This window comes from Melopsittacus undulatus, chromosome 4 (assembly GCF_012275295.1).
Source record: "Melopsittacus undulatus isolate bMelUnd1 chromosome 4, bMelUnd1.mat.Z, whole genome shotgun sequence".
NCBI lineage: Eukaryota > Metazoa > Chordata > Aves > Psittaciformes > Psittaculidae > Melopsittacus > Melopsittacus undulatus.
In genome coordinates this window covers 89,178,091-89,291,019 of record NC_047530.1, presented here as the reverse complement: position 1 = coordinate 89,291,019, position 112,929 = coordinate 89,178,091, and the positions used below count along the sequence as shown (strand labels likewise).

Sequence of the window (112,929 nt, the reverse complement as noted above, 5' to 3'; positions counted from 1 at the left end):
CTGCATGGCTTACAGTCTGCAGGGAAGGCATGCAAACCAGTCTGAAGGAGGAGGAAGAGGAAGGAGAAGTTCTCTGTGAGCCCATGCAGCCAGCCGCGCACCCAGCCTTCGCCATCCTGCAGCGGAGCTCTCTCAGCTCCCCTGCCCGGCAGCACCCACGGGACCGGAGCTACGGCTGCATGAGTCAAGGCTGGGCGTGGGGTCGGGGCGACCCTGCCTTTGCGGCAGCGTTAGTCACCGTGCGGAGCTGCCCCAGCCCGGCAGCACCGGAGCCCCCAGCATCGCTGCCCTCACGCCCCGCGACCTGCCCGAGTCTGCTCGCCGTGACTCAGGACCCAACCGCACGGCCACCGGGCCGGCCTGGCCAGTCCTCCTGGCTTCCCCGGGGCTGGGGCGCTGGCAGGGCCCGGGGCGGAGGGTACACGCCATCCTCAACGCCATCGCTCGGCCACGCTACCCCTCGCGTCAGGATCCGTCTGCTTCCAGCCTTCCCCGGGAGCATCCTATTTGAGGCAGATCTCCGTTCCTCATCCTCCTGCCAGCACCTGGCAGTGGGTGCCACAGTGGCAGCAGGGTGCAGGGAAGGGGTTGAAGCCCTGCTATAGGTACCATCCCAAGGGAGCCTCCAGTGCCGAGGCTGGGCAGCCCCCACTGATGCTGCCTCCCTCACACCACAGGGACTGGCCATGTGCGGGGACACCCTGTGGCAGACCAGCGTCCGAGTTGTTCGGGATGCTGATATGAAGGGGAAGGGGGATCCCAGCCTAGCACTGCTTCTGGCAAGGAGAGCTCTTTCCCAAAGGTCCAAGCTGCCGGCTGGGGCGGTGGGAAAGTGGCTGCATGATGGGATTGCCCAAGCACATCTGTGCGGCGCTGCCCCAGGTTTCTATACGCTGCAGGGACGGATGCATGGCCCCAGGGATGGGTGGAGGGTACTGATCCCTGTGTGGGGTGAATAGGACATGGAGCAACCTCAGCAGCTACTTCTCCCACACCTCTGCCTTCCAGGGGTATGCATAGTCAGAGACTTCTTCACAGAGATGGAGGATGGCTGCTGCCTTCATTATAAGGTAAGTAATGAGGCTGCAGGAGTGGAAGCGATTTGAATAAGGTGAGATGCTGGCAGTCAGAAATAAGACCTAGGGGTGGGGGGGTCTCTGCCCTGCCCTTCTGCTGGGGGGTGCTGAGGGGTGCCCTGAGCAGGGAGCAGCTCCCTGCCAGCTTCCAGAGCCCACTGCACTCACAGACACTGCTTAGTGTGCATCACACCAGCACAGCTTGCCCCAGGATGCTGGGGTTTCACAGACAGAGCAGGGGCCGGACACCAGTGCCAGAGAATGTCTAGGAAAAGGGAGGACACAAGACCCCTCATATTCACAGGCAGTACCCCCAAGCAGCATATCTGTGATCCTTGAGCACCCCATCTGCCGACCCTTGGGGACTCATTCCTCTGTCTGCTCCCTGATTTGTGTGGCCTGGACACAGAGTATCCCTTACCTGGACGTTTGGGAATGCTGCAGCAGGGCTGGCCCAGACACCTCCCCTCAGCACCCATCTCACCCCTGCCAAAGCCAGCCACTGTGCATCCCAGAGAGTCCCAGGAACAGAGCAGAGCTGGGAGCAGCAGGGCTGCAGTGGGTCAGCAGAGCCCCCACAGAGGGCAGGGATGAGCTGGACCCTCCTGGGCAGGTCAGGGTGGATGTGACCCCATGGCTGCATGGGTGATATCTGTCACTGGGAGCTGGAGAGGGAAAGGCAGGGGGACAGTTGCAGGTGGCTCCCTGGAGGGAGCAACAGAGCCTGGAAGAGTGTCAGAGGCTCCCTGGGAGAGCAGGGCCAGGCAGGCAGGACCCCTTGCCAGGACCCAGCTCCGGTGGCTGGGCAACCCTCACCTCTATACCTAGCAATGAGCAGGGAGAGGACCTGTGAGCATAAGAAATGGGTTTGTTGGGAGTTTCGGATGCTGTTGTCCAAGTATTCCCTCAGCTGAGCTGGTATCTGGGTCTCTCAGCCTCCCCCTCATAGGCCTATCTGTGTTATTGCAAACTTTTCTAAAAAGCTGCTTTTTTTGGCTGAAACAATTCTATTTTTGGTCTCTATCCAGAAACTGGGTTTTTTCCAAGTTTGATTGAATTAATGTGTCCAGCTGTTTTCAACTTGGGCAATTGAAGGGGAAAATGGTGCTTTTCCCATTTGAAAAAAAAAAAATGAAAAGAATGAAGCCATTAATGTTACAGAGGGTTAGGATTCATCTTTTTTTTTAACCCAAATATTATAAACTTCTTATTTTTCCCTTGGGAAGATCCTGAAAGTTTTGCAATGTAAACTGCCCAGCACAGGGACGTAGGCTATACACACACACGTATAGCTGTACCCTCTGGACTCCACACCACCCAGACAGTCACCCCTGTGCACCCTTAGCTCACACCAGCCCTCTCAGAGTTGAGTCTTGCCTGAGCATTGCCCCCAAAAGCATTGAATTGAAGGGAATCAGGGTGCTCATACATACTCACATGCACACTCCCATGTACCACCCCACGCACACCCATATACATACACCCCCATGTGCACAGTCCCCATGTATAACTCTCCGTGAACCCCCGTGCACGCCCATATTCATGCACATTCTCCCTATACACCACCCACTCCTGCCCTCCTACCCTGCCCTCCCCCATACAAACTCCCCGGAACAGCCACCCATGCACTCCTTCCTGCCCCCCGTACACCCATCCCAGATCCCCCAAGCCCACCCCATACATTCCCCATGTTCCCCACCGACCCCTTCGCCCCCCATACTCTCCATTGCTCCCCATACTCCCCCTGTTCACCCCGTACCGTGCCGCAGCTCCGCCTGGCGGCCGCCCGGGACAACGCCGACTGCCCCGCCCGCATCCCGGGTTGCCACGGAAACGGTGAGGATGCTGTGACACACCCCCCCCTCCGGGTTGAGAGCTGCGGGCTCTTGAGGGCGTTCAGGGGGCTGCTACGGGTGTGAAGTGCTGTGGGATTTGTAGGAACCTAGGGAGCTCTCGGGCACTTCTGGGGAGTTACTAGGGGCCCCTAGGGAATACTGGCGTGCTTGCAGGAATCCTGGACGGGTTCCTAGGAGATGGGGAGCTCCTGGAGAGCACCTGGAGGTCTAGGGAGCTAGGGGCATTGCTGGGAGTCTGGGGAGCTGCGAGATTGCTGGGGACTTTGCTGGCTGTTCAGCCCTCTCCAGACCACTGGGCCAGATCCAGCCCCTGCTTGGCTGCTGCTTTCACCTGCCTATGCCAAGGCCACTCCTGGCTACCACAGGAATGGATTTGGCTCTGCAAGTTCAGGGACAGCAGGGAGTAGTGGAGGGGAGTTAGCAGCCCCCCAGCAAACCCTCTTCCCCAGCTGGGCAGGGCACAAGACACACCTGCCAACTTGTTTGCACAACCACAAGCATCTCACAAGCACGGTGATGAGATACCTGGAGATGCAGAGCAGTCACCCCATGATCAGTGGCCATGTGCCTCTCTCCAAGTGAGAACTCCTTGCCTTCACACTAACTCCGTTGTCCACCTTCTTCCCCTACATATTTTTAGCTTTTGTGATATCCAGCCTTCAGGATCTGTGGTCTGGGGCAATGGCAGAGAGGATACAGGTCGGACCCCTTACTCAAGAGAGCTATCTGTCTTTCCTAAGGTTTACCCATGATTCAGACTTCCAGAGCTATGTCCATGCATCTAGGAGTGAGAAAGCAGCCCATTGTGGGGAAACTGAAGCAGACTCCCAAGAAGGAGCTTGCTGAAGGTCAGAGCTAGGACTCTGACATCTCACAGATTCAGAATCCCCCAGCATAACTGGCCTCAGCTTGGGATGGCCAGGGGGAGAGCAGGGGTGACCCAAAGTTTCACAGGACCTGCCCAAACTGAGCTCCCCTGATGGGCAACCCAGGGCTTGAGGAGTGCTCTGGTGTTTCTAGTTCATATGGACCTGGTCCCCACGTCTCCCAGTGCACAGACCCTGCATCTCCTCAGCTCTCTTTCCACAGGGCCCTGCTGCACCCACACATCCTCCCTGTCCCAGACACACCTGCAGAAAGTGAGACACGTGCAAACAAACATGCTGCACGCAGGGATGGTGTCGCTGGCAAACACACTGACAATTTGCTGTATATTCATAGACATGCATGAAGGCACATGGGACAACTTGTTTGCACACCCAGGAGTGTGATGGGTGTGCACACAAGCTCACACACACACATACAGTCGTGAACACGTGTAGATGTGTTCACCTGTGCACACACACACACACTGAGCTGCTTGCACGCATGGCTGCCTTCACCCATGCCCATCCAGCCCTGCTCACACACCTCCATGTGTTCCCATGGGCGAGTGCATGGCTGGGAGTTCCCGGGAGCCCCTTGTGCCTCCCCTCTCCCAGTCAAACCAGGAGGGAATTTCCAGCTCTGAAGCTGCAGATGACGGATTTAGAGGCTCCCGCCCAGCCAAGTTAATGGTTAATGGCATCCTGCTTCTCCTGCCTTTCACTGCCGGCTGCCTGGGCTGGGTGAGGAGGGCCCTGCTGGTGGGCATCACCAGCAGCAGCTCACTGCAGCTCCACTGGCCTTGCAGTGTGCCCAGCACTGCAACCTCCACTCCTGACCTGCCTGACACTGTCTAGTGTGGGACATTGCCCTTTTGCAGAGCAGTGGACAGCCAAAGCCCCCATGGCCAGTTTTGCTGCAGTGTGGAGGGCAGGCACAGGAGCATGAACCTCTCTGCCCAGGCTCTGGTTCTGCAGACATACCTTGGGGGCTCCTCTACCCATTGCCAGCCAAGTGGGTGCTGCACACACGCATTCCCCTCTGCAGCTACCTAACCCCCACTCTGGGCAAGGCTGGAGAAACCAGTTCTGGTGGGCTTCTGGCAGCATGGGAGGAACCCCCCTGGAGATTCCTGGAGCCTCTGGAGCTCATGGATGGCAGCCTGCCCTGCTGGGCAGCCAGGCTGGGTGGTCCTCACCCCCTGTTTGCACATGAGGGGCACAGACTGATCAGGTTACCAGGACATGCTTGGCACTGTGCCGGCAAGGTGAGGCTGCACGTGGCATACGGCATGCCAAGCAAATGCCTTGCATGCCACCAAACCAACAGCGTAAGCACCACGAAGGGCTCCTCCATATCAGGCTCTGTGGCAGGAATTGCACCGATGGTGGCTGAAGACAGTGAGAAGTATAGAGGATACCTTCAGGAAACTCATAGCCCACCACCATGGCATCAGGGCTGCTAGCCATATCTCCTGCATGAGGAGTGAACGGAGGGGCCTTGAGCAAACATCACAAACATCCCAGATTGGCTGGTGGCTTGACACAGAGTGGCATCCCCAAGAGATGGTGGCCATGAATGATGGGAGGAGAGCACCCACCAGCCTGGGGGCTGCAGAGCAGGGCAGAAGAGCGCTCACCCTCATCCACACTCATGTCTTGGCTCTGCAACCATGGAGAAAAGCAGGAAGTGGATACAAAATGATCTGGGCTCTGCCACAGGTCCCAGCATGGCCAGTATGAACAGGAGACTGGAGGCAGTCTCGCTGACCTGCACTCACAGCCAGAGCAGGACAGCTCTCCGCCTGTCCCATCCTGTTTCAGGGGTCAGCGCTTCCCAGCCCTCCCCAGGAAGCGCCCTGCCACAGTGGCTTTAAATAGCTTTATTAGTGGAAGCTCTGTGCCTGCAGCCCCCATCACGGGGGCTTTGGGGGTGCCAGGCAGCTTCACACTGTCCCCCAGAGAAGCCGGTATTCCCCAGGGCGCAGAGCTGGGCTCATCCCCATTGTCCCTGCCACCAGCACAGCCTGTCTCTGTCCAAGGGGGACTGCAATGTGAGCCTGGAGGTGGCCCCCCAGATTGTCCTTGCCTGACCTCAGGCCATCAGACACAGAGGCTGAGCTCCTGACGGACGGAGCACTTGCGGCACTGCACCACGCAGCACCAGTGGAAGCGGCAAAGGCAGTTCTCCTCCAGCACGACGGTCTCATCCCGGTGCCCTCTCCCGCAGCACAGTAGATCGCACCCACTGGTGTCCATGGCTGTGCTGTTGCAGATGCGGCCCCGGGTGCCCAGCGAGCCCGTCTTACGGTTAGCAGAGCAGAAATCTGGCGAGTCAGCCGAGTAAATGAGGTCCTGTTTGTCAGGAGGCTTGATGTTGTCACCCACAGGGATGAGGGTTTTCCCGTCGTTGCCTCCCATCACTTTGAAAGCCCCATTGAAGCGCTCAAGCAGGCGGTCCCCCACCTCACGGAAATGGGGCATCTTCCGCCAGCAGGTCCGCAGGGTGCAGGAGCCTGACAGCCCGTGGCATTTGCACTCTGTCCTCATGTAGCTCCGCACCGCCTGGGGAAGAGACAGTGATGCTCAGCCCTCGGTCCCCCAACCTCCCTGCCCAGTACCACCAGCCAAAACCCTGCCTCTTGGTGCTGCCCTAGCCCAGGGGAGGGTCTGGGGAGGCACAAGACATTTCCAAAGCACCTGAAAAAGGCTTCTGAAAGGTATTTGGTCCATATTTCACCTAAAGTTGGTGCAGGTATGTGGCTTGGGGAAGATAAAGGTGGAAGGTTGAGCTGGGTAGGGGCACAGGAGGTGATGCTTGTGAAGAGGCAGGGAGTGAGGGGACCTTACCAAGCGTCCGGCTTCATTGTTGTGCAGGTCAATAAGAGCCCGGATGTCATTTTTGCCCTTCTTGCTCTTGGCATCCATGAACTGCTGGGATTTCTCATAGCCGAACTGCACATCATCCCCGCAGCCCCCCCACTCCCAGGCTGTGCCCTCGATGCCCGGACCTGCCGTGGGTGAGGGGGGAGCCCGGCTCCGCGTCAGCTCGCAGCCGCACTGCAGCAATTCGCCCATGCTGCAGGCCTGTGTGATGGCATGGCTCACCCCTGCTGCCGTGATGGCATACACAAAGGCTGTCTCACGGATATCTGCAGGAGAACAGACAGGGCTGGGATGTGGGGTCAGCTCTGGCAAAGACTCTGCAAACAAAGCATCCCCCCAGCAACATCCTGTGGGGGCTCAGACCTCCCCTTTTCCCCCTTGGTCTGTGTCCTTTGCTGCTCCTGGATGATGTACCCATCCTGGAGTGGGCTACCTGGTGCTGTCTCCTGTAAGCAGATATGCAGAATTTGGGCCATGGCCAGGCCCTGCCAGTGTACCTCCCCCCAGCTGCCAGGCCTTAGGGCAACAAATTTCCTGCCTCCCCTTGAAAGGAGGGGTGATGCTCCATAGGAAAGAAGGAATCTGGGAGAGCAAGAGGGATCTTGAGTGACTAGGTGGTCTCCACAACTTCCTAATGCTGCCCTGCAATGGTTCTCCAAGCACTAAAAATCCCATCCCCAGGTGCAAGCTGGCACCTGGAGAGAAGTACTGTGAGGGACACTGCAGGTGCCGTTCACCCCTCTGTAAGATGACAGCAATAAAGCTGTGCTGCCCACTCTCCCTCCATACCCGCTTTGCCATGGGGCGCTGCCTGCCCCCCTTCCCTGCACCGGCACAGCCTCCACCCTGCAGGATTATTTATTATTAGTATTTGCTCCTGTCTCTCTCTGCTCCGGGACACGAATTCCAAGCATCCTTCCCCTGCCCGGACCTGCCGCTCACAGCCGCAGCCAGCGGGGGATTCTGGCAGCAGGGGTGCGGCGCCCTGCTCTGGGGGCTACCCTGCTCCCCCCGCCCCGTGCCAGGCAAACCCCTGCCCACCCGAATGCCAGGGCAGGGCTGGCCCGGGGGTGGGGTGACACGCAGGGGTTGCTTGGAGAATGGAGCAGCGGGGAAGGTGAGGTTTTAGGGGTGCCCCATCCCTACATGTCCAGAACTCTGTCTTTGGAGGGTCTGTGGGAAAAGGAGCTCTGTGAGTAGCTCCTCGACAAGCTGATTCCCACTGGTGTTGGTAGGACCTGGGCACACCGGTACCTTTCCAGCAGTGTCACCCTGGTGACAGCCCTGGCCCTCCTGCCCCCCCCAAGCCACACGACCACCCGCCTGCTGCCGCCTGGGGCTGGCAGAGGCTTGGCAGGCAGCCCAGGGCTGGCAGAGGTCCCCGTGCCACCCTGCCAGCCGCGGCCCGGGGGGATGCCGCTCCTCTGACAGCTCCTCCAGACACGTGGCTGCCCCCACGCCGGCCTGCCCTGGCATGCTGTGCCTGGCACTGGCCGCAGGGAGGGAAGGCAGATGGCTGTGACTGCATCAGGGAGGCCATGGCAGGGAACCGGGGCTCACTGCAGCATCCTTGGAAAGAAGAGGCTGTTGAATGAGAGATGGGAACACCAAAAGGGCTGGGATACAGTCCCTGCAGGATTACAAAGAGGCTGGTGCTTGCTGGCACCTTTCAGTGCAGGGCAAGCTCTCTGCTCCTGGCACTCACAATGCCCTCTGAGGACCTCCATGACCCTAACTGGGTTGTCCCTTGTCCCCAGAGTGCTAGGGGCTCCCAAACTTGCCTCTGTTGCCAGGACATTACCCATTTCCACCACTGCAGCAGCAAGGCTGGACTAAGCAGACCATGGTGGCTCCTTCAGCATCCCCTGGCTCTGGGTACCCAATGGCTCATCAACAGTATGGTCTGGCTCTGGCAGCCTGGCACAACCCCACTTCCAGCCTGGTGCCCTGCCTGGCAGAGGTCTTGCTTGTCTCACTGCCAGGTTGGTGTGAAAATAAGTGACTCCAGAGGCTGTGTGGTCCCCATATGCCCTGGCTCTGTGCCCCTCAACTGAACGCACCTCCCTACATTGGGGGGAACCCACACATGCACATCAGCTTTTTAAATGAGCCTGGGTCGGTGTCTCCCTTGGGGGCCCAGCTCTGCCCCTCACTGGTATTCTCAACCAGGGTGTTCTGCCCTTGCCAAACCCCCAGGGAGGCCACCCTGTCCCCCTGCAAGGCTCAGGAGCACACCCAAGATGCACCAGCAGATGTGGTGACCAAGGACATTGGGGCTTGCCCCAGCATCATCATCTATCCCAGCACAGGGACCAAGATGGGAACAGAGGCAGTACTCAGCTCACCACCTGCTAAGTGGCCCTACCAACCCAAGCTGCTTCAAGTTCACACCCCACTTACCTATCCACCTCCCAGCCTCTGTTCCTAGGGAGCCTGGCAGTGCTTTCCCATCCCTTACAAACTCACAGATACCCCTTTGCTTTGCCCCTGCTCTGGCCTTGATGCAGCTGGGCTGGGCTTGGACCACTGTATCAGCCTGGCTGGGATTTGCTCATCCCTCCTTACCACCCTATCCCTCAGGGTGACACCAGGGTGCCTACCCAGGGACACAGAAACAGGGGCAAGCACTCCTCTGCACCCTCCCAGGCCAGGAGGAGTGATGTGCAGGGCACCCATGGGGCAAGGAGCAGCTCCCTGCTACTGTGCACTGCCTCCTACTTGGGCCCCTTCCCCCAGTACATCCCGGGGTCCCAGGGGGAGCAGTAAATCACTGCCAGACGAGGGTGCATTCTTGGGCTTTGTGAAGCCCCGCACTGTCTGGGAGCATCGGTAATTGCTTCATTACAACACGGGGAGACATGTCCCGGCAGTAAAACCTCAGCGTGACTACACCGGGGAGCACTGAGCAACCCCCTGCACACACACACACACACACACAGAGCACACACACTCACAGGCCTGCATGCCCAGACTCTGCTCCAGGAGTCCCAGGGAGGCACGCGACCGGGTAGCTGGAGGCTTTTTTGGAGATGGGAGGCAGAGGAAGCGCTTGCCTTACCCTGCTGCAGGATCTTGCCGAAGTACTTGCTGTGGCTGGTGCAGTTCCAGCGGCGGAAGCGGAATTGGTATTGGCACTCCCGGACGCCCAGCTTGGTGCCCTTGGCCACCTCCTGCACTATCTCTGGCTCCAGCTGGCACAGCTCCGCCTGCTTCCCCGCCAGCCGCTTCGTCTTGCGGCAGATGCTGTTGGGGTCCATGACCAGGGGGCTCCCCACTGCCCTGCAGGAGGGGACAGCGAGCAGAACAAAACCAGCACCGAAGCCTGGAGAGACCAGGGTGGGGTTGGGGCATGGCCAGACCTGTTCCCAGGGATGGAGCAGGGCCGTCGGGCAGAGCTGGCTCAGTGCTGAGCCTGGGTGACAAGGGAACAAGGAGAGGTATGCAGGGAGGGCAGGACAAAAGGTAAGAGTGGCACCTGTGTGCCAGCACCCAGGGGACTCCTTGCCTTGCCCAGTCAGCCTGGGAATGGGGGAGATCCCCAACTCTGGCACTGCCTGGAGGAGGATGCTGCACATGCCACTCCAAATCCCAAAGCCCTTGGGGACATCTCTGAGGTGATGTGATGGTGTCCACAGTGGGGAATGACAGACATGTTGTGCTGCTCAGCACCTGCTCTTTGAGTCTGGATCTGACCTGGCACAGCCCCAGCATCGCGATGTGACCAGTGTGTGGTGCAGCTGCAGCTCTCAGTCTGCCTCCCCCTCTCCAGAAGTGCTTGCTGCTTTACCCGGTGGGAGAAGAGCTGAGTGACCTTGCTGGTGATAAAGCCCCTTGGCTGCTGGCCAGGCTCCCATGCTCCTGCTACCCAGGCACTGGCCCCAGGAGAAGGGAGCAGTGGGCAGGCACGCAAGGGAGGGATGCAGGTGGCATCACCAGCCCTGCCAACGCCAGCGCAGGAGGGCAGCTCTCCACTGGGCCTATGTCAGAGGCAGCTCTTTCTCCCCAGCACAGCTGGAGAAAGACGCCTGGCTCTTGGGGCTGGGAGGCAAAGCCTGAGCACAATGCCAGGCTTGCCAGCATGCCCCTGGCTGCAGAAACTCCTGCTCTTTCCCCACACATTTTGCCTGGAGTGCCCTCCACAGCACGACTTGTGCAGCTGTGCATCCCACCGGCACCATGCCCCATACTGGAGTGGGCAATGCTCCAGCTCCGCCATGGGCAATGACAGAGCCGCAGTGGGAAAAGGGCAGGCACACCCTGCTAGCAGCCTCCTGCCCACACTGCCTGTCCTGTGGCATGGAGATTGCATGGCCATAGGCTGCCAGAATTTAGCACACCCCAAACACCACCCCACTCAGCTCCCACTTGCCTGCAGCACTGCTCCTGTGGGCTCAGAGCTTGTCGTGCTCTATAACAAAATTTTCCTGTCTGTGGATGCCCACAGCATCCACTTAGCATCTCTTGTGCTTTGGGGTGCCCAAGGACTACAAAGCTACATTCCCTTGGATCCCCTGGGGAGCAGCGCCCTTGCAGCCTGTGCTGCTGGCTGCCTCACTCACTTGGGAGCACCAGCTGTGGCTGCAGCTTCCAAACCCAGACCTTTATAGTCTGGCCAAGCCCCAGGGGCTCGAAAATCACAAGCTGAATCTCAGTGTTTAACTGTGTTCTGGGTTTCCTTTTTGCTCTCCACAGCTGCAGGGCTGCAGGACTTCACTTGCCACTTTGCCCCCAGTGCAAACCCTTTCTGAGCCCCTTGTTTGAAGCTCAAGGTCTTGCCAGGGCCCCCCCTGCACCACATCAGGCTCCCATGCTGCCTGCGTCTCCTGCCCATCAAACTGCAGCTGGGTTTGGGAAGGATGTGCCCTCTCACACAGCCTGGAAAAGGAGTCTTTATACTTTGTCTGGAGGTTTAAAGCGTTAAACAGCTCAACCTAGAGGCAGAGGCTGGAAAGGTGACCTCCAGCAGGGAAACTGAGGCAAGCCCACGCTGCTGCTGAGGAGAATGCATCTCCCTTTGCTTCCCACAGTTCAGTTTCCCTTTGTTGCATGACGCACGGGAACCTCAGCAAAGGGCTGGGGCAGTGTCATGAGTCTGTGATGGAATGGCACAGGCTCCCCATTGCTGGGGAAACTGAGGCCCACGTGGGAAAGCCACCAACAAGCCTGCCCAGTCCTGTCACAAGATGACCACATGGGGATGGATTCAAGGCTCAAGGCTGCGCTTTAAGCTCTCCCTCCTTGGGAACCATGGGCTCCCGACATCCCCAGTGAGATGGCAGAGGTTTGTCCTCCTGCTTCGGTGTGGTGGGGAGAAAAGGCAGCCTGGATGGGACTTTCATTAAGAGACTCCTCTTTGTACTCGTATAAAACGATGCGCCAGCCCCCGGGGCCATCAGATCAAATGCTGAACTGCGGCTCACCCCGGCCCGCCGCATCAGGCCGGGAAGAAGAGCTCAGCCCCGCGGGGCTGGGGGGCGGAGGGGGGTCTGCACCCGTGTCCCGTCGGCAGGGAGGCCAGCGGGAGCTCCCGGCCGTGCTGACGAGGCGTGGGGTGGGCTGCCTAAGTCCGGAGCGATGTTAATTTCCGCTGGGCTCTGCGTTCTGGCACGGGGAGGCTGCCAGGAGCCCAAAAGCTGTTTTGCTTTGGAGGGGATGGGGGAGAGATGGGGGGAGACAAGGGCAAGAAAAATGCTGCCAAACTGCTACCGCTTTGGCAAGGGCTCCAGCACAGGGCCCAGATCTGCCTGAGCTTGTCCTGCTCCAAGGCCTCCCGCATCTACAATTAAGGTGCCCCACCTCTGCCGCCGGGCACTCCTCCCCCTGCCCTGGTGAGGGAACCGGGTCGCCAGCCCTGCTCCCCCCAGCCTGCCCAGGGCACCCTGGTACCCGATGCCTCCCACCTGGCACCCCCTGTCAGGAGTCTGTGCCTCGGCAGCATCCCTCCTGCTGCCCCTGGCACCCCTCTCCTGATGCCCCAGGCAGTTGCCACCTTGCCCCAAAAAGACCCAGGATAATGAGCCCCACTTTCTGACTTTCTGATTCACAGCACCCCTGTGTAAGGGAAACAACCCCCATTGCTGAAAGGGGAAACTGAGAGCAGCACAGAAGAGGTGATACAACCTGCACCCAACCTGCTACTGTCATCCCTTCGGCTGCCACAGATGCAGCCTGGGACCAGTCCAGGTGACGCACGGAAAATAGAGTCACTGTTGTTTCTGATGCAACACGTGTTGTGGATGCTGTCATCAGTGCAACAGAGCCAGGGGCTCCCAGTTGTTGTCATCACCAGCTTTTCCAGCTCACCTCACTGTTATGGAGCCTCAGTGTGTCCCAGTGTGGTTCCCAGCCAAAATTATAGGCCAAGGAACCTGTCACAAGTTCCCATCTCCCCTTTGGACATGGGGCTGGTGTGAAGCAGGGCTTCTCCTGGCCCGTGCCAACAGAATGTGATCAAGGAGAGCCAGTGGGGTCCTGGTTTGCAGAAAGCTGGTGGAAAGGGGCTGGCAGAGCCATGTGACGAGGAAGAGGATGACCAGACTTCATGAACAGCACCCACATCTTGGGTGGAAAAATGTCTCCTATGGTCCTGATGGCCCTGAAACCCTGAGGAAGAGTGACAGTTGTGCCATGCCAGCTCCATGAGGCACCCATTGCTAACTGCTGCCTGGCTATTTCTGTGTGGCAAGGGGATCCTGCTGTGGGGTAGCAAGGGTCCCCTTGGTTGGCTTGCCTTGCATCCCGGTTTTCATCCCAGCCCCTGAATGCTTTCAGGAAGGGGATGCAGGACGCCAGCATACCCATCTCACTGCCCAGAGCCCATAGGCACTTCTCCACCTGCTTTGGAGAAGCAAGAGCCATGGGATGCCAACCCTGGAGAGCTGAGCTCTATCCCTGAGGTGACAGGTCACCCCACATCCCACTCAGTGGTGTGTCACTCAGTGACAGCCCTGCAAGGAAATCAGACCTGGCAGGAGCTGGTCCCTTTCCAAGCTGTGCAAACAGGGTGAGGGGACACACACATGGATTTCACCCATCCAGCTTTCCCTTCATCCTGCACAGGCGCACGACAGGTACCCAGCCCCTCACCCAGGGCGATGTGTGGGTGCTGCCACTAACCCAGGCAGGCGGATGTGGAAAGAGGAGCAGGAGGCACACGGGGGGAGCTGGGGTGTGAGTAAACAGCAAGTCACTGCGCTGGGGGGCATGGCCAGGGCTGAGCTGCTGAGCAGTACTGGGGACACCAAGGAAAGGGGAATGCCATGGGACAGGGAGAGCAGGGGGACCCTCTTCCCTGCCCTCCTCCTCACACTTCCTTGGTAAAGATAGCATGCAAACAGCTGGGAAGCTGCCCAAAGGAAAGAAACTTTAGCGTGGCACGGCATCAATCCATGGACCTGCCTGCTGCAAGGTCACGCCAAGGCCAGGTGCCCGCAGGCAGGAACTGCCCAAGCTTGTGCTGTGGGTACCAGGGGGATGGAGGAAGCACACATCCACAGAGATGGCAGTCCCAAAGCCATGTCTAAGCCCTGGAGGTCCAAGAAAGGGGTCCACCCACCCGAGGTCACTGCATCTTGCCCCTGGGAGCTAACAAAGGCAAAAAGGCTGGGCTAACATGCCCAAATGTGGGTACCACACATGGTGGCAGGATCCTGCAAATCCTGAGCCAATATTGGGGTGTTCCCAGTGCTTCCCAGCACACTACTGCATGATGGGGATTTTAAGGGGATCAAGCCTCTGACACAAAGCTCAGACACAAAGCTCTGGGCACATGCAAGACGGGGCTGGGTACCATGGATGTCACAGTGGAGAGCTGAGGTTGCCAGGAGCAGGAACAAGGGATGGCACAGGGGAAAGCTCAGCTGTCTTTGGCAGAGACACAGATAGCCCAATTCCAGGGCCAGTGCCACCTCAAAGAGTGCAAGGAAATGTTTTTCCTTTGAAGAACCCAGTCAGTCAGCAGCTGCCCTAGAAGGAGCACAGGGAGATGGTGCCAGGCAGGGGTTCCCATGCTGGGAGGTGCTTTGCTGCCTGCAAGGCACTGCTCCAGGGGTGAGGGTATGCCCGGGATGACTGGGAAGACCAGTCTGCTGGGCACCATGGGGGACCGTGGGCTGTGGGTTGTTGGGTGTTGGTCAGCAAGCCCAGGGGGTGAATCATGATCCTCACCCCAAGGCCCTACAACTCTGCACAGTGTGAATGCTGCTTGGGGTAGCAGAGGGGAAGGGGAGGTCACCCACATGAAACCCTCTTGTAGGTATGTGGCTTTTGGGGGGTGCAGGGCTGGGACCTCCTTGAGCAAGGATGCAGCCATGAGTGCTGATGCATGAGTCCTCCCTGAGCTCTTCTGATGGAGCCCCGTGGAAACCTGCAGATGCACTGCACTTGTGCATGCAAGAGAAGAGGATGCAGGGCAGGGGTCTATCTCTCATACCCACAGGTGAAGTGGAGCACATCTCACCTGGGATGACCTTCCCCTTCACTCTCTCTTCCACCTCCCAGATTCTCGTGGTCGTGCCCACAAAGAGCTGATGGCCAATGCAGCATTGGGAAGGCTCAGATTTGCCTGTTCCATCCCCACAGTCCCTCCCTGTGAGCACAGCCCAACCACAAACTGTCTCACATGAAATCCTGCCCTCAACCTGCCTGGGGCTCCTGAGACACCAGGTTTGCCTGTCCCATATCCCTGCCCCAGGCAGTCTCTGCCTGTCCTGCTCTGGGGGGAACCACTCTTGCACAAGGAGCCAGGTGAGAACTATGAAAAGATGAGGGTAGGAGGAAGAAAGGTTTTGCAGGGCTGGTGGGAGCAAGGCAAGCCCATACCCTGCAGCCTGGCACTAACCAAGGGACCGGCAGCACTTGAATGACAGTGACCACAGCTTGCTCCCCTCTGCCATGGAAAGATCCATGTGTCTGCCCATCCTGCTGTCCCTCTGCTGCTTCTTAGGCACAGGGGTATAGGACAAGGATGATTGTATCTTCAGTGAGTCCTTTGGAGGCATCCTACCACAGTGAGGATGCTTCTTCTCTGGCTACAATGTACCAGCATGTCACTGCTCATACATCACACCCAAACCTTCCTCTGTACATTCAACCATCTGCCAGGATCCCAACAGGCGCAGTTACCAACCAAGGGTGGCCAAGCCAGACTGTGTGCCTGGGCTGGGGACCATGCCCTCTGGGACCCAGCCACTCCATGCCACTCTCACAGATGAGTTTGTCAACAGCATGGGGAAGAAATGCCTCAGACAGCCCCTGCATTCCCCCTTACTGCACAAACAACGCAGCTTGGGGTGGGATGGGGGGAGGTAAAGACCTTCCTTTCCTGCCCAGGGGAACGTGCTCCTTGGCTAAGCACCCATGAGTGTCTAGATATGCACACGTGAAGGAATGCCACTGAAGTCCCTGAGTCGGTGACAGGGAGAGCAAGGAACAGCTTTACCAATGCCACCAAGCCTGTGGCTTCCAGGAATCATGGCACAACACAGAGCAGTACCCCTGAACCCCTCCTCACCAGAAGCAGATACTACAGATATCAGTTCTACCCAGACCTGGAAGAGGGGATGGGTACCGGGAGCAGGCGTGTGGGAAGATGCGTGTCTGGAGCTGGCGCAAAGGGCCAGGCAGCACCAGGACCTCTCTCCCCCGCATGGGAAGAGCTCCCTGGAAATGTGGGATGATCTCAGCCGGGGGCCAGAGAACCCAGTCTCTGGGGGAAGCAGCTCGTGAATCAGCCACTGCTCCAGTCCCCTGTCCGCGCCTGTTTGGTGGTGCTGGTGGCCTCATCCGCACAACACCTCCTCCTGGCACGCTGGCTCCGGGCTCCAGAGTGAAGCAGAGTGCGTGCTGGTGCTGCCCCTGCGGCTGCTCTGCCGCACGGTGCTGCTGGGTTAGGGTGCTTCAATTAAAGGCTCCTTTGCTTCTTTTTGTTTTGTTTTGCTTTGTTTTGTTTTGGTTTGTTTTTTTTAAGAAGAAAAAATCCCCTTTGACCCCTTGCCCTCCTCTGCCAAATCCTGCTGATCTCCCCAAGCCGGCGCTGCCAGCTCATGCACGGCATGGTCACAGCACCAGCAGCACCCAGGCTCGGCAGCAAAATACTGCTCTAAGCAGCTGGGGCACAGGGCAGAGGAACACCAGCAGTCTGCCCTTCCTGGTGCCATCTGCCTGCCCTCTAAACTGAAGGGAAAGTGAGTTCCTGCTTCACCCCTGCCCATTCCAGCCATGGGCAAGATAGCACCTATGTCCCTGGAGCTGGACTGTGGGGCATGAGCTTAGGGGTGAGAGCTCACTGGCTGGGTATTGGTGGGGATGGGACAGAGAAAGCAGGGAGACTTGAAGGGACAGTATGTCAGTATTTCTGCCGTGTGTGCAGAGCAGCAGTCCAAAAGCTAGACAAGGAAAAGCAGCTGTTCTTGGGCAGCAGGAGGAACTGTGTCAATGCATGGCACAGGTGGGGAGCAGGGAGTACCCCACAGGCACCCTGTGCCTGCCAGGGCTTAATATACCTGGCTCTCTCCTCCTCTAGTGAAAAAAAAAAGGTAAACCCCCCTTAGACCCACGTTAACACCTTCCCTGGCAATAAACACAGCACTTGGGCTCCATTACCAAGCTCACCTGGTGTGCATCTGACTGTAACAGCACAGTTTATACGCACTGAGTCCTCCCCCTTCTCTCTGCGCTCCTGGAGCCAGGGCTAGTGAAGGGGATGGAGCTGTGGAATAAATCACTTGCGGGCAGGCAGGGGACCGGGAGGGGAAAAGCTTATGGAGAGCTTTATTTTAGGGGTCAAAAGAGTGTGACAATGTGGAGACGAATAGCCTCAGATAATGAATGATAGCCCGGACGGCACGCCGGGGAGCTGGAATCTAAGCACTTAAAACCGGATAAAGACAGGCTGGGTGAAATTCTTAATAGATTTAAATAGTTCATGTTTCGACAGATACCTGTGCTTTCCAAGGCTGGGTCCCAGCTCTGTGCTTGTAATGAATCCCCCACCCCCTCCGGTATCCTGCAAGGCACCGTCTGCCTTTGATGAAGGCACCATTATAAACATGGGTTTTGTCCCCACCGTGTCCAGGCCACCACTCAGGAGGTGACACCGTAGGGACCCTCGGGCTTTTAATTAAAGTTGACTTATTGGAGGGGTCTGGAGGCCCCTATCCCCACTTCCCCACCCCTCAGGCATACAACCCTCCGAGGCTGCTGGCTTGGGGTGCGGGGAGGCAGCTCTCTCCACATGTCCTGGGTATCCCGTACCCCTAGGGGTTCCCCCGGCCTGCTGTCCATGACACACTCGTGTGTCCAAACCCCGACAGCATGGGGGTCCCCCCGATCTGGATCCTCCTGGCCAGAGAGCATCAGTCCCCACTAGAGGGGTGCCCTGGGTGTAGGGCACTCTGTTGTCCCCAAGCTGGGGCGAGGGTATCACCCCTAGAGACAGAGGGACCCTCTTGCACCCACCAAACGATGTCCTACTCACCACCAGAGTCCGATGATGTTGGCGGGGCAGAGAAGGATGAAGAAGAGCCCCAGCTGGGTCCGGGAGGAAGGCAGCATCCTGCCAGGGCTGAGGAGAGCACCGAGCCCCCTCCGCGCCCCCCGCGGGGAGCCGGGCAGCCGGGCTCGCCGCCGCCCCGAGGGTCCGGCTGGGGCCCCGGCAGGTGGGTGCCCGCTGCCTCCCTCTGCCGGGCCGGCCGGCCGGGCGGGCACCGCGGCCGGCGGGGCTGGGCTGGGCTTGGCTGGGCTGGGCAGGCACCTCCGGGCTGCTGGAGTGCGGCGCGGAGGCTGCTCCGGCGAAGGAGGAGGAGGGACGGGGCTGCGAAAGCATCTGCCTCCGACAGGGAAACCGGAGCCCGGGGGGACGGACAGGGCGGGCCGGGCGGGGGGACTCCTGGGTGCCAAGCTCAGCTCCCGGCGCGCAGCCACGACCGTGGCGTGGGCACGGCAGCGGCCACGGGCACCCTCCGGCACTGGGACGGTGGTCGCAGCCTGTCCGGCCCCGCTTCCAGCCACGGTGCTTGCACGTGCACCCCTTTTAGCAGTGTCTGTTCAGCATAGACCTATCCCCGGCAGCCCCGAGGACCTGCCACCGACCTGCCTGGCACAGCCCCGCCTGGCACAGCCCGGCTCAGTCCTGCAGCCTGTGCAGGACCCTGCCTGGCACAGCCCTGACTGGCTCCACTCTGGGTCCTGGTGAGACACTGCTAAATCCAACCCGGCCTCGAAGTGCCACCTGGCACCTGCCCATTGCTCTCCTGCATGACCCTTACAACATTGTTATGGACTTGCCAAAACCTGGCATCCCTGCCTTCCCTCCCAGCACATCCCTGATCCTGTATTGGGTCTGCCTGGCAGAAGCCTGGCTCCACAGTTCTGCCTGCCCTCGAACCAGTCTGTCCTGCCTGGGGACGGTAAAGGAGTGACTCCCACCTCCAAGCAGCTCCCAGAACTTGGCTACAGCTCCTCTGGGGAAACATCCCTGGAGCAGCAGGACATGAAGATGAACAGTGGGAAAATACCCCAGGAGCAAAGAGACCTAGAGGAGAGCGCAGTGAGGGCCTGCTTGTTTATGGTGATCTCATCTCAGGTGGAGCAGGGACCCAGGAGGGGGACAGCCCCCAGCACCAGACCACAGCAGGCAGCAGGAGCTGCCTGGGAGGTAGCAGCGGGTCACACCAGGCCTGGGAGCCTGGGGACAGGAGGAGACAGTGCCCATAGGCTGTCACCCCAATTTTCTCTCCCTCCCAGGCAGCCTCAGGAATGGTTTCTCAGGACTCACCCCAGGGCCCTGGGTCTTTGCTTCCTCTTGCACCATCTGTGACTCACAGCAGAGCTTGGAGATGCAGCTCCCAGCCTTGCAGCATCCAGGCCACAGATCACCCTGGAGGGTCCTGAACCACCTCTGCACCCAGATCTGCTGAGCATCCAGTCAGCCCACTAGTTTACCCCAAGAGAAATGGGGTATCTGCCACCAGCAATGGGCAAAACATAGCACCCTCACAGCTGCTGAGCTCACCCCTCTCTCCAGCAGTGATTTGGACTCTGCCTCCCTTTCTGGGAGGGTACCACCCCCCATCTCCAGCCCCTGGCTTGCCCTTCACTGATCCCCTTGCCCCATAACCAGTGGCTTTTCCCCTTCTCCCAGGCACATTCACTCCTCACCAGCAGTATTCAGTGGTGAATGACTCAGGTTGTATCTGCGGCTTGGCACGATCCTCCTCTCCCTCCTGGGCACAGGAGGTAAGACACTCAGACCACCTTTGGAGATTTCCCACCTGCTCCGTCCGTGCCCTCCCACACAGGGACTGGGCTCCCAGTCTGCACCCTTGGCATGGGTGAGACTGGATAGAGATAGACTGCAGGACAGGATTGAGCTGTCCTGGCTGCAGCACAGGGACACAGGTACCTTCCGTGACCTGCACACTGAATCTGTGCTGCTGCCTTGTGTCTTTTTCTTTCACACACCAGCCTCCATTCTACCTGCACTACAGGAACCCCATCACCTCGGGTCAAGGGGGGAAGTCAGCAACAGGCAGCTCTTGGGGATGGACATCCCTGCCAAGGCTGGGGACAGGCTGACACCGTGCCCAGCACCCTGTGAGCAGAGCTCCACAACAGCTCTCTGCAATACAGTTCATCTGCCGGCGTGTTGAATGTGCCTGTTGTCCCCCCGCCCTGCGCACCCGGCCCCCTCGCAAAGGCAGCGCAGGGCAGGTGAGAAGCCTTTATCTGATTTCCTAAGGGCAGAAAAATCCCTTTGATTTTGCCCTGAAGAGGGGAGCGGGAGGAGGGGGAGCCCCGTCCCGGCGAGCAGGTGCGGCTGGCGCACAGCGACTCGCCTTATCATGTCCCAGCTCTGGGCTAGGCAGGCAGGGGCCGGGGGGTGTGATGCTCACAGCACCTATATGGGAACTGGCCTTGTGGTGAAACCCACTGTGAGGGGCTGGTGGGAAAGGATGGAGAAAGCCAGGGTCCTTACTTTGTGCCTGTACCAGGGTCTGAGGCCCAGGGGAGTGCCCAGGATTTGTCCCTGCCTCCCAGATTTATCCCAGTTTCATAAAAATCCCTCCTTAGCAAGGAAAATAAGGCACAGAGAGGCTGAGACCTTCTTCAGCAGCCAGGGGAGTGATTGCCTGAAGCCCCAGCCCCAGGAGTTTGCTCACACAAACCCCCCTTTCTGCAACAAAACCCAAAGGGCCATATCCTTCAGGGGACAAGGCCACAGTGGTGACAATGAGTGAGGACTATGGGTGACGGGATGCCACCACCACCCTGAAGCAGCCTTCTCCACCACAGCTGGTCCTTTGTCTCTGCCTTCCCTTGCCTCTTGCAGCTCAACACACCCCCCCCGGCTTTTGTGTTATTACAAATTATAAAACAATTTTTTCCTGCCTTCCCGCATTCTTCTGCCTCCTGCAAGAATTTTAATGTATTTATTTTTGCTATCAGGGGAAAGCACTGTGTTCCTCGGCCACCCCCGGGCAGCCCCGGCCCTGCTTGGCCACTGATGGAAATTAATGATGAGGGATGCAGAGGGAAGCAGGCACCCCTCCACCCCTGCAGCAGAGAGAAGGGGGGACCCTGTCCCCCCAAGCCAGCCACAGTTTCCCCAGAGAGGGTCCGTGTGTGGAGGATGGAGAGCTGGACTGCAGACGGGAAGGTTGATAGGGCAGTGGGGGCTTGTCGCCAAGAGGTGCTGCTGGTTATGGGCTGGGAAGGGAATGGCAGTTGGGCTGCTGGGGAGGGCTGAAGGGTGCTTTTGGGTCCAGCTGCAGGGTGCTGTGGAGGGGAATCGTGTCCCAAAGTAGCAGCAGCACTTTGGGATTCCCCCGGGGAAGAGAAGATTCTCCCAGACACCCAGACCCATGTGACAGCATCTCCAGTGGTGCCCATCCTGCTCCTGGGACACAGCACCCCTTGACTGCCCCATCCTGCTCAGGAACACAGCCACCTCTACCCCTAAGCTGGTGCCCCTGTGCTGCACTGAGCTCCGGCTGTCACTCCTCACTGCATGGCCCCAAGAGCAGGGATGGTGGTGCCTCAATCCTTCAGCCCCCCTGCCCCAGAACCACAAGGTTGGGGGGCTCTGGCCGCTGGGAGGGAACAGATGGGGGGAGGAAGGAACGGACCTTTCCCGCTGAGGGGAAAACGCTGCGATTTCCAACCCAAACACCCCGGCACTCAGCAGCCGCATACTTTCCCAGCGTCCCTCCCCTCCTTTATTCCCGAGGACATTGGCGATCAAACCCAGGTTGGCCTCATCTCCTGCTCCTGCAGTGAGGTCATCGAGCTGTGTTTGTGACATCCCGGCGTCTCCATGGCAGTGCGCTGTGATGTCATAAGCCTGGGGTTGCGACCTCACGGCAGGAGGAGAATGATCTTATTAAAACAACACGATCCCCATCCGCGGCCGCTCGCAGCCAGGGGACTCCGGTGCAGGACAATGGCCAGTGGAGTGGCTGGGGGCAGCTGTGGGGACAGAGCCCTCCCTGGTCATGTCACTGCTGAGAACTCATGGTGACACAGAGCATGATCCAGTGCGCAGAGCAGAGGGCAGCCCCTGGGGCCGAGCTCCTTGACTGATGCAAACACGTAAGCCCGGTGGTGCTGGGGTGACAGTGAATCTGAAAACAGCCACACTGAGGCTCACTCTCTGGGGGTCCCCCAGACTTGTCTGCAGTGCTGCCCACCTCCAGGGCCGAGCGTCTGGGGCCTTATCGGGGCACAGAGCCCTTTCATGTCGGGCCGGAGGGCGGTGAGCAGAGCTGATGAGGACCTGTCCCCAGATCAGAGCCGCCCGGCGCTGACAGCGACCGCGGGGCCTGTTCTTAAATTAGACATGTCCCCCGCCTCCTCCCAGCCAGCACTCCCAGCCCCTGCCCCATGGCTGGACACAGCCCAGGGCATCCCTGCCCAAGGTGCTCTGCATGGTCCCCCCCCACACACATGTACCTGTAACTCCAAGGAAGGCTGTTTGCTGGCTGGGCATCACTTGAGCACCAGCAGGCAGATGATGGATGGATGGATGGACAGATGAAGGAAGGACAGACAGATGCGTGGGTGATTAGCTGGATGGACAGGCAGATAGTTGTGAGGATGGGTGGGAAGAGTGATGCAGGTGCTTGTCGATGGATGGATGGGTGAGTGCATAGGCAGCTCAGTAGATGGATGGCGAGATGGCTGTGAGATAGAAAGCTGCATGCAAGTGTGGATGGATGGATGGATAGATGGATGGATGGATGGATGGCCCTAGCACTCCTTAGTGAGCCTCTGTGGCCCTGGACATTGTTACTCTTTCCCAGCAGCCTCAGCAGAAGAAGACACAGCTCTGTCCTGGGAGAGAAGGGAACATCTGAGTCCCAAGGGGAAAAAAATTGCCTTTCTCGCTGCACAACAACTTGAGGGCCTGACCTTGTGCTGCTGCAGCAGTGCACCCTTGCTGCTAGCACAGAATATTCTCTATAGTGCCCAGAGAGGAAACTGAGGCCGGGAGGACCAGTTTGCAGTGTGAAACTGAAACCACCCTCTCCAGGCAGACATGGTGCTGTGGCCAGTCCTGCTCCCCCCACTGCCCTCACGCCCATCTGTCCAGCCACAGGCAGGACACACATTGCCTGTGCTGGGAGTGATGCCGCTGGGAGGGGGTGTCCTTGGGCCCCTGCAGGCCATAAACATGATGTCATGTGGCAGCGTACACAGCCCGCTCTGTGCGCGGGTCCCCACATGGGCTTCACAAGTCCTGCGTGGGAGGCATCGACTGTGGCCCACAGCCAAGGGAACTGGAGTCGGGAGATAAAATCAGGTTTGGCTTGGGCTGCAGCAAACAGCCCTTTGCAGGAGGAGTAAGGGACAGGGAGAGCAACTGGATGGGAGACACCTCCCCATCGTTGCATGGTTGGCAGGGAGCAGAGGTGATGGGGTATGCCCCAGCAAAGCTCAGCACTGGTTTCTTTGGTCCCAGGTCGGGTCCCATCGTGCCTACTTGACTTAGAATAACTCTGTAGGCACTTGAAGTCACTAATCAGCCAGGACCACTTGAAAGCAGCCTGGGGCTGCAGCCTGGGGCTGCCTCCCGTCTCCTGTGATAACAGGCCGCCAGCCCAGGGCTCACTCCACATCCCACTCCCACGTCCTCAGGGAAAGGTCCTGGCCTGCCTGGATCCCACGGGGCACACAGCAGGGGGAGCCCAGAGCAGAGCTTGCTGCTGGGTGATGAGCCCCACGTGGGGGACACACACACTACCATAGTTGATTTACCTCTCATTTCAACAGCTTTGTGCTGTCCCCAGGGTCCTGGCTAGATCTAAGGGGTCAGAGAAAGGGAAACAAGGAGATGGGAACCTTTGAGAGAGGGACAAGAGGGTCTCACTTGAACCCTCTATGCAGGACAAGAGCAGCTGTCTCCAGGTCTGGGATCTGTCCCCATCCTGCTGGATCTCCCCATGTTCGCCCTGTGCTGCCCCACTGGCCCCAGCATAGCTCATGACTCAAGCAGTGACAGTGTAGTGACACACAGCTGGCGTGACAGGCCATCTCCAGTTAAATGCTATTTACAGTCCCTGGGACCCCGGGCTCAGCCTTCTCACAGCCTGGGCTTTCCTGGGGGTGAGTCAGGGGATGCCCTCCCATGGGACACCCCGCTTCTTCTCCCACTGTGGGAGAGCAAATGGGGGTTAGTGCATCCAGCCCTGGGAAAAGTTTCTAGCTCCTGAGTGACACAGCACAAGTCACATAAAGAAGCCATCAGTCTGTCCCGGCAGCCAAGACCCTCCATGAGCAGTGCATGGTGGATGGGTTGAAGGGTAGTGCAGCGAGGGGGTCTCACGGTGCCTGTCTCTGCTCCCACAGGTCTCACCAGTGAGGTGAGATTAGACCTGCTGGTGCCACTGGGGGATGAGTGGAGTGGCAGCATCCCTGGGGCAGAGGGACACACAGGATGGGACCTGCTACCCCCAGCCCCGGTCCCCGTGATAAACGCAGCATTTGCTCTCCTGCCTCTGCCCCATTCGTCACAAGGTGGGACCGTGGCTGGCCGAGCACTGCGGGACTCCCCGGGAGCTGGAGCTGCCCCAGCTCCCCGCGGCATCCTCCGCCTGCGGATGTGTCACGGCCCGGCCGCTTCCCCTCGGAAGTCCCCTCCGGGCGGCTCTGGGGCTAGGGGTGACTCACCCGACCCCCCCTCCTCGGCCTCCTCCCCAGCCCTGGCAGCCGATCCCTGCGGAGCCCCGGCTGCCGCCCGCGGTCCGAGGGCGGGGAGCACAGCCTAGCGGCGGCAGCTGGAACGAAGCGGGCTGTGGATGACACGCACCCCAACCCCCACCGGCTGGCTGCGGGGACAGCGACAACCGGCACCGGGAGCCGCCGCGCTCCCACCAGCGCTGCGGTGGTGATGACTCTGCCCTTCCACGGGACAAAGTGCGAGGTCCTGCGCTCATAGAAGCAACCACAGTACCAGTACCCGCTGGGAGAGGGACGGATGGTGGATGGGTGGATGGATGGATGGGTGAATGGATGGAGGGATGGATGGATGGGTGGATGGATGGATGGATGGGTGGAGAGCAGCCCTGTGAAGAAGGACTTAGGGATAGTAGTGGTTGAAAATTAGTACATGAGGTGGCAGCATGCCTTGCAGCCTAGAAAGCTGATCGCATCTGGGACTGCAAAACAAGAAGCATGACCAGCATATTAAGGGAAACAATTCTCCCTCTCTATTCTATTGTTGTGAGACCCCACCTGGAGCACTGTGTCCAGCTCTGGGGTCCTCAGCACAAAAGAGGCATGAACCTGTTAGAGCAGGTCTAGAGGAGGATCACAAAAAAAAAGACCAGAAGACTGGAACACCTCTTCCCTGAAGAAAGGCTGAGAGAGCTGTAGTTGTTCAATTTGGAGAAGGCTCTGGGCACACTTTATTGCAGACTTCCAATATATAAAGGGGTTTATAAGAAAGACATTTTACCAGGGTCTGTCGGTTTTACTTTTTTTTTTTTTTTTGCAAGGAGCAACAGAAAGATGTGGCGGGGTCCCACACTCCAGTGCGGATAAAAGGGGCCACACAGGCGGGGAGCGGCCGAAGGCTCTCCAGCCGCTGGGAGCGAGTGTCGCAAGGTGCCGGGCAGGAAGCGGTACCGGGGCCCGGCTGTACGGCTGCCCCGGCTCCTGCCCCGCTGGGGCAGGGCGAGCTGCAGAGCTGGCTGTGATCAGCCATGAGGTGGCGGCAGGCGCTCACGCTTGGCTGCGGCTCCTTCAGACTCGGTGCCTCCCGGTGCCTGCCGGCACAGGGGTGCCCGGGTCCTGCACCTTCAGCCCCTGCCCCACTGACAGGGAGCACAGCAGGCACCAGCCGGGAGCCCGGCCTGGGACATCCCCGTCCCTCAGGGAGGATCTGAGGGGGAAAGCAGGCATTCTGTGCTGTGAGCTGCCTGCCCATCCTGGGGACAAGACCTCCCTGGTCAGGGCCTTGAACCCACCACCTGATAAGGGTGGTTAATGATCAGAGGTTGGATGTCCCAGACAGAGGCACGGTGACTGCAGCTCCAGGAGTGACATTTGGGAAGAGCAGCATCCTGCCCCATGGCTCCAGGACCTCGAGGCAATGCTAGGCTGGCCAGAGGGGCCATGCCCTGTGACCATGGCCCCCAACACCACTGCAGCAGAGCCCTGCTTGAGTGCTGGACAGATTGGCCTGCACCACACTGAGACAGGAGCTGGTGCCATGCTTTCCCTGGTGTGAAGACCAACCAAATGTGCCTCTGTATGGGTTGCCAGCAGCTCCTCATGGCACACCAAAGCCTCAACAACTGGGCTCTTGGACAAAGGACTGAGAGAGTCCCTGGGACAGCTTAGACACAGTTCCTCGGGACACCATCCTGCACTGCACAGGGATGGAGGTATGACAGGCAGGACATAGAGGCAGGGCAGCAGGGTTCAGGCCAGGGTGGCAGCAGCCCTGAAGAGCAGGCCCAGTGGTGAGGCTCATACTGATGCACGATGTGCAGGGCCTGTCAGAGTGCACTGCCTGTGCTGGTATGTGATGCATGGTGCCTTGTGCGGTGCTGGTCCCTGGTGAGCAGTGCCCAGTGCTTGTACCAGTGCCAGTGTGACATGCTACGTTGTCCCCAGGGTGCTGTGCTTACCATGCCATGCCAGTGCTGGCTGCCAGCCACCCAGTGTCATTGTGCAGTGCACAGTGCATGGCACTCAGCACACAGCACCGGGTACTGCTGATGCCATTTCCAAGTACCAAGCACGTGGTGCCTAGTGTGTGATGCTGCTGAGCAGTGTCTGCTATACAGTAACGGGTATGGCAACGTGGTACCCAGTGTGCCTGGTACCCAGTACACTGTAGCCAGCATCCGAGGCCCGGTGGCAGGTGTGCAGCAGCTGGCAAAGCATGCCCGGCATGCACTGCCCACTGCCTGGTCCCCGATGAGCAGCACCCGGTACCTCGTACCTACTGCGCAGCACCCGGTGCGCGAGACCCAGTGCGCGGTGCTCAGTTCCCGGTGCGCGGCTCCCGGTGCCGGTGCCCGGTTGCCGCCCTCGTGCCGCCCCCCGCCCCGCCCCCGGTGCCGCCCCCCCGCCTCCGGTGCCTCCCGGACCCGCCCCGTCCCGTGCGCTGCTAACGGAGCATGGCGGGCCCGAGCGGAGGGGCTCGGTGGTCGTTGCTGCCGCTGTTCCTGCGTTCCCGCCCGTCGCCGCCGCCGCCGCGCAGCATCCCGGGGCCGCCGCTCAGGACCGGGGGCTCGGCGGCGGCAGCGGCGGGGCCGGCGCGGCTGAAGGGACCGGAGGAGCTACCGGGGCCGGGGCTGTTTCGGACTTTCGTCTGGCTCTTCCTGCGGGGCTACCTGCTGCACACGCACCGGCTCCAGGTGCGGCGGGGCAGCCCAGCCTGGGGACTGCGGGGTGCGCGGGGGGCTGGGGACCCGGCCGGGGGTGCTGGGAGGGGCGCAGGGATCGGGCAGGCTCCCGGGTGTGCTGCGGATACGGTGCTGTGCACGGGAGGGTCTTGGCTTTGCAAGGCTCGGAGTAGGTGGATGCTGGATGAAATAGGCTGGGGGGTGAACAGCCTCGCAGGTAACGGCAGGAAGCTGAATGGGGGCGGCAGAGATGGGGGGGGCTGGGCGCGGGGAGCCCCCCTGCACCTTGGTGATGCTGGGCTAGCAGCGTGGAGAGGCCAGCGCAGAACCAGGTGGCTCTGGGAGGGTCCTGCCAGCTCAGGGTTGCTCCAGCATCCCCGAGCCGGCCAGGCAGCCGAGGGCAAAGGTTCGGGGACAGTTCACGGGGTCCTGGCATCGCTGAGCTGCCCTGGCCGTGACAAGCTGGAAAGGCCGTGGTTTCAGGAGCAGGCAGCCAGGCAGGTGTTTGGGCAGATGGTACCCGGGGGAAGGATGGGCAGAGATGTTTTTTCTCATCTGTCAACGCGTTCTCATACATCGGTTGAAGTAAGTGATGGGCTCGGCTGGCCATGAGCCAGACAGCATTTTCCAGTGCCCTAGAGCTCTGACCAGCTGGAGGAGGGTGCAAGAACAGGCCTCCCAGGCACCGCAGAGCACCAGGCACTGCTGTTTGGAGAAGGTGCTGTTGCTGGGCGGTGGGGTCTCAGGAACTGGGCACAGGAGCTCACTGCCTCCTTCCTGCTCTTGGGGCTCAAAGCACAGCCTGGCTTTGCAGAGAGATGCCTTTCCCCCTATCCCGGCAGCTCTGGCATCTCTCAGCCCTGCCCTCCAAGGCCTGTGCTGTGTTGGTCCTGGCTGCCAGCAGACACCCGTGGGCAGGCTTCAGCCCGTGCCACGGCCGGCCGCGGCCCCAAGCAGCGCCTCCACTGCCTGCGGCACCGGCACCGGGGCGGCCATCCATCCCTCCCCCTCCGCCTGCCACCGCGCGGAGGAACTGATCAAAACGTCTCCCCGCGGTGATGAATCCAGCTGAATCCGGGCTCAGGCTGCGATGCAGTCAGTCACCAAGGGAGATTGTACCACGTGCATCCCGCAGCCGCGGGGAATGGGGACTGGGGCTTCCCTGCTAGGTCCCTCGCAGCCCCTCGGGCTTGGTTTCACTCCACAGCGGCTCAGGTAGAGCTTGGGTGGGGTGGAAGGCATCCCTAGGACATGGCCCTGTGCAGATCTACTTGCAAAGAGGTGTCCGGCTGCCCTGAGGACTGCCCTCGGGGGATGACAGTGCTTCCCAGCAGGGAGGGACGGATGGCACCCTTGGGTGCAGCCAAGGAGAAGGGACTTGTGGCCATCAGAGTCCAGAGCAGAGTGATGCTTGTGGATGTCCCTGAGCTGGCTTGTGAGGCCATGGCCCCAGTGTGATGCCCTGGGGTTGGCGGGCTACTGGGGGAGCAGTCCAGTCCTGCCCCAGCCTGGCACTGCCCTCCCACCACTGATCATTAACCACCCTTATCTGTTTGTGAGTTCAAGGACCTACACAAGGACTGTTGTCCCCAGTTTGAGCAGAGCTGGGGCTGTGCTGGAAGCAGCAGGGCTTGGACCTGCTGACAGCTTCTGCAATGACCCTGCAACTCAACAGAGCCATGTGCTTGCAGTTGTCCCTGTCCCTCCTGTCCACTCTTGTCCTTGCTTCCCCAGGAGACCCACCTGACCCTCCATACCTTTCTGGGGTGGATGAGAAATGCACCAGCCTGTGCCAGGTGTCAGTACCTGGTGTGGTTAGTACTCTCAGAGAATGTGTGCCTGGAAACACCAGCCCAAGCCACCTGCAGAGCGTTTCAAGGACAGTGCCAGCCTAGGGGGTCAGAGGCAGATGCTTGAGCCCAGTTGGTGCTGAGGGGTCCCTGGGATAGGTGCAGAGTGTGCTGGACATATGCAAGGCAGCATCAAGGCAGAGAGGGACTGATCAAGCCCCAGTGCTGGCCCTGTCCCATTTATCCTGCCATGCTCTGGTGCATCACAGCTGATGTCCCGGCGCATCTATGGCCCTATCTGGAAGTCAACCTTCGGGCATTATGAGAACATCAACATCGGGAGCCCTGTGGTGCTGGAGCAGCTGCTACGGCAGGAGGGCAAGTACCCCATGCGGAGCGACATGGCCCTGTGGAAGGAGCACCGGGACACCCGGCACCTGCCCTATGGACCCTTCACCGAGTGAGTCCTGCCTTAGCTGTGCTCTGCAGAGCAGCGGGCGATCCTGAAACTTCCTTAGGTGTAGGGACTGGGTGGCAGCTCACATTGCTCCCTCTCCTGCAACAACGTATCCCCCCAAGCAGAAGGGCATGGCCGTGGGAGGTGGAAAGCTCCCCGGGGTGATTCCAGCCTGGCATGGGGAGGATGCACCCAGGGACTGGGAAACTGCTACCAGCCGCTGCCCCCTGCCGTGTACCGGCGCTGAGCCCCGTCCCTGTGCAGGGAAGGGGAGCGCTGGTACCGCCTGCGCCAGGTCCTCAACAAGCGGCTGCTGAAGCCCTCGGAGGCGGTGCTGTACGCGGACGCCATCGGGGAGGTGGTGTCAGACCTGATGATGCGGCTGCGGGACGAGCGGAGCCGCAGCCCCTCGGGGGTGTTGGTGGGGGACGTGGCCAACCTGCTCTACCGCTTCGCACTGGAAGGTAGGAAGGTCCTCACCCCTGACACTCTCTTCCCATCCCCACGGGGTTCTGGATTCATCCTGTCCCCCACAGGGATCTCCTATATCCTCTTTGAGACCCGCATCGGGTGCCTGAAGCACCAGGTCCCCGCCGAGACCCAGCGCTTCATTGATTCCATCAACCTCATGTTCAAGAACTCCATCTTTGCCACCGTCCTGCCCCGCTGGAGCCGCAAGGTGCTGCCCTTCTGGGACCGCTACCTGGACAGCTGGGACACCATCTTTGCCTTCGGTGAGCAGTGATGATGGGGGCCCAGCATGGTGGGATCAGACTCCCTAAGAATCCTCAAAAGGGGGCACATGTCCTTTTGGCCACCTCACTCTGCCAGCGCTGGGTCCCACACTCTGTCCTCGCAGGCAAGACCCTGATTGACCGAAAGATGGAGCAGCTGGAGGGGCAGGTGGAGCGGGGCAAGGAGGTGTCTGGCTACCTGAGCTACCTGCTGGCCAGTGGCAGGCTCAGCCTGGATGAGGTCTATGGCAGTGTGGCCGAGCTGCTGCTGGCAGGCGTGGACACGGTGAGAGCCTGGCAGCCGCTGCCAGGGAACCCCCACTGCTGTGTGCCAGGGGAGAGGCAGGGGCCATGCTCAGCCATGCTCCTCAGACCTGCAAGCTCTGCGCTGGTGGCTGGGGGGGCTGATGGCTGACAGGACAAACCCTCACTGCAGACCCTGTCCTCCCCTCTGCTCCCTGTCCTGCTTCCTGCCTCAGTTTCCCCCATGCTTGCTGCCCCCTCACTGTTGGCTTCTCTGAGCACTGGAGCACAGGCTGGCTGGTGCTGTATTGGTGCCATGCTTGGCACCAGGCTGTATGGGTACCGGCCCAATCTCCCTCACTCCCTTTGGCACTCTGCTCCCCAGACCTCCAATACATTGTCTTGGGCCCTGTACCACCTCTCCCGGGACCTAAGCATCCAGGAGACCCTGTACCAGGAGCTGAAAGCCGTTGTGCCTCCCGACCGGTTTCCTGGTGCTGAGGATATCCCCAAGATGCCGATGCTTCGGGCCATTATCAAGGAGACACTGAGGTACAGCCTAGCCTTGCCACTGCCCTAAGGTCCTGATCACCAGCCCCTTCTCCCCTGCATGAGGGGATGCACCAGCCAGGCAGGGTGCAGGGCTGGGTTTCAGTCCCTTAGGGCTGCTTTCATCCATGTCCTCCCTGGGGAGTGGGATTGAGCAGCAGGAGATCCTCCCCCAGGTCCTGTCCTGCCCGTGGCTCTCTCCTCCGGGGTCCCCAGATGGGTCCTTCTCCCCCACTAACTCTCCCCATATCCCAGGGTCTACCCTGTGGTGCCAACCAATGCCAGGGTCTTCTATGAGAAGGACATTGTCATCGGAGACTACCTCTTCCCCAAGAACGTGAGTGGGGGCCGTGCCACAGGGACCCCTGCTGTGTTCAGTGGGGCTGGACAGAGGTCATTAACCCCCTCTTCCTGCCCCACAGACCCTCTTCGTCCTGGCCCACTACGCCATGTCCCACGATGAGACCTACTTCCCTGAGCCGGAGCGGTTCCTGCCCCAGCGCTGGCTCCGTGGCCATGGCTCCCCCCACCACCCTTTCAGCTCCATCCCCTTTGGCTACGGGGTCCGTGCCTGTGTCGGTCGCCGCATCGCTGAGCTGGAGATGCACTTGGCCCTCGCCAGGGTGAGCAGGAACCCCCACCCCGGGTAACTTGTCACAAGCTGGGATAGGGGCCCCAGGGAGCCCCCAAGGCACTGCCACCCCCCTTCTCCTCACAGATCATCCAGGCCTTTGAGGTGCGGCCAGATCCCAGCGGTGTGGAGGTGACATCTGTGTCCCGCATCGTCCTGGTGGCTGACAAGCCCATCAACCTGGAGTTCATCGCTCGCCCGGGGGCCCCTGAATGTGTGCCCACCCCCCAGCCTGGGTGCTGAAGGGAGACCCCACTGCCCCACCAGCAGGGGCAGGAAGGCAAACGCACCTCAGCTTAGGCCAGTGGGCTCCCAGCCCTGCTGTGGGAAGGTGGGAGGGATGAGGGATGCCCACACGTCGCACCAGGGGCACTAGTATCCCCTACCCCAAATCAGCAGGAGGCTTGGGGAACTGCTGTGCCTTTCACACGCCGCAAGGGCTTGTGTCCCCCAATCCTGTACCCAGCCAGGCTCTGTCGGGGACCTGGGAACTCTGCCGGGGCTGGGGGCAGGCAGGGAGGGGGCTTGCAGCCGTTCAGTGTCTCCTTCGTCCCGTCCTTGTGTAGCTGCGTGTGGATCTGTGCCTGGAGCCAGGACATCTGGGTCCTGTCTGAACAGCTGACTTTGGTCTCAGCCAACTCTCCGTGCCTCAGTTTCCCTCTCTGCCTCCCAGGGGAGGCTCGAGTGCTTGGGGGGGGGTTGGGGTTTGTTCCTGATCCCGAGGGATGGAGCCAGCCCTGCCTCTGGGCAAGTGGAACACTAAGGCAGCACATCCCTGTGATGAAGAGGAGGCCTGTCACCACCTGGCGCTGGTATCATGTCCCCTGGCAGGGCTAGCCTGCACAGAAGGCGTGTAAAGCACCCAGCACCTTTTGCTATCAGCCGTTATTTCACCGAAATGCTGATAAGGGGTCACAGGAATGGGGACAGGGCTTGCTATGGGCAAAGCAAGGGAGGGAGGATCACCTCAGCTGCCCCCCTCTCCCCAACTGGGAACATGGGGCTGACACCCAAGGCCATCGCAGGGGCTCAGAGCTGGATGCACTGCCACTTGCCCAGACTCCTGGAGGGATGGCATATGGGACAGCCTAGCAGGGAATCCCCGTCACCTTCCTGCTGCTTGGGGATCCTAGCTGGGTTGGGGGAAGCAGCAGGCAGAAGCTTTGCAGGCACCGTGGCTGCCCCCCCCACTGGGACGTGCACACCACGGCCATGGTGGAGCTATCAAGGCTGCGTGCCTATTCTCCTGCCCCTACCCACATGGGCAGAGGTGCCACCCTGTGCCCATGACACCCCTGCCAGCATCCCAGATTGGGTCCCCAAACCTGGCTCCCATCCCCAGCCTGGCTCTGTCCGCAGGGCCCGTGCCCTGCTGCAGTGGTCAGGAAGGTGAGGCAGCGGTTACTGGAGCAGGCTGCTTTGTTACAACAAGGCTGAACAGACCAGAAAGTAAACAAACACCCCCCACACACCTCAAACCATTCACAGGGTCCCCATGCAAGCGCCTGTCCTGGTGCCAGCTCCAGGCACCTCCAGCCCCGCATGATCCTACTGTAACAAGCCTGTGTGTGCAGCTGAGCCTACGCTACTGGGCACCGGGCACAGCCGGTGGGATGGCGCTTGCTGGGGCTGGAGCCATGGCCAAAGCACTCCAATCCAGCAGCAGGACAGGAGAGGGGTGACCAAGTCCCAAGGGGCTGTGTGGGTCCCCGTGCCCAGCTGTGGGCATGTACAACTCCTCGGGCACAGTGCCCATCAAGCATCACCATGTGCTTGGTGATGGGAGGCACCTCTGAACCCCTTTTCCCAGCTCCCTGCCTCCCCGAGGCCAGCAGGATCTGGCCCCAAACTCAAGACAAGCCCCAGGACTGTCATGGGCAGGCAGGTCCTCCCCACAGAGAGCCTCCGGAGTCCGAGCCTCCTTCCACGGCCCCAGAGCCACGCAAGTGGGCCCCACATCGGCCTGGACCGTGGCACTTCCCTGGTGTCTTGAGAGTGAGGATCGGTCGGTGCCTGCAGGGCGAGAGAGTGTGCGGGGCCATGACACCTGCAGGCACTGGCACCATGGCCCCCAACCTGTCCGGTGGACAGTGAGGTGTTGCCTTCATCCCTGGCTTGGATGCAAGCCCTGGGGCACGAGGGGAGGGGGACTGGGCCAGAGGGGGACATCTCAGTGGCCACCTGCAGCTCCTGACACAGCCACCCCTGTGGACACCAGGCATGGGGTGAGCAAAGGCATCGTGATGAGGAGGGTACCATGTCTGGTGTGGTTAATACACAAGAGTTCCAGTTGCCTTCTATGTGGGGTGTCTGGGCACTGCTGGGGCAACTGGTGGGCATGGGGCTGTCCCAAGCCTGTTCTCTACTATCCCCCCAGAAAAGCTTCAGTAGCTTTGGAAAATAGCTGGGCACTGGGTCCAGGTTCCCTCTCCTCAATCCATCCCTAAGGAGGGCTCTGCTAGCCATGGCCCATGGGCCAGCCACACTGTGCACATGGCTAGTGCTGGGCAGCATGTCCAAGGTATGTGAGTGGAAATCTGTCCCCACTGTGTCCCCTGGGAATGGCACTGGTGGTGCTCAGGTCTCACGGGGGACTTTGAAGGAAGGTCAAAAAAGAGCTTTTCTCTGAGGGTGCATCACACTCCAAAACCCTCACCCAGCTCAAAGCCCAGGGAACTGAAAAATCTGCCTTGGACATGCTGCCTGGATGAGGGTCTGGGGGTGTATCTGTGGCAGATGCCCCCATCCTGCCTCACAAACACTAGGGCTCAGAAGCCCATAAGGAACCCCTGTCATCTTTGTGTCTGCTGGGACAAGCAACATCTGAGTCCTGCTGTCCCCACCTGGGCACACAGTGCTGCAGGACCCAAGCCCCAGCTTCCTCCATCCCCCAGGTCAGTTTGGCTGGGGAGGAGGCAGCACGGAGGTGGCAAGGTGCAGGTGATCCAGTGGTGGGGAGGGGACAGGGTTGCAGTGGCAGGGGCAGCACCTACCTGAAATGAAGAGAAATGGAAGGTGCAAGTGGAGAAAGTCGAGCATCGTGGGCTAAGAGTTAAGAGCATCGATACCAGCTGGAGTGAGCACAAGGGCCTGGAGGATGTCGGAGAGGGAGACAATGCCCCGCGGGTACTGGTTCTCATCCACCAGAACCAGGCGATGGACCTGTGGGTGCAAGGCAGAACATCACAGGCAGATCGGGCAGCAGGCAGAGGGGGCTGGCGCTGGCACTCACCCTGGCCACACACCTGCTCCTTGGTGAGGCGGTCAATTATGTCCTCCATGGTTTCATGGGGGTAGCAGGTTAGAACACCCTCCAGGCAGACAGTGCGCTGCCGCAGAGCCTCCCGCACGCTGACATCCAGGTTGTTGTAGGTCTTCTGGGCAGCCAGGTGCTGCAGGAGAGGTGACCCCACTCAGTGCCCCAATGTGTCCTTGCACCCTGTTGTGCTGGCACAGCGTGGGACACTGAGCCATGGGGATGCACAGGGCAGATCTGCACTGGCAAATGGGTGTCACTGCACATGGTATGAGTTTGCATGGGCACAGACAGTTGTGAGCACCCCAACAGGGGCACGCAAGAGGCCATGCTTGCGTCTGGGTGTGTAACACACAGGTACTCACAATGACATCAAACCGGGAGTAGAGGCCGACCACTTGTCCTGTAACGAGAGACAGTGCAGGGGCTGGGGAGAGGGCCCTGGGCACTACCTGCTGAGCTCCCCATGCACCCCAAGGGGCAGCCCAAGGGCTAGGAAGAGGGCTTTGTGTGGGGATGGGCCCAGAGCCACTGGCAGAGGGAGATGGGGGTACACCAGTGCCCTCTCCAGGTACCAGCATCGTTGATGACGGGCAGAGCAGAGACACGGCGGTCCACAAAGATCTCCAAAGCAGTGTAGATGGGGGCAGTCTCATGCACAACAGCCACATCGCGGAAGGTACCAACACACAGCTCCCACACTGTTTTCTTCAGGAAGCGTGGCTTTGGGAGGGTGGAGCCCTGCAGTGGGGCAGAGCAGGGCAGCACTAGCACCTACACACTCCCCAGCACCCTTCCTTGTGCCCCTACCCACCCACCCCATGAATGCACATGCAGCTCCGGCACTCACAAAGATGTGGAGGAACTTGAGGATGCGCTTGTGTGTGAGGATGTGCAGGACATTGCCTGAGATGGGCTCAATGACGGGCAGGCGGTGGATCTTGTACTTGATCAGAGAGTAGACAGCATCGAAGAGGCTGCAGGTGATGGGAACAGCATGGGGGGGATAGGGCTGCATCTCAGGCACACCCCCCACAGTGTGTGCTGTCCCACAGAGGGCAGGCTCTCACCTATTGCTTGGGGAGATGTAGACCAGTGGCTTGAGGGAGCCCTGCAGGTAGACATCTACCAAGGGAGAGAGGTGAAAGAGGGGGTCCCTCATCCCCCTCATGCAACCCTGGACCCTCCTCCATGTGCTACACAACATCCCCAGCTCAGCTACCCGCATCATCACCTGCTTTTTACCTCTCCAGGTCTCAATCTTGTGCTCCTCCACCTCGTAGATCTGCACCTGAGGGCAAGGAGATGCCCTGGTCATGGTGGCCCTACAGACACTCTACCCCCTTCCCCAAGCATCACGCCCCATCACCCTAGGTGCAGGGATCATATCTTTGGTGCTGGGCAGAGCAGCAGCAAGCAGACATTGGGCTGGCCCAGAGCACCCCCTGGCCATGCTGTAGCGATGAAGTGCAGACCAGGAGAGGGAAGAGGGGACAGGGAGAGGTGGGGACAACCCCTCCCTGCCCCATGCCTGCCCCGACGCCCATGCTCTCCCTGCTGAACTCACCAGGGGCGAGCGGTAGTAGCGGTGGAGGATGTTGATGAAATCAGTGATGGTGAGCATCCCTGCAGAGACACGTGGGGCTGGCAGCGCTGCCAGGAGGAGGAAAGGGCCAGGCAGCACTGCTAGCACTCACCCACAAAGCTCTGTGTCTTGCTGTCCCAGAGCGGGGCCGCTCGCACCCCGTTGGCCACCAGTGCCACAAAGGCTTTCTTGATCTGCTGGGGGAGTGGGGAGGGTGTCAGGGGCCCCCTGAGCCTGCTCCTCGGCTGCCAGTCCCTGCCGATCCCCCGCTTTGTCACCTCCAGGGAAATGTCAAAGACAACGAGTTTGCAGCTGGTGGGGATGGCATCGTAGCAGCAATGGCTCCTCATGAAGTGCATGTAGACCTCAGCATCAGGGCTCTGGAATTCACTCTCTGGGCCCAGTCCCAGCATCATGTTGGCCAGTGAGAAGGTGATGGGCCTTGGGCTCCTCTGTCTGTCCTCTTCTTCCTCTTCCTCCCTGGGGCACAAAGCTTCTGGGAATCCTGTGGGCAAACCCATTCCAAAGCTGGCCAGTGAGCTGAACTGCCAGGTTTCAGCACCCTCCTGCCTGGGGGAAGCAGGGAAATGCTGCAGACCCCATTCCCCACAGGGGCAGCACACAGCACTGCAACTCTCCAGTCTTGGTGGGGAGCGCTGGGAGCTGCTGGGAAGGAGCTGAGGGGTAGGGTGATGAGGGGTACCAGCAGGGCTGGCAGAGGACCGATGCACTCATTGCATGAGTGAGCCTTTCCCCCCCCCCCCCCCCCCCCCCCCCCCCCCCCCCACTACACCCCTAGAAGCTGCCTGCTACCCACCTTCCTCCTCTGGGCAGGCAGCGGCATCCAGCAGCGCCACCTGAGGGGGCACACAGTGAGGGTGTCATCAGGAGCCAGCCACCCCCAGCTGCTGCTTGCACCCATCCTGCTGCCCCCACACCCCAGGCTGGCAGAGGGGGCCCTCCTTTTAGGGTATGCATGCAGCCTGGGCTTAGGGTCTATACCCAACTTCAAACCCCCCAGTGCTCGCAGCCCCTGTGGTGGCTCCAGCCCAGGATGTTCAGCTTGTCTCCCCAGTCTTGGGGGTATCAGCAGGGTCCCCAGCTTAGGACAGAGGCTGGCAGGAGCGCCCAGCTTCTCTCTGCCCTCGGAGCCGAGTGCATCCAGCAGCTGCTCTGCGCCCATCCTCTCTCTCCCTCTTCCAAACCGAAGGTGTAAATCCCAACCATGCTTCTTCCCGGAACGGGAGCCCTGCCAGCCCCACCTGCCCCCGGGAGCCAGGTGGGCCCCGGGAGATCCCACAACAACGAGGGGGGCAGCCCCAGGCGGGAGGGAGGAGAGCCCGGCTGACCCCATACCCCGCGGTCCCCAGGAGACCCTACCATAACATAGCGGCACCCTCGGCGGGAAGAGCCTACTTTTACGAGCCCCCCTGCAATAACAAAGGCTCCGGGACGGCTCCCTGAGGAGCTCGGAGCCAACCCCGGCAGAGAAGCGACCCCTCCCGAGGGGCTGGGGACAGCGGGGCAGGCAGACGGGCCTCTCCGCGCCCTTGTCCCCACGGCTGCCTGGACGCCGGCCCCCTACATCCCCCCACCCCGAGGGTGGCCTGCCCCCAAGTGGGGGGCTCTCGGGCCGGGCTCCCCACCCGCCCCGGCTGTACCTGGGGCGCGGTAGGGCCGGGGAGTCGCTCCATGCTGACTGCGGGGCAGCGCTGCTATTCTGGGCCAGCGGCTGGCGGGGCCCTGGCAGATAGGGTGACAGCGAGCAATGCCAGCCATGCCCCCGCCACCGCCGAGGGGGGAGCGACACACGGAGGCTGCCACCGCCGTGCAGCGGCCGCAGCCGCTGCGCCGACCCGCGAGCCGGCAGCCCCGGGCTGGAGGGGTGGCTGTGGCCTGGGGATGGCGCTGGCCTGGGGATGGGAGGAAGTTGGTGATGCAGGTATGCTGAGGGCAAAAGGCTGCCCTCCCGCTCCTAAGACCCCCATCCTCCTGACGCAGAGCTCAGCCTGCCCTGTCACAGAATCCCAGAATCCCAAGGGTTGGAAGGGACCTCAAAAGATCATCTCGTCCAACCCCCCTGCAAGATCAGGGTAACCTAGAGTACATCACACAGGAACTTGTCCAGGTGGGCCTTGAATATCTCCAACGTAGGAGACTCCACAACCCCCCTGGGCAACCTGTTCCAGTGCTCTGTCACTCTCACAGTAAAGAAGTTCTTCCTGATGTTAACGTGGAACCTCCTATGCTCCAGTTTACACCCATTGCCCCTTCTCCTATCACTGGATATCACTGAAAAAAGCCTAGCTCCATCATCCTGACACCCACCCTTTACATATTTGTAAACACTGATGAGGTCACCCCTCAGTCTCCTCCAAGCTAAAGAGACCCAGCTCCCTCAGCCTCTCCTCATAAGGGAGGTGTTCCACTGTCCACCCTGCCCTGCATCCCCAGATCCCATCCCGCAGCAGGAGAGGGTGGTGAGCACAGCATCCCTCCGCAGATGTTGGAGGGCAGCATCCAGCCCCAGGATGGATCCGCTGTGGACTCTGAGAGCTGCTGTGGACACTTTGCCCCCAACGCTGCCCCATCCCTGCCTCCCTGGTTCCACCATCCCCAGCCACCCCGGGTCTCGCTGATGGGGAAACTCCATCCTCACCCACAGGGCCACCCTGGTCCGCCTGCCCTCCACTCGCTCCTGGCTCCATTGCTATTTCAGGAAGGTTCAAATAACCCTTGGCCGGCTGCCGGGCCAGCCCTGGAGCAGCCGTGGGTGAGCGGGCCGGTGGCTGCAGGGACAAAGTGGCCCCAGCTGACTCCCAGGGGGGACAGATGGACCCTGGCCCGAGGCCGGGTGCAAGGACCAAAGCTGCTGGTGCGACCCCAGGAGGAAGAGGAATGGGGAGGTGGAGGGCTTGGTGCTGGGAAAAGGCCAGCAGGGCTGGGGTTACAGGAGGACACAGTGCTTGCCCTGACCCCGGTGGCCCTTGTCCCGCAGCGGTGCGGGGAGGGGGCTGGATGGGGCCAGACTCTTACAGCTGCGCCGAGCCTGGCTCCTGCCTGGGCACCGCGGGGTGCTGGCAGCGGGGAAGGGAGCAGGCATCTCCACTTTCGGAGGCTATTTTCAGGCGCTGGAGAGAAGCCGGCGAGCGAAGAGATTGTCACCAAGGAGACGGGAGAAACAGAGCCCAGCTCCGGGCAGCAGAGGGCTGCGGGGAGAGGGGAGGGAAGGGCTTCCTGCAGGCCCCAGGGCCTCCACAGAGAGCTCAGCACCGACCCCAGCCCCGAGTAATCCCCCCGAAGTGCCCAGCATCCCCCCGTCAGGCAGTGAGGTAGCATCTGAAAACAGCAATGGACAGCTCAGGGGAACCCAACGCTTCCTTCTGCTGCAAGGCTCGGCTGCTCTGTCACCACTGGCCAGTGATCTGCAGGAGAGGCTCAGGACATAAGACAGACCCCAGACATGCTGGGAGCTGCTCCCCCATGCAGGGAGCACACTTACCTGCCATAGGGCAGCAAGAATGACCCCAAGCTCAGAGAAGGTCACAGAATGGTGGGGTGGTGCCTGTACCAGAGCCTGCTGAAGAGTGGGGAGAGCCGAGCTGCTCTACAGATCCAAAAGGGTCAGGGAGGCCCCGATGGGGGCAGATGGAGGACAGGAGAGCAGCTGAGTGTTAAACTTTAATAAAAATACATAAGAAACAAAGGGAAAATAGAGCCCAAAAGAAGAGCACCAGCCTGCAGTCCCCACACCGATGCTGCGGACAACCTGGGAGAGCTAGCAGCCCTACTGTCCCCACAACAAACCCCACAGCTGGTACCCATGGTTTCTCTGATGTGCATGACCCAAGCTTCACCCAGGCCCCAGGGCTTGGCAGGGAGCAGCAGGGAGGATGCTGGCGTAGGTGCTGAGAAAAGATTAAATGGGTTGGTTTAAAGACCCTGCTCCTTCCAGAGGAACAGAGTAGGGAGTGGCTGAGGACTTCTCCAGGGGACAAGCTGCAGCAGGGCAGGTGCAAGCTCAGCTCCCCAGAGCTCATGGAGACACAGGCAAACAAGGGCTCAGCCCATGCTGGTCAGGAATGAGAAGGCCAGGCTGATTCCAAGCTCAGCCAGCTACCATGCAGCAAAGAAACCACCATGTCAGGCTTTAAGAGCAGCCTAGGAAAAAGGCCAGACAAAGCTTAACTGCCCAGCTTTGCTATTTGTTTTAAAGATGGAAGTCACACTGGTCTCTTCTTTACTCAGTAGAACATCCCTCTCTAAAAACAGCCCCACAAGTAAGTGTGCAGTGCAGGTGGCTCCTTGCTCTCTGAAGCCAGCTTCTGTCTCTTCCTTTGAGGTAGGTTGAGGTGTCCCCAGGGAGGGACTGCAACTGCCTGGTCATATCACCAAGGTGGTGTCAGAAAGGCAGCCAGCAGGTTTCTGGTCGGCTCCACCACTGCACTTGTTGAGAGGTAATTTCTGAGCAGAGCTGGGCTCCAGGCATCTCTTGAGGCCCTCACCAGCTGAAGACAGGAGCGTGCTGCAGGAGAAAAGAGACCCCGTGTTGCTTAGGGACAGTGAGAAAGGATCAAAAGGGCCATGGTGGAACATTCATCTACAGTGTCATTATACACAGACTCAGAGACAGGGCTGCCAGGCTCACCTACTCCATCTCCTATCACAGGCAGCACTACTCAGCCCAATGGACACCCCAGGCACTGATGGGACTTTAGGGTCATAGCTTGATCTTCCTGCCTGCACAAAAACCCAACTCCATCCTGGCCTGAGCACAGCAGCAAGAATGCCATTCCCCTTACTTAATACCAGAGACCGGGGGTGTGTGCCTGCCCTCCACTTTGGCTCACCCAAAGGAACCCCAGTCCTTCACCTCTCTGCAGGAAGCTCTCAGGGCCAGCAGCACCAATTTTGCAGCCCAGCTTTGCCCGGGGAAGCTGGCAGAGCATGTCAGACCCAGAAGCCCCATGCTGCAGTATAGAGCCTCTGCTCACTGCTGGCCACATCAGAGGCCACAGAAAATTTGGGCAGGTCTCTCTGGGAACATCTTTTCAGCATGTCCTGGCCACAACAATCCCAAACATCACCCACTCCCGGCTGTTCTGGGCCTCACTCCCACATGAGCTGGGTATACAGTGCCGAAGAGACATGCCCAGTCACACAGGCATCATTCCAGCCCCACCAGTTGGCTCCCCAGGGAGCAGAGACTGGCTGCAGAGCCTGTAAGCCAACCTGCTCCTCTCCCCTTAAACAATGCTGCTTTCCCTGCTGCCACGTCTCTCTCACGACACCAATCCTAAAACCACACTGAACATCATGCACGTCACAGCCACTGCAAACTCACCCCAGATTGCCCAGTTCCAGTTTGCTGAAACCATTTGATTGAACATTGCTCTTCTGGAGGAAGAAAGACTTTGGCAGTGACCACTGCAGGAGGAGAGAAAGACAATCAAATGGCCATTTCAGTTGTGGCAGTCTGCTGTGCTCTGCCCTAGTGCGCTTCAGCCTCACTCTGCTGTGCATCGTCACTGCCACCACACTGTTCCCAGAATAGCAAACAGAGCAGTCTTTGCTCTCTGCTTGATGAATCCCTCTGCTGTAAGTGAGAGCAGAGCATCTTGAGGTCAAAAGAGTGGGTTTCTTTCACTGGATCAGCCTGCTGTAAGGCACAGGAGTGACAGACAGAGATGGCTCCCTCACGGAGGGGAATAAAGGGCAGGTCAGGTGCCAAATATGTAGGGCTGTGCCTAGCACACCCAAGGATATTCAGATGCAAAATACTTTGAGATCTGATACACTTGGTGGACTCCACTTTGGTGGGAGATAGCGAAACATGTGAGTTTCCAGACTCCTGGAGGCCTTAAGAGGGCAAACAGGTAGGGCAGGAGGTAGAACAAGCAGGTGCTCTGCCCAACTCTACCCAGGCAAACCACCACCTCTCCCTAGCTCATCCATGGCCATACTCACCATCTGGGCTAAATCCTTCCCTGCCCCAGTGTGGTACCCTTTGACACACCAGTTCTTCAGTAGCTCCAGACCTGGGGAGTGACAGAAAAGTGAGAATGAATGACCAGGTTCACAGAGAGTTAAACCTTCCCTGCTTGGGGAACACAAATATGCTGCATGGAGTGAACTGCCCAAGCTGTACATGTTATGCCACAACTACTTGACCACGTGCCTGAGCCCAGCAAACACGGGGTAAATCAAGGGCGTTCACCCTTTGTACAAGCGAGCAGCAGCATGTGTGCTGCCACAGTGCTGCCTCCCTCCCAGGGAACCACACGCACTGTGCAGCAGGCTCAGCCAAGCAAGGAAACTGGGGCAACACAGGATTTGCCAAATGAGACCAGACTGGGCTGTCCCCCTGAGCCCAGTGCCTGCCAATGGTAGCATCTGATTTGGGCTGCACCCGTGAAAGTTCCTACAGTGCAAATGTGGAACAGCTTTGCTGTCACCAGCTCCTTTCCCAGAGGAGAGGAGCTCAGGCAACCTTCTCCTTGCACAGCACTCTGCAGCACCCCAGCACATTGTCTCCTCCTTGCATGGATCCATCTGGAGCTTGACATGATCTCCATCCCTGATAGAGGGCAAGGCTAGCACAGACAGAGCTCAGCACAGACATGACTGGAAAGGATCGTTCCTCCAGCTGCACACAAAACATGCTGCTTGAGAGCAAGCAGAGCCATGTGTCCAACTGCATTGAACAGGCTCCACTTCCTCAAAGGCCTTCTGATAGCTGTCGCTACCTCAACCAAGCTCCCTACTCTCTGCTAACCCAGAAATACTGTGAAACCCAGGACTGTTCCCTTCCTGTTTGATTTTTTAAGAGCTTTAGAGCCATAACACAAGCTAAGGGGCCTTGAGATTTAAGAACCAAGCAGAGCAATGACCAGGAACTTGATGTTGTCCAGCTGAGATTACTGTGATTTGCTATATGAGACTAGCCCTGGATATAGGAGGAATCCTTGCCGTCCAGACTCTTCTCTTCAGTGACCTTTCAGCAAGCCCCAGAACCTTGGAAGAAAATCCCATGTGTTTGGGTCTGTGGGGAGTAGGGCAGCCCAGCAGCTGTGCTCTGGGCTCTCTGCGCCAGCCTGGGCCAGCGAGAGAGGAGGGCTACATGGAACATACATGAATGGGAAGGGGCAAGTGGGAGGCTGGGTTTTGCTCAAACATGAAGAACGAGGGGATAGAGCACATCTGCTCCCTGGGCTGCTCTGGGGAAGATGGAGCATTGATCCAGGATTCTGGCCTGAATGGCAAGGTTCAGGGCAGCACTTCAGTGCAGACGACGACAGGATCTTTCCTGCAGCTGACAGAGGGCATCCAGCAAAGGTATTAGCGAGGCAAAGGATGACACATGCTGACAGCACAGCTGGAGAGGACTATGAGGTTACTATCTCCCTGTGAAAGACTGTTACTGACCCCTTTGATATTTGCTTTAACACCAGTGAAAAATAATAAAAGCATATTTTTTCTTCTCTGCCAGCTCCTGCAGAAGCCTCTCTAGCTAGATCAAATGCTGAATGGAGAGCCATGAGCCCCTACTGCTGCCCTGACAGAGACAGCCCTGGGTGAGAAGGTACTGGTCCAGCCCAGCTATGCTTCATTAAAGAATAGGGTTTTATTAAAATACAGAGTTGTGTCCTGGAAAGGTGGAAATGACAGCTAGATTTCTAGTGTTTAGGAAAAATTCCTCTGTGTTCACACTGACAGTTTTTCATCAATTAGAAAGCAGCAGAAGACCAGGGAATAGGCCAAAGTTTTCCTTCACAGATCACCTGTAATGAGCAAAGCCCAATGACTCCAGCTGTTTGTCCCTCAGAAAAAGGCAGATGAAGAGAATAATAGGCCAGAGCTAGCCAGGTTGAACGCAGAATCCCATTCTGCTTCAGCTTCAGGGCACCTAGAAGTCTTGCATTTACCTTACCAGAGCATTCAACACCTCTGATCAACTCAGAATATGCTTTTTGTGATAGCTGAAGCAGTCTGGGAGGGTAACACATTTCCTATGGCTAGCATGCAAGCAGGCAGCTCCCCCTCAACATGTGTAGCTCACAAGTCTCCCACAACTGCCAGCAGGCAGCCTGCCTGACTCAAGTGCCTGTGCCAGGCTCTCAGATGCAGTTACCTTTGTGTTTATTCAAGTAGTATTTGAGCTCCCACTGGGTCACCAGGATGTTGAAGTAGCGAGGCTGCTCGAAGAAGTGCAGGTACCGCATGGAGATGTGGGTGGGGAACACCCGCTCGAACTGCCCACGCCGGGAATACTCATCCTCTGTTTCCACCAAGATGCGAACATCATCTGGGGTCAGGATGTCCAAGACAGAAGAATAAAAATCCTGAAGACAAGAGCAATCCAGGGTCAGGGAGAAGCAAACTACGTTTTGTTGGCTACCCTTCTCCCCTCCTCACTACTCAGAGCCCCTCAGGCAGAGGTCTCCATCTGTCTGAGATCTTTGGGACACACAGAATATGGAAAAAATCTAGGCTCAGTGGTGACAGCAATGCTGATGGAGCTGAGGAGATCCCCAGTTCTGCAGCTCAGCCTTTCTTACAGATACTGCTGGGTGGCACACAAAGCAAGTGTCCTTGATAACCTGAATGGGGTCAGCAGGCAAAGGCTACAAGAGCTGCACAGAGACACAGGAACAGGCCAATGCTCAGACCTAGTTTGGGGACTGGTGGGTAATGTGCTTCTCAGCACATGCCTATTTTAATGTAAAGATGAGCCAGTGCAACAGTGGCTTAAGCAAACCCAATTTATTTCTGACCAGCTATCTTGTAGCCCACTGGAGTCCAAGCACTCCCCATAGTGTTGCTATCCTCACAGAGGGGCACAATCTGGAGAGGGACCATGGCTGGTTGGGATGGTGGCTTGGCAAGATGGCACAAGTATTAGAGGAGACTGTTATACCTGGTCAGGTATCTTCTGCATCAAGTAATAGACCTTCTTCATCTTCTCAGCTATGAAATGCTCAGACATTGGCTTGGGCTTCTCCTTCAAAGCACTGCCCATACTGAGGACACAAAAGAGGCAGCAGAGCATTTAAGTGTAGAAGACAAAATCCTGCCATGGGAGAGCTGTTCCCAGCAACTTCTGTGAGAGCAGTGACACCCTCAGGAAGATGCCATGGAGGATCCTTTCTCTAAGGATTTCACTAGTTCCGAGATTAGCGATACACCCACAACCTTGTGCATCAACACAGGACCCAGGAATGATGTGGACAGGGGAACTGGGAGGGCCCTGCCAGTTCCCCACTAAGGCATTCCAACATTCCCCTGTTCAAAGGTCAAGCATCTCGTCACACCCACACATGGTGCAAGAAGGCGAAAGACACACTGTGACCCAATTCACAGCACTTGTGAACTGGGTCACGGTGGGATCTCATGGGACCTCATGTTTACATCCTGCTTGGAATGCAGTTTCCTAACTATAACCACATGTATGAGCACTTGGTATTGCACAAGGCAAGAGAGAACTCATAGATCCAAAACTTCCTCCTGCAACATTCAAGAACTCTCAAGACCCAAATTCAGCTCCAGCTCCACATGCCATGGGAAATCCTGGCCTTTTGTACGATCTGGCCAGCAATCATCTAAACTATTCTAAGCACCCAACTGAACCACTTGGGGATATTAAAGTCTGGCAGATACTTGTCCAACACCTTTTAACCCTGTATCAACATGGCTAATTTATGCTGCTGCTGCAAAAATAATTAGTTGTGTGCAGATCCAAATGAGGAGAGCAAAGCCTTGAGGCTGTGCTCTGTGGTGCTTGGGGAATATATAGGTCTGCTGGAACGATGCCTATATGAAATAAAAAAAAACGTTAATATCCTTCCCAGGGCAGAAGATGTGGTTAAGCAAACTTGTTCTTGGATGTAGGAACTCTGGTAATGCATCATCTGAACTATGTTAGGGAACTGCTTAATCCCTGCAGGTCCCTCTGCAAACACCTTTCCTTCAGCACTTCCCCTGCAAGCTGGGAAGCAGCGTGCGATCAAAGCACCACATATAAACTGGCGAGAGATTCCCACCTGGAACAGGCCGTGCTCCAAGCCTTACGCTTTGCTGAAGGCACCACGCAGGCAGAGGGCAAGAGTCCCACCTTTCAGCACACCCATACAGCACCGTGTGCTGGTGCGCATGCCAGCAGGCTGCTCCTCCAGTTACTTATGGCCAGTAGCCACTCTGCTGGAGGGAACAGGATTGGTTTCCCCCTCACTGTCAGGTTTGAAACCAGTGTAAGCCCAAGCTGTGGTGAAACACAGAAGGAGCATGGGCCTGGGTGGACACATGCCTGGGAATTAGCCTTATGCAAGAAACAGTCATGTTAGCTACCAGGTAAGATAATGCACACTCTTACCCACAGGTCTACAGCCTCTAACACCTGCAGTCCTGCCTAAGGAACAGATCACTTCAGCCTCTGCAAAGTAACAGGTGCTCCTCTAGCATCAGCCCTGGGGCAGAGGGTAAGCAGATCCAGCCTCAACACAGCCAACCAACCCTCCAAGCAAAAGCTGAAGCAGTGCAGCTCAGCATCACACTAGTTACAGCAGGAGTAAGGAGAAGAAAGCACAACTCGACTAACTACAGAGCAAGCACAAATTACACTGGCTTTGCTTCCAACTATGGACCTGCAGAGAGGGCATAAATCCTTCTGCCTTCAGGAGACCACAGGAACCAAACACTCAGGCAATCATGCAAGCCCCTCAGGCACATATTTGAAGGACCAGCAAGCATAGGCTCTCAATAGCATAAAAATAAGCATTTGCTGGGCTACAAGCAGCCCCTACATTAAATCCTCCAAGAAAAAAACCTGCCACTGACAGAGAAGGGGGCTGACCTGGAGGTAGAACCACTTCTTGTCTGTGGCCTTGGGGCTACGCTGTCTGCGCTGGGAAGAACAAAGCCAGCAAGATTGAGGAGGTCCCGGATCATCTGGCCCTTGACACTCACATCCAGTGGCGAGTTGGTGTGAAGGCTGCGGGGAAGAAGTATCACAGTGCTAGAATGGAGGTACCAAGCCCCACAGCCCCAAGATCACACCTGGTTTAATACCAACCGGGGTACAAAACCCACTCTGTCCTTTGCCTCATCACAGACAGACATGAGACACTGATAGAAAAGTCCTAACAACAGCTCTTTGAATAGAGGCTCCCCACCGAAAATAATTAATTTCCCCACCTCTTCCCAGATCGGCTGGAAACAAGTAAATACATCCCTAAAGCCCTGTGTGGGATCATGACTCTGTGTCCAGTTCATGCTCATCCATCTCGCAGGCAGGAGAGGCCATGCTCGGGTACAGTGCAGCTCCCAGTCCTGCCTGTGCAGCTGTCACCACGCAGCCGGGTACAGTCAGCAAGCAAGAAGCAGTGCACAAGGCAGTGGAGCTGCTGATCACTTCTACCCACGCAAAGAAGAAATCTCTGCCATCACCTGTTCCCTACATTACACATCCCTCCTTGGTCTTCCTTTTTTAATGTACTCTTCCCTAGCTCTAGCTGGAGCATGCCCAGCGAAGCATTCTGAGCTGCAGATGGATGCTGCTCTCACAGACAGGGAGGACTTTTGATTCCTGCAATTTGGAGAGGGAGACTTCAAAGGCCACAGTGTTTTAGCATAGTGTGCAGGAGACACCAAGAGTCAAATTCACTGTGTGGTAAAAGAAAGGACATTATTCACTCTGCTATGGCTCAGAATCTGTTTTACCTTGGGGAAATGTTGACCTCTAAGATCCAGGGCTTGAGGTTTTCATCCAGCATGATATCAAACCCAAACAGCTCATGGCAACAATATGGGTGACACACATACATCTTCACCAGGCTGTTCACATAGGGCTCAGATCTGCAAGCCAAGGAAAAAATTCTTATTTCCAACAGTCAGACAGCAGAGCTCTGCCTGTTCACAGCATACACTGCCAGTTCCAAGAACTTATGCAGACACATGCTGCAGGAGCGGGTGGGCTGAGAGACCAATGAAGGCCTGCGAGCTGCTGCTGCGTTGCATCCTGCGCAGCCCTGCTCTGTCCAGGCAGGATCTGCTTCTCAACACAAAATCCGTTCTGCATCAGAGGACCTTTCTTCTCAGGCACCCTGGCCAAGCAGGGGAGTGGGTGGCAAGCTGGGCAATGTTGGGTACACCCCACCCTTCTGGCCTCCCCCCTGAGACCCAAGAAATGTAAGGTCTATTTACCCAGTGCAGTTACTGCAGCATGAGTGCAAGTAACAGAATGAAAGGAAAGATTCAGAGAGAAATACTGAAGCCAACAGCAGTAGTAGCATTTAGATTAAAAGGACTGGGCTGAAAGGGGACTGGAGAGCCAGAGGGATCAGGGTGCACAACACAGCAAGGCACAGAGCAAGGAGTGCCAAGACTCACGCAATGATGGTTTTGATAACGATGTCCTTAATCTTCTCCCAGATGGCCTCGCTATTAACTCCCTTTTGGTTCAGGTAACTCCAGAGAGCCTTGAGTGCCCTGAGAGAGAAAAAGTAAAGAAAGCAGCTCTGTAGCCCATTGCTTCCCAGCCCTGCTAGGGGAGTGAAAGCAGCAGAGGAGAATCTTGACAAAACTCTTCCCTGGCACAGCCGTCCTTCTGCCATCCTTAAACCCCTTAGCTCCTTGTTAATGCCCTGCCCAGCTTCATTCCTGGTCTTGCAGGCCCAAGCTACCAGGAACATAAATGTGTCACAGACTTGGCCCAGCATTGGAGTAATAGGTCCCAAGTTAGCACATGAGCAAGGTAAGTCAGGACCAGATCTTTTCTTTACCCCACCTTCTTGTCCTCAGGAAGCCTTCCCTTCCTGCAGGCCTTCCCCCACAGCACTGCAAAGCAGCTAAGCAGGAATCCAGCAGGACTCCTCTGTTTTAGCTAAAGCCATTTCACTAGGCTTTGGGGGTGGAGAAACATTTCAGAATGTGTTGAAAACAAGATGGTAGGGAGGAGCATCTCTGCTTTTATAGAAGTTTCCCACACCACACCAAGCTCTGCAAACTACCCTGACACTGAGCCAAGGATGCTCAGATGTTGCTCAAGTAAGACCATGTGGCTAATGGCCAGGAATCCAAAGGTCATGCTTCCTGCATATGAGATGGAGTATATTACAGCTACTCTCATCTTTAATGTGGGAACAGCCAGCTTTGATTTGTATGGCAGTACCAAAACCCCACACAATCCCACCCCCACGGGATTTCAACTGCTGGGGAACAGCAGCCTCTTCTCAAAGTCTCAGTGGATGAACAGATCACTGAACAGCAGGTCCAGGCCTGAGAAAGCAATCCTACCATAACAACTGAACTTCTGCAGTTCCCTCTGAACTGAAGTAGCCCTGCCCAGGCCCATGAATCAAGAACTCTATCCTGCACTATTTTTAAAAGATTTCAAACACCACTGTGGAATCAGAGACAAGTGCCTGGGGCCTTGGATCAGTGCACCCATGGGACAGCAAGGAACAGAAACTGCTGCCAGACTGCAGCCCTTCTCCCAGATGCCTAGAAACAGCACTGCTGCTCCTATTCCCTCTGAGTAGCACATAAATTCAGTTTCGCACCAGGATGGTCCTTTTCTCTGCCTCCCCAAGGAAGTCAAGAATGAGATGGGCAGAAGCTGCCTTCTAGTCAGTTTAAGCATCACAATTACCCATTTAAATTCTAACAGCAAAAGATCAGATTCTGCTTTAACCATATCAGATCACCCTTGCAGTATGGCAAGTGGATGAATGAGCACAGATGAGAGCAGTGTTGGAAGCAGGGAACAGCACAGAAACAGGCAGGATGAACGACCACCACCGCCCAAACAGCAGCAGACAGGATAAATCACAAGCCAGGGAGAACATTCAGATTTCACTGACACTAACCCATGCTAAAATCACTGCTCCTCCAGTTTCCCCAAGCAGGAGCACACAATGCAAGAAGTACCTTCATTTTTCAGGTAAGAATACTGAAAAAAGGCTTACTTAACAGGGAATAGGAATTGCTACCCTGTGCCCTAAAAGCAGCACCTACCACTTGTGTCCCTGACAAGCAGTCTCATCCGAGTTGGACTTGTACTGCGTGTTCTTCTTGTTCACACTGTAGTTGGTCAAGTGCACAAACTTGTTGCTGAGGCTCTTAATCGAGGAGGAATACCTGAAGGAAGCAACAGAAGCACAAGTAGTCTGAGCTTGAACTGGCTGCCTTCAGGCCCGTGGGGCAGGCAGAAACTTCTCATCTCAGACCACCCTTGGCCACCCACCATCTCTGCTGCCTCCCTTTCCCAGGCTGCCTGGAGCAATCTATCCCCTGGGCCCAGGGCTGATGGGACAACACATGAGACAGAGCAGGCTGCCTTGGGACAGTGGGATGTAATCCACCCTCACAGCACATCTTTAAAAAAGACCAGAACCTCAATGAGCAAAAGCAATGACAGAACTGCAGCAGCCTGAGGCAATATAGTTAAAACTAGAAGAAACATCTCAGTTTCTGGTACACCAGCTCTTATGGAGCATGAAGCACAGACAGCATATTGCAAGAACTGCTTTACACTCAGCTGATTTTGCCTTGGGAAAGATGGATAAATGAAGCATCCTCTCACATTCCTTTTTAACACTCACCTGCAGTGACCCCATGTATTTGCAGACTGGTTCTTAACCAAGCAAGCTACAGCTTTAAGCATCACCCTGTATGGGATGACTCCTTCCTGCCCCAGCTGAGGTGGGTACCACAGCCACACATGCCTCAGCACTGAGGCAGCCCCCCAGCACTGCTCTCCCACACAACCTACTTGCAGCTAGCAAAGCGAACCAATCCATCCTTGAACAGGTAGACTCTGAGGGGATCATAGCAAGTGACGTAAACGTAGATCCTCAGGTCAAACTTCTTTCCACCAATGAGGTAGGGTTTGTGAAGGTATCTGCAGAGGGAAGCAAGCACCAGGGGAGGGTTATGAGTTCTATAGAATCATAGAATAGTTCGGATTGGAAAGGACCTCAAGATCATCTAGTTCCAACCCCCCTGCCATGGGCAGGGACACCTCACACTAAACCATATCACCCAATGCTTCATCCAACCTGGTCTTGAACACTGCCAGGGATGGAGCATTCACTGCCTCCCTGGGCAACCCCTTCCAGTACCTCACCACCCTCACAGTAAAGAATTTCTTCCTTATATCCAGTCTAAACCTCTGCTGTTTAAGTTTCAACCCGTTACCCCTTGTCCTATCACTACAGTCCCTAATGAAGAGTCCCTCCCCAGCATCCCTGTAGGCCCCTTCAGATACTGGAAGGCTGCTATGAGGTCTCCACGCAGCCTTCTCTTCTCCAGGCTGAACAGCCCCAACTTTCTCAGCCTGTCTTCATATGGGAGGTGCTCCAGTCCCCTGATCATCCTCGTGGCCCTCCTCTGGACTTGTTCCAACAGTTCCATGTCCTTTTTATGTTGGGGACACCAGAACTGCACACAATACTCCAAGTGAGGTCTCATGAGAGCAGAGTAGAGGGGCAGGATCACCTCCTTCGACCTGCTGGTCACGCTCCTTTTGATGCAGCCCAGGATACGGTTGGCTTTCTGGGCTGTGAGTGCACACTGCTGGCTCATGTTCATTTTCTCATTAACTAACACCCCCAAGTCCTTCTCCGCAGGACTACCATGAATTTCCTTTTTACCCAACCTGTAGCTGTGCCTGGGATTGCTCTGACCCAGGTGTAGGACCTTGCACTTGGCATGGTTAAACTTCATGAGGTTGGCATCAGCCCACCTCACAAGTGTGTCAAGGTCCCTCTGGATGGCATTCCTTCCCTCTAGCGTATCAACAGAACCACACAGCTTGGTGTCATCAGAAAACTTGCTGAGGGCACACTCAATTCCATTGTCCATGTCAGCAACAAAGATATTAAAAAAGACCAGTCCCAACACCGATCCCTGAGGGACACCACTTGTTACTGGTCTCCAGCCAGACATTGAACCGTTGACCACAACTCTTTGAGTGCGACCATCCAGCCAGTTCTTTATCCACCGAGTGGTCCATCTATCAAATTGATGTCTCTCCAATTTAGAGACAAGGATGTCATGTGGGACAGTGTCAAACGCTTTGCACAAGTCCAGGTAGATGACGTCAGCTGCTCCACCCCTGTCCGTCATTTCCGTAGCCCCATCATAGAAGGCCACCAAATTGGTCAGGCAGGATTTCCCCTTAGTGAAGCCATGCTGGCTGTCACCAAGCACCTTGTTGTTTTTCATGTGCCCTAGCATGCCTTCCAGAAGAATCTGCTCCCAGATTTTGCCAGGCACAGAGGTGAGACTGGTCAGTAGTTCCCTGGGTCATCTATTTTTTTCTTCTTGAAAATGGGGGTTATATTTCCCTTTTTCCAGTCATCAGGAACTTCACCTGACTGCCATGATTTTTCAAATATGATGGCCAGTGGCTTTGCAACTTCATTCACCAGCTCCTTCAGGACCCGTGGATGGATTTCATCAGGTCCCATGGCGTTGTATACATTCAGGTGCAGGAATATCTCCAAGCCCCATTTCAGAAGGCTTGGAAAAATAGGGATTAATACAAAAGCCCTTTTGCACAGCATTCTAAATGCATCACAGTGAAAATGAGAGAGAAAAAAAAAAGCTCCCCCATGCAGTATTCCCTTCTGCTCAGTTCCATTTTGAAGATATTTTCCTGGCTCGAAAGCACAGTAACTTTTCCACACCCACCAGACTGATCACAGTATTCAGGAACATTTAAGACATGCAGTCTTAGATGCAGTGGGCCACAGATGGTTTGGTTCAACAAGCAGAAACAGTCGGAAATTTTTATCCAAATAATTTGATTCTTCAGCCCACAAGTTCAAGATTTTCCATAGGAAAGCTCATCACTTTGCACAGAAGCAATCAGAAAGAACAGACAAGCCAACACAGCAGTTCCCTGTCTGCCAAACACTGGGCAGTTTTCTTGCCCTCGTAAGATCCTTCCCAGAAAGCAGCCTCAAATCAAGCTAAGCTACTCCATTTTTCTGCAGAAGAGGGAGGAGATTCCAGAAATCCTGTTATTTCTAGAAAATCCTCTGGCCGACATCCACACATACAGAGGCTCTTACGCGTTCTAACTTGGATAGGAAGAGATCTTTGACAATTGCCACCTCTTCCCTGGGACTTCTCTTTCCACTTGCTTGTGGGCACTGGATAAGGTCTGTTTGCCTCCAAAGATGCCAAACCCCAGATTACAAAGCAGCGTGAGCAGGATCACAGCAGAGCTGAAGCTGATCAACTGCCAGACAAAAGCTCCAGAAAGCCTCTGGAGCCAAGTTTGTAAGCAAGACCTCAAAAATCTTCAGAGACAGCAGCTCTCTGGTAAGCCCAGCTGCAGCCTCACACCCAGGTAGATGGGAAGCTTCCAGATGCAAATCAAGTGCTTCTGCTCTGCCACATAGTGGTAGTGGCCCAAACCCAGCCAGAGAGACTGAACAGCAGGAGGTCCCAGGCTGTGTGTTAACCTTGCTTTCCCTCACTCACCTCTGTACCAGCAGTGGTCTCCTTTTGGGGAGCTGGCTCCATTTATGGATGACTTGAATACCGATGCCTCTTGCTGATGCTGGCTGCGAAACACAAATAAGAAGGGATTAGATCTCCCTGCAGCTACACTGGGACAGAGGATTGAGCTCTGCTTTGCACTTACTGGTTTCACAATCCATTTCTGGCGGCTAGCTCCTTCCTCCCACGCTTTCTTGAGTAATTTGATGTCCTGAGGCAGGATGAAGGACTGGGGGAAAAAGTTAAACTCCTTCTTCCCACAGCGAGCCTGCATTTTCAACAGGTTGCGCCACAGACGGTCCTTTCTTCCAATTTGAAATGAGCCAGGGAAGTGATTTAACTGGAAAAGAAACCAGATGCTGTGAGATCTCACTGCATCCCACCTTCCTGCCCACCCCTTGCTGCTCCCTGCCTAGAGGATATAACCTTTCTGAACACAGTGAAGGGTAATGTCCTTTGCTTCCCTCCTAGGATTGCACCAAGATAGGACCCATGTGCTCCTGAGGCCCTGCAGGGACAAAATTCCACATGGTGACCCACACCAGCTACAGAGCCAGCAGCAGGTTCCTTGTCTCTTCTGATTGTCTAAGCAGCTGCAGGGCACGAAGCCTCAGCCTTTGAGTTTCCTCTGGCAGTATTCTCCACCCCGGTACCTTCCCACTTGTTTCTAAACTGTGTGCCAGAGTCCTGCCTACGTAACACAAGCTCTGGGGACAGATAGACACAGGGCTGGAGGCTGCTAACTTCCAAACATTGATGCTGCCTCAAGGCTGAGCAGTTCAGAGCATCAGAAAACAAACAGGTATGTGTGATGGATATCAAACCTCTTGTCCCTTGTGTGTTCCCCAAGCTATGGGTCACCCCTTTGTGATATGGCCCTCTCTGCAAGCCCCTCTGGCTATACTGGCATAGGGGGCACTGGCCCTACTGCTCAGTTCTGCCAAAGAAAGGACTGCTTTGAGCAACAGTATCTGAATTTAGACAAGCTCACAAGCAAACATGCCTTGGCTACAGGGTCAGTCTGTACAAAAGCCACCCTTACAGCACGGATGCTCACCCAGCTGCCCCTGTCTTTTGAGCTCATCTCCCAGCACAGGAATGTCAGCTGCCACGATTTGGAAGGGACCCTGTGGGAACAGCCTACACAGCAAACATCTGGGCTTGAAAACAGGAGCACCCAAAATGATCCCAACACATTCACCATGCACTTGAAGGAAGGTAGCCCAAAACATCACCTACCTTCTGGTGTTCCTTGATGGTTCTGAAGCTGGGGGATTTCATGTGATGGCCCCAGTAACCCAGCCAGTCATTGCTTTCTGCAGAAAAACCAGATAAACCATGACTAAGTACCCTGCCACCCACAATCCCTTCTAGCCCACCAGCACCCCACCTCCTGGAGCTAGCAGAAGTATACCAGGGATGCTGCACAGAATAGCACAAAGCACTCATACTAGATACTCCAAAGCTGCCAAATCAAGAGCTATGAGTGGGATCTGCCCTCTGTGTCCCATTAATAGCCCCAGAATAGTCTGTGCAGGGGTTTCCCAGTACACACAGTAGCCCCATAAGTACTCTTGCAAGATCACACTCCAGGGCATGGATCATAGCTGCAAATGCTCAGTGCTTCCCCAGCCCTCTCCTATACATCTCTTCAGTATCAAGATCCCAAGCCTGAGAACAGTCTGGCTATGGTCAGAGAGGATGGTTTTTTCCTTAACACATGGAGACAGGATGCTTCGGTGCTGGGGTTGGCATCACGTGAGTGCCAGGCTCCCTAGAGTGGCAGCACCATCTAGAGGCATAGCTCTAACAAGCCACAGCACAGCTCTGCTGCCCCACACACTGCCTCAGCTCCTGACAATTCACGGGTAAGTCATTGTTGCCCATGCCAAGGAAAAGCCAAGAGGGAGATCAGGACCCACAGAGCTCAGATATCGCAGGTCAGACAGGCAGAAACAGGAACCCAGCATCCTGCAATGCCAAGCTCTGCTCACCACAGGCAGATTGCCTTCTCATGCGCACAGGCTAGAGGCAGGGGAGGACAGGATGTGCCAGATACTTCCAGCCTCCCACAGCTTACTTTTGCTGACTCTGAAGTGGGATCTGCTAATGGTTTGCTTCACTATATTTGGTGTGACTGTGCACATTTTCCATCGCAGCAGCTTCCTCTGTTCCCAAGGCAGCTTTTCCACTAGGAAGGCAAAAAGATAAGGACAGAAGGAAAATGAACACAACACCTTCCCTAAGTTCACTGCACAGGCACAAGGTCTGCAAGGGAAGATGCACAAGCCCCTTTGCAAAACTAGCATGGAGCAGAGGACTCCATGGCTGGGGGAGATCCAGCATGCTGGAACATTTGGTGGAAGCCTGACTCATGCTCCAGGTTGCAGGAGCAGCTACTGTTTTACTCCAGCCCTTTGGATCTGACAGTGGTGCTGGGTCTCATCAGAGTAAGGGATGCTGTGTGCTGGCACCGCTGCTTGCTAGTAACAGGCTGGCTGCTCTCACCCTATACAGTAACAGACCCCAGCTCACCTGCCTCATCCCGAGTACTGAAGTAGAGAGTTGGAGGCACATTAGGAAATAAACTGGAGACAAGAGCTGGTTTGAGCACTTTCTCATGAGCCTCAGCAGGCTCAGCCAGGCACTCGATGCACTTCCTAGGAGAAATAAAGCAGTAGATGTTTGGCTAAAGGTGAAAATGAGCACAGGGAAGAAGAGGGAAGTCAGAAAGAGCCTTGATCCTGGTAGAAGGATTTGCATCATTGCCATGTGGTGCAAGTAATTGGTGTTAAGGTCAGTAACCCAGTCTGCAGCGAGGACATGGGGGCGAGATCGCAATGAATGCACATGCCAAGTGTTGTAACCCCTGTGGGTTTTGTGTTTTGCTAGGGCAATGGGGTGGAGTTTGTTATATGACAAACCCTATAACCTAGTCCACAGGAACAAGGGGTGGAGGTTATAATGCATATATATATATGATTCAGCTTTTTTAACCCCTGCAACACACCAAAACCAAGAAAAAGAGGGCCAAAGTTTTACCGACTGTACGTCCCCCTTCTTACCACAGCAATCCCTAGCACCAGAGAGGAAGGGCAGAATTTATAACGTATCTATTCAGGTTGGGATGATGCTAAAAGTAGCACTTATAATGTACATATATTTAAATATATGCCACTGCAGCCAGTGGAAGAAGCTACACCAGATTAATCCACTAAGGAACTAAGAGCACCAAAAGAAAAAGAATCACAACATATTGACCCCAATCTCCCAGGCCACACCTTGCCTCACTGAAGGGACTGAGTGTGGCCTGCAGTGAAGGGGTTAGAGACCAGGATGGGGGCAGGAGTGGAAAGAAGTGTTTTCCCTAAATCTTTGTACATTTACATCTGTTTCAATACCAGAATCAGTAACTCAAGTTCATCAATTGGCAATAAATTATATTAACATTCCTTGGCACAAAATTGGGTCTGCCCACAACAGACAAAAGGCAGGAGCTCATTTTGGCAGGGAAGCCTGTTACTACCTCCACTCCATTCCCCTACATGCTACAGCCCTCCTCTGTCACCAAGGAGGGCAAAGACGGACAAATCTGGACAAAGGTCTGCTACTAACCTGGATACAAGAGCCATGGATCCACTGGATGACACGCTAGTGACAGAGGAAGCATCTGAGTCACCTGCAGACAGGGAGAGAGTCAAGTTTTATCTCCACAGGGAGTGAATGCATAGTCATGAGGGGAAAAGATAAAACAAATGCTCCAGGGGACAGACCCTTCCCAGCTGTCCTGAATCCTTGGATCCTGGGTTTTGCCTTCTAATTGGTGGCGTAAAAGGCAGGGCAGGGAGTGGAGCTGACAGCTCTGCACAGAGAGGAGATGTCTAAGTTTTGGAGCAGGACAGTGGTGAACCCTAGCTTGCTCCCCAGAGGAACGCGTACAGTTCCTCCTTGCTGCTACATTGCTTTTGGGTTCAGCACAATCTCTAGGTCATCCTGAAATGACAACATGAATGTAAGACAGAAGAGGGCTGTGCTCAACCCCAGCTCCCAGAGAGCCCCCACACTCCCTACCTTAAGGCACAGAGCACAGCCTCCCTAGGGAACCAGCACTTACTGTCCTTGCCCTCCTCCTGACTGCTGCTCTCATCCAGGCCATCAGGAAGTTCTTCCTCTGCTTCATCCTGGGGATGGCTCAGCTCCAGTTGTGACTGCTCAGCAGGGACTCTGGGACAAAGAACATCACATCAAAAGTAGTGGCACATGTTTTCAAGGGCCAAAAGACCCAGAAGCCCACCAAGCAGCACGAGATAACGTGGACAGGGCAATGATATCACTGCCCTCCCTGGTGCTGATGTACAAGCACTAATCCCAGGCTAGCTATATGGAGAGGTCCCAGAGGAGCCAGAAAGAGGCACAAGGACACCATCTCCCAGCAGGAGTGCACAAGCTCTGTGTCCTTGCTGCCTCCCTGTCCTGCATCAGTTTCACATACCTTTAGGTACCCATGTCTCTGCCCAGGAAAGCCTTGCTGGACCTGGCTCAACAGCAGGTTTCACCCAACATACATGAGAGCTTGCCACAGCAGGTAGGACCCTGTGACTGTGTCAGGAGTGAGCTAGAAATGCCACACAGCAATTCTATACTATGGCTGAAGGAGAAGGTGGAGGGGCTTAGAGCCACCTGCATCAAGCTGGGGTAGGAGGAAAGCTCCCCCTGCATCACAGAATCATTGAATAGTTAGGGCTAGAAAGGACCACAAGATCATCTAGTTCCAACCCCCCTGCCTCACACTAAACCATGTCACCCAAGATTCTGTCCAACCTGGCCTTGAACACTGCCAGGGATGGAGCATTCACAACTTCCCTGGACAAGCCATTCCAGTGCCTCACCACCCTTATGCTAAAGAACTTCTTCCTTATATCCAATCTAAACTTCCCCTGTTTTAAGTTTTAACGTGTTACCCCTTGTCCTATCACTACAGTCCCTAATGAAGAGTCCCTCCCCAGCATCCCTGTAGGCCCCCTTCAGATACTGGAAGGCTGCTATGAAGTCTCCACACAGCCTTCTCTTCTCCAGGCTGAACAGCCCCAATTTTCTCTGCCTATCTGCTGCAGCTGGGTTTTGCTCATGAATGCAGCCCATGGTTATCCTTATGGCCACCCCCATAGGGGCCACAGTGCATCTTCTCCCAGCACACACAGATGTTAACAGCCAGCCCAGGCCATACTGCCACCCGGCTCTACTCACTTGAGCTTTCCTGGGAGCACAGCATGGGCCCATATCTCCTCTTTCTCCAGTTGGATTGTGGACATCCGAGTTGCCACTTCAGCGACAGCCGCAACATGTGTAGGCTCTGCTCTCACTGCCCTGTCCACGGGGCATGAGCTCGGTGTGCTCACACACTGGCGGTCAGCACCGCGCTCGGGAGAGGCAGCGTGCAAAGCCAAGGGATGGACACCGGTATGCTTAGTGCAGCCAGCGGCAGCATCGGTGCCTGCAAGGCTCAAGTTACTGTCAAGGCAATGGCTACCCGGCTCCAAGTTGTGAGGAGCGATGGCTTCTTTTGGGGTGAGCTGTGCTATGATGTTCTGCCTGCACCTGCTGTTCCAGTTGGACAAGCTGCCCGTGTTCATAAGGGCAGAGCTTTGGGCCCTGTGTGAAAAGCCATTGTGTGTGGCAGTCTGTATGGCCAGCTGCTGCACAGCTTCACTGATGTGGATCTCTGGCTCCTTTTCTTTTAAGCTCTGCGTTCTCCTCTCAGCATCTTCCCGCAAACACTGGTCCTTCCTGAGGGTTGCACTGCTAGGCACAACAGTCACAGAGGGGACTGCAGCTTGCTCCAATGCATGGTTGCTGCTTTTAACTGCTCTGTTGACCAGGTTACTGGGGGAGCTGTCTCCATGCCTAGAGAGGGACCATGAGGTGGTGGGGATGCTGTGGATGTTTTTCACCTTCTTGATTTCCTGTGACTGAGGAAAAGGCACTTTAGCACTGCTTGGCCATAGGAAGGAGTTGTTATTGAGCACTGGTCTACAGAAGCTGGAAGACCGCTGACCTGAGCTCAGAACAGTGCCTTTGACCCCAGTCTCAGAGCACTCCTCTGCCAGAACAGGTTGCAGGCAGGGTTCTGTCAGCAAGGAAGACATCACCCTTCCTGTGGTAGAGCCAGTGTCCGGAGGGCTTTGGAAAGGAAGTCCATAGGGCTTGGGTCTGAGGCAAGAATTTCGGTAGAACAGAGCGTTCCTGCCTGGGTCCAGGCAGGGTTGTGCTGAGGACAGGCTCAGGAGGGTATCTTCACTGGGGCATGTGTGGCATAGTGATGGTGAGCAAAAGAAGCAGGATTGCTGCAGAGGGATCCCTGAGGGCAGCAGGCTGTGGAAAGCACTCACATGTGTCCTCTCCAAATTCCAGATGGGTTTTGCCTGCTGCCAAGTGAGGTGCGGTTCATCTCTCCCTGCTGGAAGGCTGCCAGACTCAACCCAGACACTCTTCTCCTGCTTGGGGCCTGGACTAGTGTGTTCGGATCCTGCAGAGGCCATATAGAGCCACAGCACATAGGCACAATTGAGTCAGTCATCTACAGCAGCATCCTTGCTGGCCTGAAACAAAACAGCATGAAAGGCACTCTTACCCAGGCAGGGCAAAGCACCTGGCCCAGTGCCCAGGCGGGGAGCAGGGCGAGCTGCTCTCCCTGCAGGATGAAAAACCACAACTCCATCTGCTGAGCTCCCTGAGAGTCTCCTGGGACCAAGACAAAGGAAGAGCTGGCATCTCACAAGAAACCAGAGGACACAAAGAACAACCTAGAGAAGGGCCTGGGAAAAGTGCTGTGCACAAGGAAAGTTTGTGCCCTGCAAATGTGCAGGGGTGCGTGGTTGCCAGCCAGGGCCACATGCAGCAGCCCCAGCACAGCAGCTGGCTGCAAGGAGAGGGAGGCCACCTGCCTGGGACCTGGCGTGGCTGTCTGGACCCACTCCCACAGATCTGTGTCTCCAAACCACACCATGTGCTCCACCACCAGTCCTCCCAACCCCAAACATCCACTTCTTTTTCTTTTCCCCCACTTCTTAAAGCTTCAGCTCCCAAGGTCACACAACTAGGTGAGAACCTCAGCCCTTGCTTTTAAAAGAAACGCTTTTCTCACTTTCATAACCTCACAGAAAAGCTCTGCAAGGACTGAGAGCATCCTAAAAAGCTCAGGACTGAGAAAGCAGCAAGGAGCAAACACAGGGCTGTTCTAATATCAGCAGCTGCAGTTGCAGCAGAGATTGGCAGTACCACACACACATATTCCTCCCCATTGCAGTCCTGCAGAAAAGACGCTTTCAAGGAGCAACTGGTGGACCACTGAGCTGCAGATAGGTGTCCTGAATCTTCCTAAAATGAACTGTTGCACTGTACCTGCAAGATCTTCTTGCCTGAGGGGAATGGAAAGAGAAAAGAAACCATGTGCCAAGTATTTGTCTTGCTTTAACACATGCCTGGAGGGCCCCTGGATACAGCCGTGATAGGAATTTTGTAGGCTGCCTGGCTTGCTCTTCCACCTTCCAGCTCTCATAAACTTGTATATTTAAGAGCAAAACAAAAAGCATAAAAGGGAGGGTAAGGACAGCATCAGCCATCACCTCTCAGTTTTCTTGCAATACACACACATGCGCCTTTCTCACCTGAAAAACCACCTTGCGCAGCAGCAATATATACTGCAGCATAGCTGAGAGACCCTAGGATTGCTCTGTAGCACCACGACACCTGCTCACACCCACCAAAGGGTTGGGTCAGACTGACCTACACCCTCCAGACCTTCTCAAGCTGTGAATTACACCCCAGGATCTAGCACAAGCAGTATCCCAAAGAGAGGCTGTACAAGGTGGGAATGTCTCACACAGGATCCCAGAGGAGCTGTATGTCCCCAGGGAGCACCGCTGCCCTGCCAAGCTCTGCAAGAAAGCATGAAAGGGGTGAGGTCCGCTCCGTACTCATGGCTGTACTGTTCATTAGTGCTGAGACATTCACACTGAGCGCTCCTGATGAGGAAGGAGCTGCTGCATCCCTCTGCGAGCTGCAGCCAAGCGGGACTCAGAGCCGCGGGGCAGGGAATCCCACACGCCTTACACAACCGAGCTGTACCGCGCTACCCTATCTGCGCCCAGCAGCAAACCCATTCTGACATTCACAGCGATTAGCAGAGAGCAAAGAAGCTGCGGCTCAGATGCCGCCACCCGCCCGGCTCAAGTTTCCCTCAGTAAACAAGTGAATGGCTTCCACCACCAGGCCCCCCGGGAAGCACCCAGGTCCCCGGGCGAGTTCGGAACACAACGCACCCCCAGCACACCAGCGAACGTAGGTGTGAAAAAGGGAAACAAAACCAGGAGGGGAATGAAAGTGTCCCCCGTGTCCCTGCCTCAAAGGGGACTGTCACTGCAGCATCACCGCACACGCTGCCAGCTTGGTCACCGCCTGTGCTCTCACCCGGCTGTGAATGACCTTGCAGAATCAGGCTGCAGTGAAAGCCACCTGTGCCTCCACCACCCAGCTTTACAGCTATCAGTGGATCATCCTGCTATAAAAATAAGTGATTTGGCCTAATGAAGCTGTTACAAGGGACATGAATCTTACAGCCAGCTTAGACATAGGTGTGAGTATGTCAGCAGCAGCCCTGAGTGACCCTGCCCTGAAGTGACAACAGCAGCAGAGATGTAACCAGCACAAGCAGGGGGCTACTGCCAACAGGCCTGCAGGGAGAACACGCTGAGCCCTTCTCTGGAGTGCTGTCTGGTACAGGACAGGGGTGCCCTGGAAGGAGCAGCTGTAGAAGGAAGTGGCAAGGCCTTTTGTGCAGCTTCCAGGCAACTGCTGGCCAAGGGCTAGTAACCACCACTGTTCCCCTGTGGGGATGCAGAAGCTCAAAGCTGGGGGCAGGAAAGATGAAAGGAAGAACCTGACCCTGCACTGGGCAGGCCACAATGCATCCAGACTGGCAACACCACTTCATGCTGCCTGTCCTTCCCCTTGTCCACACTCCTGTCCCACCTCCAGTGTGCCACCACAGCCACCTCTCATGTCTGCCTGCAACCTGGGTCCTGTTCTCGCTGCGAGGACAATTCAGCAAAGCAGCTGCTGAACATTCAGGAGAACCAGCAAAGACGAAGGCACTTTCACAGCCTAGGCTGTGGACACAACAGAACAGCAGTTGCCATGTCCTCATGGCTCTGGGCATGAACCACAGTAAATCCTGGCTGTTTACCAGTGAGGGAAGTTCCCCTTTTACGTGTAACTCAATCAGTTTTGGGGTGGAGGGAGGTCACAGCTTGATGCAATCCCTAGTTCTGCCAACCCAACCCTGTGGCAAAAGCACAGGAGTCCTTTCTGCTGCTCACAACAGCAATAAAATTACACTTGGAAATTTCATTGTAGAAACATGAGCTGGGAAAAGCCCAGGGCAGGCTGGCTGGGCTGAAAGTCAAACTCAAACGTCATTACTAGTAATTAATGGATTTTGGCTTGAACTTATTGACACACAAGATAGAGGCCAAAGCTGTCACCGCTGGTGTGACCATACAGCTGCACTCACAATTATTTCTCTAGCACCTTTAATTACTGCTCACAGGCTTTGGGCCGTCAGCTGGAGCACTGCCACTGCCTTCACGAATAGCCCGTCAGAGGCGCGCAGGGGCCGGCTCCCGCAGCCTGTGCGCACCCCCCGCCGGCGGCAGCGGAAGGTCACTGCTCACAGCCTCAGCCTCCCTCAGGGCAGGCTCCTCTAAGGGCAGCGCGGCTGCTCCTCGCAGAGCCACTGCTAGCGGGGAAGGACGAGGCCGCAAGAGCCGGGTGTGCACATCATACCTCTGTCACGTGAGCGGAGCTGGGGAGGTTATTTTAAACACAGCTGCGGTGACACGCTTAAAATAACAAGAGCTTGCAAATGCATGAGCTGCAGGCTGACCTGATAATGTGCTGTCAGCTTCATGCAACCCGAAGTCACAAGCGGGGGTTGGCAGACTGTGATTTGCTATTACTTTCTGTGCCATTGCAAGGTGAAATTTCTGTTCTTTGCCATTACAGAGGGTAACATCTTTCTTGAAAGAAGACCAGAGTTCACACCAAGTCCCTCACTTTGCAGCTCTGGGGCTTTTGATTCAAGCTTGAACAACCGAGTTAACAACAATGCAAAATAAACAGGGTTTAAAAACAATATCCATCTTAAAATAAGGGTTTGTACCCTTCAGAAAAATGCAGAACTTCCAACAAGATCAACTACAGTAACATGAACCCAACTGACCTGGAGTGCCTAAAGCCACTCTTACACCTGGTACCCAGGTACAGACCCTGAGTTTCAACAGCACGGAAACACTCCTCACCCACGTCAGCTCCTGGAAACAAGTGGCCTCGAGTGCAGTCACACACAAAGCAGCACCTGAGGCCACCCACAAGTTCAAGCTGAAGAGCAGAGGGTCCTGCTGGCCAGAAGCCCACAAGGACAAAAGAGCTCAGAGACAGCACAGCTACCACAGGAACTCTGGCAACCCACAGGCCAACAGCCTGGTGTGGTGCTTGGCCACGCAGCCAAATATTGCTGCTCTCTCCCATCTCCAGTATTGTCCTGCAGAACCACATTTGGAGTACAACAGAGCACAGGATGATGAATGATTTCTCTCCTAATCAAGGCACCAAGTTTTTACTTGGCTACTCAGGCCACAAAAAAGATACCACTGAGAAACCACCCACCATGGGGATGCGTCAGCAAATTCCACGTGCACCATGGGATTATGTTTGTGCCTGGCATTTGCACTGGTGCAGGGCCAGTCATTTCAGTTCAACAAGCTGCAGTGCTTGAGCTCTGCTCCACACTGAACAGAAAAGGCATGAGAAGTGCATAGCTGCCCAAAACAATGCTTGAACTAAGTGGAGACTGCCCTGCAAGTACAGGGGAGCAGCTCCAGTGCAGGCTCGGGAGGGAGGAGAGAGAGGGAGACCTTGTGGGCAGCAGGGTGTTGGATTAAGCCACTGGTGGCCTAAAGCACATTCCTACTTCCTCAGCTGAGTTTCCCAGCAGGAGAATTATGCAACGTGCCCCGGGGAGCAGCTGGCCACCAGCACAGGAGCTGACAGGAGGGCAGCACAGAGCCCTGTGGTTTTAGGCAGTCTGAGCACACCCTCAGCCTTTGGCAGGAAAATAAAATAAAGGTGGAAGGCTCGAGACAAGTGGAACATGAACTGTCAATACATAGCAAGGAAACAAGAACTATCCACTTATTTCAAAACACAGAAAACACACAGTACATCCTCTTTTCTGGATAGTTTTTTTCTGAAACATATCTGAAACTGGAAGAAAAACCTCCCATGTCTGCCCTTTAGTACATAATGAGGACCCTTCCATTTCTTGGCTGGGGTGGGAAAGATTCTTCCAAAGGCACTGCAACCACCTCACCCCATAGAGCAGTCTCTTGGAGTTCAGGAGTGGAGCAGAAACAGATTCAAGTTGGGAGGAAGCTGCCAAATACTCCCAGACTTGCTGCACGGGAAGAACTTGGGAAATGCCAAGGAATGGCACCCAGCCAAGCCCATATGGCAGCCAAAGCCCTCAACCTGTGTTGGTGACACATCTCCATGCAGGCATCATTATCTGGAGACAGCGGCATTTGGCTCTGTTAGTGTCCTCCTTGCAATGTGATGCCTGCTATGCTGAAAAGGGCCCCGGGCATGACTAGAGAGGGAGGGGATGATGTGTCATCCACAAAGTTTGCCTAATACAAGCTTAAGGACTGTAGCAAGAGAGCAACACAAGGACAAATAAGCACCACTATCTGTTGGGTACAACCACGAAGAGTCAAGGAAAAATTATGAGATAAAACTGTAATCAGGCCAGCAATTTCTGTTAGTTCCCCCAATTGCCCAGAAGCCCCCAGACATCACATGCCTGCTCAGTGAGGAGTCACGTTTCAGGGAGTCATTTAGGGAGGGTTTTGATGTGGAGCTGCGGGCCTGAACTCTGTGTCCTACAAGATACCCACAGCCTGGCCCAGCAGGGAGACAGGAGGCTGGCACAGCACCGCAGGACTCCACTCCTGCACTACTCATTCCCAGATCAGACCCTGGAGGCACTCAGGAAACACTCCAGGCCTGTCTCAACTCCCCTAGCAGCTTTGCCATTCCCCTTTTGGAGCCATCAGCTCCTATCTACAACACGTAAGCAGCCAAGCCAGGGCCCTGGTGGAAGGACTGGCAGACAGGCTGCCCCAGCACCCACTCAGGTCCAGTCCAACTCGGCTCCATCCTCACTGCTGTTCCAAGGGAGAGGTTCTCTAGGGCCGTAGTTCATAGGGGACTCAGGTCTTCCTCCTCCCTGTGCTCACCCGGGGAACACGCTCAGTTTCTTATTTCTTCAGGTGAGTCTTTTGAGGCCAAAGGCGATACCAAGACGCTCTGCTCCACCCCAAGAGCGCTGGCCAGGCCGCCGGTCCCCGGCCCATCGCGCTGCAGAGTATCCCTGGGCAGCCTCCAGGGCCCAGCCCGGGGCACCTCGAGGGAACACAGGGTAAGGCCACGGCGAATCCCCGCGGAAGGGCTGGGGCTAGGCAAGGTACCTCCCCGGGGCCTGGGCATGGCGGGGCCACACCGAGGCGGGACTGGGGAGGCAGCGGCGGCGACAGAAGGCCCAGAGGCCGGTGGGGACGCTGTGGACAGGCTGGGGAGCACGCACACCGCAGGGGTGGGGAAGAGCCCCGCTCCCCGGAGGGCTGGCACACACCGGCCCTGCCCTCCCCTCCCGTACTCACCGCCCGCCCGGCGCCCCGACCCCGCCACTTCCCGCACGGCCGCCGTTACCATAGGGATCCGGGGTGGCGCCCCCACGTGACTACACCTCCCGGCAGCCACCGGGCGAGCCGCGCTAGTAAGGCACACCTCACGATGCACGGCGCCCCCTAGCGGCGCGGCAGGGACCGAGCCTAGGCTCCGGTGCCCGCCAAGGTGGGAAGAGCCCGGGATACAGGAGCACAGCTCCGGTGGCCCCGGTGCGCGGACACGGCCCGGGGGCCGCTTAGAAAGAGGCGGCTTGGTTAAGTTTACAGGCACTTTTCCAGGAGGGGCTTTCCACGGAGAGGGCCCCGGTAAAGGTGGCGGGTGGGACAGCCCCACAAAATGGCACCCACGGGCGCTCGGGACTGGAGGCCGAGAAGAAGGAAGAAGAAGCGTTTGTCCCTTCCTGCCGAAGGCAGCGTCAGGCTGAGCCCTCACAGCGGGTGCGGGACTGCTGCCCTGCCGGGAGCGAGGGGGCCAGAGGGGCGGTGCGGAGCGGCCAGGAGGCGGAGGAGCTTCTTGCAGTGCCGGGCGGAAGGCAGCCGGGGGCAGCCACCAGCAGCGAGCTGCAAGGTGCCGCTGGCCAGCGCCGCCAGCTTCTCAGGGGCTCCAAGGGACAGCAGCACCTACGGAGCAGAGAGAGGGACAGTCACCCACCAGCCGGGCCCCTTGTCCCTGCAGCACCGGCGTCCCCATGCCGTACCTGCTGGGTCCCGGGGTGCTGGCTGAGGACCCGCAGTGCAGCCAGGGCTCCCTCCCGCACACTGTCCCGTGGGTCCCGGTAGGCCACTTCCAGCAGGATGTGTGGGGCCCGACTCTCCAGCAGCAGCTGCCCCAGCTCTTCCCAGTGCTGGCCCAGGTTGCCCAGGGCTGAGGCCGCGTTGCAGCACGTCCTAGCCTGCGCATCGCTCAGCAGCCGCATCAGCCAGGGCACGGCTTGGCCCAGGGCCCCCACTGGGCAGCATGGGTGGTAGGCAGCGTTGCCCACTGCAAAGCTGGCTTCCCTGCGCACACCCTCCTCCGGGTCAGCCAGGCACCCTAACAGGCTGTCCAGCAAACCAGGGTGGCTCTGCAGCACCTGGGAACAGCTGTGGCTGTGTCGGAGCAGGTTGCCCAGCAGGTTGCAGGTTTTGGCCCGTATTAAGTGGTGCTGGTGGCCGAGCAGGCAGGTCAGTGGCTGGTCAGCCACATCCGAGGTCCTCAGGATCCTCTGGAGAAAGGGCAGGTGCTCCGGGTAGGCCCGGGCCACATGGGTCAAGAGAGACAGGAGGTCAGTTGTGAGTGTGAGGCTGTCTGAAAACAAGGCAGAGGTCAAGAAGGCAGTAATGTGCTCTGAAGCAGCAGCTTCCCTCACCAGTTGGCCTATAACCTCCTCATCAGATACAACAAGGTGGCACAAGAGGCTCATGGGGAGCTCAGTGTATGAGAAGGGCAGATGGCAAGAGCAGACCTAAGGAGAAAGGAGAGACAGCAGCGCTGAGTGCACTGTCCTCATATGCAGGCCAAGTCCAGCAGCCACTGAAGGCGGCCAGCAGATGAGCGCAAAGCTCAGCTGCTGGCCAAGCTGGTCTGAGGGCTGCATAGCACCTATGTGACATCCCTGTGTGCACAGGAACTGCCAGCATGGTGTGAAATGGTGCCATGCTTCAGGGGCTGCAGTGTGGAGAGGTGTCTCTGCAGTGTGTGGGGGGAATAGAAACACAGGGCCAAGAGGGTACCTGCAGCAGCTGGGCTGGGATCTGAGAGTCTCTCACAGCCTCTGTGACCAGTGCTAAGGTGTCTCCGTCCATTTCCAGAGCAAAAGGGAAACAGAGGAGCTGGCAGGCCTTTATCACCACAGCTGGGACGAGCTCAGGGTCCCCATCCTCCCCTGCTTGCCTGAATGTTAGAGAGAGAAGGCTTAGCACACAGATGAATGGAAAAACACCAGGGCAAGAGCCAGAGAGCATTCCCCATGCCAGGCACTGAAGAGAGACTCTGCAGGTAATCTGTGCCCTGCAAGTTCCAGGTCAGGAACCTCTCCACCCTTTGCGTGCTTGTGTCCAAGCCCTGTTCTGCAGCTGAGCTCTGCCCACTCCAGCCGTCCCCACAACTCACGTCTGTGCCAGGCATGCCAGGAAGCCAGGGGACAGCAGCCTCTTCAGTGTCACCATGAGGACACCATGGGATGGGATGAGCTGAAGCAGGCACCAATGGGACTCACGAGTGAAGACAAAGAGGGCTAGGCTAAGGAAGAGCAGGGTGCCTGCAGGGGAAACAGCACAACAGAGGGGCAAAGCTAGAGAAGGCTGAAAAGTTTCCTCTTTTCTGTCTGCCTGTACTTCCTCAAGGCTGCTTCAGGGCTGCTTCCATGCTTCCCTGCCAAAAACTAGACCAATCTCCATCCACAGTGATCACAACTGCCAGGGTGAACATTCCCTGCAGCACAATATTTCTTGTTCCCCCACAGCGATCTCAGCTGAGCCACTGCCGACTGGGCACAGCACAGGCCTGGCCAGTCCTCTCTCCCTAAAGGATAACAGGCAGTCCTCAGGGAAAGCCCCCTGAGCCCTCTTGTCTTATGGATCAGATGTGGATGGGGAGAGAAGGGACAAGTCTGAGGGCAGGATGTAAAGCAGGGTCCAGGGCAGAAGCCCTGCTGTCCTGCAGCTCTTACCTTGAGGGGACAGGAGGTTCCAGTCTGGCTCTGCCATGGGGTGACCTGCCCCTATGGAGTCTCCCTCCAACACTGCCTGGTTGCTGCCCGCACAAAGCACCACAGCAACACATTGCCACACCACAGCCCACAGCTCTGAGGCAGCAAAGCCCTGCTCCATGGCCATGTCCTCCTAGAGGTGGGAAGGCAGATGTCAGAGGGCTTTATAGTCCCCATTGCTTCCCAGGGTTCTAGTCCCTGGCTCTGCCAGCCCCATGTTCCTGGGAAGGTCAGGCCTGGACAGACACGGCCCAGGGGAGGAGAAGGGGAGGTAGCTGGCAGCCCTCCTGCGCCTGCTGATGGTGCCAGTCCTAGGGCATTCCTGCCCTTTCCCACTCCCATGTGCCTACAAATCACCTCTTCCTGCCTGCCACTCTCCCACCAGCGCTCCAGAACTCCACAGATAACCCAGGGACATTAGGCAACTTTCTTGGGGTTACTCAGCCAAAGCTACCCAGTTCCCTGGTTTGCCTCAGCCTCCATTACAGATCCACATTCAGGCCTTTTTGCCACCACACCTTTTAGCAGAGACCAGGCAAAGGGAGATTTAGCAGAGTGGTACCTGGGCAAGGAGCTTCAGCAGGAGGAAAAAGAGCCCATCATAGAGACCAGCACCCATTGGTGGGGGAAGCTGCGGCTGTAAGAGAGAGCAGGAACAAGCTAGAGCTAGACTCACATGCACCCTTGTGAGTCTGTCTTTGTCACCCCTCTTCCACAGCAGGGTGATAGCATGGCTCCCCCGCTCCTCTATCACTATCCCATACCTCAGCAGGTGCTGTCAGCACATTTGTCACCACCAGTAGGAACTCTTTTCCTCTGAGCTCCAAGGCAACCCCATGCTGACTGAGCTGTGTCAGGAGGAATGCTGCAGCACCCTGTGGGACAAGGAAGAGCTCAGCACCCTTGGGACTTTTCCATCTGCCCACTCAGGTGCTGACTCTTTATCCCTCAGCCCCATCCCACCCTGAGTGAAAACAACAGCAAGATGTAGGGCTCTGAAGGACTCTCGGGGACTGCCCTGGCAGGGTAGCCAGACTCACCACAAGGGAGATAATAGGAGACTGGGTGACGTGATCCACAGCCAGGGTAACCACCTCCTCAAGTCTGAAACACAGGGACCAGGAGAGAAGCACTGTGTCCCCACACCTTCATGTCCCACAGAGGAGCAGCATCCAAATACCGCCAAGGCTGGAAAGCAGCCACCTTGCAGCAGTGAGCCCTGGTTCACAGCACCTCCTTCCACACTGGGGCCTCACCACTTCCCCAGCACCCACCCACACTGCTGGTGTGTCCAGATCAGAGGGATCAGTGGGAGCAGAAGCCCAGCTCTGGGCAGGGAGTGGGAGAGAGGACTGTTCAGGACAAAGCACATTCCTCTCCCACCCATGAGTGAAAGTGCATGCTTACCTGGGAGGGGGGGCCTGGAGCTGCAGGGTGAGCAGGGCCAGCAGGTAGAGAGAGGCCTCACAGGCTGCCCCCTGGGGCGCCTCTGTCATGGGGACCTGCCAAGGGAGCAGGAGTCACAGGAGGACAGCAAGGCTGCAAGGGCAGGAGGGGATGTTTCTGGACCCTGGAGGAGAACTGCACTTTCCAGACTAGGCTCCCCCAAACTCTTCTCCCCACACATTGCCCAGCTTGGTCTGAGCAGTGCTCAACGGAATGTGTTCTGCTTGTCCACACTCCTGCCCTGCCTCTGGCACTGTGGTCAGTCCTACCTCGCCCTTTGAGAGCTGCATGAGGGAACCCCACAGTCGTTGGCTTCTTCCCAGGTGCTGGCACAGGCTCAGGCTGACATGGCAGCCAGCATAGAGTATCTGCAAGGCAGAGGGGCAAGATGCATACCAACCCTTGGGGACAGGGATACAGTGACCAGGCCCATTGCAGTCACACCCCATGGCTACCATGGGTTCATTTACTCAACAACTGACACCAGAGGTGGGTGTCATTGGGGGCTGAGCCCACAGTTTCCCCTTCCCCATGCTCCTAACCCCAGTCCAAAGGTCCAGGACCTCTGGGCACAGCCAGACAAATGGACAGGACCTTTACCTTCAGCACATTCAAGGAGCAGCTTGGGTTCTCCAGTCTCCCCAGCAGTCTCCCAAGCTGTTGGTTCTCTTCCTTCACAAGCTTTCCAGCTACCTGCTGAGCAACCTGCAAAAATCAGCCTGGTTTACACCCTGGGCATCTGAAGCACTGAACAGACTTCAGGAGTTTAATGCTAGCAACAAGTTAATAAAAGAAGGCATCTGCTTCTTGCATGTTGCATGCATTCAGAGAGATGCCTATCTGCCATGACCCAGCTTGGTCTTGATGCACAGCTGCAGAGATGCAAGAGGTAAGATTCCTCCTCTGCTCCCCTCCCCTTTATCTCAACTCAAAGTTGAGATAAAGGATCAAATGTGAATCTGTAGTTTCCTTTTCTCCTCTCACTGTCCCATTCAATTTCAGACTTCCTGCAGTTCATATCACTGTCATTTAAGAATTCTCCATGTTTTCCTCTGTATTGCCTAGCTCTTTATGTAACCCATCCCACGGTTCAGATTGTAAGCATGTGTCTCTTCATTGATTTAGGAATCCTTATACTCCTAAAGCTCTGCTATTGGCTGGGGAGGAGCATCCTGCAAATGCCAGCCCTGCAGCCACCAAAGCCAGAGGACCACAGCTCTCTGCTCTACCACAGAAAAAGAGCTCCTCCGGGAAAGGGCTGCTGGCCCTGTGGGGACCACACCTCCTCACCCTGCAAAGAAAACTGGCCTGACCTGCTTCTTGGCTTCCCGACAGCTGTTCCTCCCCAGTGGAATGCTGCAGGCAGCTGCCAGTGCAGCCATGAAGAGGTCTGCCAGATGTGGGATCTGGTCATGGGCTGACTTGGCCTCCATTGATGAACCTGCACAGGGACAGAGCGCAGCGTGAGGGATGCAGGATGGGTTTGGAGAGCAAAAGAGGAAAAGTCAGGCTTGTGACATGAGGAGGATGAGATCTGGGATTGAGGGAGAGCAGAAGAGAGACCTGGTTAGCAGCAGTTCATCCATCTCCTTTGGCCAACAGCACTGCAATAGCAGTCAGTGCTCTTAGGGAGCCCAAGAACAGGAGAGGAAAAACACCAGGAGAATGTGGGGTGTTGTTGTCACTGCTACCTCGCAGAGCAGGCTGCTCTGAGATGGATCCCTGAAGGAGTCTATTCAGCAAGGGCTGATGATCTTCTTGCAGGCTGGCATAAAAGCAGGCAGAGACAGAGTGGTATGTCACATCCAGGCTCTCACAGAGCAGGGTGAAACACTGAAGGAGACACAGGGGTTGCCATCACTGCAAACTGAGGGTGGGAGGAGAGAGAAGGACAATGGGGGAGGAGACTGGGGGGGAAGAGCAGAGATGGGAGAAAGACTCATGCTGGAGCTTTGTGGACCACTAAGTGTCCTCTCCAGCAGGTTACTGTGTGAAAGCCACACGCACATGCAAGCTGGCTGAAAGGGGTACACATGGAGGTACAGAGCCAGGGAATCTGCCCCCTCAGAGACCTCCTTTATGTATATAATAAAAACACCCCAAAACCCTAGTGGGTGAGACAGCCTGCCCTGAACAAAGAATGCACCAGGTCCCACTGCTGGAAGCAGTCCTCAGCCTGCAGCCCCCCTTCCGCACACACCCCAAACCCCACAACTTCTGTCTCTGTGGGAGGTGCCTGGAGAAGGAAGACAGTGGCATGCTTACCAGGAGGCTTTGCTGGCAGAGTCTCATCTCACTGTCAGCTGGGTCAGCAAGCAGCTCCGGCAGCAGGGATAGGAAGCAGGCAGCACTCTCCTGGAAGGCCTGCAGGCTAGGGGAGGCAGCCAGGGCAGAGGAGAGCACAGAAACATGGCCCCTGGCTGTTAGGACAGGATCTGACCAGCTCATATGGCCCTGGCTAATGGAGCAGGCAGCATATACTAGCACTGTGAGCTGATGTCAGCAGACAGCACAACTGGACTCCAGTCAGCTGAGCCTTCCCCTTAATTAGCCCCACTCAAGGAAAGCACTCCTCTGTAAGCACAGAAATATGGCATGAAGAACTTAGTGCACAGTGGTTCCCCAAGGAGATAGCTCCAGCCATGGAGTATGAACACCACCCCTCCACCTACTGCTGGGTCCCCAAAGTGGCCACAAGAGACCTCAGAGCACAAAGGGTTGTCCCTACCTGTCATTTTGCCCACTCTCCTCTGGACTGCATTCACTGCTGAAATACACTGTGGTCACCATGATGAGATCTGTCAGCACTGTGATACACCAGGGCTGCTGCAGGATCCAGAAAAAAAACAGCAAGTGAGGATTGTCCGCTGGCCAACCACAGTGTGATCCTTCCTTGCTAGGACCTCACACTTCTTAAGGGTGCCTGGAAGAGGCACTGGTCCTGTAAGCCAGCTCCAGCAGGACACAAGGGCCTCCTCAGCACCCTGCAGGGCTGGAAGAAGCTCAGATTTCTCAGGAGTCCTACACTCACCTGCTTGGTTTTACCACTCTCTAGGATCTGCTTGGCTAGACGCAGCAGGGACAGAGGCACATTCAGCTCTTGGCAGAAGTGGTCCAGCAGCTCAGAGTCACACCGGGTAGCCAGGAGATTGCCTATGACACGCAGCACGGGACGGAGACGGGAGGCTCCCTCCAGCATCCCTTCCAGCACCTGGATACAGAGAAGCCAAAAGAGCTCATGGTCAGCAGCAGTTTTGACTGTCAGCCATGGGAAGCCCTTCAACCTGTTTAGGCAGGGGACAGCAAGGGAGCAGATGGGAAGATAAGTGCCTCCAGCTCCTAGAGAAGCAGAGGATCTTCTTGCTGGCTGGACTGAGGACTCTCCCAGTGTTCCTGACCCAATCCTGGGGAAGAAGGCAGCATCCACGTCCCCAGTCATGGAGGGGACATGCACCACTCACCTGCTGAGCACAGTCTGCCAGCCGGGCCTGGACACGGTGCTGGAAGGCTGGGTCCCTCAGGAGCCTCAGTGGTGTTCTCAGCTGCATGGCTGATGGCTCGGTGGTCTCGATCAGGTGCTGCCACTCCTCATCACTCTCCAGCTCCTGATCATGGAGACAGGACTGGTGCCACAGACCCTGCCTACCTCAGGGTGCCTATACCAGACGCTGGGGACTGGGCCCTGCTGGCCTCACCACATGACATCATCTTACCTCACTCTCCAGGTCCACAGCCTCAATGCTGCGCCTACCCCGGGCCTCTGCCTTGCCAGCACCAGGCTGTGAAGGGGCACCTGCTCCAGGAAATTCCCGGTCATAGTCTTGAGTGATGCTGTGCTCCCTGGCCAAGGAAACAGTACAGTCAGTGAATGACCCTGCCTTCACCTCTTCCTCCTATCCCAGCCTCAGCCCTCCATCACCATGGGCTCGGAGGAGGCTCCTCCAGTTCCCGCTCTGCCATGATGCTCTTTCCTTGTAGGACATCAGGTTTCTTCTCATTAGAGGCAGCCGGTGGGTCCCCCTGTCCAAGGGCTGCCTTCCTTGGGGCTGCTCTGGCTCTATGCCCTGCACATCCTTTGCCTTGGGCCTTTGTAGATGCACCACCTGCCTGCAGTTGTCCCTGGGTGACGGCACAGCAGTTTGGTCAGGGCAGGGTTGCTCAGTCAGCCAGGTGAGTCCCCTAGAGCCCACCACCCCGAGGACCCCACATCTTGTGTTGTATGTGGCTGATAACCCAGCCTGACCCAGGTACCTTCTATCTTTTTCGCCCAGGTCCCATTTCAGTAGCCCTCCTTTGCCCTGATTGTGGGACACAGCCAGGGGAATCCATGCTTTTCTCTACCTTTTTCTGTGCCTCCTCAGCTATCTTCTGCTGGGCCTTTCTCAGGATCTTGGACTGGCCACTCCTGGGAGCCACAGAATGGGCTTGCTGCTCCTTTAGGGCCTGCAGCTCTGGAGATGGCTTAGTGGTGAAGGGATTTGAGATTCCATGCTCTTCTGTGTCATCAATCACTGGGGAGGCAAGGGGAGAACTTCAGCAGCAGCTCTCTCTTGGGACACAGGGAGAGTGATCAGCTTTGAGAGTCCCCTGGGATCTTAGAGGACCCAGAGCAAGCCCAGGGGCAGGACCTAGGGGCCAGTGCTTGAAGAAAGCTGAGAGGAGTGAGGCAAAGAGCAGGGCAGTAAAAGCAGCAGGGCAGCCTTCAAGCAGGAATTAAAAAAATAGACCTAGCCAGTGCGGGGAAAAAAGCTGGTACTCACCAGTAACCCGTCCAGCAATGAAGGGGTGAGAGAGCAGCTCTGGCCATGACAGGCGGTGGCATGGGTCCTTCATTAGCAATCCCTGCAGGAAGCTCTACAGCACAGCACAGGATCAATGGCACATGTTCAGCACCCACCAGTCTGCCCCACTAAGGGTTCAAAGCAGGCCTGTGTTCCCTGCCTGGCTCTGGGAAAGAAATCGGGGCTCTAGTGCTTAGGGCAGATGGGAAGACACTTCTCTTCCCAATCTAGTAAATCACCCCTCTGCTGTCATCCCATTTCCCACCTTATGGACAGCAGGGATAAGGGTTCCCCTCCCAGGAGGCCCCACTCTCATCTCTTCTCTATGCTTTGAAATCCTTGTTAGGTGATGTAAAACCTAAGAGTGACCCACCAGAGCAGCACGGGAGACCAAAGCTGCTACTGCATTAAGGGATCTCACCCCACAGGCAAGGCCTTCCCCTTACCTTGAAGTCTGGGCTCATGGCCACAGGCCATTTGACAGAGTCATTGACAATGAGGCTGACAAGCTGGAAGATGCTGCTGGTGTAGAAGGGAGGAGTGCCCACAAACAGTTCATACAGGATGCAGCCCACAGACCACAGGTCAGCTGTGTGGTCGTATGGCCGCTCCTCCACCAACTCAGGGGACATGTACAGTGGGGTGCCCTTGATGGAGGTCAGCACCATGGTGTGGATGCTCATGGCACGGGCAAACCTGCTCAGATCAAAGCACAAATGGCTGGTTCAGTCTGAAACAACCACTGCAACTCCCAGGGAGATCACTATGAGTTCACCAACACCTCTCCCCTCTGAAATCCAAAATACCCCATCCCTGCCCAACCTCTAAATATGCACAGAATCCAGCTCCCTTCCACACTCCCCCTCCCTTCCTCCTCTACAGCACACAGGACACCCCTTGACTGCCCCAAGGCCAAGTGTCCCCCTCAATCTGGCCCCAGAACCCACCCAAAGTCACAGAGCTTGACAACGCCGTCTTTGCCCAGGAGGATGTTCTGGGGCTTCATGTCGCGGTGCAGGATGCGGTGGGAGTGCAGGTAGTAGAGAGCAGACACCAGCTGGGCAGCTATAGTCTGGACCTGCCAGAGACATGAGAGCCTCACCCTGTTTCCCATGGTGTCACCAGCTGGCACAAACATGGGGTCCCTTATGGCCTGGCTCCCTCAGTATCCCCACTTCTACCCTTGCCCTGTTTGGAGCCAGGACAAGCCCAAGTTGTGGGGCCACAGTTCCTTGGAGCAGGCTGATGGCTGAGGCAGCAGCCTCGTGTTGTGATCCTTGGCAAGTGAATAGGGAAACTGAGGTCCCTGCTGGACCACAGTGTCCCCCAGGGCAACTTGGCCCCCTCCCCACCCCCTTCAGCAGGTAAAGCCCCTGGGGCACTCCTGTCCCACAGCAGAGATCCACTGCCTGCAGGCAGACAAATCATACTCTCCCCATCCTGCAGCAAACACTTTGTGGCCAACCCTGTGACAGTCACCTGGTCCTCAGGCAAAGTCCTGTCATCCTCCAGGATCTGGAAGAGCTCCCCCTCTGCATAGTCAGTCACCACCACCACCTGGAGGGAAGAGCAGTGTGGTCAGACCAGACACTCACCCAGCTACATCCTCACCATGCCCTGGAGACCAGAACACAGCAGGGTAGGAAAACTGAGGGATATGCTGGAGTGTCATCATGCACAGCCTGTCAGCTTGGGCTGGGATCTGGGATGGGAGAGAGCACCCACAGTTGCACCGCAGCAAGAGCCTGGCACTCAGAGGCCTTGTGGATATCCTTATCTCAGACAGCCAGCAGAAACCAGGGAAGAGGAAAGCATAAGACAAGCCCAGCATCATACTTCCAATCCAGGTGGGCAGAATCATTCCCTTGAGTTTGTTTTGATTCTGCTGCCCAATTACTGTATTTCATGCCCCCATGTCTTGAGTCCCTTTCTTATCCTCTTTCCATAAAAGGGTTTAAAACAGTAAAGAGGGTTTAAAACAGTAAAGAGGGTTTAAAACAGTGAAGAGGGTTTAAAACAGTGAAGTCAGTCTTTGAAAAGACTGAGGAGGTAACCGGAGAGTCACCCTCACCCTGTGATCCCAAACCCTCCTCTTGCACCACACACCACTGCCCAGCTCTTTCATCTCTACATATGTGCACCCCACACAGCCCAGATAGATGCTGACTCCACAAGCACCACACACTGAAAAACACTGACCAGGACCTGGAATGGTGTCACCAACATCTCCCAAGAAGGACATCCCTATGGCAGCAGGGGGAAGCCCTTGTTCCCCTGCCCCTGTCAAGCAAAAGCATCTGCCCAGAGTAATCCCCTTCACCTCCTTGTCAGTCTCAAAGCTGTCAAGCATCTGGATGATGTTGGGGTGATGGAGGCCTCTCATGATCTCGATCTCCTGCTGCAGGTTCTTCAGCTCCTTCTCAGACCGCCCCACCTTGGGGATGAACTTTAAGGCCACCACCTTTCAAACAGGCAAAGCTGGGATCAGACCATGCTCTTGCCCACCCTGGCAGGGGCCTCATGTCACCCAAACAGGACTCAGCATTTTCCAGCTGAGCACACCAAACAAAACATTTGTTCACTGGAGCCAAGGCTCTCTCCAGGCCCTTGCACATCTATGCAGGTCTTAGTACTATGCACACTGGCATTTAAAGCAAAGAAAACTAATCAGCGAGCACAACCAAAACTAGGATTGCCAGAAACAGGACAGGACCTACAGATGCTGGTGGACAGCCAGCCTGTCACGAGCCAGCAGCATGTCATGGCAGTGAGGGCTACTAGCAGTACCCTGGGCTGTATCAACAGCAGGAATTGGAGAGAAGTGATTATTGCCCTTTATTTGAAACTTCTTAGACCACACTGCAATATCATGGCCAGAAGCACAACAGGCTGGAGCAGTTATAGCAGAGGCCACCAGGATGGTGAGGGCATGAAGAACACAGGAGGATGACACAGGGATTACAAACTGAAACAGGGGAGCTTCATTTTGATATAAGTAAAATCTATTCACCCTAAGTATAGCCAAGCACTGACTGTGGGGTGTTTGTCCTTGAGGTTTCACTGAGTTTAGTGCTGGCCCTGCTTTGAGCAAGGGGTGAACTGGGAACTCCTGAGGTCCCCTGAACCTGAATGACTGTGCCACTAGGAGCTGGCCAGGGAGGTCAGCACAAAACCGCACGAGTGTTGAGTCCCGAAGGCCTGGCAGGGCCTGGAACCCACAGCCACCAGAAACCAGCCCGCAGTGCCAGCACCGGCCCTCTCCCCCGGTGCCTCTCTCCTCACCTGGGCGCTGTGCTTCCGGCGCCCCTTGTACACGCGCCCGAAGGAGCCTTCGCCGATCATTTCCAGAACATGGTACTTCCCCATGGCGGGCGCGCGGACAGGGAGCCGCCGAGCTGCAGGAGCAGAGCTGCCGGTGAGGATGAGCGCTGTGCCTTCTTCGCACTCCTCTCGCCCTCCACCACCGGCAGCCGTGAGACACCAACCCCAGCGCAGGGCGGGCAGAGCTACACCCCCTACGAGCACAATCCCAAGCGCCGGGACCTCCCCTCGCAGCGAGGCTGCACCCTGGGAGCGGTCCCAGGGCGGGTGTCCGCCGGACTCCAACTGCACTCCCCACGGCAGGACGAGACCCAGGCCCCACGTGGAGGCCCGCGGGTGGAGCCCGTCGAGTCGGGTGGACCGGACCGGACCTGCCCCCGCCTTGCCCTGCTCCGCTTCCGCCGCAACCCAACCCGGGCGCTCCCGGGCCCGCCGCCGCCCGGTGTTTCCTAGCAACCCCTTCTCGCGCCTGCGCCCTTGCTGAGATTCCGGTTCCGGGGCGCGCCGCAAGATGGCGGCGGCCGGTGAGGAGACGGAGGCGACGGACTGGTAACTCACACACACATCGCACCCACCAACCCCCCTCCCAGTACCGCTGCCCCGCGGCCCTATTCCACCGGGGCTTGTGGCCTTACCCCCGCCCGCTCCCCGCAGGGCGCTGCCGCCGGAGGTGGAGGTGTTGGAGTCCATCTACCTGGAGGAGCTGCGGGTAGTGCGCGGGCAAGACAGGTACGTACCGCTGCCCACGGCCCCCGGCCGCCCCGGCCCGGGCCGCCTCCCCTCACCTCGGCCTGCCCCGCAGGTGCGAGGCCTGGGAGCTCAGCATCACCCTGCATCCCGCCACCGCGCAGGACCAGGACTCCCAGTATGTCCGTTTCACGCTGGTGCTCGCTGTGCCCCCACAGGTAGGCTGTGTTCCCCCTCCCCAGCGTTCCCTTCCCCCCGCCCTGTGCCTTTCGCCTTTCTTGTTGAGCCCTGGGTGTTTCTCTGTTTTTTCCTAGTATCCTAACAAAGCTCCAGAAATCTCAATCAAGAACCCACGGGGTCTGTCAGATGAGCAAATTCAAAAGTGAGTGCCGGGAGGGTGGGGAGAGGGTGATCCTTCCCTCCTAAGGTCTGGGAGGCAGAATGGTGGAAAAGCCTTCTCTCAAATTCACATGGCTCCCTGTGGCTAATGAACAGCTGGATACAGGTCCCTAAATCCCTAGGCCCTGAAGACATTGGTGTTACTTTGACAGAAACAGGACTGAGCTGAGTTCTTGAGTAGCCCATTTTTGCCTTTCGGTTCCTGTCCTTGGTGCAGCAGAGTATGTGCAAGGACTGCCATCAGATAAAGGAAGTCTAAGATTCACTAAAAAAGAAGGGTGCTGGCTGAGCTGGAGCTGAGGCAGTCAGCAAATCTGTTCTTGCAAATCCTGTGAGGACAAAGGCCTCCTGAGCACCAGCTTCTGGGGAGCCGAAAGAACGTGAATCAGTGTGTGCATGTGTGCCTGTCCCATGGTGCAGGCAAAGCCTAAAGGCCAGTGCTCTGTTTCTTCCTACTGTCATCATGGCAGCGTGACAGGTATGTGGGACAGTGAAAAGGTGTAGCTAAACTTATGTTAGGCATTTCTGCTGCTTTGCTGTAGAATTTTCCAGACCCTCAGAGGCATTGCTGAAGCCAGGCTCGGGACAGAGGTGCTCTATGAACTGATTGAGGTGAGAGCTGGGGAAGATTGGGGGTGATCAGCTACAGACACTAGTACCTGATTGCCAGAGGGGTGTGAGAGCCCTGAGCCCATGGGTAGGCCAGTGGGTAAAATGTTTTCCTTAATGCTTCCACAGAAGGGGAAGGAAATTCTTACTGACAACAACATTCCTCATGGCCAGTGTGTGATCTGTCTCTATGGATTCCAGGTATGTATGTGTCTCCTGGCCCTGCAGGCTGGGTGGGAAGTGAGGCAGGAGAACTGAGAGCTCAAAGCTTGAGATATTGACTAGGGTTTGCCTCAGCAGCCCCATGCCCCCTGGTCTGTAGGTGAGCCTGCTGAGCTTAAACATTCCTGAGAGTACACAGTACTCTCCCTGTCAGCCTGAAAATGACCATATACAGAAACAGGGCAAAGGGGCAGCAAGTGATGCCAGGGTGTCTCTAAAGGAGTGGGTAGGGGCTGGGGACGATTGCTGGTGCATCTCGGCTTCCCTGTGTTGGTCAAACCTCACCTGGAGTTCAGCATACAGGCAGTCAAGAGGGACTGGAACACATCTGTGCAGGCGCTGAGGTCTTTGGGACCAGGGAGCTTGTCTGGATTGCAAGAAGAGGCAGTGCCTGCCTAGGAGGAACACATTAGGTGGGGAAATTGCTGCTTGTGCAGGAACACATGCAGAGAAATCAATCCCCAGAACTTTGCGTCTTGCCATTAGGAGTGTTTCTCACACTCAGAACAGGAGGCAGTGTCATAGTAAGACTTGAGAAAGTAGAGATGAAGCCTAGCAGCAAATGTTTTGTGGCTCTGCTAACAGTTGCCTTAGTTCCCCATTGCCAGCACTGACGTGGGAGTGAAAACATACCTCAGCTGGGGAGACTATACAGCCCTATGCTCAGAAACCCTTCAAAGCTGCCCTTTGTTCTCCACAGGAGAGAGAAGCCTTCACAAAGACCCAATGCTACCACTACTTCCATTCCCACTGCCTGGCCCGCTATGCCCAGCACATGGAGGAAGAGATCCTTATGCTGCAGGAAGAGAGAGAGCAGCACCTGGCACTATCCCCCAAACAGGTACCAGGCCCTGGGATCCCTCCCGTCACACCTGCACAGGCCCTCATGACATATCCATCACCCCCTTCAGTACATGGAGCAATTGCTGCATCATCAGTGCTGTGCCCATGCTGAGAATCAGAGTGGAGATTAGACCAAGTGATCTCCAAGGGCCCCTTCCAACCGAAATTACCCCATGAGCTTTTAGTACTTTAGCACCTGGTTTATTGTATCTCTGGGTCAGGGCCTGCTGTGTGAGGGGCAGAGAAGTCACATCTTTGGACTCGTGGAAACAGAGGAGTTGGAAAAGAGAGCTCCTTCCCTTATCCTTGAACTGCAGGGTTTTGCAGCAGGATAAACAGGACCACCTGTATTCTGGAGTGATAAAACCTGCCCAAACAGGCATTGGAATGGTGTGTCAAGTCCCACTGCGAGGCCGGGAGTATTGGGCAGTGGTTGCAGCCAGGGTTTGGTATCACCTCTTGCCTCCCTGCAGGAAGTCTGCGTGCAATGCCCTGTGTGCCGGGAGACCCTGATCTATGATCTCAGTGCTCTGAAGGCAGCACCACCACCACAGCACCCGCTGGTAAGAGATGGGGCTCATGTGCCAACTTCGGCTGGAGCATTATAATGGATGAATTAATACACACTGTCAGGTCCTTCTAGATGGCCCATCCAAAGTGCAGTTCACAAAACCTAGCAGGGTGCCTTCTGTCTCTTAGATGTGTCCACAAAGTATGGGTTTAGTTTTGTCACCCTGAGTCTTGAGCAGATGTGCTGGGGGAGAGGTGATTCTGCCATGGACAATGTCCCTGTATTCACTGGGACATAATCAGCTGGGAGAGTGACCTACTTGTAGCTGCTCTGTACCTTGTCCTACAGCAGGACATCCCAAGGCAGTCACTGCATGAACAGTGGGTCTGCACCGGCATGCTCTACCACTGTCTAAGGACTTCTAGAATCCTAGAATGGTTTGGGTTGGAAAGCGACCTTAAAAATCATCTAGGTTCAACCCTGCTGCCTTGGGCAGGGGCACCTACTAGACCAGGTTGCTCAAAGCCCCATCCAACCTGGCCTTAATTTCCCTAAAGACACAAACAAAACCCCTTAATTTGGAACCAGAGCACATGCAAGTTATGCCAACAGCTATGCCAGTCTACACAGATTTCACATGCAATCACAGGAGGGTTTGGGGTATAGCTTTTACACTGCCAGTTGCTGATCCATGCAAGGTGTAGAGAGAACCCTTAACCTGCCTTGCTTTCTGTCATTCAGGAGCCATACAGGCCCGATGCCAAGACACTACAGCACAAGGAAGAACTGCGCTTAATTTTCAAGAGACAGCAAGAGAAAGGGGGCATCATTGACCCTGAAGCAGAGAGAAACCGTTACTTCATCAGCCTCCAGGCGGTACGGCACTGGGGCAGAGAGCTGGCAAAGGGGGTCCTGGGCTGGAGGACTGAGCACTGTCCTGTGCTGTTGGACTTCCCTGTCCCTTTCTTCACTATTGGTTTCTTTATTTCAGCCTCCAGCTGCTGTCAATGCAGGCCAAGCATGTGCTGCCCCTGAGCTGCCAGTGAGTGCAAGCACTGTGGATGTGCCCCAGCCACCCAGCCACGCCTCTGCTACAGAGCCAGCTGTGGTACCAGAGGGCAGGGCAGAACCCAGGCGGCCTGGGAAGCCTGCTGTGCCCAGAGAGCAACAAAGCAAGAGGGAGAGGCACAGAGGGGAGAGGCCGGGCCCCAGAGGCCAGGGGAGGCAGTCATGCAGTGGTGCGCAGGAACCAACAGAAGAAGCAGGTCATTCGCTCCATGGCTCCAGGGGGCCCAGGAGCTTCAGCCACAGACCAGAGCGGCGACCTAGTGGGAAGCACAGCCAGGAGTTAACAAAGTCTCACAGCAGAAGCAGGGCTGCTGCCTTGGGTGAAAGAAAGGAATCATGCCCTGAAGGCCCCTCACCAGTAGCAGAGGCAGTGGACTTGAAAGAAGAGCACCATGATGCAGAAAGGTGGACCCCAGAGGAGGGGACCGAGGCCCGGGCCAGGGAAAAGAAGAAACTGGTGTTCGACCACAGAGCAGCTCCCAGCTGGCAGGGCCACCACAGGTCCTGGGATTGTGGGAGGTGGGAGAGGTCCAGAACCCAGGAGCATGGTTCCTACCCCAGAGTGCCAAGAGGACAAGGGACATTCAGGCCCAGTGGACGACAAGCATCCCATCTTGAGAAGGAGAGTGGCTCCTAGCAGTAGTGGTGAGGAACTGGGCCTTGGGGGTGGGGGCAGTATTTCTGGAAAGAACAGTGAAGTTTTGGTGGAGCAGTAACAAGCAGACACTATACTTCCTGGGACAAGGAAGAGGCAGTTAGCATATGGTACAGCTTGGGACAGGCAGTGTCCCTATGGTATGTGCAGAGTGAAGCATCCTGGCATGAGCTGTCACCAGCACTGGAGAAGTTGAATCCTGACAAATTGTATCAGCCTTGGTCTTGGAGGACCCAGGGGACAGAGGAAGCCTTGACTATGTGCAGCCATTATCCCTGTATGTGAGCTGTCTAGAAACATGCTACAGATCAAATGTGCTAAGCCCAGCTCAATGCCACAGCAGAGCCAGAGTTGTGGCAGGACCTTCCCTGGAAGCCTGAGTCCCAGCAGAGGTGCAGTGGTGCCAAGTGATAAACTGTGCCAGGGCAGCAGCCTGGAGCTCAGCTTTCTGTGTCCCTCATTCCTTCCTAGAGCACCTTCTGAGCTGCTGTCCCTTGGTGATAGTGTCGCTTCTTCAGCAGCCAGACTGCTGTTCAGCTGCTTTTGTGCAGGCAGAAGCTGATGGGAGAGACCCGGGAAGAGCCCTCTGCTTTGCAACCTCTCTGTTGGGATCCCCCTCTAATGCCAGGCTGCTCTTGGAGCTCATCATAGTTTAGAGCGAAGATGTGCCACGTTTTGGATGCTTCTTCATCTTCAAGCTGACCCTGCTTCAAAGAAATGGGGATTTGCTGTCTAAACTTGGTGCAGTTCCTTCTGCTGCACAGATTTCAACAATGTCAGACTCCAGAGCTGTGACAGGCAATCCCAAGCCTCTTTAAGTGGGACACTGCTATTAAATTCTGTTTCTTCTTTTCCAGAGCCTGCTCCCTTTGTTTTCCCTGCCCTCTCTCCCTCCTGGTCTTTGCTGTTCAGAGCAAAGGTGTGATCTTTGGTGTTGCTCACTGCCCTCCCTGCTGCCTACACCTGGGGCCAGGGCAGGGACCTTCCCCTGGGACTCCTGGGTGACTGGAGGTCTGCATGGTCTCTGCTTTGCCTGGCTCGCTGTAAGCTCTCTGGCTCACAGTACTGATTCCTTCAGTTGTTTGTGCCTTGTGCCCCCACCACTCTTGGCCATACGTGGGTTGTTACTGTCTTCTTCCTCCTGCTGAGTGCAAAATTGGCCATGCTACAATGTGTGTGCCGGTGCTTTGGGTGAGATCCCTGGGAAACCAAGGGCAGATGCCAGCTGGGAGGGCATTTGCCTGGCTGATCCTTTGGCACATAAAGGGTGCACAATGGCATCCTTGGATGGGTCTTCCTCACCCTGCCCTGTTCTCCACACCTGGCCTTGTCCTTGTGCTGCTGCTCAAGAACCTTCTGTGCTTAAATTTCCAGCACTAGCCTCTCTTCAACCCTGGTGCTCTAAAAGCATTATTTTTTAATTCCCCTCCTTGTCCTGAGCCTACACTGCTTGTCCTGGGCTTGGGGATCTCAGCACCAGATGTGCCCTGCTGGAAACAAGGACTGAGCCCTCACTCCTTGAAGAGAGCCTTGATTTTGCTTCAGTGCTCACTCTGTCCTTGTTTCTCCTGGTTTCTGGGTGAGTGCCCTGTCCACACTTGGGTGAAAAGGTGTCAACTTTATCTGATGTTGGTACTTGTGCTGCTCCCTCCTGCCTTCACCTGTGAAGATGCTGTGCTCCAACAGAGGCGTACTGGAAGAAACATGGAAGATCTCTGCTCTTTGCTGAAACTCCTTGGCTTCCTCCAGTGAGCCAGCCTTACTCTCAGAAGGAAAGCTGCTGGTCCCAGTGTTTGGAGCATGGGAATTCTGCCTTGGAACTTAAGAGTGAACAAGGATTTGGGTAACTTCAGTCAAATGCCAGAGGGGAAAGGTTTTTTTTTCCCTCGGACTTAGGAAAGGCTTTCACCTTTCTGACTCACTGCTGTGAGCCTGGAGGAGAGGACAGTTTGCAAGAGTGCATGGAAATGAATCTGGATAAACAAGCCTTGGGGTTGGGCTGGAGGGGAGGAATGGAGCCTGCACCCTGCCCTGGGACTTACTGCTTGGTGTCCACCTCTATCACCCACCTACCTCACAGAGCTGCTGTGGGGCTTTGCTGATGAAAGTATATGGGCCGGGCAGAAGTGCACGAGTGGCATCTGTAGCACTACCACTATTAAAAGCAAGCAGAGTGGAAAGACGTTGTGTGTGCTCTTGTGTAGTGGCATTGTGCCTCTCTGGCTCTCCTCACCAGTACCCTGTCCTCCTGAACCACCATGAGACATTCACCAGGAACTCACAGACCAGTTTTGACCCCCAGTTTTGAGGGAAGAGGCTGGATCCAAGCATTTGGCCTCCTTGGGACAGCTGAGCACAGGGTTTGAGATGCTAGCACCAGCACCCTGCTCCAGGAGCCACCCACGGTCACTAAAGAGACACACATGCACACACACCCCATGCTCACAACATAAGCCTTTCACTTGTAGAAGTATTTGTCTTAAGTTGGGTTGCATCAAAGCAGTGCCTGTTTGTGCAGAACTTCAGCCAGGTGCCATCACCTGAGTCCCTTTTTGTCCCCACATGCTCTCAGCTTTGCTCTTGAGCCCATAGGGCAGAGCCAAGAGTTGGGCTGAGCAGCAACCCAGCAGTTTGGGCTTAGCCTGGAACCAGCTTCACCTGCCCCACTAAGCTCACCCAGCCCCCAAAGGAAGAACATGAACAGGGCTGGCTATGGGGAAAGTTGAGTTCGGGACTCTGAAACAGGGTCAGCTGTTTTGTTCTGTTGGGTCAGCATGCACACCCTGACTCCATGGCATTGGAAGGAAGCACAGAACCTGCCTGCTCCTTGACTGCGTTTCAGGCACCCATGGCTCTATCTGCCCATCCAGGACCTTTGTTCCTAGCAGGCAGAAAGCCCAGTGACAGGGAAAAGGCTGTGAGCCTGCCAGCAGTGGGACAAATTCCTCATTCAGCCATGCAGGGCTTCTCCTCAAAAGTAGTAGTAACCTCTAACGGATTTCTGCACCTTGCACGGGGCTGGGGGGCTGCAGAAATTCATGTTGGGGTAAACATCAAGCTCTTGGGAAGATACTCTGCAATGAAAGAGTCTCATCTGCCCCCACATGCAGGGGGGCAGTAGCTCTAGGGCCTCATATTTCCTCTAGCAGGGGGAGAGTCATACCCACCCAGGAACAATGTCCAAGCTGATCTTGCAACTTGGCATCACAACCCAGCAGGGCAGGAGCTGTGCCACCAGCCTGTAGCCCAAGGCACAGTGAGCTGCTTTCTTTTGAAACACTCTGGATTTGCATTACTGACTGTGCCAGGCCCTGATCAGGAGGGTTCTGGACCAGCAGCTGGGGCAACCAACAGGCGAAGGGACCAGAGAGCCAAGAGCCATGTTATGTGCTTCACAAAGGATATTCACAAACCAGTGAAGACTTGTTCCGTAAAAGACCAGCAGCTCTTTAGCAGTGCAGCACTCCAATGTCCTGCCCTAAGGAATACCCTCCTGGGGGCACCCCCCAGGCTGCTCTGCAACCAAGGGGATTCACATCCAGGAGCCTTGGCAGTTTATGGCAGATTTCCTCTCCCTGCTGCAAGGCTGGCAGCTCTGCCTCTCACGTTTTAATAAAAAGCCAAGGCCTTGGATGGGTAGAGGTGAACAGAGACCTGGGCTGCATGGCTCGGCAGCTTCATGGCATCCCCAGGATGGTCACATCCTTGTCCCAGTCCTTTCAGCATGGCAGGGGAAAGCTGGCTCCTGATCACTGCAGGATGGAGCGTATGTTTGAAATGGCTCCTTCAGGGTCCATCTTGTAGAGCATGAAGTGGCCCTGCACCTGAGCAGCGCTGATCTGTTTGGAGGTCTCCAGCGCCTGCTCCGCAAAGCGCTGGGCTGCAGGCAGCGGCTGGTCAGGGTAGAAACGCTGGAACATGCAAGTGAGCTGCCAGTGGGAGCAATGGCCCACGTACTGCTTGAGATCCACGCGGCCGGGTCGCACCAGTGCTGGGTCCAGCCTGCCAAGAGACATGGGTGCCTTGAGAACCTCAGCAAGGTGTCTCTGCCCACTAAGCACAGCCCATGTCCTGTCTGCAAGGTGCTCTGCTCTGTGAGATGGTAAAGGTGGGAACGGGTTTGTTCCTGGAGTCCCAAGGGGGAAAATCAACCCAAAAGAAGCAAGTGAGCTGAGGAAGGGCTGGCTCGCCAGGAAGAGGGCAAACATGCCCTGGGAAATAGCTTTGCCCATCTCTGTCCCATGAAAAACCTCTCAACAACCCTCTAGGCCAGCTCAGTCCAGAGTGAGCCAAGCACAGCATCTGGCCAGGTGCTGTGAGCCCAGACTGCATCCTGCCCACCCAATGGGCTGCACACGGGGCCAGTGTTTCACTCACAGCACGGTCACAACCCCAAAATCTATGGGCAGGTACTGCTCCTGAAGAGCACAACCATAGTCTGATCAGCAAGGAAACATCTGAGGCTCCAGCAAAAGGGATCCTGATTAGCAATCAAGGGATTTGCATCCCAAAGGAAGATTCAGGAAATCTGAACCCCTAGTCCTCATGTGACATAAACAGCCCTCTACAAAGCCCAGACAGGTTTCTCTGTGCTACCCTCCCTATTTCCTGCCAGAGGGCAGCTCTGACCTGTCCACGTAGTTGGTGGTCATGAAGACAATCCTGGCCTCTGTGGAGGCCACACCATCCAGTGCATTGAGGAGGCCGCTGAAGGTCAGGTGCCCCATGCCTTGGTACGCAGTTGGGTCTGTAGAGACAGAGGTGTCTGAGATCATGTCCATTGGACATTAACCCCACACAGCCTTGTGGACCACCTCCCTGTCACCTGAGGCTTAAGAAAAGCTCCTTGCTCTCTCCTTGCCTTGAGGCTGACCCCTTGCCTCCCCTGCCCACCTGAACCCACAAGAACCCAAAACGAGAAGGAGGGGGAAAGCCACCTCCTTTCTCCTGCTGAAAACAGCTGAGCAGGAGTAATGTCTTTGCCTGATAAAGAACCCAAATTTCCTTTTGTATAGCCTAGCCAAAACTGGGAGTGGTCCAGCTCAGGCCTTGAAGCCCCAGAGAACTGCTCACTCTGCTGGTGCAGCAGAGTAGGCCAGAGTTCAAATCATTCCCCAGCACAGCTGACAAACCTCCCTCCCACTGCTGGTCCAAGAACGGGGGCACCACTCACTCTCAGCAACAAGGTCCCTGCTGATGAAGGCAGCGTCCACGTCCTCCAGCAGGATGATGCTCTGCTGTGGTGCCACACTCAGGAGGTGATTGAGCCGGTCATCAGAGAGGCTGCGGTCACTGAGGCTCAGCAGGCAGATACTGTACTGCAGCTCCCCGGCCAGGGCTGTGCTGGGAAGGACCCAAGCAACAGGGGTGAATCATAGCAAGAAAGCCCGGAGCAGAGACCTCCCTGCCCAGCAGCAGGAGAGAGGGCAGAGGCATCCTCCCCCAGCAGAGATCAGATAGGGGAGGTAGGTAGGAGCTCCTGCTCAGCCCCCTGGTGCCACAACAGCGCTGTGCCAAGCAAGGGTGTAAAGAGCTCATCACCTCGACCTATCACAGTGCCAGCAACACAAACATCTACACCAAGCACCACAAAGGAGGCACAGCCCTCTCCTGCATTTCAAATCCACCAGAGGCTGCTGTGTCTCAGAGCAGGCAGCTTGCAGGAAAACTCCTGTTAGCCAGCCAGTAATACTCACATGAAGCTGCTTTTCCCGCAGCCAGGAGGACCATACAGCAGGTAGCCTCTTCGGTAGGGGATCCCTAGGAAGACAGGGTCTTTTTAGGAATCAGCTGGGTTGCTCTGAGCACTCTCCCCCAGAGCTGTGGGCCTGTGCTGAGCACACACAGAAGATACAGCAGGGGAAGGCAAGCAGCAGAGAAAAAACTCTCTGCAGCTGTTTCCAGAGAGGAGCACGGGCATCCTGTCCCACCACACAGCAGTGTCGCAGGTGGTGAACTCCGTGGCTTATCGTGGTATCCAGGACTGGTTTGAGCCAAGGATAGTCTGTCCTTCTGCAGCCCCAGGCCTGACCTCAGCACCTGGGCTCACTTTTTTGCAGGATGTGGGCAAAGTGTCACCCCCCAGCCATGGCTGCAGGGAAAGGATAAGGAGCCATGATAGTGAGGACACCACACCAGAACCTTGCCTCTGTCACTGTACCACTTGGGGTTGCTGATGAACTCCTTCACGTCCTGGACCAGCCTCTCCGACACACCTTCCTCCAGCACCACAGAGCTGAGGGGCCGCCGGCGGCGGGGGAAACCGAACTGCCGCCACTCTGCCCCCATGGCTGTGTACATGACTGTCTTCCCCTCCTGCTCCTGCAGTGCCAGCTCCCGGGCTGCAGAGAGAGCAGAGGGGACAGCTGACAGGGAAAGATCTCCCGCAGAGCCCTGTGTGTCTCCAGAGAACAGGCTGTTTCCAGCAGGAGCTCAGGCAGCTCCCCTACAGACCTTCCTGCAGGATATTGAAGAAGATCTCACGGTTGGTGCCCAGCGCAGTGAAGGTGACAGACTCCCAGGGGGTGCCCGTGTTCAGGTCGATCATCTGCTTCTCCCGGTTGCGCTCAATGCGGATCCACTTCTTGCGATACCTGGGGCGGAAAGACAGGGTTGGGGACAGTGGCCCAGCACCACTCACTGCACCCAGCGCGGTTCATGCATCGGGAACATTCATCTCAGGTAAAGAAATAACCTCACACTGGTGAACACAGACTCCTCTCACCATTCTCAATCTCCAGCTCTAATCTAGACCCAAGGAGGACGCAGGATCCTCTCTGCTGCCTTCACAGGATCCCCAGGTTGGAGTTGCCTTGCCAAAATGAAGGTAAATCCCCGGAGTGCTTTTCCCTGCCCTCTCTTACCAGATGAAATGGTCCCCAGGGCTCGGCACAAAGTCGAATTTGGTGCTGACTCGCCCGCTTTCATGCTGCAGGTACGACGTCTCCACACTGAGGTGCTGAGTGTGCTTGGCATGATGGGAGATCCAGTTCAGCAGCCAGTGGTAGCTCTTGTCACTGCTGGGCACCTCCAAGGTGATCATGTAATGGCGCCTGAAAGCCACCAGCCCATACTGGGCCCCTTTACGGGCAAATGCCAGGGCTGTGCCCACCCCGACAAGGCCGAACCCAGCCCCAAAGTATGGGTTGTCTTTCAGGGCTAAGACAAAGTCAGAAAAGGGCATTGTGGGAAGTTAAGTGGTTCCTGTCCCACAGCATCTGGTCTCTGTGCTCCAGAAACAAACCTGTGTGGGAAGAGAAGGATGGAATGGCAGCAGGAGACACAACTGATCTCCTTCACTTCCCTGGCTGCAGGTCACTGGGTGAGACAGGCAGGAGAGAGCTGGAGGCTCTCAAACAAGCACAGGGGCATCTCTTGCTTCTTCAGCCATAACAGCAACCTCAGAGTTTTACATGATTTTATTCTTTAAGCAGCTAGAAATCATGAGTACTGCCATTATTTAAGGTTTATTGTTTAAAAAAGCTGAAGTACATCCCCAGGCTGAGTCCAGAGCCTGTCCTTTATTGCTGGCAAGGGGCACATGGCTGTGGTGGAAGCAGCACCTCCATGTCTGGATAAAGGGCCCCCACTGCATGTTGAGGAGGCAGGAAGCTTCCCCAGCTCCCTCAGCAGGGACCTGTCAGATGCAGGAGGTGAATGGGAGCCTCCCCTGACGGGCACACGGACACACTCTGCTCCCCCAGGCAGGATTCCACCTCCTCTAGCACAGACCCTGACCCCACAGCGCGGGCTCCTTCTCCAGCCACGGGCCCATGGCAGGATCCTACCGCAGATGTGCCTTCTGTCCTCGGGGACAGCGGCAGGACAGCGTCTGCCCCGGCGCTCCTGCACACTAACACCACACCCGCTCCGCTCCGCTCCGCTCCGCTCGCCCCGGCCCCGCCGCCCCTCACCTCCCCGCAGCGCCGCTCTGGCCCGCGCCGCGCCGCTCTCTATGGCCCCGGCCCTCACTTCCGCTCGGCGCCGCTTCCGCCCGGCTGCCGGCTTCGGCAGCGCAGAGTGAAGGCAGGCGGGCGGGCAGAGTGGAGCGGCACAAAGGGGACTCTGCCGCCCCTCTGCGAGCACCATCGACATGGGCCTGAGACACCGGGGCCCGGCCTGAGGCCCCAGCCCGGGGCAGCGGTCAGACCGGGGCAGCGGTGCGAAGAGGCTGGGCTGGCGCTGGCCGTGCGGCGACTCGCGGTGGGCACCTCCTCGCTGGAGGCTGGGGCTGGGTCGGGGTTTGGGCTGGGGGCTGGGCCCGGGGAGCCAGCCTTGGCGGCGGCGCTCGGAGCAGGCCTCAGGCAGGGTATAGGGCTCCTTGCAGCCCCGCCTCGCCGGTGGCAGTGCGTTGTGCCGGTAGCAGCTTGGGGCACGGCAGAAGGGAGCCAGCATTGAGGTACCCCAGTTCATACCCTGCCTAGGGACTGACACGGCAGGCTGCCCGCCAGAATCCCGTAGCGCTGCTGGAGCTCTGCACTGTCCCTGTTTAAAGCACTTTCTCCTGTTTCAGGGTGAGGGGCTGTGCTGCCCAGCACCAGCCAGTATCCAGAGGCAATGAGCACAGAAGTGGCTGTGTCTGAGGGTGCCAGCAGGAAGATGGAGGCCCTGTGCTCGGAGCTGCTCTTGCCCACACCAGGAGAGGCAGGAGCTGTGGGAAGCTCCGGTGTGGCCAGCACCAGCCCAGCCAGGACACCCCCGCTGACTGCCAACCAGGACTTGCTGCTGGCAGAGGCATCAATGCCCGGAGAAGGGGTTCATGCTGAAGGAAACAACGTGGAAATACTCATTGAGGCAGTGGCTGGCAACATGGCACTGAGCAACCCAGCCAGTGCCACAGGTATGAGGTGCAGGGAGGGCCCCATTGCATTCAATACAGGGAGGGTGTGCAGGTGGGGAGAGGGGGCTATGAGAGCTCTGTGCAGGATGGGGGGATTGTGCTCAGCTGTCAGAAGGGACCAAGCAGAGGTCTCCACCCCAGACTACTGTCCTCAGCATGCTTCTCACCTAGGTCCAGTGTGGGCATGTCCTGCTTGGAACAGTCCCTTGCATCCCTGTGTGCCCCAAAGGTCCTGCAGGACAGACCTGGTTATTGTGGTCGCCTGGGTGGTGCTGTCCCCTCTCTTATGGGAAGTCCCCAGGAAAGGGGAGTGCTGCAGTTCTTCAGACTGTAATTTGTGGTAGTAGCTGTTTATCCTCTTTGTCCAGAGCTGGAAATGAAATGCCAGTCCCAAGCTCTGGGCCTAACAAAAGCTCTTTCTTATTGCTCACCCTTTGCTACTTGCAGAGGTGCTGGTCAAAGTGGTGGAGCTGTATTTCTGTGAGAGGTGCAGCCAGAGCTTCCCAGAGGCCTCCCTGCTGTCCCAGCACCGCTGCATGCTCCTGGCCTCCCCGCAACATCTGGAGCTGCCTGGGACACTGTTGGCTTCTGCCAGCAAAGGCCAGGGTGAGCCAGTGGGCCTGGAGCAACCCAGAGCTGGCACACAGAAGGGCTCCACTTCTGAGCGCCTGCTGTGCCCCGTCTGTCAGGAGATGTTCACACAGCCCAGCGAACTCAAGGAGCACTTCAGGACCCACCGGGCCCCGCTGGCAGCCCTGCCCTGCCCCGAGGAGGGCTGCTGCTTCGCCACGGAGGACCGCAAGCAACTGCGCAGCCACCTGCGCCGCCTGCACGGGGCCTCCCCTGTGTCCTGCTCCTACCGTGCCTGCCCGCTGCTCTTCCCCAGCCACCCCACCATGGAGCAGCACCACCGCACACACTTCCCCTTCCACTGCGGCCACTGCGACTTTGTCACAGCCAATGCCAAGCTCTTCTGGCAGCACAGGAAGGGCCACGCTGTGGAGCCTCCCACCGAGACACCTGAAACTGGTGGCCCCCCTGGTTCAGCCCCCCACAGCCTCGAGCAGCACTATGTCCTGCCATCAGGTACAGTTGGATGCGGGTTTGGGGTCTGTGGGTACTGCAGAGGATGACTGTGTCCGTGCATCCCAGTTGCAACTTGGAGGAGTAGGGGGTGAGGCTGTGCTGCTGGAAGGCCATGGAGCCCTGGGTTCCTTCCTCCCTGTGGCACAGATTGTATTCCCAACTCAGCCAGGAGGTATTTTGCATGCAGGGGTGTGGGTGTCTGCCTTTTGCCTGAAGCCTGATGATCTCTATCTTTCCCTACTGAAGCGGCAGGACAGGAGGAAACAGGGAGCTGTGACCCTGGCTGGGAAGCCACTGCAGCAGAAGCCAGGCCAGCAAAGCCTGCAGGCACCAGGGAGGGCTCCTTGGAGGGTCAGAAAGCATCAGGTGAAGAAGAGGACTCTGACAGTGGTGAGAATGAGTCACCAGAGGAGGATGGTGAGAGCCCATGCGAAGGTGAGGCCAAAGAGGATGAGAAAGCAGCTCCTGAGAAAAACAGAGTGCCACGGACACAGCACTTCAAAGGTAGGATGTTGGGCCTTACCAGGAGCTACCTGCATTGTGCAGAAGCAGTACGGCATCCAGACTGCCAGGGAAATGTTGGCCAGGCTGGTGGGCCCTTGGGGGTTCTCTGCTGTCCAGCAGCCCCACATCTCCTGCATGTACCAGTGCATTATTCCACCTGCCCTCTGCCCAGTCAGACAGATCCTGTCTTTTGCCCATCCATAGCTGCTGCCAGGTGCAGGCAAAAGCAGCCAAAAGTGTGCCTCACTTTGGGGATCAGGAGCACAGAGGCAGGCATGATTTAGGCTGTGTTTTCCTGGTGTTGAACTGGAAAGCTCACCTGACCCATCCTGCTGTGGGACCATATATGTGTATAAGCTCTCCCATGGCACAGCTGGATCAGGAAGAAAACATTTGCTTGTGCTCTCCCTTCCCTGCTGATGGCTGCCCCTCCTCTGCTGTCACAGGGGATGTCGCGGAGGGCTCAGAGTACCTCTACAAAACCCACATGTGCCCTGAGTGCAAGCGGTGCTTCAAGAAGCGGACACACCTGGTGGAGCACCTCCACCTGCACTTCCCTGACCCCAGCCTGCAGTGCCCCAACTGCCACAAGTACTTTACCAGCAAAAGCAAACTGAAAATCCACATGATGCGAGAGACAGGCGAGAAGACCCATCGCTGCCCGCTCTGCCACTACAGCTCAGTGGAGAAGAACGCCCTCAACCGCCACATGGCCAGCATGCATGAGGACATCTCCAACTTCTACTCGGATGTTTACTCCTGCCCTGTCTGTGATGAGAAGTTTCGGCTCAGCCAGGCCCTCAAAGAGCACTTGAAGACTCACAAAGCTGAGCCCAAGAGGCTGAGCTGCTTCCAGGGGGACTGTGACTACTGCGTGGAGGACCGGAAGGAGTTTGTCCGTCACCTCAAGGATGCCCATAGCATCAAGGCGGTGGAGTGCAAGTACCATGCCTGCTCACTGCTCTTTGGCACGGCCGAGGCCATGGAGGCTCACAGAAAAACCCATTACGCCTTCCACTGCCAGCAGTGCGACTTCATCTGCTCCAACAAGCACGTTTTCCGCAAGCACAAGAAGCAGGGGCACCCAGGTAGCGAGCAGCTCCAGTGCAGCTTCTGCCCCTATGCCACTTTCAACCCTGTGGAGTTTCACGACCACGTGGGCAAGATGCATGCCAATGAGAAGATCCACAAGTGCAGCGAGTGTGCCTTCGCCACCGCGCACAAGAGGGTGCTCATCCGGCACAGGCTGCTGCACACTGGTGGGTGTCTGCTGCGGGCATCCTGAGAGCCAGGGTGGGATGGAGAGTCCTGTCCTGGCTATGGGTGGGCAGACAGGGCTGGATCAGGGCTCCTGGGTGCTCTCACTGCCTCTCCCACCCTAGAGTCACTTGGCTGAAGTCATGGTGTGCCCCCATCCCTGCTGTTATCCCCCAGCTCCTGCTGAGATGAGGTAAACCGTGTTGCTTTATCTGGTCATCATGCTGAGAGTATTCCTGTGTTGCATGTAGGAGAGAAGCCTCACAAGTGTGAGCTCTGCGACTTCACGTGCCGGGATGTGAGCTACCTGTCCAAACACATGCTGACCCACTCTAATGACAAGAACTTCATGTGCACTGAGTGTGGCTACATTACCAAGTGGAAGCACTACCTTAACGTCCACATGCGCAAGCACACTGGAGACCTCCGGTATGAAACCTGGCTCTTTGGCCTGCAGCACAGGGCTCCCCAGGTTCTGCTCCAGGGGTCTGCTGCTCTGGGCTGCACTGTGTGCCAGACCCTTGTACCTGGGGGATAGTTACAACCTGCACTGTGCAGCAGATAAGAAGTGTGGTCTTTCAGCTTGCAGGTTGTTGCCAGCATGGTGCTGTGGAGGCAAAGCTATTGTTGGTGTCTCTGTCACTAAGGAGGTGTATTAGCATATCAGTGCAGCTCTGAGCCTGGGTTCATGGGCTCTGCTGATGTCTGTGGGCCGAGGCCAGCTTGGGCATGTACAGGACTCTGCCAGAACATGTTTTTCTGTATTATCACTTCCTTTGAGTCTAGTCTGCCTCCAGGACACTGGAGTGACAAGTGGGGGAGTGATGTGGTCACTGTATGGATTATTCAGAGAATCTGTCTCCCATCCCCAGACCGAGGGTGTAAAGTATCAGGAGTGCCAAGGGATACAGCAGGGAGGAATTGCCTGTGGTAAGAACTGCCTTGACAGCAAAGGTCAGATATGGCAAACCAAACAGAACCCCTTGCCCATGTGCCCGGGATAGGGAAGTGGAGCTTGGCATGCCTGACAGGGCTCAGTCTGCCCCAGTTCCTCATGTTGCCTGACCAGTTCTGCTTTCCCCACAGGTACCAGTGCAACCAGTGCTCATACCGGTGCCACCGTGCTGACCAGCTGAGCAGCCACAAACTGCGGCACCAGGGCAAAAGTCTGATCTGCGAGGTGTGTGGCTTTGCCTGCAAGCGCAAGTACGAGCTGCAGAAGCACATGCAGGCAAAACACTCGCAGAACTACCAGGTGCCTGTCTTCCAGTGCCAGTACTGCACTTATCAGACCAAGTACAAGCAGGCACTGCTGAACCACGAGAACTGCAAGCACACCAAGCAGAAGGAGTTTCGCTGCGCCCTCTGCTCCTACTGCACCTTCAGCAACACCAGCCTCTTTTTCCACAAGCGCAAGGTTCATGGCTATGTCCCTGGTGACAAGGACTGGTTGGAAAACTATGCCAGCAAGGAGCTGGAGATCAGCTCACCTGAGGCACTTTTTGGCTATGAGCTTGGTGCAGCCCTGCATGTGGATGCCAGCTCACCCCTCGCTGGCAAGGAGCAGTGGGCAAAGGCAAAACCATCCCATCTGGAATCTCAGGGGCAAGAGGGCTATCAGCAAGCACTCATGGTGCCCCTCCTTGGGCAGGATGCCATTCCACCAGAGAGCAGCAGTGAGGCAGAGAGAGAGATAGGTGAGGGGGAGCAGAGCTGTCCCATGGCTGGTGATACCCCAGGAGATGACTGTGTGCAAGGAGACACTGCCACAGGCTCAACTGAGCTCACTGCTTCTGGGGATGGGGCAGAGAGCTGCAGCGTGCACTTGGAGGCACTGAATGTCCCATCTGAGCCCCTCCTGGAGCATTTGACTGAAGAAATCTGTGCAGCACAGCCAGAGAGTGTGGAAATGCTTTCCTGCAAGGAGCCTCCCGCAGCCTGTGAGATGCTGGGCTCCCGGGATGACCTTGGCTTGGAGGACAATGACAATACACTTGAAGGCATCCCAGATTTTGAGGAAGAGGAGGCAGATGTACAAGAAGATGAGGCACTGGGGCTGGAGGGTAGCACAGAGGCAGGAGACAGCCAGGGAAAAGATGCCCTAGGGCAGGTCACAGGCCATCTGGAGGGGCCATGCTCAGACCACCACAAGCTGGTGACAGATACTGCGATGAGAGAGACCAGCCAAGCTGAGCTACCAGGGGCCTGGCTCTGCATGCTGAAGACAGCAGAGCAAAGCCATCCACCTGTCCCAGGGGACATGATCACCTCTAGTGATGATGCCAGGGGCAGCTCTGAGTTGGCGCTGAAGGTTCTGCGGAAGCAGGACAAGGAGCAGGCAGAGACACTGGTGCTGGAGGGCAGGGTGCAGATGCTGGTGGTGCAGTCGGAGAGCCAGATCTTTAAGTGTGAGAAGTGCTCGTACATCACGCGGAAGGAGAAGTCCATGTCCCTGCACTTTAAAGCCAGCTGCCAGAGCCGCCAGTCCCCACTTGTGTGCTGTGAGTGCGGTGCCAGCTTTAAGCAACAAAGGGGGCTCAACACCCACCTCCTCAAGAAGTGCCCAGTCCTCCTGAAGAACAGCAAGATCCTCAAACCAGCTGGGCAGGAGCCACCTGGACTGTGCCAATCTGCTGACCAGCCTGGTGATAATGGTACAGAAATGGCAGAGAGCAAGAAGCGAAGCTCAGAGGAGTCTGAGCATGCCAGGAGCCCTTGGGAAGCTCAGCTGCTTTCTGATAAAACACAGGCAACAGGCGGTCCTTTGGCTGGGGAATGTGCATCAGGCTGTCCTGCCCCTGAGAGATCCCTGCCAGATGACAGCACAGAGGTGGCAGAAGAGCCTCCCCAGCAAGGGGATGGGGCTGACCGAGATGGAGCTGCTTGTCCCCTCCAGCCTGGGAAACCCTTGGAGAAATACCGACTGGAGGGAGGGAAGCTGCACTGCAACGCCTGCTCCTTTGTGTGCTCCCGTGTCTCCACCATCACCTCCCATGTGGAAGATGGGTGCCGAAGCCTAGAGCAGTTCTGGTGCTCCCTGTGCCCTGAGGCCTTCCGCTCCCGGCGGGCTCTCAAGAGTCACTGTACTGAAAAGCACATTGTGCATCCTGAGGAGGTTGGATCCCAAAGCACTGAGATCCCTGAGAGGGACCAGGCCAGCATTGAGACAGGCCAGCCCAGTGAGCTCCTGCTGGGTGCAGCCTCTCTGAAAGCTGCCCTGCCTAAGAGGAGACGTTTCTCTTGCCCCAACTGCCCCTTCACATGCCACCAGGAACGTGCCATGAAGACGCACAAGAAGAGGGGCTGTGTGTCCCTGGGTGAGTTCCGCTGTGCCTCCTGCCCCTTCACCTCCAAGGTGGCCAAAGCCCTACGGCTGCACCGTAAGCTGCACCGCAAGCACTACAGCAAGCGGCCGCAGCTGCAGTGCAACCAGTGTGAGTTCACCTGCAAGCAAGCCCGCTGCCTGCGGCAGCACATCCGCATCAAGCACGAGGGGGTGAAACCGCACAAGTGCCGCTACTGCGAGTTCAGCACCACGCGGCGCTACCGCCTGGAGGCCCACCAGTCCCTGCACACCGGCGTGGGCCGCATCGCCTGTGGCATCTGCAGCCAGACCTTCGGCACCAACTCCAAGCTGCGCATCCACCGCCTGCGGGTGCACGAGAAGACACCCACCCACTTCTGCCCCCTCTGCGACTACAGCAGCTACCTGCAGAACGACATCACCCGCCACATCAACAGCTGCCACCGTGGTGAGCTCAACTTTGGCTGCTCCCACTGCGAGGCTCGCTTCAGCTCCGAGACAGCTCTCAAGCAGCACGTCCTGCGGCGGCATGAGGAGAAGGTGTCCTACGGCTGCCCCCGCTGCGGCTTCATGTGCCACAGTGAGGCTACGCTCAAGTGCCACACACAGAAGCAGCACCCGCACCTGGAGTGCAGCACTTGCAAGGAGACCTTTGCCACACGGGAGGCGCTGGAGGAGCACAAGACGCAGCATTTCAGCCACCGCTGTGAGCTGTGCAGCTTCGCAGCCAAGGAGCGGCAGCAGCTGGTGCGGCACTACATGGAGAGCCACGAGCCGGCCACCCCCCAGGACAAACCGCTGCACTGTCCCTTCTGTGACTTCACCTGCCGCCACCAGCTCGTCTTTGACCAGCACATGAAGGGCCACGGGGGCACCCGTGTGTACAAGTGCTCAGACTGCGAGTACAGCACCAAGAACAGGCAGAAGATCACGTGGCACATCCGCATCCACACCGGCGAGAAGCCCTACAAGTGCCACCTCTGTAAATACGCCTGTGCTGACCCCTCGCGTCTCAAGGTGAGAGCCCTGCTTGGGGATGTATCCTACTGCATCTACATAGGTTGGGGGGGGGTCCAAACATGGGCATTTGGGGAAGAAGTAATTCCCAAGGAGAGATTTTGTCCTCTGTCCTCTTCTGTGGCTCATACAGGAGTAAGAGGTGAGTGGGTAAGACTCATATGGGTACCATTTGTTTCTTCCTTGCTCCCTGCTGTTGCAGATTAAGGGGAAAAGGAATTTGTAGCAAGCAGGAAGGTGAGCAGCTCTCTGACTTTACTGCTCATCCCACTCACGTCTCTGGTGTCCTCTGCGTGCAGCCTTGCACCACGTGAAGCCAAGTTTTTCTGCCTGCTGGCTTGCAGCATGTTGTGTGGCAACAGTTAGACACAGTGCATGGAAAGCTCAGCTTTCCTGCAGGCAGAGCATTTCTGTAGGTGATCAGCACCCTCCCATGTGGTGAAGGGCCTTTCCTAGAACAGGAGTGCCAGGTGTGGGGTAATGGAAAGGAAAATGGTCTGGTTTTGCTAAAAATGATATTGACTTTTTTAATGGCTAGGCTCAACTGGGTCCCTCTGGGACTGCCTGGGCAAGGCTGTGCAACATGCTTGGCTCGAGGCTTGCTCTGTTGGTCTGGGTTTTAAACAACTTTGTCCTTAACACCAAACAGAGGAAAAAAGCCTGTGCCATGCACAGGCTGGGACAGGAGTATGAGCATCTCATCCTGACCTCACTGTGGATCCCCCCTGGCCCATAGTCTGCCAGGCAAACAGACAACCCTCCTTGCCCCTCACAGTTTGAGATGTCAGAGCTGTCTTTGAGCCCCTCACTAGCATCCCAGAGCCCTGCACATTCCCAGAGCAGGAAAATGGCCTGATCCTGACCCTGCTTTCTTGCCCTGTCCCCAGTACCATATGCGGATCCACAAGGAGGAGCGGAAATACCTCTGCCCTGACTGCGGCTACAAGTGCAAGTGGGTGAACCAGCTCAAGTACCACATGACAAAACATACGGGTGAGTGGTGCCCACTGGGATGGGCCATGGGGCACCAGTGAGGGTGATGGGGGTGTGGGGACCCCTGCTACATGCTTTTCCACAGTGTTGCAGCTGGAGGCAGGGGAGGACCACCAGCAGTTGCGGGTAGCACACTCTCGTGTGTTGCTGGGTTGGGGACAGTGGCCTGTGGCAGGAGTGAAAGTGGGGTGGTATGGACCCCAGGCACCATATGGTGCCTGCTGAAACAATGGGGACTGATGCTGTTACAAGGGATGGTGATACCCATGGGATGGAGGGCACCGTCCCCCCCCCCATCCCAGTGCCATCCCCTTCCCTGTCACCACAGGCCTAAAGCCATACCGCTGTGACGAGTGTGAGTACCGCACCAACCGTGCAGATGCCCTGCGGGTGCACAAAGAGACACGGCACCAGGAGGCTCGCTCCTTCATCTGTGAGCAGTGTGGCAAGGGCTTTAAGACCCGCTTCCTCCTCAAGACCCACCTGAAGAAGCACAGTGAGGAGAAGCCGTATGTCTGTAATGTCTGCGGGCGAGCTTTCCGCTGGGCGGCTGGCCTGCGCCACCATTACCTGACCCACACCAATGAGCACCCCTTCTTCTGTCGCTATTGCCCCTACAAGGCCAAGCAGAAGTTCCAGGTCATCAAACACATCCAGCGGCATCACCCTGAGCGCGGGGCTGGCGATCCCAGCCAGGGGGTGGGCAAGGACCCCAGCACACCCACCGTCCACCTCCACGCTGTGCAGAGGGAGAGACGGGCCGAGGGGCCCCACTGCATGGAACAGGAAAGAGGGTGCCCCACAGAGAAAGGTGGCACTTTGCAATGAGGCCAAATCCTGACTGCTTTAAGGGCCCGGTGGCACAGCTCTGCTGCAGAGATGTATGTGTGTGTATAGGCATATATGTATATGGGTTGTAAAATATGCAGCTATATAAAAGGAATCTCTTGTCTCCTTTTAATACTTTTGGGGTCTGTTTGGAGCCGTGTGCAAACAGTGGGCTAGGTGCCCCCAGGGAAAGAGTACAAGCACAAGCCCAGCTCCCTGTCTCTTCCCCAGCACCACTGGACCCAAACCAAAGCTTGCCTGTCACTGAATAATTTATTAGGTTGCTACAGAGGAAGGACATGGCAAGGGGCTGGGGACTGGGATGGGGCTTTGCAGGGGTGGGGGGCAGCAAGGACCAATTCCTTTCCCAGCTCTACCCAGCCCTGGGGTTTATTCTGCTCCAGCCTTGCTCCCCTGGCTGGGGGGGATCAGCCCCTGTGGCAGAGCTGGAGTGCTGTGCATCATCTCTCTCTCCTCCCCATGGCCAAGCTGTGCTGTAGGCCAGGGCATGATCCATGTTGGGGGGACACGGTGGGCTGCACCAGCACAGACCCCATGCTCACATATGGGAGGCAGTATCCCAAACCTGGGAAAGGGAGGGAGGTCGTGCCTTTTCCCACACTTCTGAGGCTACTGCAAAGAGGGGCACAGCAGCAATGATGATGGAGATGACACAGATGGCTCAAGAAGAGGGCAAGGCAGTTGGCTCCGTGGCTCCAGCCCCTTGGGGCTGGCTCTATGGCTTCCATCCGGGTCATGCTCACCCCACGAGCTCAGTCCTGCTCAGGGCCAGGTGGCTCAGTGATGCGGATGTGGACAAAGAGCGAAGAGGGCGGGATGCTGGTGCCATCCTTGGAGAGGAGATGGATGTGGCGGTAGCCTGCATGGGGGACACCGAGGCTCTGGCTGACCACTGCCCCTCACCCTGCTCTCCAGCACCCAGCCGAGGCCCCAGACACCATTGCAGGGCTGCCCTGGGCCCCACCACTCACCGGGTTTGATGTTGGCAAAGGCGAGGGTGAACTGGCCCACAAAGTCATTCCTGGAGGTCTTGTCATAATCCTCCACCACAAAGCGGACGAGGGCCAGCTCAGGCACATGGAGCTGGAACTGGAGCGTCTCATCCCAGCGGGGGTTAAACCCTGGGAAAGGAGAATTGGTGCTGGGAGGGCAGGGAGGCTGCCTGGGTGCAGCAGGGTCCCTTGTACCACCGTGGGGCTCACCATTGTTCTCAATGTACTTGGTCTCCTGGCGTGCCTGGTCTGCAGGGACCCCGTGGATCTCCACACGCACCAGTGGGTCAATGACTTCTCCATCCTTCCTGTTGGCCACTTTGGGCAGCTGCTGCCCACTGATCACCTGCAGGAATGAGCAGGGACCAGATGAACAGCCAAACCAAAGGCTGCTCAGCTCCAGCACGCTGCCCAATGGTGTCCCCACCTGTCTGGGACCAATAGAGACAGTCACAGCTCTGCAGGGTCTCTCCTCAGCCCCATACCTGGATCGTCAGGGTGATGGGACCAGAGCTCTCCCGGCTGCTGGGGTCACTTGGATTGAAGAGAGTCTCCTTGTCCCTCATGAAGGGTGGTTTGAGCACATAGCCACAGCGGCCGTTCTGGCTAAAGAGCCCGTCACACAGGTCCATCTCCGTGCCAGCTGTCTGGAAGTTCAGGGCCACTGTGGGAAGGTGGCAAGGGAAGGAAGGGTTCACAACAGCTTGGAAACAGTGTGCCCTGCTTGGAGCTGAGAATCAGCCTGTCCTATGACTGGAGTAGTGCAGGGCTGCACTGGGGGACAACATACCGATGCCTGGGTACCCCCAGGCTTCCCAGGGCAGAGCAAGAGCCTGCAGCCAGACTTGCAGCTATCATGGTAGCTGGCTCCAGCATGGGTGTCAATGGTGCCCTTTGGCACAGGAACCAAGGCATCTTCCCCAGCCCACAGCCTTTCAGCCCTGATGCCCTCCAGCCATACCGATTTGGCATCCCACATTCCACATCTCCTGGGGGTTGTAGTTGGAGGAATCAGTCCTCATCCCGCTGGGGTAGATGCGTGTCAGCTGCCAGGCATTGTGGCGCACAAATTCATTCCCTATGGATGGAGCATGAGGGCCACTTGTGGGGTTATTCCCTGGTTTGTACCCACATGTGCTGCCCTCTTTCCCTCCCTTCAAGCATCCCTTCAAGCACCCACCCATCCACCCATCCATCCGTACACCCATCCACCCATCCATCCATCCATCCATCCACTCACCCATCCACCCATCCATCCATCCATCCATCCATCCATCCATCCACCCATCCATCCATCTACCCACCCACCCGCCCATCCACTCATCCACCCATCCATCCACGCACCCATCCACCCATCCATCCACACACCCATCCATCCATCCACCCACCCACCCACCCACCCACCCATCTACCCATCCATCCATCCACTCACCTACCAGTTCTTGCCCCTTTCCCCTCCCAGGAGCCCAGGCACACTGCCTTGCTTTCTAAGCCAGTGACCCCTCCCTCACCCACCAGAGCCAAAAGCAGGGTACAGCCCTTCTGGACCCCCTTTTCTCCAGACAGGGAGGGAACCCCAGTGTCTGGGGGTTCTAGCCCTACACCTGTGGAAGTTGTCTGCCACCTCCACCCTGGCCCAGTCCCCTGGTGCCACTGTCCCTCCATCTCACCGGCATCCCGAATGAGCTTCCTGGCCTTGGCCTCAGCAAGGGAGGAGATCTCAGAGGGCCGGGAATGGCTGCGGGCCTCCTGGAAGCCCCGGAAGGACACGCTCTTGCAGTAGACAACACAGTCAGACAATGCTTGTGCCAGGCTCTCCTTGTCCTTCTGCAAGGCAGAGCTACATTGAGTCCCCACGGATGGAGATGGGAGCCCCATCTCACAGCACTCGGTCAAGACAGGGGCTGTAGAGCACTGAGCTGCCAGGGATGTGCTCAGGGTGGCAACATTCCCCCCATGGGCAGCCTTCCTGCCAGGAATGAAACAAGCAGGTGACTGCCAACATGGTGCCACCACAGGTACACTGTGCAGTGGGCATGGCCAGGGGCAGAAAGAGCTGCCCCCCCCTGCCTGGCAATGGCCCTGCAGTCCTGTCCTTCCTCTCAGCACTGGAATGTCACCATGGCCCATAGCTGTCTCCAGGGCTCAGTAATCCCAGTCAGTCCCCAACCCGGGCCACCCACCTTCACCCTCCTCCTCTCCTCTTCTGCCTCTGCCCCGTTGTCATCATCGGACACATCGGGCCCCTCATCCCCTGGGCCATCCAGTGTGTCCTCCAGCCGTCCGATCTTCTTCCCCTTCAGCAGGATCTTGTGCTTCAGCTCCTGCAAGGTGGGGATAAAGCGGTAGGCACCTTTGGGTGCCCATCTCCTCCATGGGATTTGCTGTCCTCTGGGCACCTGCGCTGCTGGGAGCCAGCACCACCTGCTCCCTTCCCCCTTGAGGGGACAGGGTAGGAGGGCTCTGCTCTGCTGTCTGCAGGGCATGGGGAGACTACCTTAGGGAAAGCTTTGGGACCTGCTGAGAACATGAGGATGCAGCATCCCCAGGGTCCCACAGTGTTCCAGCAGAGCAGGAAGATGCTGGGACAGAGGTGTCCTTCCCTCTGGATATCAGAGCCACCTCCTCACCCTACTGCCAGGCAGGACAGCAATGTCCAATGCAGACACACTGTCCCTACCTCTGGGGATGGGAGCTGGGTAGGAACGCGCCCATCAGTGGTGGTGGTGAGGAGCTGTTCCCCCAAGATGGTCTTGAGCTGCTGGGCCAGGACCTCCTGCTGCTCCATGCTGCAGTGATTCTCCAGGGACAGGATCACCGGGTAGTCTGAGGTCTACAGAGCAACGTGCACATACAAAGATCAGCATTGGTGTGTCTGGGAGCTCTCACAAGGGCTTTGTCCAGATGTGATCAGTGCCAGGCTGGAGCCCCATGGATGTCCTTGTGTCCCCCTGAGACTTTCATACTCCTCCAGTCCCCCAGTATCCCCCATATCCCATCTCACCCACCCATCTCCCAGGTCCCATCTCACCCCTGCACCCCCAGCAGACTCTGTCTGCATGAGCCCCCCTCCTCTGGTACAGCACGGTGCAGGGCTGTGGGTCAGACCTCCCAGTGTTGTCCCCTGTGAAGGGACACAGCCACCTTCTCACCTGTGGTGAGGTCAGTCCTGCTGCAGCACCAGGTGTGTGAGCCTCAGCACCACTCCCCCTCCAGAGACACATCACAGCCCCAAATCAGAGCCACATCACCCCACACCAAGGGTCACCCAGGAGACCCAACAAGTAGGGGAGGTGCCCTACCTTGAACGCGTACTTGCCCAGGGTGCTCACCACCTCTCGGAAGGGGATCTTGGAGGTGAAGGTGTGGCCATGGTACACCATGGGCTCCCCATTTGGCCCATCCCAGCAGTCCACCTCCAGGCACCGGCAGCCCCGTTTCAGAGCCCTGGAGGTGAGTTACCAGCCCTGGGACCATGCACCCAGGCAGGACAGCAGCCGCCTGCTCTCCCCTTTGCCTGAGGGTATCACCCCTACAGGGACCAGGTGAGAACAGCCAAGCGTGGGGATGCTGCTGCACGCAGGGCAGGTAGAGCTGGGTTCAGGATTCTCCTTGCTCAGCATCACATAGCATAGCCATGGGGGTGCTGGACCACAGAGGAGGCAAGGGAGCTTCTGGGTTTGCCCTTTGGGGCTGCCTGAGGCACAGCACTGGAGCAGGAGGCTGCTGTGGGGCAGCTGGGAGGGAACAGCCACTTTACCTGATGTAGCCCTCGATGCTGCTCTGGCCCCGGATCTGGTCCTCTATCAGGTAGGTGTTGTGGGAGGAGGAGATGAAGTAGTGGCAGAGTGGCTGGCTCATGTCCTGCCACAGCGCCTGGTGCCGGGGGTTGAAGATGGAGCCCTCCGGGGAGCAGAGGTACATGAGGAACCCATCGGCACTCAGTGCATGGCGAGCCCGGGCTGCAGGCAGAGGGGGAGGCTCAGTGACAGCCAGGGACCCAGATGAGGTAGGATGGGGGCAAATGGTGCTGCTGGTGGCTCCTGGCATCCCCAGCCTGTTGGGCACAGCTGTTGCCAGAGACTGGGGCACGGGGAGAGGTGACCCAGGGCAGTAACACTGAGAAAGTGGGCAGTAGACCCAAAGCCAGAGCTTGTACTGTGTGACTGGTCAACCTTCTACACCAAATTGGGCCAGGAATGGGCCAGAAAAAGGGGAACTGCACCCATATCACACCATGAAGTGGCTTCCCCCTGTGCCCACCTGCAGCAGGATGGTGCTGGGAGTGCCCCTATTGTGGGGCTGTGGGTCTCAGCCCCTTCTTCCCCCCATGCAGAGCAGACCCTTTGTCTGGGCTGGCTCTCACCTGTCTCCGATGGTTCATACTTGTCAATGAGCTCCATGGCCAGCTCCTCCGTGCCCTCATCCTCCAGCTGTTCCTGCCGCAGGAAATCCACCAGCTCCAGCAGCGTCAGCTTCTTCCCATCCTCGGAGAAGTCCTGGAAGAGGCTCAGTACCTCTTCTCGCTGTGTGAGGGCCTTGTAGAAGAGCACAAACTCCTCCCCTTCCAGCGTCCCTGACTCTGACTTGTCGGCAGCCTGCAAGGGATCTTGCTCAGCACCCAGCCTGGGGCAAAACAGGATGTCCTGGACACTCCATGGCCCCCAACTGAGGGCAGAGAGACTCCATGCCAGCAGCATTGGTAGGTATCAGTGAATGCATGGATGGATGGATGGATGGATGGATGGATGGATGGATGGATAGATGGATGGATAGATGGATGGATAGATGGATGGATTGGCAAATGGAGAGCTGGGTGGGTGGAATGGTAGATGCATGGCTCCAGGAATGGAGAGCTGGACAAACTGGTGGAGGGAGGAGGGATAAACAGATGGCTGGTTAGCTGGGTGAGCAGACAAACATCTGGATGGACAAAGGAACAGAAAGGAGGAACAGCTGCCTTGGCTGGTTGGCTTGGCAGATAAATGAACAAATGGGTATTTGTCTGGGTATAGAGGTAGTTGGGTGAACAAATGGATGGATGGATGGATAGACGAACAGATCAACAGAAGGAAGTGACCACATCCTCCTGCAGGAAGGTGTTGTGCAGCTTATTCCAGCTCCTTCAGGGCCTCCCCAGCCTGTCATGGCCCTCAGGTACAATGCTTACCTGGAAGAGCCGCAGAGCATGGTCCTCATTCATGTCCACATTCATCATCTTGAGGAGACGCTGCACCTCCTTGAAGTTCATGCGCCCATCCTTATTCTTGTCAGCTTTCTGGAACCAGTCACGAATCCATGTGCAAGAAACCAGGGCAGATGTTAAGGGAAAGGACCTTAGCTAAGATAGATGGAGTTGGAGAGCATCAGAAGGTCTCTTTTCCTTTTTCTGTGGGCTCTCCCTGCCCTGATACAGATGGTGAGACCCAGAACAGCTAAGCACATGGTGGGGCAATGCTGAAGATGAAGTGGCTAGGGGATGGCTGGAGATGGGGAAAGGAGTGGGTGTGGAGGGCAGAGCGATGCCTGCAGGAAGGATATTGGTCTATCTTCTCCCTTTGGTCCATGCTGGTGGCCACCTCTATGAGCTGGCGCAGGCCCTGGACCCAGCACTGTGCCTCCTCCGCCGAAGCGGCAATGAGGTCCAGGTTACCCCGGCGGCCATAGAAGACAATGGTGAAGCAGCGTTCGGGGGGGAACTCCTCAGCCAGGCTCTGCAGCACCTCTGACTGGTGCCCTTCCCGCACCGTCTCCACATCGCTAATGGAGACTGGGGCAGAGAAAGGGAAGGTCTGTCTGTGGGGGACAAGGACTGCAGGGCAGGGAACACTGCCCACAGACATCTCTACTTGCAGCCATCCTTTGTTCTTTCCATCCATCCATCCATCCCTCCATCAACCCCTCCATCCCTCCATCAACCCATTGAGCTACTCATCCACCCACTCAGCCCTTGCAGCCCATGGGTCCTGCTATGGGCCAGATGCTTCATGGAGAGATGTGGGTGAGAAGAACCCACACATGCACACAGAGCCTCTCTTGAATGCCCCAGTACCTTTTGCAGGTGTGGCTTCGAGAACCTCCATACATTCACCTCCCTGTTCACTCTGAACCTTACTGATGGCCCCATGGCCAACACACAGTAACCAGTACTCACAGGCAGACTCAGTTTTGCCTGTCCTCTTGGACTGGTACCAGATGGTCATGCAGTCTTCCTGCAGTTTGAAGTACCGCTGCTTCTTCCAGCTCTTGGACTTGACTTTGCGCATCAGCGTCCCTTGCTGCATCTGCTCCAGTGTTTCAGTGAGCTGGATGCCTGGTGGCAGCATGGACTGCATCACTGAGGGTGAGGGAATCTGAGCACCTTGCTCCCTCTCATCTCTAGGACCCCACATGGTCCCTTGATGTGGGATGGAGGAAGGAAGGAGCCCAGATAAACTCCCTTCACCACAGGAGGGGCAGAATGCAATTCCCCATCCACCCTCCCCATCCACCCTCAGCACTGCCAAGCCCAAACCATAGAGACCACAGTGGGGTAGGGATGCTCCAGAGTGCAGCAACCCACAAGCCAGATTTGCCCTGGCTTAAATCCGGGTGTCGGGGTGCCCTGCCCTGCACCTCCCTCCGCCGGGGCACTCACGGGCGTTGCACGGCAGCGATGCCATGGCTCTGCCTCCTCCACGCTGGCGGCCACTGGGGAGGGAAGGGAAAGAGCTGCTGAGGGGAGCGGGGCCAGACCCCCCTCACTGCACCCAGGTCCCACCGGGTGGGCTCCCGTGCAAGGTGCGTGTGCCCCTGTGCCTGTCTCTGCTGGGTCACTGCCTCCCTGAAGTGTCGGGTTCAGCCGCCGTGCTCATCAAACATTAATCTGTGTTACCCGGAAGCCAGAGCTCGGAAGGTGTCAGAGGAGAACAGAAGAACCTGTGAGCGTGTGCAGGAGTCCTGGTGCTCCCAGTCCCTGCTCCCAGGGGAGAGGTGGCAACAGAAGCTGGGAAACACTGATCTGGGGTGCCCAAGAGCAGCCCCCCACACCTGGGAAACAACCCCCAACCAGCACATTTTGAGGCAAGGCTGTGGGAGCAAGGAAGGGGGTGCAGAGCAGTGACCCTCAGCTCCTCCGGCCCCTTCTCCCTGAGGAACACCAGCACCATGGGGCTGTGACTGCAGCGGTAGCATACAGGGAGTGCATTGCCAAGAGTGGGACTATAAATACAACTGGACTGACAATAAGGCTTTGATTAGGCTGTTAAGACTTTAATTAGACTGACAAATCGCTGTGCCTGTCACCCAGCTGCTGGAGCTGAGTCCATGAGGAGTGGATGCTGCAGCCGATGGGACAGGATTTGAGTGCAGAAAGGGAGCAGGGGTACTTGGGTGAAGGCTCTGAGCTGGGCACATGGGTGGCAGCCGTGTCCCAGGCCCCTGACTCAGCACCGACACTGGCTGTGCGGGGCTGGGAATAGCCGGTGCCGTCAGTGTGCAGGCAGCTGCCAAGCCCAGCTGCCAGACCCTCGTGGGCTCCAGGGCCAGGTAGCAGCTGGGCCCTGCTCAGTGTGGGGATGGCAAGGCTGACCCCAGCACAGAGCTGGCCATGGCTGTTTGGCTGTCCCAAGGGCATACAGGGATTGACTGTCCACACTCTTGGGGACCTCAGGTGCTGGAGACAGAGTGGCTGGGGGGGCCATCCCCACTGCCTCCCAGCAGTGCCCGAGCTTCAAGTTCCCAGTATAAGCCCTTTATGCAGGGCTCAGATTGAAGGAATCAGCTGCAGTGCCTGCATCCCCCACATCCAGTGTGACAGGGGTACCTGTCAAATTGGACCAGTGCTTGGGGTGCCTGCACCCACAAACAGGGGGCTGGCACCATTCTCCTCCTGTGCCCTCAGAGTGGGTGCCCTGATGCCTGCTGGTTTGCATAGCCCCAGCAGTGCCCCTCACCACCCAGCGCACTCTCAGCTCCCTGCACCCCACGGCCTGTGGGGATGCAGGGGACAACCTTAGTCACCCATCTGCCTGCCCCCTCCTGCCTCCTGGCAGCACTCAGCACAGCCACTTTGCAGGGTCACAGCTCCAGGTACCCACTTACCCCGTGGCTCCTGTGCTGCAGCAGGCGACGGGATGGAGATGTGGGTGTTTTGGAGAAGCCGGGGTGGAGAGAGAGGCACCGAAGGTGGAGGAGCAGGGAGAGACGCTGGTCTGGGGCAGAGATGGGCTTGGTGCCACCAACGGGTCCTTCCTCTCTGCACCCTGCCACACATCTGTGTACAGTCGCAGTATGCAAGGGAGCTGCTTGCAGCCCCCAGGCCCATACACTAAGATTTTGGAGCTAAACTGATCTCCCCCCGTGCTTGCCATTCCTGGCTCCCAGCACAGCCCAAGAGCTTCCAGCCCTGCCTCAGGCACGAGCCGTGCCTTCTCCACACACGCAGTGAGGAAGAGACTCTCCCAGCACAAGGAAGATCCCGGGAGCGAGGATGCACGGACGGACACGGCTGTTGGGCTCCGTGCCTCCAGCCCGGAGCAGCCCGGCCCCACACAGCCTGCCTCGCCCCAGTCTGAGTTATGCTGTCGAGGCGAGCGGGACGGGAGCCAGGGGATGGAGAAACCCAACCCGAGAGTTTCCCGCAGGCAGCTGCCTCCTGCCAGGGACCCAGGGTCAGCCCCAGCACCCCAGCACACACCGACCCACTGCAGCTTTCCTCCTGGGGGTGACAGTCCCCAAGAGGAGCTGGAGGGGTAGCGGGTGTGAGTGCTCCCAGCCGCTCCAGTGCACCGTGCCCCGGCGGAACTTAACGCCACCATGGGGGGAGCCGTGCCAGAGCAAGGAGGGTTCCCACTCCGGGCACCCACCACCTTCTTGCTGCCCTGCTGTGAGCACAGACTGCCCGTGAACCGGCGCTTTGCTCAGTTCCAATGCCCCGCTCAACCTCCCCACCCGCCCCAGGACACGCAGCGGCACCCGGGCACCGAGCCTGACCCGTGACGCGGAACCAACCGGCGGCTGGCGGGGCCGGAGGGGCTCGGGGAAGGGGTCGGGATGGGGCAGCAAAACACCTCGGAGGGTGCTGGGGTACAGGTGACAACTAAAGGCAAAGGAGACAAACCCACCGGCGCTTCTCCCTCCACCCAGAGCCACCCGCCCCGAGCAGCGCTGCCCGAGCCAGGGGTCCCAGCCCCCCCCCCCGCCTCTCTCCCCCCGCAGGAGCCCGACCCCGGTGCGGAGGACGCGGCGCGCAGCCCAGTACCCGCTCTCCGGTGCCGCTCCGCCGGTGCTCCACCGCCCGCGGCCGCACGGGGCCGGGGCTGCCCGCCCCTCGGCAGCGCCAGGGCGGCGAGCCCGCCCCCGGCCCCCCACCTCCCGGCGCCCCGGGCTCCGCACTCTCCGGCCCCGCAGCCACCGCCTCTCAAGGTCGCTTCGGATTAAGGTCACGCCGCTCCCAACGTGAATGGGGGGGGAGGCGGTGGCGGGAGCACACTACAGTGTCCCTCTCTTGGGGCTGAGCCCCCATCGTCACCCTCCGGCACAGCTTGTCCCATCCCAGACCCACCTGCATCTCGACCTCTACATCCACAGGAAAAAGAAAGCCCCCAGCACGTCCCTGTCCCCTTCCCAGGACACGATGGTCGACAGACTCCAGGGCCAGGCCCCTATAGTTGGGGAGACACAAGACCCAAAGAGCAGGGAACAGTCTGAGCATCCCGGGGCACCCAGGCTGGGGATACAAGCACCCTGAGGCAGGCTGAGCTAGGTGCAAAGGCTGCACGACAAGGACC

The 112,929-nt window shown here is 57.0% G+C and overlaps 9 protein-coding genes across 17 annotated transcripts; 3 read left to right on the top strand and 6 right to left on the bottom strand.

The window, feature by feature from the left end:
• Positions 1 to 5,663: 5,663 nt before the first annotated feature.
• Positions 5,664 to 18,505, bottom strand: WNT6 (Wnt family member 6). The gene is given in 6 exon segments (XM_034061624.1): positions 5,664 to 6,360; positions 6,646 to 6,947; positions 9,740 to 9,960; positions 18,158 to 18,324; positions 18,327 to 18,373; positions 18,376 to 18,505. Coding segments are annotated over 6 exon segments (1,329 nt in total). The 3' UTR covers positions 5,664 to 5,898.
• Positions 18,506 to 27,305: 8,800 nt separating this feature from the next.
• On the top strand, positions 27,306 to 32,575 carry CYP27A1 (cytochrome P450 family 27 subfamily A member 1). Its single transcript, XM_034062612.1, has 9 exons — positions 27,306 to 27,545; positions 29,593 to 29,783; positions 30,045 to 30,244; positions 30,317 to 30,514; positions 30,640 to 30,800; positions 31,143 to 31,309; positions 31,562 to 31,643; positions 31,729 to 31,929; positions 32,025 to 32,575. Exons 1-9 carry the CDS (start codon positions 27,306 to 27,308, stop codon positions 32,178 to 32,180), a joined length of 1,596 nt encoding a protein of 531 aa, XP_033918503.1. The 3' UTR covers positions 32,181 to 32,575.
• Positions 32,576 to 33,792: 1,217 nt separating this feature from the next.
• PRKAG3 (protein kinase AMP-activated non-catalytic subunit gamma 3) lies at positions 33,793 to 38,501 on the bottom strand. Its single transcript, XM_034062100.1, has 13 exons — positions 38,440 to 38,501; positions 37,596 to 37,635; positions 37,057 to 37,283; positions 36,891 to 36,972; positions 36,761 to 36,819; positions 36,439 to 36,484; positions 36,264 to 36,318; positions 36,044 to 36,170; positions 35,769 to 35,934; positions 35,559 to 35,596; positions 35,183 to 35,329; positions 34,931 to 35,099; positions 33,793 to 33,950 (listed from the first exon to the last, which is right to left on the bottom strand). The coding sequence occupies exons 1-12, from the start codon at positions 38,470 to 38,472 to the stop codon at positions 34,983 to 34,985; spliced, it is 1,137 nt and encodes a 378-aa protein (XP_033917991.1). The 5' UTR covers positions 38,473 to 38,501; the 3' UTR covers positions 33,793 to 33,950; positions 34,931 to 34,982.
• A 1,945-nt stretch (positions 38,502 to 40,446) lies between these two features.
• On the bottom strand, positions 40,447 to 67,138 carry TTLL4 (tubulin tyrosine ligase like 4). 3 transcript variants are annotated; one of them, XM_034062649.1, is made up of 19 exons: positions 67,109 to 67,138; positions 59,531 to 60,882; positions 58,398 to 58,507; positions 57,899 to 57,962; positions 56,819 to 56,943; positions 56,364 to 56,474; positions 55,523 to 55,599; positions 54,429 to 54,623; positions 54,266 to 54,348; positions 51,546 to 51,674; positions 50,789 to 50,911; positions 49,163 to 49,261; positions 48,494 to 48,628; positions 47,628 to 47,765; positions 45,696 to 45,798; positions 44,910 to 45,120; positions 42,746 to 42,816; positions 42,123 to 42,205; positions 40,447 to 41,303 (listed from the first exon to the last, which is right to left on the bottom strand). In XM_034062649.1, exons 2-19 carry the CDS (start codon positions 60,820 to 60,822, stop codon positions 41,162 to 41,164), a joined length of 3,291 nt encoding a protein of 1,096 aa, XP_033918540.1. In that variant the 5' UTR covers positions 60,823 to 60,882; positions 67,109 to 67,138; the 3' UTR covers positions 40,447 to 41,161. The 3 variants fall into 3 exon arrangements, with proteins under 3 accessions (XP_033918540.1, XP_005153899.2, XP_033918541.1); XM_005153842.3 differs by having other exon boundaries at positions 67,060 to 67,120; XM_034062650.1 differs by lacking the exon at positions 42,123 to 42,205 and having other exon boundaries at positions 67,060 to 67,120.
• A 354-nt stretch (positions 67,139 to 67,492) lies between these two features.
• On the bottom strand, positions 67,493 to 79,760 carry STK36 (serine/threonine kinase 36). Of its 2 annotated transcripts, none has more exons than XM_031053408.2 (26): positions 79,286 to 79,760; positions 78,324 to 78,464; positions 77,483 to 77,560; positions 76,951 to 77,081; positions 76,450 to 76,699; positions 75,983 to 76,076; positions 75,564 to 75,733; positions 75,142 to 75,341; positions 74,936 to 75,062; positions 74,684 to 74,827; positions 74,254 to 74,433; positions 73,951 to 74,048; positions 73,488 to 73,593; positions 72,911 to 73,055; positions 72,536 to 72,663; positions 71,823 to 71,927; positions 71,492 to 71,590; positions 71,184 to 71,278; positions 70,817 to 70,880; positions 70,541 to 70,651; positions 70,339 to 70,413; positions 69,738 to 69,909; positions 69,179 to 69,326; positions 68,800 to 68,959; positions 67,785 to 68,531; positions 67,493 to 67,707 (listed from the first exon to the last, which is right to left on the bottom strand). In XM_031053408.2, the coding sequence occupies exons 1-26, from the start codon at positions 79,367 to 79,369 to the stop codon at positions 67,516 to 67,518; spliced, it is 4,044 nt and encodes a 1,347-aa protein (XP_030909268.2). In that variant the 5' UTR covers positions 79,370 to 79,760; the 3' UTR covers positions 67,493 to 67,515. The 2 variants fall into 2 exon arrangements, with proteins under 2 accessions (XP_030909268.2, XP_005154140.2); XM_005154083.3 differs by having other exon boundaries at positions 72,914 to 73,055.
• Positions 79,761 to 79,826: 66 nt separating this feature from the next.
• On the top strand, positions 79,827 to 86,492 carry RNF25 (ring finger protein 25). The gene is made up of 10 exons (XM_005154082.3): positions 79,827 to 79,873; positions 79,979 to 80,053; positions 80,127 to 80,229; positions 80,326 to 80,393; positions 80,953 to 81,022; positions 81,149 to 81,220; positions 81,942 to 82,082; positions 82,558 to 82,647; positions 83,337 to 83,471; positions 83,587 to 86,492. Exons 1-10 carry the CDS (start codon positions 79,836 to 79,838, stop codon positions 84,298 to 84,300), a joined length of 1,506 nt encoding a protein of 501 aa, XP_005154139.2. The 5' UTR covers positions 79,827 to 79,835; the 3' UTR covers positions 84,301 to 86,492.
• Positions 86,493 to 87,681: 1,189 nt separating this feature from the next.
• Positions 87,682 to 92,307, bottom strand: BCS1L (BCS1 homolog, ubiquinol-cytochrome c reductase complex chaperone). Of its 3 annotated transcripts, none has more exons than XM_005153841.3 (8): positions 92,232 to 92,306; positions 91,182 to 91,561; positions 90,772 to 90,911; positions 90,465 to 90,659; positions 90,015 to 90,078; positions 89,492 to 89,661; positions 88,948 to 89,065; positions 87,682 to 88,320 (listed from the first exon to the last, which is right to left on the bottom strand). In XM_005153841.3, exons 2-8 carry the CDS (start codon positions 91,499 to 91,501, stop codon positions 88,068 to 88,070), a joined length of 1,260 nt encoding a protein of 419 aa, XP_005153898.1. In that variant the 5' UTR covers positions 91,502 to 91,561; positions 92,232 to 92,306; the 3' UTR covers positions 87,682 to 88,067. The 3 variants fall into 3 exon arrangements, with proteins under 3 accessions (XP_005153898.1, XP_030908993.1, XP_030908994.1); XM_031053133.2 differs by lacking the exon at positions 92,232 to 92,306 and adding an exon at positions 92,106 to 92,145; XM_031053134.2 differs by lacking the exon at positions 88,948 to 89,065 and having other exon boundaries at positions 92,232 to 92,307.
• A 17-nt stretch (positions 92,308 to 92,324) lies between these two features.
• ZNF142 (zinc finger protein 142) lies at positions 92,325 to 102,279 on the top strand. 2 transcript variants are annotated; one of them, XM_034061803.1, is made up of 9 exons: positions 92,325 to 92,520; positions 92,831 to 93,157; positions 93,605 to 94,243; positions 94,490 to 94,747; positions 95,194 to 96,006; positions 96,256 to 96,433; positions 97,091 to 100,325; positions 101,213 to 101,318; positions 101,647 to 102,279. In XM_034061803.1, the coding sequence occupies exons 2-9, from the start codon at positions 92,875 to 92,877 to the stop codon at positions 102,144 to 102,146; spliced, it is 6,012 nt and encodes a 2,003-aa protein (XP_033917694.1). In that variant the 5' UTR covers positions 92,325 to 92,520; positions 92,831 to 92,874; the 3' UTR covers positions 102,147 to 102,279. The 2 variants fall into 2 exon arrangements, with proteins under 2 accessions (XP_033917694.1, XP_033917695.1); XM_034061804.1 differs by lacking the exon at positions 92,325 to 92,520 and adding an exon at positions 92,625 to 92,716.
• Positions 102,280 to 102,484: 205 nt separating this feature from the next.
• PLCD4 (phospholipase C delta 4) lies at positions 102,485 to 112,433 on the bottom strand. 3 transcript variants are annotated; one of them, XM_005153840.4, is made up of 16 exons: positions 111,242 to 111,408; positions 109,797 to 109,849; positions 109,314 to 109,472; positions 108,701 to 108,929; positions 108,330 to 108,459; positions 107,526 to 107,757; positions 106,920 to 107,121; positions 106,462 to 106,606; positions 105,840 to 105,992; positions 105,343 to 105,483; positions 104,830 to 104,986; positions 104,121 to 104,237; positions 103,645 to 103,823; positions 103,370 to 103,505; positions 103,139 to 103,288; positions 102,485 to 103,026 (listed from the first exon to the last, which is right to left on the bottom strand). In XM_005153840.4, exons 2-16 carry the CDS (start codon positions 109,819 to 109,821, stop codon positions 102,920 to 102,922), a joined length of 2,262 nt encoding a protein of 753 aa, XP_005153897.2. In that variant the 5' UTR covers positions 109,822 to 109,849; positions 111,242 to 111,408; the 3' UTR covers positions 102,485 to 102,919. The 3 variants fall into 3 exon arrangements, with proteins under 3 accessions (XP_005153897.2, XP_033917802.1, XP_030909054.1); XM_034061911.1 differs by lacking the exon at positions 111,242 to 111,408 and adding an exon at positions 112,401 to 112,433 and having other exon boundaries at positions 103,139 to 103,505; XM_031053194.2 differs by having other exon boundaries at positions 103,139 to 103,505.
• Between the last annotated feature and the right edge of the window lie 496 nt (positions 112,434 to 112,929).

Coding starts and splice junctions, on each gene's coding strand:
- PRKAG3 (XM_034062100.1), bottom strand. CDS start 38,472: ATGGAGCGACTCCCCGGCCCTACCGCGCCCCAG. Junction 37,636..38,439: donor CCGGCCCTACCGCGCCCCAG/GTACAGCCGGGG, acceptor GTGCCCCCTCAG/GTGGCGCTGCTGGATGCCGC. Junction 36,171..36,263: donor TACATCTCCCCAAGCAATAG/GTGAGAGCCTGC, acceptor CATCACCTGCAG/CCTCTTCGATGCTGTCTACT.
- CYP27A1 (XM_034062612.1), top strand. CDS start 27,306: ATGGCGGGCCCGAGCGGAGGGGCTCGGTGGTCGTTGCTGCCGCTGTTC. Junction 30,801..31,142: donor TGCTGGCAGGCGTGGACACG/GTGAGAGCCTGG, acceptor TCTGCTCCCCAG/ACCTCCAATACATTGTCTTG. Junction 31,644..31,728: donor ACTACCTCTTCCCCAAGAAC/GTGAGTGGGGGC, acceptor CCTGCCCCACAG/ACCCTCTTCGTCCTGGCCCA.
- TTLL4 (XM_034062649.1), bottom strand. CDS start 60,822: ATGGCCTCTGCAGGATCCGAACACACTAGTCCAGGCCCCAAGCAGGAG. Junction 54,349..54,428: donor AGAAATGGATTGTGAAACCA/GTAAGTGCAAAG, acceptor TGTGTTTCGCAG/CCAGCATCAGCAAGAGGCAT. Junction 51,675..54,265: donor AGACCACTGCTGGTACAGAG/GTGAGTGAGGGA, acceptor TTCCCTCTGCAG/ATACCTTCACAAACCCTACC.
- ZNF142 (XM_034061803.1), top strand. CDS start 92,875: ATGAGCACAGAAGTGGCTGTGTCTGAGGGTGCCAGCAGGAAGATGGAG. Junction 93,158..93,604: donor CAACCCAGCCAGTGCCACAG/GTATGAGGTGCA, acceptor TGCTACTTGCAG/AGGTGCTGGTCAAAGTGGTG. Junction 96,434..97,090: donor AAGCACACTGGAGACCTCCG/GTATGAAACCTG, acceptor CTTTCCCCACAG/GTACCAGTGCAACCAGTGCT.
- PLCD4 (XM_034061911.1), bottom strand. CDS start 109,821: ATGGCATCGCTGCCGTGCAACGCCC. Junction 105,993..106,461: donor TGGGCAAGTACGCGTTCAAG/GTAGGGCACCTC, acceptor GTTGCTCTGTAG/ACCTCAGACTACCCGGTGAT. Junction 104,238..104,829: donor GAAGCTCATTCGGGATGCCG/GTGAGATGGAGG, acceptor CTCCATCCATAG/GGAATGAATTTGTGCGCCAC.
- STK36 (XM_031053408.2), bottom strand. CDS start 79,369: ATGGGGAAGTACCATGTTCTGGAAATGATCGGCGAAGGCTCCTTCGGG. Junction 77,561..78,323: donor GCTTTGAGACTGACAAGGAG/GTGAAGGGGATT, acceptor TCTTCCCTCCAG/GTGGTGGTGGTGACTGACTA. Junction 70,881..71,183: donor CTCCAGGCCCCCCCTCCCAG/GTAAGCATGCAC, acceptor CCTGTGTTTCAG/ACTTGAGGAGGTGGTTACCC.
- RNF25 (XM_005154082.3), top strand. CDS start 79,836: ATGGCGGCGGCCGGTGAGGAGACGGAGGCGACGGACTG. Junction 80,054..80,126: donor GTAGTGCGCGGGCAAGACAG/GTACGTACCGCT, acceptor CCTGCCCCGCAG/GTGCGAGGCCTGGGAGCTCA. Junction 81,023..81,148: donor TGCTCTATGAACTGATTGAG/GTGAGAGCTGGG, acceptor ATGCTTCCACAG/AAGGGGAAGGAAATTCTTAC.
- BCS1L (XM_005153841.3), bottom strand. CDS start 91,501: ATGCCCTTTTCTGACTTTGTCTTAGCCCTGAAAGACAACCCATACTTT. Junction 90,660..90,771: donor CTTCAATATCCTGCAGGAAG/GTCTGTAGGGGA, acceptor CTCTCTCTGCAG/CCCGGGAGCTGGCACTGCAG. Junction 89,066..89,491: donor CAGGGACCTTGTTGCTGAGA/GTGAGTGGTGCC, acceptor CTGTCTCTACAG/ACCCAACTGCGTACCAAGGC.